This window comes from Cyrtonyx montezumae, unplaced genomic scaffold (assembly GCF_038088225.1).
Source record: "Cyrtonyx montezumae isolate F1298 unplaced genomic scaffold, pur_monq_1.0 scaffold_2, whole genome shotgun sequence".
Lineage (NCBI taxonomy): Eukaryota > Metazoa > Chordata > Aves > Galliformes > Odontophoridae > Cyrtonyx > Cyrtonyx montezumae.
Window position 1 is genome coordinate 12,634,078 of NW_027071936.1, and position 135,851 is coordinate 12,769,928.

At 40.5% G+C, this 135,851-nt stretch overlaps 4 protein-coding genes and 1 non-coding gene across 8 annotated transcripts in view; 2 read left to right on the forward strand and 3 right to left on the reverse strand.

Annotated features, from left to right (window-relative positions):
- Positions 1-9,149, reverse strand: part of LRBA (LPS responsive beige-like anchor protein) — a 363,630-nt gene extending 354,481 nt beyond the window's left edge. For 3 of the 4 annotated variants that reach the window (XM_065736363.1, XM_065736364.1, XM_065736366.1), the window contains exons 1-2: positions 9,009-9,060; positions 8,428-8,754 (exon numbers count right to left, since the gene is read on the reverse strand). In XM_065736363.1, the coding sequence (XP_065592435.1) occupies positions 8,428-8,643 (216 nt within the window). In that variant the 5' untranslated portion in view covers positions 8,644-8,754; positions 9,009-9,060. Of the gene's footprint in view, positions 1-8,427; positions 8,755-9,008 lie in introns of all 4 variants that reach the window. The other variant, XM_065736365.1, reaches the window with a different exon arrangement.
- A 19,986-nt stretch (positions 9,150-29,135) lies between these two features.
- Positions 29,136-33,500, reverse strand: LOC136048392 (speedy protein A-like). The gene is made up of 6 exons (XM_065736043.1): positions 33,399-33,500; positions 31,888-32,131; positions 31,602-31,663; positions 31,253-31,338; positions 30,394-30,565; positions 29,136-29,342 (listed from the first exon to the last, which is right to left on the reverse strand). Exons 1-6 carry the CDS (start codon positions 33,498-33,500, stop codon positions 29,136-29,138), a joined length of 873 nt encoding a protein of 290 aa, XP_065592115.1.
- Positions 33,501-43,325: 9,825 nt separating this feature from the next.
- Positions 43,326-46,541, forward strand: RPS3A (ribosomal protein S3A). The gene is made up of 6 exons (XM_065736392.1): positions 43,326-43,433; positions 43,731-43,834; positions 44,714-44,901; positions 45,054-45,262; positions 45,729-45,838; positions 46,389-46,541. The coding sequence occupies exons 1-6, from the start codon at positions 43,372-43,374 to the stop codon at positions 46,508-46,510; spliced, it is 795 nt and encodes a 264-aa protein (XP_065592464.1). The 5' UTR covers positions 43,326-43,371; the 3' UTR covers positions 46,511-46,541.
- LOC136049099 (small nucleolar RNA SNORD73) lies at positions 46,077-46,147 on the forward strand. Its single transcript, XR_010622267.1, has one exon. It is a non-coding gene; the product is annotated as a small nucleolar RNA SNORD73 (small nucleolar RNA).
- Positions 46,542-49,562: 3,021 nt separating the features above from the next.
- On the reverse strand, positions 49,563-120,732 carry SH3D19 (SH3 domain containing 19). The gene is given in 20 exon segments (XM_065736430.1): positions 49,563-50,956; positions 52,263-52,360; positions 52,933-53,119; positions 53,619-53,665; positions 53,914-54,101; positions 55,173-55,231; positions 57,670-57,800; positions 58,128-58,200; positions 59,482-59,550; positions 60,433-60,697; positions 62,936-62,994; positions 65,264-65,376; positions 68,752-68,859; positions 77,089-78,090; positions 79,011-79,212; positions 79,448-79,595; positions 80,803-80,845; positions 88,001-88,041; positions 105,094-105,133; positions 120,399-120,732. Coding segments are annotated over 20 exon segments (3,078 nt in total). The 5' UTR covers positions 120,487-120,732; the 3' UTR covers positions 49,563-50,839.
- Between the last annotated feature and the right edge of the window lie 15,119 nt (positions 120,733-135,851).

The following is a 135,851-nucleotide window of genomic DNA, read 5'->3' on the forward strand; positions in this document are numbered from 1 at the left end:
TCTCACCTGCTGCATACTGGTGCCTCCAGCCCTTCAGCATTCCCAGAAGAGAAAATGATTATGTTAAAGGTCACAGTTGCATTGTTAGAGTTACTGTTTTAAAGGGCTAGCCCAAAATAAACCTTAACATTTAAAGGCCTACACAGGGCAAACAGAAGAGACTTCATTCCATTCACTTATTTCCACAACTTGCATCCACACCATGGAGAACATCCACTGATGGCAGAGAAAAACCAAGGGGGAAGAGGGACAAAAATGCACTTCCACAGATCAGATGAGTTACAAATCGCGACCCTGGTTATGATATTCAATTGCAAAGGAAAAACAACGCTGTAGTCTCATAGTAGCAGTACTGTTTTCTTAGCTGGATCAACATAGGATTTTTTTCCACAAAAATTTCAAATCCAGCCTTCCAGTCACATCAAAAGTAACCCAAATTATCTGAATTTACTGCATAACACAAATGGAATTTTCAGGCTAAATGTACACAGAAGACAAAAACACCAAAAGAGCTTCTCATACACAGGTTTCCATAAAGAGACGAGCAGCGCAAACTTGCAGAGGACTTCACAGAAGGCAAAAGAGCACAACCTATTCCCACTAGCTATTCTTGTTCCAACACCATCTCAAGACAGCTATTAATCAGAAAATCATGCCTGGGACATAGCTGTTCCCAAATCCCCAGTTATCACAAGAGGACTATGATGCAATGGAAAGCATCAGGTTATGTTCTCCATGAATTAGATTCTATTTGCGAAGCCTTGAAATCTGAAGCATTGTACAAAGGCAAGCTCTTCATAAATTCAAATGAGCTTCCAGCATCAGCATAAAGAGTACAGCACTACAGTGTCAAAAGAAAACATGCAATGGCAGCCACTCATGCAGTAATCCTTATTTTCAGCAGTTGAGCAAGGACAGCTCTCGATTGCTATCTGCTCTAGATATGCAGCACGGAGTACTGGAAACTGCAGTCTCCACTAGCCACACTATGTATTCAAAAAGCAGGTGGCTATAGTATCCTGTTTTACACAAATTAGTTAGAGCACTCAGATGTCTGGCACACAGCCAGAGCTCCCAGATGGACAATGTCTAAAGGTTTCCCCAGAAGAAAACATAAAAATAATAATAATAATATTAAAAAAATTAAAAGGCAGCTTTAGAGCTGGCTATAACAGACTTAGTATTACACTAAATCATAATGGGAAAAGCCAAAATTAGTTCAAGCAGAAATGTAACCTAAATTAGGACATTAGTAATTAGGGCAAGCTGATACAAAAAAAAAATCCATCATGCAAAACGTTATGAAGAAGCCAGCAAGGCCTCAAGGGGCCGGGGAAGACACGTGAATGGCAGAAAGTTAGCTAACAGTAATTAGTGATTATGAACGAGAACTTTCTTCTGGATTGACCCAATTAAAATAAGTAGAAGTCCTTCAAAAAGATATGCATAAATTTAATTTACGCAAGACTGAATTTGACAGAAAAGATTCTTAAGCATTTTATAAGCAGAAACACTGAAGGTGGCATGCAGCTATTTCATATCTCATGAATAAGCTGCAGAGGTTATTTAATCCATGCAATAGATCAAAGTTTCCTCCTTAAGCTTCAGAAAGAACTTCATGACTGGGTAAAGACACTTGAAAGTTAGTTACTCGTTTACTAAGAAGAGTCAAAACACCGCGTGGATTTCAGAATGACCACAGCATCCCCCATAAAAGAAATAGAAAGCGAATGAAACCACAGAGAAGGCTCATCTTTATCTCCCACCAAATTTGACAGCTAAACACACATGATGATATCCAGAAGACCGGATTCTCAGAAAGGTGAACATACACTCGATTAACCCAAAGTCAGTGCCAAACATTATAACATACCAACACTGCCTTAAAAGAACTCAGCAACTTCCCTGGTTTTCCTCAACCCCTAGCTTTAGCCCAATGCAGCCTCTTCATAAAACTGCTTTTTAAACAAATCTGCAGACTTAGACTCATTCCTCTCATAATCTCTTTCAGAATACAGGAATAATTACCTATTTTTAATCTCTCTCTGCATTGTCCAACCTTAGCAGCAACCTTGACACGCCATCCACCTATTTCCCTGATGCTTTTGACTGATTTCATCCTACTCCTTAATCTGAAAATGCTGTTCCTGAGCCAGTCCATATGGCCACTACTTTACCGCGCTATCTGCACGACTGGGTCAGGCCAACAGCCCATCTAGCCCAGCTTCCCTGACAAATGGGATAGGAGTACTACGTAGAGAGAGAAGGAACCACACAGTGAGTACTGGGCTCTTCAAGATATCAACTAGAACAATCCTGTCACCAAAGTGATGCATCACCCTCTAGAGAGGAATAATAAAACGTGCTACGAACACATTTTAAACAGGCTCACTTGTAAAAAGAGCTGCTAAAAGTTTTTATATATCACGTCTTAGTAATAATTGATAAACACCAGGTTCTGCTTTGCCTTCTTAGCTTTATCTTCCATTTGCACTGAACTTACTGATGCGAACACTTGTGGAAAACTCAGACTACACATAGTTTACAGGCTTTCATAGATGTCTGAAACTTCAGATTGGTCATGAGAGACATGGAGACTTAAGGTGATCAGCCCACTCTACATTCCATGCATTTCTCAATTAACCACAAAAGTTCCTTAAATACCTATGCTTAATAGTCAGGATGATACTTCCATTTTCACTGACAGTTACTAAGTTATTTCCGAAGTGCATCAAAACTCCCCAAAAACACACACTCCCAAAAAATGACCTCAGATCAATATTAAGTATACCCATAAATACCCAGAATATATTTTACTAAGATGGAAGTTGGTAATGCTCAAGTGAAGGATAAGTGATCCTCATGGCTCAATAAGCTTGAGCTGGGTTAAGTCTGGTGAAAGACATCTCTCATCCTCATCTACTTAGCCAAAACTACTAAAATTATCCTTGACTGTTATTGGATCATCAAATTAGATGCCTTCAGAATCAAGTCTAAACTCATTCATCAAAATGGGTACGAGCCACCCATTATGAAAGTACCTTAAGAAGTAAAATTATTTTATAAATGCCTATTTGGAAGCAGTACAGATCCACTCATTTACACATACAGACAAGATGTAAAACTACACACAGTTTATTACCTTTATTGATGACCTAGACAAGAAGAATGACTGCACCCTCAATGAGTTTGCAGATGACATCAAGTTGGGACGTAGCGTCCACTTGCCTGGGGGTAAGAAGGCCAGGCTGTATCACTGGGGTGAAGTTAATGGGGTGAAGTCCAACAAGACCAAGACATGATTTAGTAAGGAAATTGTAGTGGTCAGAGGACAGTTGGGCTGGAAGACCTTAAAAGTCTTTTCTAATCTTGGTGATTGTATGATTACTAAGACAGCTGACTGTCCATTTTACTACAGTAAAAAGAAGGAAGAAACTAGAAGCTTGACCCAGCTAAAGCCACAGATTTACCTCATCATCTACACTGTAAAACAGACAGAAGTGACTGAATTAGGATAACTGTAGCCAGAGGTGTACTTGGGAAAACTAGGAAAGACTGTATGCACCAAGAAATGCTCTAGAAGCTCTTGGGTTTCTATCATACATCGACACTGTTGTTTAGACAGAAAATAACCCAAACACTTTTTAAAACATGCACCAAGGTAGGCAAAACAATGTACTGTTATGAAGACATTCACGATGCATTTTTGACTACTGTAATACATTTAGTTCTACCAGAATTAACTTTGTTTTTTTCTCTACAAGAAGCACACAGTAAGTCTTGGTGACCAAAGATGAAAACAGGAGAATTTTAGTTCATAAAATCCATTAGATTAGTGTTTCAGAAGCATTCATATCAGATTAGAAACCTGCTGCATCAGCAGGTGAAGTAATTAGCTTTCAGTATGAATTACAATAAACAGGGGTTACAGTACAGGAAGCACAACAATGGAAAAATTAGAAGAAACAGCAGGAGGCACATCAGCAGAAGGAAAGTAAGTGCTAGTCCCAACATTTAACTACGATTTGTTCCTGAAAGGAAGACATGTGGTGGCAAGGAGGAAAGTTCCTCCAGAAGAAAAAAAAATGAAAAGAAAAAAAAAAGGAGAGTACTGATAAGGCTGGAAAGAAAAAACTTCTAGTTTATTTTTGCTTGTGGTTTTACTTAAGTCTGGCAGAAACGAGAGAGGTGAAAGAAATACGTTTTTTAAAATCGTTTTACTCTTGGCTCTTCAGATCCAGTTACTTCTTAATTATCTTTGGATGAAAAAACAATTGCCATTTGTACTTTATTACTAGGGGAATCTTGGTGAGAGCCTCATAATCCACAAACAGAATCAGAAGCAACAGCACACACTCCTCAGGGAAAAAAAAAAAAGGGACAAAATCGTACAAGTCTCCTTTGCAACGCAGCCTAAGGAGGGGGAAAAAAAATCTAAAATCAAATAGCAAAATCAATATTCTAGTTAATAGAACAATTAAAAGCACTAAGGCTTCTTTTGAAAAATAGCTTAAAGCAAGGTGTGGCATTCCCTTAAAGGAGGGCAGAAAGCCTAAAACATCTGATATCTCTACACGCTAGCCAACTGGAGACCTGAGCAAACTCTGACATGAAGTCCTCAAATTGAATCACGCATCGACATGGCACCAAAAGGAGATAACTGTACAGCCAGCTGCTTGAAGCACAGTTGAATTTTGCCAGAATATCTATTTCCTTCTGCAAGTTCAATACAGCAGTTAACCACTGCACACATGCCCCACTCATTATGAACGAAGCACTTGTCAGTGAGCCTTTTACCTCCTGCAAGACAAGGATATGCAGTGACCTAAGTCTTATACAAGGAAGTAGAAATTTGCCATGGCTTAGAAATGACATGACATGGACATATGATACAACAGAAGCCTGCTGAGAACGGAGCCGAGCAGAAGCTCCATCCACACTCTTAACCATGAAACATTTTAGCCCTGAAGGCCACAGACTGTATGGCCCTCATAGCAGGTTCAGAAAATACATCTCTGAATTTGAAATTCTCAGATCCCAAAAACCTTCTATGACAGCAGTAACACGGAACTTGTAAAAAGGAGTTATGCCAAGCAATTAATTATTTTTATTACTCTTTCTGAAAAATTCTTCAGTAGCAGCAGTGTCATCCCCTCTTTACTACAAAATGCACATTACTATTTTAAGACTGTAACATATCCATGTTTAGCCTACTGTCTTTCAGAAAGATAACACAATACTGTTTGAACAAGAACATATTTCCAAAATTAATCACGGAAGAGACTTTCTGAAGCTCAGCATCTTTTTCCTCAGTTTTAAGTGCTGAAATACACAAAAGTGCCATCTAAGATGGGCTGGAAATTTAGGTTCTCCAAGAACAATGACCAACACAAAGCAGTCAAGTTGGAAAATTTCTAAGAGTAACATGCCCATAGACAATAAAATGAAACTAGATTTTCGATACATGACAGAAGTAAGCTCACAAAGCATTCTGTTTCATCACTAAACAGGGAAAATGCTATAGCTGCCTCTCAGCTCCAAGATCCAACATTGCTGGACAAAATGAGTTACCTCCTCCAGTAATCAGGACAACAGGAGCTTAAATTTCTTTAATAAGCAGCAACTCAATTACTGTGTACTTCAAACTCTTGACCTTTTGAGTCTTTCACATGTAAAGCACGACCATCTCTTAAATCCTTAAGATAATGAACATCAAGAGGGTACCTTAGGCTTCTCTCAACTCTGGCAAAAACAAATTCACCGTAACCTGCATGTGCTGCAGTAAGCCCACAGAACATAATTTAGAGTAACATGCCTGCTCAAGTATTTAAAGAAAAAAAATTAGGTCAACTAACCCTCCTTTCCAAAAAAAATGTTTCACCTGACAGAGTGGTTTTGTTATGAAGAGTAAGCATGTAGTCACACCTTTCTACAGAGATTTGCTCAACCCTCCCTTCAGTTTGGACTGAAGACATCGTGTTATTGCGATCAGAAATTCCCCCAGATACTGTTAAGAGTCCTCCCTGCAAAGAACAAGAAGCAAACAAGCTGATTTCTGCTACCACTGCTGAGATAGTGCAGTTATGAGTCACCAAAGTGAAAGAAACTCACTACTAGGAGTGGATATTTAGGGCTTAACCCCACTATCAATGACAGAACTCAGCATGATTTTCATACCCACCCACTGAACCTGCATCCACATGAGTAAGTTCACTTCAAAAGCTATTGGGAAACATGAAAGCCATAGCCAAGAATCACTTTTTTCACAGAAGCATCTTTTCTGCACACGTACACAGGAAAAAAGTACACCGCTGCCAACCGACACTTGACGTGGCTCATTTTCTGATCAGCTTGATTTTTAGAAGGAAATCACCGTTAATAACCGAATAGAGGCAGAACTCAATGCCAGATGGATAAGCATTACTTTGCACAGAGACATGGATGCTTCAACTTTTCATCTTCTACGATGCACTCACGTTTGAGAAAGCAAAAATGTTTAAAGTTTTTACTAGATAAATGGGTAAGGAACTCCAGAAAACGGATGTTTTTTGTATCAAAAACTCAGTTCTTTGGCTACTTTGTGTTTTTGTTTTTGGCATTCCAGTTTCAATCAAACCCCACAATACCAAGAGATTATCTCCCTCCAAATGAGGAGCTGAATGGTTTTCCTGAGACTCGGGAAAATTGAGGGACGTACTTCTTCTTATAATACTCCCTCCTCCCCAAAAAAAAAAAAAAAAACTGGAACAAAAAAGTTAGCATTCTCACACAATTCATTCAAGTAAAGAACCAAAACTGTTAGTTAAAGGCTAGTTTATTACAATGTTATAAAATGATATGTTGCTGTGCAGTAAGTATCAACTGATCAGTTCTGCTTTGTTAGTAAGAAGGGGGGGAGAGGCTTGAATTTCAGCCTCCCACACCAGAGGCAGGTGTGCTGGAATACTTGGGGAACCTTCTCAGAGAGGTCAGGGATGTTGTGTCACTCTGACAAAGTGAAAAGACGGTTCCAAGAATCTCCAGAGCCAGAAACTCTTCCCAGCTTCTAACTGGAAAAAGACCCAGCAGAACACGTTCTACTGATGAAATTCACCAATCCTTTCAAAACTAAAAACAGACTCTCTTAATTTTTAGTCCAAAACAGAACAGTAAATAATCTCAGAATGAAGAAGCTTCTACGCTTCTGACTATTTTCCCCAACCTCTTTTGACTGCTGTAAAAGATACGCTTCCCTCCAAAAGGCACACCTTCTCAAAAGAGTATGCTAGATAAAGTAAAAATCAAACATCCTCATGAATAATTCTTGCCTTTGCAGACAAGTGTCCTAAATCTAACTATTATCCATAATTTCCTTTAGATTCTCCTATGTATCTATCTGAGCACTGAGTTTCCTTAAATAGAACTGTCTAGAGCACTCTAAGCAACTTAAATCACTTCCTCCAATGTGAAGCATCCCCCTAACAAGTGCCCTACAGTTCATTTTTGCCTGTACTGCAGTTGCTCAGCATTGTGACTTTCAACCAAAGTTGTCAATATGAAATATTCTAAAACATAGATATTATAAACAGTCAACAAAGCACACACAGGTTTAACGGCTGCTAAATATTTACATGTAAACTGCAAAATGCTACTAATCATGTAACAGAAAACCAAACTGCTTTTAAAAACCTGTATGTCTTCCTCACTGACCTTCCTTCTGCTACACTTTACGCAATTGCATGGTCTCACTTCCTGGTTTTGTCAGAAGCCACGCTTTTTTAAAGCCAAAGGTGCTCCCTAAAAGCAAGGAGGAGGAACAATGTGCAGATTTAGAGAGGGTTTTTGAGAATTCTGGTAAGAGTGGAGCCATCTGTGTGAACAATTTCTCCTAATGTTTGGTCTCCTACAGTAAAGAGTCTTTAACAACCAGCCTAACAGCTTAACACGAGGCCCAAAGAGTTTAGTGGTATGTATTTTATCTGTATTTTCTACAAGATGCATCACCAGCTTTTAGCTCAATTATTATTAAGCATTAAAACTGCTTGCATCACAGAATAGCACCTGGCTTGGTCATTCATTACAAAGTGAAAACGCTGAGATCGAGTCCTATTTCCCCCCATAAACAAAGTAAAACACGTAAGCTTCCTTCCCCACTTCCTAGTCGACAGAACATCCGAATTCAAAGCCAACCAAAAGCAGACAGGGGCATAAAATGCCCGGGAGGAGTTGCTGTAACTGAAGGCAACAACGTGCACATCAATGGCAGCTGAAGCTACTGATGAACATTTAACTTCCTCATGGAGCACACCTGTTGGAGGACTAAACACTGCAATACACCTCTCATAAAAACGCAGATATTAAAAGCCAAAAGAAAAACAACATCAAAGTACATGGGACTCTTCCATGCACAGACTGTGTCACTCACACCCGAAACAGCGGCCGACTTACCAGATTGAATATCGTATCCACGATGTCTCTGTTTGTCACCTCACCAACCTCCACCAGCCCTGCCAGCACGGCAAACTTCATCCTGATCCCTCGGATGGGGACCCCCGGATTCAGAGGCTGCCGCACGCTTCCCCCTTGGGCGGCGTCTCCTTCTTCCCCCGCTCCTCCTCCACCATCACCTGTTGGCTGCACAACTTGTTTGCCGTGGCTCGCCATGGCCGGTGCCCTCCGTGCGGCGGAGCGGGAGGAAGGCGCAGCACGGGCCGGGGGACGCAGTCCGGCCGCGCTCTTCTCGCAGGAGGCGGCTGTCAGCGGCGGTAGCTCGGCCTGAAGGACGACCGAGACGTCGGTGAGATCGCCGAGGGCATAGCACTCCGAGTCCCCCCACTCTTGCGCTCGGGGTCCCCTCACCCTTCTCGATCTGCGGAGGCGGCCGCGCCTCTCCCCGCGGAAGCGCCCTCAAAGAGAGCTTTCGGTTTTTACTTTTAAGGGGAGGACGCCCGCCCGCCCGCCCTTGCCGCCCTCCCCCGCCCCTCGGCCGGCGCGCACAGGTGCGCCCAGCGCACCAACTCCGCACTCACCGCTGCGCCCGCGGAGGGGGGCGCGGGCTGCCCGGCTCCGGCGGGGCGAGGACGGCCGCGGGGACCTCCCGCTGCTTCTCCCCGGAAGGCCGCCGAAGTTCCGGCCGCCGCCGTTTCACGCCGCGCTCTCAATCTGCCCCATCGCTTTCCTGCCGACGCTACCGCTCTCTGCCGCCATGACAGCGCTCAGCCCCCGGAGCGCCGAGGAGCCGTGCGCCTGCGCGGCCGCGCGCGGGCGGGGCGGGCTGCAGGCGCGCGGGGCCGGAGCCGCGGGCGCGCGCACGCCCAGGTGCACTCAGGTGCGCCAGGTGAGCGCGGCGGCGCGCGCCACGATGGCGGCTGCGCCCAGGGTGCTGTCAGGACGTGACAGGATCCCCCGTCTGCCTCGGGGATTTAGCTTGTTGCCTTTTGAGCGTCTGTCACGTAGAACCGAGCCACAGTCTACTTCAGTTAGTCCCGGGGCAGTTGGCTTGGACCTGCGTTCACCTCATCTAGAAACAGCAATAAAACAAAAGCAAAATGGTTCTGCTAGGAGGGGAGTACGCTTAATCCTTTTCCTGGAGTCTTCTGCTGAAAAGAACAACTCTTTAAATTGTGTTTGCATTTATGCTTCCTACATGAGCTTCTTATTTCACAGCAACAACAACTAACACACCTGTCATGAACTTTGGCAGTCATTTCACTACTCTCATTTAAGCACTGCCAACCTGGACACTTCAGCCACATAAAGGCACATAGAGCCCATGGTGGTCATAAGACAAAGTGAAGTTAATTTCATAGTCACTAATAACATAACAGCACATCACACTGCTGCTAGGAGACAGCACTCCCTGGGGAAGGGGTTAGAAAATTCTTGGAATTAGCTACTTCTCTAAGGTTGGAAAATTCTTGACAATTAGGAAAAAAAACAAAACCAGCACAATCCCATGTGGATTGCCAGATGCTCATCTTTTCATTAAGAACTGTGCCTATTAACAACTGCTTCCATTTCAAAGATAAGAGATTATTTTTTGGCTGTTCAGTAAAAAAAACTGATTACTACTTAGGAGAAAAACTGACTTTGCATCATTATAGTGTGATTGTTACAGAAGTAATGGAAAGTTTATCTAATTCTGTTGATTATGCATAACACAGTTGGCATAGCATGTGTTACTCAAAGTCCTTTCCAACTTCTTGAACCACGTTGCAGTTTGCACACTTAAAATGCACAGTTTGCTCTAAATCGGTACAGTGTTACACAACTCAGCTTTCATCTCCATTGAGTTTAAGACTACGTGCTATGCTTTTTGGTCAAACCTATCTGTGTACAGGTGGGCAAATATGGCAGAGAATGAATAGGCTGAAAAGCCATGTCCAGCTATTATGGAAAGCAAAGCATTAAGGAAGAACTTCATTCCTGAAGATTTCAAAGCGACCTCAATTTTCTTTTCTAGCTTTAGGATTACATCTTAGCCTTCCTGCTACACTGCACTCTAGTACATAGACATCAGATCAGTTAAGCTCTTTTGCTTACTGCAAACATCTCTCAAATTTGTTTTCCCTATCCACTTGACAATGACTATGCAGCTGCTTTGTTCTGATTGCCATGTATGATACTCTTTATAATCGTACCTACCTCACGTTTCCCAACTCACATGTTTTTTCTCCTCATACAGATCTACCTGTTGCTGTCAGCTTCTAAAGAGGAAAGCACTGCTTTGTTATGCATGTATACAGTGGAATACACTGAGGCCTTGATGTCCACTATGGCAACACAAAAAAAATCTCCCGTTGGAAGAGCATCTGTATACGTACCACTGCTGTTGGTTGCATTTGTTCTGTTTTGTTTCAACTGTAGGCGACTAACAGAAACCATATAGATATTGACCTTGAAGAGTGATTTTCTTTGCTTTGCTGTGTGAGGGTTCACCTCGTAGCTGCTTGGATCCTTTCTTTTCTGCTACATTGCTTTGAGATTTAGGAGTATATATTATTTAAAGTGGAATTCTGAATACTTAGTAGACAAATTACAAACAAGGCTGTCACTTGAATTAAGGGTAATAATGCATCTGTCTGTTATTGCATTTATGTGCAGGCTACGTAATTCAGATCTCTTCCAAGAAAAATGAGAAATTTGCCAATGATTTCTTTCCCCATTCTCACTGGTAGCGTTAAGAAACAGGGGTGGTGAGGCACTGGAAGAGGTTGCCCAAAGAGGTGGTGGAAGCTCTGTGCTTGGAGACACCCAAGGTCAGGCTGGAGGGGACAGTGAGCAACGTGACAGAGCTGTAGCTATCCCTGTTCATTGCAGGGGAGTTGAACTAGATGTCATTTAAGGGTGCCTCCCAACTCAAACGATTCTATAATGATTCTGTGATTCTTACCAGAAGAACGTGGCTAGATCCACATTAGTGGTAAAATAACACTATTTACCAGACTACATAGAATGCGCTCTCCGTATGCATTTTACATACCACAAAGCCTGGATACGTATTTGTGACATAAAACACTTCCTAGCCAGAATCATATTTGCTAGAACCTTTTATAAGCATAGATTCAAGTTCCACCCAGGGCAGGAAATTCCCAAAGCAGCTGTTTCCGTAACATAACTGCCAGCACCTTTACTAAATAAACTCTTTAAGCAAAGTCAAAATGTGTTCTGTGTGCTACTTCTCACAAAAAAAAAAATGGTGTAGTCCTGAAGAGTACCAGAGATACTGCTTCTTTTTTTCGCTTTCTAATTGATACAATTTTTATTCATTATGTATCACAGCAAGATGATAGCATCAAAGATTAACAAAGGCATGATCATTTGAGGAAGAAATGTAGAGCTTGCTGAATAACAGGAAAAAAATATATTTTTATATCAATGTTATAAAAAAGTTGATATTTGTTACATTCTATGGAGGGAAAAAGAATAACTCTTCAAACCGTCAGAAAGTTGCTCTTTATTCATCCTATTGCACTATGCTTGGGGAAAGGAATTATTTGAATGTACGCCTCCATGACTGGCCTCCCACAAGAGTACAACACAACAAGAGTACAGAAATTTTTCTATAAAGTAGCTCTCTGATGCAACACATAATAGTTCTAATGAGCATAATATAGAAGATTAGAATAATAGTTAAAATTTATTCATTACAACTGGATACATCACAAATATTTCTACTCATCTCTGGCTTTGTTTGGAAATTAAATACTTTGTGTGTGATGGTACCCAATTTCCAATGGTTATAGTAACAGAAATATAAAAAAAACTTAAGAATTGGTTCTATTATGTTAGTTCAGTTCTGCAGAACTTTATTATATGGTTACATTCCTGCACAGAACATACAGCAGGATGGAAATAAGTCACATCTACTCTCCTATTTTAAATACTAAGTACTAGCAGAGGAGTAAGCTTGCTTTTTCAACCCCCTTTCTTTTCCCTAATTACATGCATAATTAGGAGGAGATTATAATCTCTAATTTGAGTTGCAGACATCTGCAGTTTCTTCCTTGGTATTTGAATTGTTTAGAACCATAATGCTGACACTTCCAAGTCTCTATTAGACCGCAGTGAGTCTGGTTACACACATGCTGCACAATCCTGACATTTTAATCTTAAAATTCCCTAATGTCTCCTTTTCTGCATTCACTGTCTCTCTCTCTGAGTCGTATGTTAAATTATTGTTTACCTATTCATAAGAGGGAAGAACATAATTTTCATTTGAGCATTTAAACAGGCTAAGTACACATTTCCACATGCTGAATCTCCTTACCTTTAAATATCCCCTGCCTCCATGGTTGTCCTTTATCTTTAAGATCTTCATCAGGCTACCTGCAAATGAGCAAAAAGCAGAAATAGAGTATTGTCTGGAACTTTGGGTACCTAGTGCCTAAGACTATGAATTTTATTTATCATATCTCTTCTTCGCTTTGTTGATGCAATATTTGTAGTTAAAACAAAGAAGAAACCAGAATAAGATGAAAACCACTTCAGTTACATAAAATAAAGGAAAATTGTTGAAATCCATACATCACCAAATCCAGTTTGCCAGTGCAGACAAAAGCATTGTGTTGAATTCTGTCAGATCTTCCTAAGATAGTTTTAAAGATAAATAAATGTTTCTTGCCTTGCCTGGCCTCAACTGTTGAAGACAGCAGGATATATGCACAAGTAAGTGCATAAAAACCTAAGATGGGCAGTTAAATGTAACAGCTGAACAGTAGACCCACTGCCAGCTTCATTGCATCTGTTGCAAAAAGAGTGATTTCTGGCAGTCAGAGCCCACTGGAACTGAAATACACTGCCCTTAAGGAAAAGGAAGTAATCATTTTATAACTTCTCATGACAAAACACTCTTTGATCATAAGCATTAAGGACTGCTTAAAAAATCCTTGGCTAGAAATTAAACCCCAAATAAAAAAGCTGCTTATAAACACTGCTGACCTTAACTGCAAAGTCCTTTCTGCTTTTACAGAGCACAATACTTCAAGAGAGCAATGTAATCCCAAAATAAAGATTAGTCTTGGCAAAAGAGGTAGTTTACTTTTGGTTAGGTGTGATTTTTTTTCCTCCAATCTGTGTTAGAGATTGTTTTGTTTCAGTTATAATTTTCTTTCTACTGGTACTACATTTCTACACAGAATATTCCTTTTTTATAATTTAATTACTAAAAAGGTGAATTTTGTCCACTTATCCTAAGAACGGTAATCAGTTTTTCCTTCATTTTTTCTGTTACATGCTCTTGATTAGTGGACTGCCACTATCAGAGTTTCTAAATAGCCCTGAATTAATAAACAAATTATTAATGAGCTTTACGTGGACATTTATTTTCTAATACAATCAATTTTCTCAGGAAATGATGATAACACTGAGCTAAAGCAGCTGCTTTACCTTATTTCTTCTGTTCCTTCAGCTTAGAAAGAATTCTATAAGTGTCAGTGTAATTCCTTACAATATCTAAGCTCTAATAGGAAATACTTGACAGGAAATGTGAACTTCCACTAGAGTATTTACTACAGTAAATGCTGAATAAATTTGTGAAACAGCACATGTCCACTATTTTAATGAGTATTGCTATCTTATCCTTGTAAGTCATACACCCCTAGTATGCCAGCCTTTTTCCACCCCATCCCTCCATCTTTTATGTGAAAAAACATCTTTGTTGTCATGAAAGCCCTCTGAAGAACCCAGTTTCCAGCAGTACAGTGATTATAACCTTAGCAGCTTTGGTGGCAGAATACCCACTTGATTAGCTCAAGCTCAAAACTAAGACATAGACATAAAACATTAGCTCATATTAAGAAGGTTGTTCACTGCAGCTGTACTCACTGAAACCTAAGTTCATGTGGTGTATTTATCAGAATAGATAGCTGCATGCTTGGACAGCATGCTGGAGGGAATTGGCCTTCCCTCTATGCTCAGTGCCTAACTGCACTACACCACAGCTGTCTGCAAGCTTGCAGGAGCAGTTGCTCCCAGCCTGGAAGGAGCTGTACTGACCCATTTAGTTACACCTGGCCTGCACTGCAGTGCCATTTTTCACACACTATTTGAACTCCCTAGCCAAGCCTGGTTTTGCTGCTTAAAAGGTGAGAGCCGAGCTCAGAGCCCAAAAGGAACAAAAGACCCAGAAATAGCTCAATATTAGAGTTCTGAGAGGGATTATGAGGGGTTTTGTACATAAAACTCCACTATGATCTCAGAGGATACTGTGAAATCCCCTACAAATTACTTATCACAGGAGCTGGATTTGGAGAGTGTTTTTAATAGAAACAGAGACGGATGGCAAGGATAAGTTGTTCAGGTAGTCAGACAGCCCGAGCCTGGGCATGGAAGTCAGAACAGGAAAGAATCAAGGAGACTGGTGAGTTTAAGGAAAGGAATGCAAACAGAAATAGAAGACTGAGAAAATCACAGCATTCACCAGGCTCTTGCTAAAGAGCTCTTATTATTATTAAGGAACATTTATTCATTTCAATAAAGCACAATAACCTAGAAGTTTATGAGGGAGGATTGTCTGAATAGATTAGCTACGATATTTTGCTTATCAAGAAATTTACACGGACTATTTGGAAAAGCAGCCAGATAGCTGAAAAATAGTTGCTGCAGATGGTTACTGTCTCTTCCTGAAGACAATTATTTCACATAATGCTTTATTTATTAACCCGATAACATCTTATCCTCGCTATATTTATGACACCAGAGATCCACTGCTGATGCATTTAGAACCAACTAAAGACCAAAAAAATTGCACCTAGCCCACATGGCTGCAAGCACCAAGCTAACTCCTGAGAAGATGACAGCTCTGAAGAAAACCTGGAACCTAGCAGCAGGGGTTGGCTGGGACATTAGTACATGACTCAGTTCTGATTGAACTTCAGAAAACAGCAGAGCAAGGGCAGAATTAAAGAACCTCCAGAGCATTGTGCCCATCTTGCCTTGCTAGCACTTAGGACACTAACACAGATGGTAACACATGGATAAGTGGTTTTCCTGACACTATCACAATTACTCTGTTGGAAATGCCAATGCAAGACACAAAGCCAATCATGGCTATTACCTAGATGAATACCATGTGTGAAATTTGTTTTCTTTATGTTTATAAGGGGTTAACTGCAGGACAAGTTGATTGAGTTGCATAGTGACTTCAATGCGTCAAATTACCACCCCAAGGCATCAATCATAATGTTACTAGTAAAACATAGAACAAGAAATAACTGTAGCTGCCAGCCACCTACACACACATAAGAGTGAACCATTTCTAGTAATAAAGATTAGCTGCTGTCACAGAAACTATTGATTTACCTATGTACAGATGAGCAAAATTTAATCTGGGATATAGTAGCACCCAAAGGCTTGAAAAAATCCTGAGCCAAACTCTGATGCGCTGTAGACACACTGTCATGATCGAGGATCTCAAACTCTCTACGCATTACCATTATCTACTGCAGAGTCTCACACTGGTACTTAAGCATAGTGTCACCGCTCCAGTATTACTGTCCTGGTCAAATCAAGATGACACTGAAGATCCAGAGGTTTCATCAATACTTAGTTTGGGGCTTTACATAAATCCTAATTTTAGATAGAAGTCTTCCAGAGGAAACATTTCTGGGAGGCTTTGTTTTCAAATTGATGTCTGGAGGCTACAGACACTCAATAGGATAATATGAATAAAGATCTGCATCAGATACAGAAGCTATACACTTCAGAACATAAACAAATGCTAAAGGAGATGGTACCACAGAGCAAGGAGAGGAAAAAGAAGATCAGGGGGTTAGCAATACGTGTCTTATTTCCTTCATTTCTGCTACACTTAAGAATGGTCATTTCTCACATGGGAGAAGAAATGAAATGAGAGAACACAGCAGAATAAAATCATACAGCTTTTATTACCCAACAGCCGAGCAGACACTGGAAATCAAAGCTCCACAGAAGGTCACACATGTCAGCGGCCACACACAGATCACTGCCAAGCAGTAAAATGGGCACAAAAAAAGCCAAGAGCTGCTACTACAATTGTAGCTCTTAATAAATTTGGATATTATACTTCTTCTCACACTTAGCAGAGGTATTAGTGAGTCCTTCAATTTAACACTGTTTATACCATCCACTCCCACATACCTTTTAATATAGGAAAAAGGGTTAACAACCCCAGTTCTGCACCTGTGATCATCATACAAACTAAGGAAGTCAATTTTTTTTAGTAGCTAGTGTTGCACTAACAATTCCTATTAAGACTCTTGCCTTTAACTTCAAATTTTTTTAATTAATCTATCAAATTCATCACTAAGGAGTTACCTTAACTACATTAAAAAAAATCTAGCTTTCTTCATGTTTTCTTCTCTTTGTTATGTTCTTAAGAGCTTGCAAATCTGTAGGCACTTTTTGCCATTTGCAACGCAACGTGGGGAGGTCAGGATGTTTATATATCATTCAGTACTTTAGTTTTGATTATTGCCACTTAAGCATTATTATAACATCCATCCAGTTAAAAGTTCAGTTTCACTGGAAATTGCTTTTTTTTCAGTGAACCATTGCTAATCAAAAATGTACGAGCAATGCTTTCTTAAGTTAAAAAAAGTAAAATACTCTCATAAGTAAAATAAAATAAAAAATGGAGAGTGAACAACTTTCTGTTCTAACATGGCCATCTGTCATTTATAAAGACATCACCCCATTAACCTGTCTAATCAACTCCATTCTTTTTTCAAAGTTGGTTAAGTAAGTTTATGAGGAGATGTAGATGTTCTCTTGATTAAATCTGTTGTAAAATGGCCTCCCCAGTGTTCTGCTTTGTGTGCATTTACACATATAAAGGTAATTACACATACGTATCACTACTGTAAATTCCATGCCTGTCATATTACAGTACATGACATTTTCATTTCCTACCGGTGAAAAAGAAACCTGATATTTTCTGTTCAAGCAATAATGACTAATTAGAATTTGTTATTATTAATGTTTGTCCTAAAATGCTCCAAAGCATGAGGCGGTTTCCTCCAAGGCAGTTGAATTTATAAAGTGGGAAAAAATGGCTTTGACATGTTGCTACAGGACCTTAAGCCACTCGGCTCTCAAGATTGGTTATTCCTTCAGAAGAAGTAGGATATCTCCCCAAAAAACCTACAACATAATTAAGAACATTACTCAGTTTATGCTTGAAGAGGAGAGCTGAAATAACAGATTCTCCTCAGCAGAAATGTCTCAAGCCTACCTCTGAACTTCTTCTGATGTTCCGCTTTAATCGCAGGGATCAAAGCTTACTTCTCTTACAAGTGAATAAGACTGAGTCACATCTATTGCATCAGTTTCCGATACCATTTGCTCAGCTATCTCCACTGTGCTACCTTCAGTCTCTTGGGATTCTATTAGGAGCAGGAAAACTGGAAACTCACCTTCTGAAGAGCTGCCCGAACAATGAACACAGGTAACTAAGCTACACATGAGAACCAGAGCAGGAAGGCTTTCAGAATAAAAAATGAACATTTACATAAGTAAACAAAAAACTGAATCTGCTTTAAAAGCATTATTTGAAAATAGCCAAAGAGACTGATAAGTAGTATTTGTTGAAATTGGCAGAGATAAAGCAATCAACCAATGGGCCTGCAAGTTTATAGCCCAACTCTCATTTAAAAAAATGTATTCTCAAATCTAAGAAAGAACAGACTATCGCAAACAGAGACACTTTTGTAATAACCTTTCAAAGGTGATGGATAGTGCCCTAGTTTTTAAAAGAGTACTGAGCACTCGGGCTGCAACCAAATCTCTACACACTATATAACAAGCTTTCCTTCCAGAAACCCTGCCCTCTGCTAGAGGCGCAAGCAAGGCAACACAAAACCAAATAGCATATGACATGGAGACAGAAGGAACTACAAAGAAAGCAAGTTCTTGGAAGCACATCAGCACACATCACAGGATGGAAAGCAGATGACAACTTTGGGGAACACTCATGTGGGAGACAGCAATGGATCTGCACTGCTGTTGCTGAAGGAGATGAAGCATCCTATGAACGATGCTTGTGAAGAACCTATTGGGATTGTAACAACTCGAATGACCAGAATATCTCTTGGCAGATCACAGTATTAGAAATCCATGCGCAGCTAAAGAAACAATCGCACAAAAAAGGAAGACCTATAATCCTTTCTCAAGCACAGAGACCTTTCTTTCACAAAGAACAGAAAACTTCTTTCAGGCTCTGGTTGGCCACTTCTTTCTCTTCCCCAATTCATAAGCATACATGGCATAACCACAGACATTTAAAAGGCAAATGAATCATCTGCTTTTTCTTTTTTTCAAGAAAACAGACAGTTCGAAAAACAAGGCATAATCTTATGTCACCTTCACAGTCCTGGAGTAATTTTAACTTTGACATATGAATTAAACCCAATTTTAACTTCATCCTGCTGTCTCATTTCTGGCAGTCTCTACTCACGTAGCTGTCTGAATTCTTTTACACCACTGTATGAGCTGTCACTTCACAAAACAGAACTTGCATCATCATTCCAATTTTAATGATAAAGTCAATTGCAGACAGACTTCACATAGACTACAACTGGTTTTGTAAAGGAAACAGTGGCTACCTACTAGAGCATGTGTGAGGGAGTGCTGTTTTGCTATTTTTCTCGGTTCTGTACATATACAGGCAGATTACAAAACCTCAAATGATATTCTGACATGACACGTACTTCAAGATGTTGTTAAAACATCTCGGTTGAAAGTTGAAAACTTGGTAGCTTGAAAAAATTTTTCCAAGTATTTTTGACACCCACTTGCACTAGTAAAAAATACCTATGTTAGAGCAATAAAAAAATAAGAGCAGCAGTCTTTTTCTATAACAATCACTGCAGTCTTTATTCAGCAAGTTATATAAAGGGGACTAAAATAATTTTTGTAGGGAAGCAGACTAGATGACTTCTTAATGGTACTTCCTGTTATAGTATTTCTGTACTTGCTTTGTCAGGATATCACATTATTACAGACCTGAGCCCAGAGCCGAGACATCTTTCATCACAAGCAAATGCCTATTGAAACAGACTGAGATATCTTTAATTAGGAAATACTTCTTTTAACTGACAGATCCAAAAACACAGAGCTAGAAACAGACATAAGTTCACATTTGCAGAGGTGAAGCAGCTCACCTGATTTTGATGACAACATATTTTGTTCCTAAATACTCTCCCAGCAAAGGTATTAATCCATTTCAGAGAGCTTTCTCTTTCTTGGCTTAAAAGTGCATCTCCAAAAAGATTCAGAATTAAATTTTTTTACTATTCAGTTGCATACCATCTCACAGTTTAAATATTTACACTTTGCAAGTTGGAGTCTTACTTGAAGACCTGAGCAAAAAGTTAAATAAGGATCAGCTGTAGAAACTAACTATCAGCACCCACACTTTCCTAGAGGCTTGAATCCCAGTGCTAAGACAGCGTGAATGTTTTTAAGAACCAGATAGAGTATTAGTCTGGTGCTAAGACTATTTTCTCCTTCTTGAAAAAGGAATTTTCCACCAAGATCATGACTGCCAAATTTCCTACACTTTTTTTTATCCTCATATTTTACAGGTTCCGTTCTCCTCAACACAAAGCCGTACAAGAGACGGTCTGGCTCTGGGACCACATATACGCATGCTACCGTGACACTGACAACTGGTAATCTGAAGATCACAGTTTGGAAACCCTAATACGAGCGAATAACTCTATCCTCCATTTACTGCAATCACTGAACTGACCATGTGGTAAAGTTAGATTGCACGCCATTCATGATCTTGTAGATGAAGCGTATCACTCTTTAAATAATACTTGACACTGCAATATTTACTCCTTTAAGGAGTGGGAACCTTACATCACAGCCTTCGTTTATTATTGCTATCTGATCTTTTCTTTTATATTTTTAAATCAACCAGCTAGCACAGCTGACTGTCAGATGAGTGGGCATTCAACCATACTGCTTCTAGACAAAAACCTTCATACACCACATTTTCTTCTCTTAATTTGAAATGGATGATGGATAAAATGCATGAGAGAAGTCATTTCTCTGCCAAACCCAGCATAGTAGAAACCTTCTTCTATAATGAAGTGTTAACTAAGTCATGCTTTTGCAGAATGATTTAAAGTGTGACTCCACCACCAAGAAACTGTTTAAAAGAAAAAAAAGCAGGGCTCCATGGTGTCTCAGTAATTTCAGCATAAGATGTGCTGAGTTCACAAGGAAAAAAGGTGGGAAAATTTGCTTTGGGATTTTTTTTCCTCCTAATTTCCATTCCCCCACACTCCTGCTTTGGGCTTTTTTGCATCTCATGCATCATTAGCTGGATAAATTATCATCAGACCAAATTGCATGATCAATTACAGCTGAGTTAGCAGCCAAGGGAGAAAGGGAGGAGAGACTTCAACCTGCAGCATAGGCAGATTTAGTAGGAAATAACTGATAAAGAAAATAGACACTTCACTAGAGCACTTGTATAAAGTAATCTTTCAGAAAAGCAAATAATGAGAATTGAAAAGCTTGTATAAAGAAAGACGCACGATAACCTAGTTTCCAGGAAAGCCAAGACAATGAAGAGGGTCCAGTTTTATGGGTACATATCTAATAGTTTTATTAAAAAACAGCACTAAAATTAAACAAACCAACCAGGAAACTGAGCAATAGAGGGATAAGTACAGAAAGATGAATTAAAGTAACACAAAGCATTGAACTGAACACTACCACATGAAATTTGCTCTTCACAACTGGTTACTCCATTACAATAACAAACACTTTGCTCTGATCTAAAAAAACTAATGGCCTTGTAAAACCAGCATAACACTTGCACAGCCCTGACTTAAGAACTCGTGCAGCCCCCACTACTCCCTGCTCATCTCAGGGCATTTTGCTATCTGGTGAAAAGCAGAGCTTGGCACACAAACACTGTGCTACCACCTATCCCCATCACACGACATGGGACCACTGCACTAGAGCAGCAGAACACAAGGGGTGATCTTAGAGAGGAGAGTAAATAAGGACCCTGGTGCTTCTCTTCCTCCCTCCAGTGCTAGAGCACAGACAGAGCTGCAGCAGAAGGTCTCGGCTGCAGCGTAGAACAGACACAGAATGAGACAGGCTAGGAATGCAATGTGCTGCCCTGTTATTATTAAAGTTGGGAGGCATCCATGCTAACTGGACATTTTCCTCAGTAATTTATGTGTTATGCCTGAATGTTTTGCTACGGTGAAATTCAAAATATTTAAAGTATTTTTAATCAATGAGGATCTGTCAAGGAAGAAAGCAGCATTCATGCAAGGGAACTAAAAAACAGAGAGGTTCTGGTGTCACACCAGAATCCCAAGGAGCTAAGAAAAATATTGTTAAATGAGGCATAGGACTGTTAGTAACTAGACTTAGGCACTGGTGTAAACACTTAAAGCAATCTAAATCAAAGTAAATGTCAAGCAAAAACAAACAAAACATTAAACAGGCTACCACAGTGCTACAAAAATATATATTCACCAAGAAAAACTGCAACTGCTAAGCAAACTCAGGCCCTGATATAGTTTACCTAGGGTCCACACCTGAGCTGATAACCAGCATGATTAGTCCCACTAACCAGGTGAAATTTGGACTTGATTAATCCATTCCTTTGACCTGCTTGTTGAAGGTAGAAATAAAGAGCAATACAGAGCAAAATAATGTTTTCAATCTGACCTGTAGAAAAATACTTAAATACTGCATTTTAAATGCTGATACTTAAATACCTCTGAATATCAGGCTAAAAGGGTACTAAAGAAACCCTTCACGCTGAAGAATCTAATTGCAAAGACCAATAACGAGAGATATGAAAACTCAAACCCACTAAGAAGTGGTCAGGGAGAAAGCTAGAGAAGAACACAGGAGATGCTGACTACTCTAGAATTCTGAAGACTTACAGAGAGCAAAGTAAACTACTGCTTCTTAATTAAGAAAGGCCATCTAATTCCCAGGTGGGGGTTGAAGCACACTCCCTTTGTCCACAAAACCTACCTGTTGCAAACAGATGCTCCAACATCATAATTAAGGAAAACCTTCTTTCCACAGATTAAGCTGAAAGCAGCAAATTTCATAAAGAAAGAAGCGTTCTCATAACGCTATGAAGAAAACACCTTAAAGTAAAATACCGTAAACCATACAGAATCCCACTTGCTATGCTTTCTATTGGTATCTGTAACATAGTCAAAGCGATGCTTATACATACAAAAATACACCAGAAAGAGTGTAGTCTTCTACAGCTATTTCTCATCTTGGTCATTTTTGTGGGGTAAGTAACTCCCAAGGATGGTACTTCACGAAGAAATAGTATAGATGATGGTATATTTTGAGTAGTCCTATATAGATAGCACATAACTAAAACAAAAGAGAGGATGGCTCACCTTCAGGACAACAACACACGCAGGGGACTCCACGGGGAAGGGATCTCCAAGAAGAAGAGATCCTTCCCTGGTGGTGGTCAGCCCTTAAATGGGGTTTGGGAGAAGTAGAGCCAGGCTCCACCCCCTCCAATCACACAGGTGTATCACCTCCACCTGTGCCCCCATGGCTGACTCGGTGCTCACCTCAGGTGACCAATCAGTGGTTCAGGCCTTGATTCAGCAGTTCCCATACAATTTTACACTTTCATATCTGAGCTCAACATTGCAACCCAACGAGAGATTACAAATTTAACTTGCTCTTTCCTAGAAAGAGATAGCATCTGGAAAAATAATTCACTTGCTTCACTAGAAAACAAAGAATACAAAAACTTTTGAAGCATTACGCAAACGTGAGCATGAGCAGAGTTTTGTAGGAAAGATACTACCTTGCACCGGGGACTTCAGCTCCAACTGTAGAAGTTGAGAGGGAAAGACTACTTGAAACAAACTTAGCAAAGTAAAAAACGTGGATAATCCCACAGCTAAATTTCTTAGATTTCCACAGGACAAAGAAAGCCACAAGGGGAAACAGTTCACAGTGGATAGATGACCTGTTATGTTTTGATGACCCACCTAAAATCCCGATGAAACAGAAAAGAAAAACCTGAGAGAAACTTCTTGTTTGGCGTAACACAACATAACAGAAAACACAGCAATGATAGCAGAATAGCAAAATCTCAGGCTGCAACAAGTGAGAATTTACTCAAATGCAACAGTTAGGAACATAAAAATAAATAAAAACATATATTAAAAAAAAAAAAAAGCTACTTACCATAACAGGATCTTAGACAAAAAGCTTGAAAGAAGCACCCACTCACTGCCAGCCCTTAAATGAGTTCTGGGTAGGGGTGGATCCTGGAGCTCCATCCCTTCTGATCACTCAGGAACATGGCATGCACCTGAGCTCCCCTGGGTGGCACTGCCTTCCCACCAGGTGCTCCATCATGGGCTCAAGCCGTGACATAGCATTTCTACTATGCACAACTTAGAGTCATAGAACAAATCAGGATGTAAGGAACTTTAGAGTTCATTTAAAGCTGATCCCTACTTAAAACAGAGCTAGCCTCAAAGTTGGATTTAAGTGATCATCTGATGGAAAAACTTCCAGGAAACCCAAAAAGCTGTTCTCAGGAGATGCATAATTTCCAAAATTGCAGGAGTTGTTTTATTTGTGCAGGTGAGATTTCATTGTTAACTCCATCTGCAGCAGAGTATCCTCATTAGCAACGTGCCAACAAGGCAGTAAAGTTGAGAGAAGGCTTTTGCATCTCTCTGGCTTGGGGAAGGACGTTGCAGCTGATCGTGCTGGGGAGTCCATCTCCTGTGACACTGAGGAGAAAAAGCCAAAGTGGCTTGGTTGTTTTTTTCCGTGTTTTCATTGTTGTGGGGTTTTTTGTTCTTTTTTATTTTTCTCTTGAATCCTGATTACCTAAGAGTTAGTGAGCAGGAGGTCTGTTCTCATCTGATTAAGCTCTCTGCCTGGTAGTGTGAGCTGCTGATAGAATCCAGTTGCTGTAGGCATGCAGATGAAATTCCAGGCTAGTGTGAAAGAAATTGATGAAGTAATCAGAACTGTGCCTGCTGCTCTGGTTTCATTTGTAAAACATAACAGACGGCTTTTGTGTGGCTGACAACTGCCCCTTCCCAAGTGCAAGATTTTTATTACCCTGGACATGATGTAACTCACAACTCCTAACAGATTCAGAAGCCCCAAACATCTCAGGCCCTAGCCTCAGATGCGTGCTGCAGGCAAGCAGCTGCAGCGCCACGAAGGAACGGAGCTGGGCTCTGCAGCCATGTGCAAGGCAGAGCCTGTGCTGAGGACAGCAGTCATCCAACAGCCGGGTTGTTAATCTGAGATCTGCTGAGCACCTGTGTGTGCGTGCAGCACATGGTGTGGGACTGAGACCCCACTCCAGCTGGTTCTGCCTTGTATCCTGACGCCCTGACTGAAGGCAGGCTTCCATCCTGGAACTGCATACACTTTTCTTATGTCCTCAGCATGTGGCTCAAGCTGATTAGTGAGAAAAAAGAAAGCAGAATGAGAGAAGTCAAGTCATAAGGGAGAGCTGCAGTTGGAATGCTCTGAGCTGCTGCTCGGATACCTGTCTTGTAATGCACTCTGCTGAGAAACCAGCCTGGACACCTCACAGTATTAATTATTACAACTCTGGTATCCAAAATGGCTTCTGGTGCCTGGGTTTTTGGGTCACATGTCAGTGCTTAATTATCTTTTAGGTTTGCTTTCTTGCAAGTTTTGCCACACATAGGAAGAATAATTTTAAGCATCTCTGAACAAAGCACACAAAACACATGGCAGCCTTTGTAAGAAGTGTAACATCCCGGAGCGTACAAACTGCAGTTTAAGTCGATTAACCCAAAGCACCCCCACAGGGAAAGTACCTTCAGCACTTGAGAAGCACTGTGAGGTAGGAGGGGAAGTTACAGGCTGCTCGGAAGTCCTGATGTTTAACAATGTATGTGTATATTCTAACCAGCCCTACTGCACAGCTGATTTATGGTTGCAGGCTGTGACAGCCCCTTGTAATCGCATTTCCCTTCCTCATCACAGACAGCATTCTCAGAAGGCCTAGCCAGTTGTGCTCATCGCTTGCTTGTAAAACTTCTCCACAGCTTGTTTCAGCCCAAGACACCAACACCTTTCCTCCATCGTGCGCTGACTTCCAGGCAAACACTGCTATCTTTTCTCTGAATTCTCGATTATAAATGGCAAAATAGTATTATATCAAGTATTTTGTTGTTGTTGTTTTAAGTGGGGCCCAAGGGACATGTCATCAGTTATGAAATCAAAGACGATCACCATTTAGCAAAGAATTGCAGGCATTGTCACGTTACGTGGAAAATAGGACGTACAGACGAGTGGCCAGAGAGCGTGGATATCATTCTTGAAGACATCACACGAGCAGCTGAGGATATGAAATCTGTAACACGTGATGCAGAAAGTCCAAGTAATTCACACATGACACAAATCAGCACTTTTGTTTTCGGTGTAACTCTGGAGCTGTCGCCAGCAGCAGTGTTCCTGGTTCTAGCTTCATGCTAACTAGCAGAGGTGATCCTGATTTTTTTCCACCAGGTTACAACTACACTTTCCCAAATGAAAGAGTGAAACCACTGTAACAGCAGAACAGCAAAACCAGTCACTGTTGCCTTGTAAGTAAAAATGTGCTTGTACTTGGTAGAAACACTGAAATTCTTGTATTTGAGTAAGGCAGAACAATTCAAGCAGTAAATTACACAAAGAAATTACACAAGCTTAGCACAAAAACAAATATGTAAACACCTGGCAGTCAGCTGCATGGAACACAGAATGCTTCTTCTAAAAGGAACTAATTCTTTTCATACTTGAAACAAATGACAATGGTGTAAAAGGGTTTAAGCAAAGGAACAAAATAGCTAGCATAAAAATACTTAATCTTTAAAACCTTTAAGTGTAACAGTCCACAGGAACAATCGGATATTGCATTTCTCACTGCTTTACAACTTCAATAGATTTCCACCAAAAAATAAAACAAAAAACCATGGGTAGCTGGAGACTGACATTTTCCGAGGCTTGAAACCAGCAGCAAACTGCACATTAAGACTACAGGTTAGAACCTGATCATTTTATCTCACAAGTGCATTTGAACTTTTTAACATTCAGAAGATATCCAAAGAAGTTATTATGAAAGTTACGGAGCTGAATTAGTAGGAGGTTTAACATGAATACAGAAGTGCCACACTGGTGACGTGTGACTTGGTGCATTAAAAGAAACTCATTTGGAAGTAGCACGGACTTATTTTTATAACTGCTGGGAAGTCAGATTTCTCTAAACTGTTCAGAAGCATTAATTAAACTGCCTTCCTGTAGTATGCATTCATTTTCCATATGCAAAGGTTGCTTTTGATATACTGTTGTAACAGAAAGTTGTAATTCTCTGGCAGACAGTTCTGGATATGCTTAACCCTCAGTCAGCTTTGTCTGTACATCCAAGTCTTAAAGAGGGTGGTGTGTGTGTTGTGTATTTAGCAAAATAAGTATTTAGTTCTGGAACACAGACATTTACACTACAGGCATTACCTGAAACTGCTGCAAAACCAAGCTCTCCAAAAATACCCATCCAACACTAGTGGAAGTAACTAAAAAATTATGTACATGCCTTTCCTTTCTTTCTTTTTTTTGCATTTTTTCTTCCTTTCTTTTTTTAGGAGTTGCACTCAGCATAAAGCACACTTGTCTACATCCTCTGTTTCCTGCAGAACACTTAACTGAGGTCAGCAGAGGCTTTTAGTTAACAATGTCCTCGAAATAACTTGTTTTCAATTCAGTAGTCGAGTTGCTAGGTCCTTTATCCTTAAATGGAATGAGGTGCAAAAGATCAAAGGTAAAGAATGTGACAAAGGCAGTAGAATTGAGTTTACAATACCAACTGCAGTTCTTAAAATATTAACTTATCCGTTGCATTTCTTCAAAAGCATCACACAGGCTATAGGCCTTTTAGACAGAATACGGTCCAGCAGGCTCCCTTCTGCCTGTGCAAAGATCACGGAGATAACTCATAGAAATTGGCTGGTGCTCCCTGCTAAAATCAAGGAATACAAATTGAGCCAAAGAGCAGAACCTCAAGAAGATGTAGAGGAAGATCCTCAACAAAAAGCACGTGATGAAATCAAAACTCAGGATCTGATAGTTCTTAATGGAGGCAAACACAACAGTAAGAATATTATAATCAAGGAGATTCTGTTAGTGCAACATTGATAATCCAAACATAAAATGTCAGCTTTAGATAACCTTAAATGTCTTATTAGAAATCCAGGCTAAGCAGAAAATGAATGGCAATTTGCAAACACAAAATGACTGACCTTCTGCTATTGTCTTGAATTTTTTAAATAAAATTTGGTCCCGTGGCAGATCTAAAGGATCCTGATGGGCTCAAGTATTCCCTATGGAAATGCTGCCAGAACACCCTGTATTCCATTCATGCTGTTTTATCAAGTCCAAAAACATATACCTGACATCGAGTTGCAACAGTCCAGGCAGAGCCCGGAGGTCCCAAAGTACTGCCAGATGGCAGCCAGGCACGCGGAAGGAAAAAGAAAAGGAACGTGCACTGCTAACTGCAGTCTGATGGGTGCGTGGGCTCCGACTCGCTGGGAAGAATTATGGAAAGATGTACTTCTCACAGAACCGTTTCCTGACGCCGTGGAAACGCACTGCTCGGCGCCCGACAGAGCTGGACCGTCTCGGCAGCAGGATGCTCACTCAGCTCGGATGCTTGGAAAATGCATTTACTCTAAGTGTCCATTTTCAAAGGTTTTATTTTCAAAGCCAACAACTCACACGGTAACGCTAACAAACTAAACAACACTTCACCTATTACTACATCCCTATATCAAAATCATAACATACCCTACATATAAACCACTACATAAATAATAAATTAATAAAAAAACAAAAGTGGAACATGCTCCAGTGTGGCACCCTTCCTTGCAGGTGTTCTCTCTTCTTCTGCTGGATGGGCTCCGACAGAGATAAGGAGGGAAAAAAAACAACAGATAAGAAAATAAGGCACGGGTATCTGACTTCCGAAATGCAACGAAGCAGCTTCTGACTTCACTACATCCCAACTGATTGCTATTGGTTTCATTAAGAACAGTGCTTGCACAGCTGTCGTGGAAAGTGAAAGTCACCAAACTTGTTCTTTCCATAAAGCTGTGCTCGTTTCCAGAAGCACAAAACCAGTCGTGGCTAAGCACAGCTTTGGTAATAAGCTCTTTCGGTATACTAAGAGCACTGCAGCGTGTTCCTGCAGAGCTGAGGCCTTAAGGCAGGAACCCCTATGGTCTCAATCAAGGGTTCCGCTCTCAACAGGAACTGAAACAGTAGACACAGCTGCTCTGAGTAACAGAGGCTTCTCCTGCAAAGGCTCAGGAGACGGCTTAGAGTAGTTCACTGCGTTAAGATCCCATTACCGGAAACAGTTTTCACAGTAAACCCACATTCTTTGCCGTACGTACCTCAAAGACAGAGCTGTGCTTAAAGGAAACAGATCGGCTCATCGCACCAAGGGTAAAGCACTTCCTGCAGCTGAATACAGCCTCACCTGTCTAAACTGATTCAAAACTAGTTGTGATATTAAACCGTACCTGGGAAGAAGAAGCAGAAGACTCAGCCAACGCGTCTGCGGGAGACGGAACGTCCTTCGAATCCTGGGAAGGACACAACTTTGTTACTTCTCAAGTACTATTAGATGAGGAGGAAGATGACCGTAATCCCACCCGTACAAATCTTCCTTTCTTACCGCAAAGGCTGCAGGGCAGGGGGGAGAAACCAGGTCCCCGAGGCAACTGCACCTGCTCCCTGGCGTAAGCCCTCCTAGCTCCGCTGTGGTGGGCAGGACGACCTCTCCGCCATATGTAATGGCTCGGAGCAAAAGCCATCACCTGTCAGAAAAGCCACTCCATCAGAAGCCAGGGAAATAACTGGCAAACAGACAACTACGAACAAGGGATCCGATTCGTCTGTGACAGCAAACTAAGACTAGAGAAGAGGAATCTTATCTGCCTCAGTCTCACTACAAGTTTTGCTCCCTCGGGCTAGGAGAAGCGGATCGGTTATGGTCAGATGTTGAAATGTGACCTCTAAAGCATCACCGACTGCAGCTGACACTTTCTTTGCTGGACTGCACGTGTTGGCTTGTACTATTAAACACAAACTAGACGGCTCTTCGGGCTCACAAAGCCGCTGAGCTCACAACCACCGAGTCGGCAGGGTGTGCTGCAAAGCGCGCTCCACTCCTGCCCTGCTCCTTGCGCTTTTCCCTTGAGCATCTCATCCCGTTTCCAGACGTGAGATGCTGAAAGGAGGTCTCCTTTTCCGCCAGCTGTGGCAAACGGCCCGTCCTTCAAAAATATCAGCCTCTGTCACACAGACAGAGGCCGCCTGGAAAGCGAGGAACGCCTTTTTCCCCCGCTGTGTTTAAGCAACGGAGGCTGCAACCACGCTCGGACAGAGCACGTTAAGCGGGTCCTTTCTTTTTTGAAATGCACTGAAAAACCGCTACCTTACAAAGTCAGTTCAAGTTACATTGCTTAAGAGAGCAACGTTTCACCTGAGGTGCTACTGGGAGGTTTCACTTTGCGTATAAACTGGAAATCGGTACAGCAAAGAGGCGTACAAAAAATACTTCTACGGTGAACGACGTTCAGCAGCTAATGATATGCTTTAAGTGCCATCATTTGCAAAAAGCAGAAGGGTTACTGTCCTTACATCTTCAAGGTGCTGCATAACACAATGTCCTAGCTTACCTTAGAACCGTTATTTCAGAGACTGTATTTTAAAGACAAAAGAAAAACACCGATGGAGGATAAGCTCTACCTTGTCCTCCTGCGGCTTATCTGCTCACTGCGGGGAAGAACTTGGTACGTGTGCAGCTACACTGCTAATTGGCATTAACTGTACGTTCAGCACCAGCACTCATACAACTGTCCCTACCTTCTCACAGCTGCGCTTGCTTACAATTGCCCTGTAGCCTGTTCTCCTCCACAGCAGGTCTCTGAACTTCAAGAAACACGGGTAGAGCTTTCTCCAGTTTTTTCCCAGAGCCCACGGGAAGATCTCGTATTTGGTTTCATCATCCTCTTCTTCCACCGTGTGTGCCAGGTACCTTGAAATACACATAGATATACACACACGAGCGTGCGTTTGCATCTGCGTTTTTCAATCTTGAATCCTTATATTAACGTGAGTTCTAACACTAAAAGACATAGCAGCGATTTTCCCTCACGTTGCGAGGAAGGAGGTTACTGACAAAACACTCCTCTTTCCAGGTTACCGTACGTCCTTAATCAGAAAGCGTCACCTGTATCCTAGACGTAAATGTAACCTTAGGGTAAGCTATTAAAGGAACGCTTTACCATTTCAGAGTAAACGACTTGCAAGCTTGCCAAGATATTAAACGGGCCCTCACGAGAGAAACCTAAGACCTTCCCACGTCTTATCTACTTTGCTGCATTTATTTTACAGCTCGTTTATTCTAATGCAGAAAAAGCGCAGAGACTTGCAGCTTCATAGGCAGCCTGCGCTATAAATTACTACACCGATGCAAACGTCCCTGCCCTTCTACTCAAGTGGCAAAGTGGGGAAACAGTGCTGACGTTGCACTAATTCTACGCCAACGCAAGATCGTGTTTTTTTGCTGCCTATAGAACCCAACCAACTACAGACTGGTTATGACGTCTTACTGTCTACAAGAATCTTCAGAAGCATTAAAAACCAAAAACAGAAAAACAAAGAAGGATCAACCTCGTGCAAAAATTATGCTAATAAAACCAGGTAATTTCAGAATACTTACAGAGCAGCAAAGATTTTGAGTCTCATATGCTCTGCGTTGCATAAGTTAGCCCTCTTTAGATAAACGAAGGTCATTGCCAGAAGATACTGTTGTAAAAGGCAACACGGCACACTCCTTGTTAAGCATCAGTATATTATTTCAACACTGTAACATTGCATGCAACTTTTCCAGTGTTTATCCCACACCCAAACGCGTCTCATCAACAGGGAAAGCATAAACAGAATTTTCTCAAAGCTTCAATGAGGACACATTACAAAATATTAAATACAACCGGCACCGTTATTACAGTACCAAGCGATGAACAGCAGATTTCCACTCCAGATCGATCGCACTGACTACAAACACTTACCTTGTCTGCTGCTCTGCAGCAGCGGTCCATCTGGAGGAAGCCCCGTAGCAGATAGTCATCCTCTGCAACAAAAGATGCTCGTCAGCAGTTCCGTTCAGCCTTTCTCTATTTTAACTTAAGCGTTAAATACACACTGGGATTTAACAACGTGGAAACACGTTTAACCTCAGACGTGGCCGTTGGCGGCTACATCCACAGCACTCTCAAACTCATCCCTGAGTTTAGAAAACATACTTCCTGAAGAGTTCTCTACCGTTCACTCCATTGGTTTCTAGCATCGACCTACCGAACGCCTGAAGGAAGGCCGCCACTTCCTGCTGTCTGCTGTCCAAGCACGGTTTCTCTGGGTGTTCGTCTTCACTCTTCTGGGCCCTTCTCTTCCGTCTTCCTCCTCGATGGCTTTTTCTCTTGCGGGAACGCCTCTTGGATCTGTTCCCTATTGTCTGCTGATGGGGAAGCCTGGCTTTCTCCTGAGCAGCAGAGGGCGTGAGACACCTCAGGCCGTGCTGGACTGCAGAAATCAAAGGCTCCTGTTGAAAAAGAAGAAGTCAACTCGAAAAACGGGCAAACTGAGCTACAGTGCTCTGTGTTTTGTTTCAACACAGCGTTTTCAGCAGAGCTCGCCTGTCTGCTGATATAAAAATTATCACAGGATCACAGAGTTGCAGGGGCTGCAAGGGACCTCCCAAGACCACCGAGCCCAACCTCCCTGCCCAAGCTGCTCCCTAGCCCAGGCCGCGTGAGCCGTTTCCCCTCGTCCTATCAACAGGCACCACTGCCAAGAGTTCGGCCTCGTCCCTCGGCCTCCTACTCCTTAGATATTTACAAAGATCGCATCCCTTCCAAATCTTCTTTTCTCAGGGCTCAACTGACCCAGGTCTCTCAGCCTTTCCTCGTAGGACAGATGCTCCGGCAGGCCCTTGATCATCTCTGTGGCACTCCTCTGGTCTCTTTACTAGAGATCCCTCTCTTTTTTGGACCAGGGCGCCCAGAACTGGACACAATAGTCCAGATGAGGACTCACCGGGGCACACTAGAAGGAAGGGGAGGACCGCCTCCCTTGACCTGCTGGACACTCTTTCTAATGCCTCTGCTCAGAGCTCCTCTCCAGCAGCTCATCCCCCAGCCCGTACCGGTGCACGCGCTTCTTCCTCCCTAGGTGCAAGACTCTGTGCTTGCTCTTGTTACACCATGTCTGGCTCCTCTGCACCCAACTGTTCACTCTGCCCAGGTCTCCCTGAATGGCAGCACAGCCTTCTGGCGTGTCAGCCTTTCCTCCCAGCTTTGTCTCACCAGCAACCCTAAGCCTAACCCCGAGGACTCTATCCCCTCGTCAAGGTGCTGAGATCGAGGTAGGCTGCACGCACTGCTCTCCCCTCCCGCACCCAGCCACCGATGACATCACGTAGAAGGCCACCGGGTTGCTGGAGCACGACCTCCCCCTGGGGAACCCACGCTGCCTACTCCTGATATCCTCCTCCTCTTTCAACTGCCTGGAGCTTGCGTCCAGAACAAGCTGCTTCATCACCTTTCCAGGGACGCAGGTGGGGCTGACTGCCTGCAAGTTCCCTGGATCCTCCTGCTTGCCCTTTGTGAAGAGCAGAGTGACACCGGCTAGCCTCCGCTCTTCACGCACCTACTGAGCCTCCTACACGGCTTTCCTGAATGTTGTAGCTCTCATTTGTGACCAGAAACGAGAGGAGACCGAGAGAAGCGTGCGTGAAGAAGGCTGCTTCTCGGCAGGGGAAAGCAACTTCGCCCCTTCAGCAGGGCCTCTTATTTCACTCTCACACTTACGAGAAACATCCACAAGAGCGTCAGCAAACACACGGCCGCTCTTCGCAGCGACCGCCATCTAAACACTGCCCTCATCCGGCCACGACCCGACCGGCCCCGCATCTCGCCTAACCACCTCTCGCGCCCCGCCCCAACGCGGACTGGCGTCCTCGCCAAGGAATCGCAGCGCAGCACGCTGCCGTCTCAGCCAGTCAGCGGCGAGCCGCTGTGACGCCCCCCGCCTGCCCGCTCCTCGCCTAACCGCCTCTCGCGCCCCGCCCCAACGCGGACTGGCGTCCTCGCCAAGCAATCGCAGCGCAGCACGCTGCCGTCTCAGCCAATCAGCGGCGAGCCGCTGTGACGTCCCCCGCCTGCCCGCTCAGGCTGCCCCTCCTGCTTGCCCTTTCAGGAAGCCAAGGGACGATCGCCGTCCTCAACCCACGCAAAAGAACCACGCTGCTCCTGTCAGAAAGCAGCGCACGTCTTTCAGCAAAGCTACGTTTACGGTTTCCTTCTCGACCACAAGATGATCTCACAGATCTGATGACGCACTGAGGCAGCTGAAACAAAAATAACAAACAAAAAACAGAAGAAATCATGGTTTCTTTTCACGGATATCGTGAACACGTATGTGTACGATGCAGACACACACAGCGGCTGCCACGTGCCAGCGAGCCACAGCAACGCGCATGCACGCTGAACTGACAGCAAGCACCAGGAAACCAGAGACTAGCTGCTTCCTATCTATCTATCTGCCGAGAAACAGCTTCCAGCAGCCCCACAGGTGACAGAGCCCTTCCCCTACAAAGGTTGCATACGTTCCATTAGGAAACACTAAACACACAATGTCCCCAGTCCAGAAGAGTACACTTTCCTTCTGTCTGTCTGGTTACGTCCAGTTGCTTACTCTGTAGACTGGTTTGGTCTCCAGGTCCCGCGCTTTTACACTTCTGTCCGCTGACAGCAGCATTTTCCCATCTGGACTGATGCGCAAAGAACTGACGCTGCCACTGTCACCTTTCCACTTGCTGACATTCGGAGGGAGGCACGGAAAAAGACATTACTCAGCTAACCTCAAAACGCACCTCAACTCCGCTGCGTATCCTATGGCAAAATGCACTTCAAAAAGTGCAAGGTGGCAAACGTTGGGCCAAACGTCACTGTATCTGCGCCTCGCTTTCCAATTTGTTTGCTCAATAATAAAGGAAGAACAAGACTGCTTTCTGAGTTTAGGTTGGCCGTGGAAACAAAAAATACATACGTTTGCTGACCCTGCTCTTAATATCTCCCCCCAAAGTTCTCCACCGCTCAGGATCAGTCAAAAGGAGCCACACCATTAAGACTTCTCTCGGAACCACCATCCACAAAGCTCACACCAACTTATTCAGAACGGACCTCGGGGTTTTAAGGCCCGCCCACTTCCTGGCACTCCTCCTAAGACTGTCAGTGACTCTCCCGTTTGTGCAGCGAGCATGAAGCCTGCACAGCAGAGCGCAGCATATGCAACCGGACAACGCCGACAGCTGCGAAGGAGGAAACACTCAAAAGCACGGGACAACAAGTCACGCCAAGTGATCGCTCACCACTTCGCTTTGCACGTCTGCCTGCCCCATTCCACAGCGTGCGTGTCTTCTGAACAGCTCTACACGCAGCAGTTGTCCTCACGCCACCTCACACCGTTTACTCTTCTGTCATCGCCACCATCCTGCAAAAGATAAGAGAGGGTCACCTACACGTAAACGAAGAGGTACTGCTACTGAGTCTTCCCCACAACAACAATGTGAGAAGTGGCCTTTCAAAAACCGAATTCAGACCCTTGGTACCTCAAAGAGATGCGTGCAGCAACGAAACTTTTTGTGCTTTTTACAACCGGCATACGTATAGAAGTAAAGTAAAACAGCTAAAGTACAATGAGGACGTAGAGAAGAGGCCACCGACGCAACAGCCTCACAAGAGCTCATGAATACTCCAGTCCTGCCCTCTTCTCCCGGAGCCCCGAAAAGGCACAGGGAGTGATACCCCCACGGAGGACGTGACAGTTCAGCTCCGCATTTCATCAGTGCGATCACAGCTGACAACGTAACATAACAAATCCACACACAACTTTAAGATACCATCAAACGAGGAGTTCTGAAAGTGAGCAAACAGCCAACAAGAGAAGTCTCATTCAAAGATACCCAAGAATCTAAGCTATCGCAATTCTATTCATACAGGCAACCATTAAAATGAAAAGACTTGATTAACTAGGTCAGTTTATCCCACATTTAAGCAACAGAAAGAATAGCACAAGCTGACTGAAACCACCGCTATTGGGCAGCACGTGAGGATAAGTGCTTAGATACGAGCTCACTCTGCCATTTTCTTCTACAAAATAGTCTCGCAAACCAGAACGCCTCTTGAAAAGAAAGCGCAACCACACTCAGCGGAGAGAAGCAACCAGGAATCGAGGCCACGGCATCTATCCCCGTCCTGGAATCCATCAGCAGAGGCCTTCCTATCGCCAGGCACTTCTCAACTCTTAGCCCTCCAGCTCTGACAGGAATAACAATCACTGCAAGGAGGAATTTGACTTCGTCCTGCTTAACAGAAAGCGTGCAAAACTTAAGCCAGAAGAAACAGCTCCGTTTATTGCGACTCGCTAATCCCACAATCACTAATCAGCAGAGGAAAGCGGCCAGAAGTGCTCAAAAGCACTGACGGAATAAGAAATCATCTCTAACGCTACTGCTCAGTTTTTTCCAAGCGCGCTTTCCTAAGCCTCTTTCTGTCGGTCACATTACTCCAAAGCACACCTTCAAATCAAACAGAACTGTTAAAGCAAAAACATAGGCACACACAAGGCAACGCTTCCTCTACACAACAGAGACATCTGCTCGAACCAACTGCCACACAAAGGAGCCGGAGACTCAGAGGCCAAACGCGAGCAGTCAGCTCCGCACAAGCTCCTTCGTGCACGCAGCTTATTCGAGCTGGATATCAGGAAACGTTTCTTCTCCACAAAGAGCACTGAGGCAGTGGCACAGGATGCCCGGGGAGACAGCGGGGTCGCCATCCCCAGAGGAGCTCAAGAACCGTGGCACTGAGGGACACAGTCAGCGGGCACGGTGGGGGTGGGCTGACAGCTGGACGCGATGATCTCAGGGGGCTTATCCAACCTTAACGAGTCTGTGACTCTCAACGTCACATAACTCAGAACATTTCTCCAGGCCCAGAGATCGAACGGCAAGCAGGCACTACGAGTCTTCAGCACAATGCACCCTCAAACCTTTCACAGGGCGGGGTAAATAATTAAACGGCTTAAAACAGCAGGGCCGTCTTGTACGACATATTGAATTCCACAAAGCAGCTAGCTTTGGTGGAGGGGATGGAGCAGCTGAAGCGCACCAAGCATCAGCTTCTTCTGAACGCTTTCAGATTCGCGGGAACTCAAACCGACCTAAAAGCAGCGAGGAAGCTTACGTTAAGCCTAGCAGAGGAAAAGGTTATTTGCAGAGGAAAACTTCCCTAAGGCTCCTCGTTGCGCAGGGCAGCTTCCAACGCACATCCCCCTCATCTCTCCCGCCAGCGCGCGAGGCCCGAGCGCTCCCCCCGCGGATCCCCTCCCCCCACAGCCCGTACCTCGTCGGGGGGCGGGCGTCCCTCAGGCGGGGCCCAGGCCAGGCAGGCGCACGCGGCGCTGAGGTGCGCGGAGGGCACGTACTCGTGCCGCAGGCGGCCGCAGGAGCCTCCATCCGAGCGGAGACAGCGACAAAACGGCGCTCGAGAGAGGAGAAGTCCGAGGTGGAACAGACCGCCGCCGCCGCCGCCATGGCGCTTTACGCCCGAACCTCCGCGCATGCGCAGTTCCGACCGCGCGCGTGTTCGCTCCGCGCGCATGCGCCGAGCCTCCCCGCGACCCGGCGCGGAGCACGGACGCACAGACGTACGTACGCACGCACGCACGCACGCAGTGTGGCGGTTGCGGCCCGGCTCCCCCGGCGGGCCTTCTCCTCTGCTCCAGGCGGGCTGCGGCCGAGGACAGCGTGGGGCGCTTCGCCGTCGCCGTCGCCTCCGGACACGCTGAAACCGCGGCGCCTTCCCCGCAGGGCCCCCGAGTGGAAAATGGCGGCGGTGCGTCCCAGGAGCTGTGGAGGAAGCGCAGTGCGACGCTGAAGCCGCTGTGCCGCTTGGAGGCGGGCGCGGTGCTTTGAGAGATGCCACACACTGCACGGCACCGGAGGATCTCTCACACTGGAAAGCACTTGGAAAGGTCCTTCTCAGTAACAGGAGCCCGACCCCAGCTCGGCACAACCTCCCTCCTTTCAGGGAGTCCTGCGCGGCAAGAAGGCTTCCTGCCCCTGAGCCTCCTCTTCTCCGGACCGGACGCTTTCGCTTCCTTCAGCTGCTCCCCGTTGGACTTCTACTCCACGTCCTGCACAGCTGCACTGCCCTTCTCTGGACACACTCCAGCCTCCCGCGGTGCTTTCCTTTGTCTCTTCTGCTCACGATTACTTTCCAAGCTGCCGAATGGAGTCTAAGGGAGCGGACCTGCCTTGCAGCTCTCTCAGCTACAGCTACTCAAGTCATCCTCTGCTGCAGGGAGTTACTTTGCAAGAAGACTCCACTTAAGTGTTCAGCAAGTCCAAAAACACAGACCTGACACAAAGAGAGAGTTGCAACAGTCCAGGCAGAGCCCGGAGGTCCCAAAGTACTGCCAGATGGCAGCCAGGCACGCGGAAGGAAAAAGAAAAGGAACATGCACTGCTAACTGCAGTCTGATGGGTGCGTGGGCTCCGACTTGCTGGGAAGAATTACGGAAAGATGTGGAAACGCACTGCTCGGCACCCGACAGAGCTGGACCGTTTCAGCAGCAGGATGCTCACTCAGCTCGGATGCTTGCAAACTGCTGTTATTGCAAATGTATCACTTTCAAAGGTTTTATTTTCAAAGCCAACAACTTCCACAGTAACGCTAACAAACTATACAACATTTCACCTCTAGTGGAACGTCTATGGGAAACTTCTATGATCTTGTTGCTCAGCCTGCCTTCAGCGAAAAAGGCCTCACAGGACTGCTGATAATTGTAACTATAGGTATTTTTAGAGTAAGCTGTCCTTTGTAGTCTATTCTGTTTAGCTAGCAGTTGTTCCCTTTGGGCTCTGTGTTTTGCACTGGCCATGCTGATTTGGTGCTCAAAGGAAACTACACTGTGTGAACCTCGAGAAAAGTAAAGGCTGTATATGGTCTGTGGCGAGTGGGAGAGGAAAAGTGCACTTTGTAGCAGGGGACACCTTGCCAGCGCTGCCTTTCACATCCGCTGCCGACGCATTCCTGCCTGATTTCTTAGGATTAGGATGATATCAAAAGTCGCCTCCTCCAGAATGTGTTTCTCACTGCTGTTAATTGCTGGGAGTTGTTTTTCTCAAGGCTCTCTACCAATCGTTGTGTGATATTTTCTTTACGCCCCAGTCTTAAACACTATAAGAATAAGGCTGTCCAGGTAATAAACTGAAGCCTGATCACTCAATATATTGAGTCCTGTCGTGCTTCCCCGCCCGAGAGCAATCGACTCAGACCCTGATATCTGCAGCACATGTGCTTCTTCCTCCCTAGGTGCGAGACTCTATGCTTGCTCTTGTTACACCACAGTCTGGTTCCTCTGCACCCAACTGTTCACTCTGCCCAGGTCTCCCTGAATGGCAGCACAGCCTTCTGGCGCGTCAGCCTTTCCTCCCAGCTTTGTCTCACCAGCAAGTTCACATAGCAAACACTCAGAAATCGGTCACCTATTGCCCCAGGCAGGAAATTAAGTCCTGTAATTCCATCCAAGGGTTTATTTTCATTCAGAGGTTTCACTGTGGTAAACAGGAACTATGACACTGACATAGCATGGCCTGTGAAATGCTAAGAGAACGGGGGGAAATGCAACTATTGTCATCAACAGCCGTGTAACAAACATTAAAACAGCAGTTAACAAAGCATGTGAAGAAAGATGCAAGCATTACTTGGAGTATATCAGTGTTCTTTCTGTTTCTTTCACTGCTGATCAGCTTCCTTTTCTGCAGCTCACAAAGATGAATATTTCCTGACACATCTGTCACTACCTCTGTTTCTTTTATGTGGGAAGGGAGAGTAAGGATTTAGAGCAGTTGCATGAAACAGCACATCATAGCAGCATTGGGGTGCCTGGACTAGGGCCACACATAACAGCCTGAATATGGCTTACCTGTTTGGTACTTGATATGAGAAAGCAGCCTTAATGATAAATCCCTGCTGTCAACAAATGCTACCGTGTGATTACAATTAAAATGCCCTGGTGCCACTTAAGTGTATGTCAGTGATGGATGGACAGACATACAAACTGTCATCTGCTTTGTTTGCTTCAAAAGAACATCTAAGCATTCAGCAGGGTTTTCTAATACATAAATTCAAGAATAGTTCTGGTGTCATGGTTTTATGATTTTTGGCATAATCATAAAAAATCATAAAACCACGACATCTGGTTACTCTTGGGAGCTGAGAAATTCAAACTATATAAAAAAAATCATTTGGAAATAAGGCAGTGAGCAAGAAATGTACTGCCTAGTGTAAAACAACGAATGGCAGAAGAATGTCATGGTCACCAGCAAACTCAGTGCATGCCTACACATGCAGACTCTGAACAGCCAAGTGCTCCACAGCAGCAGATCTACATCAAGTACTTGGGACACAAGTTTGAACTCGCTGTTAACTTCTGCTTCCACGATATCCTGCAGGAACCCAACCAATTCAAATCAGACAGTGGAAGCATTTATTTTTAAGGACTGGCTCTTCTGTGCTGGTTGTAAAATGAAACAAAATAATCTTACCTGAAGAGTTCGAGTTACTTGCCAAAATAAACATGTGAAACTATGCTAGGTCTTCACCACCATGTCACAGCAAGGCAAGTGAGGAACCAACACTATCTCCCTCAACATCAGCAGCTCCCAGGTCTTAAGTGCGTGTTTACTTTAAGGGGAAAGGATGTGAAGTGTGCAGTACCCTACATAGTGAATTTTTAATCTCCTGAGGTCTCTCACAACATTTTAGCTTCTAACAGCCACTGGAAGTTGTGTATTTGCCCATTAGCGAGCATTTAATAAGCATGGGTATTCATTACCCAGTAGTGCTCTGGCAGTTTCTTCATCCTGTATTGTGCAAAGAGCTCTAATGAACCAGACTGTTCTGCACTGCCATGACCCAGAGCCACTTCTTCCAGCTGCAGAGCAGCAGGCTTCCCAAGACACAGGTGGAGGAGTGAGGAGCAGGTGTGTGCTGGCCAAGCTTCGGAGCTCCCAGCATATTGCACATGTGGATACTACCCACATTTGCATTGAAAAATGCAAGCCCTTCAGTTTGTAGCTATCCTCCTCTTTCCTCTCATGAACAACAAGCAAACACCAGGCTTCAAAGATCTGACTGATGAAAATCTAACCGAACCAATACAACTTCCAGAGCTTGTAATTAAATAAAATAAAATGTTTATATAAAATCACACTAGCTGGAGATTTTCCATTCATGTCTAGTGCACAGCCTCATTTATGTTAATACATATGTGCACATTAATACACAATACTGTGACAGATCTGGGCGACCTATTATCCTGAAATTATATCTATTGTTTTATCTGGATAAATAAAACACAAAATAGGTTTGGTGCTTTCAAAACAATGTCCTAGTATTTTTCTGAAGGAGAATTTGTCCTTACTTAACCTAAGAGCTGGCTGCATGGATGAGGAAAAGGAGAGAGCCTTCAGACTCCAGTTAGCTTGGTTATGATTTTGTAATTGGACAAACTGTAAATCTTTCTGATCTCATGCCCCATTCCCAAGTTCAGCTTTAACTCCCCATTTACTGGTTGCATAATTCAGATGGCAAACACTTTCAAACACAAGTTATCTATTTATACTGCTTTTTATGCTGCTGAACACAATTAAATCTTTGTCCACAACCACAGCCCCTGTAACATGGAACTATAGTAGTAATTAAGAGAATATGATTTCTCTATTCTCAAGAGACTTTATTTTGACAGCAGGGCACTCAGAAGAAAGGATTAATCAACAATATGCCCCTCTCTCTGCTACAAAGTAGTCTGGGTACAGACTTACTCCAGTTTTTCTCATGCTGTGCATTTTAAGCAGCTTTGAATGCTGGCAATATATGTTCTAAACACTGTGCAGATGTAAGAGTCGCGAAGATGTATTTTAAGGACAGTAAAGCACAGGATGACGAGTCTGTCAGTGAGCCCACCCACTGCAGCTAAGACCAAGCACTAGAAGAAAGGTGAGGAGGATGACACGATATATCAGACAGCGTGGTTTCTGTAATCCTCAAAGATGCAAACAGAACACAAGTTAATTACATGAGCACTTCTCTCCTGTGGTTGCACCCCGTCTGGTTTTAACAACCACTGACCCAACAGCTGCCTGCCTCAGACACTCTTACTTTCTGTCTAAGGTTTGCAGCTTGATGGAGTACCTCACTGTGGGTTTCTAAGACGAGGACAGGCTTCTGAGTGCTGCCGTTGCCTATGCTTTAATTTCCATCTCCAGTGTGCATGACACTTCAGTAAAACATGCAAACATGGTTACATTTGTAAACTTTTGCTATTCAAAACCATCTAGGAACAGGGCAAAAATAAAACATGTAAACTATCTTCTTAAAGAATTCAGAAGTAGTTCAAACAGTCTAGCAGAAAACACGATTGCTCATTGATTTCATACTGGCTCTATGTTTGAACAGCTACTTATGACCAAAACATTTAAGCTCTGTATTACTCTTAACGTTCTCATTATTCAAATAAAGATAATAGCATCTACCTGTATGTAATGTTGTTTAAAAAAAAAAGTCAGTGTTGGTACAGTTACTTGAGCAGAAGCATATATAGATTTCTGAAAGTCCGGCATCTTCCGACACAAACACATCGTGGACGAGACACCATACATAATTTTCCAGTTTTATGTCTTGCTGTGGTCCTTTCAAGGTTTCATTCTATGTAGGCAGTAGAGTCTGCAATAAAAAAAGAACCCAAACATTAGACAAGTATCCTAATAGAAAGTGCCCGAATCTACAAAAAAACTTATGCCTTTGGAGTTTTAAGGCAGTTTCTGCTTATTTATAATTTCATCAGCCTTAACCAATCACCATCTAAGTCTGGCTTGGATTCTATGGAAAAGCTTTCCTCAAAATAACCTGGACAGAGATTAAAATTAATGCTAATGAGAATGGTCCTTCGTTCCCATTGCTTTAATGGGAAACTACATCATGAAGAGCAACTCCCTCTGTTTCTAAGATACCGAGCAATGTCAATACATATAAAGAATAACTTACTTCTATTTGGAAAGCTGAGGAAATTAGTGAGCCCTGCATTAGTTCTGCATGTTGGGGCCAAATCAAATGCTGCTCCGCAGAAAGCAATACAGTGCACCTATCTTGCAGTTATGGTAGGGCTTCCTGCTGCTGACAGCTCAGAGAGCATGTAGTGAGTCACCCTAAAAGGCCAAAATACATTGAAACCGGCTTCTTCAGGCTACATAAATATCCTAACTCTCTTCCAAATTCAGAGACTGAAGGTGGTGGCTTTGTTCACTGACAACAAAGACCTGTCCCGAGTTCGGAAGGAGTTTGGGGGCGGCGGAACCCCTCCTTTTGAAAAGAAAGGAAACCAACAACAATACTTAAATATTAAACGAGCTTTCAGACGGGCATTTCCGAGCCTCCTGATCCTGCCCATCGTTAAGCAGAATGGCATCATCTGACAGCAACGATATGGAACGTCTGTACCTGAGATTTTCAGTCTTTCCAAGGTTTCCCTTTCCTAAGTTGACGCAGCTCACTCAGGCACGGCCCAGCGCGCCACCACCGCCTCCCGCCCCACCTCAGGCAGCGCCCCGTTCTCGCGACACCGCGGCCGGCGCAGCTCTCGCGGGAGCACCGCTCTCGTATAATCTCGCGCGAGCGGCCCGCTCCCCCCTCTTTTCCGCGGCGCGGTGGCACCATGGCGGTCGGCAAGAACAAGCGGCTCACCAAGGGCGGCAAGAAGGGCGCCAAGAAGAAAGTGTACGTGCGGCCGGGCGGGAGGCGGCGGGCGCCAGGGACGCGTGGCGGGCCGCGGCGGCCGCAGGATGCCGCGGATGGGAGGCGGATGGCGGCGGGCGGGCGCGGGCGGCGGCCGTGATGGCGGCGGCCGGGCCTCGGCTCGGGGCCGCGCCGCGTCCTCGGAGGGCGAGATCGTGAAGTTGGCGGTTCGCATTTGTGTGTCGCATTGCGTCTGGGGACGGGGTTGTTTCAGCCAAGTTTAATCTGAAAAAATTGTGATTTTGTTGTTTGCTTGTTTCTTGTTTTATTTAAATTAAGGGTTGATCCTTTCTCCAAAAAGGACTGGTACGATGTCAAAGCGCCAGCGATGTTTAATATCAGAAATATTGGGAAGACTCTTGTCACCAGGACTCAAGGAACTAGTGAGTACTGGGGCTTCGTGCAGTATTTGTTCCATTTAAGTGCTTCATATGACACGTAACAACTGCTGACAATTTTTCTTGCCCAAGACACGAATTTTGAATAATATATTAAAAAAAAAAAACGACTAATACAACTGCTTGATCACAGTGAGTTTTGTGAAGCTGACAATGAAAGTCAAGTTAGAGAGAAATTAACATGTTATAGTCCTTCTTCATAGAAGAATGTCAAAGCAGGGTAGGAAGATGGGGTGTAGTTCCTGATGAGCTGCTGGTGTAAGAAGGTTCAGAATTAAAGAATTGCTCGGAATGTCAGAGGGAGATACAGAGAAAGCACGCTCCTAGGACATCTCGGTCGTGACAGGATCTTCAAGACATTGTTTTAGGAGGGACTGAAATTCAGAGTTTTAGGCAAAGAGACTTCTGCTGAGAGAACTGCAGACTGAACAGGTGATTATCAAGATGCATCACTGAATGGGTAAACTTATATTAATAAGCTACATACCTGAGGGAAGGGAGCCCTTTGTTACAAATGCACGTTGGATGAAGTTAATTTTGGAGGATTGGGTGTGTAGAATAGTTAAATGGTTATATTTTCTTGGTTGCACTTTTAAGTAATGAAGGTAATTGTTATTTTCAACTGTCATGTGAAACCAATACAATAAGGGTGGCTGTAAACTACATACGAGTCAGGCAGTGTTAGAATTCTTAGTTTTTAAGTGGAGGTGTGCAGTAACTGCTCTCAGCTGTTTGCACCTGCTTTCTGTGTTGAGAATGCGTGGCTTTATGTTATTGTTCTTCAAAACGGAAGTTGAGTATCTGATTTGAGTAATATTTTTTCTACTATTAATAAAAGATGCATCATTTTGTTTCATAAAACAGAAATTGCCTCTGATGGATTGAAGGGTCGTGTATTTGAAGTGAGCCTGGCTGATCTGCAGAACGATGAGGTTGCCTTCCGTAAATTTAAACTGGTAACTGAGGACGTTCAGGGCAAAAATTGTCTGACCAACTTCCATGGAATGGACCTCACCCGTGACAAAATGTGCTCCATGGTCAAGAAGTGGCAGGTGTGTAAAGAACAGGGTCTGAGCTGCTGCTTTCCTCTTTAGGAAAGGAAGGGACTACTGGTGTGTTCTTAAAGCTGCTTCAGGCTGCATCAGCAGGTATAGGTGAATGTCAGGTGCACACGTTTGGGAAAGCTGTCGTGTTTCTTTTCCAGACAATGATTGAAGCCCACGTGGATGTCAAAACTACCGATGGTTACCTGCTGCGCCTCTTCTGTGTGGGTTTTACCAAGAAGCGTAATAACCAAATCCGCAAGACCTCATATGCCCAGCATCAGCAGGTTCGGCAGATTCGCAAGAAGATGATGGAAATCATGACCCGAGAGGTCCAGACTAACGACCTGAAAGAAGTTGTCAATAAGCTGTAAGCTTGTGTTTTTTCTCTCTTGCAGTCCATGTAGTTGTTTCAGTTACTGACTGAAGGCTGGTCCTTCGCTACTCTGTTCTGCAGAGAGCAGGTGAATTGTCTCTGGTTTTGAAAAGCTGATGTGCTACTTGCATTTATGTCTCAGTAGAAAAATTGTAACTTGTGATCAATTGAGCTTGCAAATGTTCTGGATTCCTCTGAGAGAAATCTTCAAAATGCTGTGTTTGCTTCCAAGAGTTAGATTACAGCTTTGGTCTCTAAGCGACCGTGCTTGCTCTGTTTTTCTACTAGTGCTGCAAGGCAGATGCCTGGTCATGTAGGCACACTTTACTTTCTCTCTGTTGATTTAATTGTTCTGATCCAAACTTCCCTTGAACGTTATGTATTCTTAAATGTGTGTTGCTTGATTAGGAAGCAGGCACAGTTTTAACACGCTAGTGCTTATCTGCTCTCATCTGCACAGGATCCCAGACAGCATTGGCAAAGACATAGAGAAGGCGTGTCAGTCCATTTACCCTCTTCACGATGTCTATGTCCGCAAGGTTAAGATGCTGAAAAAGCCCAAGTTTGAATGTAAGTCAATTACTCCTCACGTCTACAGAATGAGAAGGAGAAGAGGGGGAAGACATTTGAAAATGTTTGCTTTGGGGGAAAGATATAAAAGGAGCAGCAAAAGATTGCTTTTCCATAGTAGTTCAAGGGCTTGTCCTAACCAGCTTTCAGACTGGGAAGTCACATAGTGGTTACTCGGTGTGAAGCTTTTCTTGAATTCTTGCCTGGAACTGTGAATGTTTAAAAGCTCTGGTTTGGGAGTGAATGATGACAAATTGTTTCGGTCCCAGATGACACGGAATGATTTTAATTTTCCCATTTTCTGACATTCCCATATGATAAGTAGTAGGTTACAGAAGTATAATTCTGTATTCGTAACTTACTCCACTGCTTGTGTTATGTTTGTCTTTGTTGCTTAGTTCAACATCATCATCTTGCACAGGCTTTCTGTGAGGAGTTGATCATGTCTGCATTGCATGTGCTGATGCTTTAATTTGTATATTGTAATCAATTCAGTAATTCAAAGCTGTTTCAGAAGGTCTGTCTCACTCTTCACAATACTTCCCTTTAGTGGGCAAGCTGATGGAACTGCATGGTGAAGGCGGTGGAGCTGGAAAACCTTCTGGGGATGAGGCAGGTGCAAAAGTAGAGCGAGCTGATGGATATGAGCCACCTGTGCAAGAGTCTGTCTGAACCTAAAAATTGGCCAAAAATAAAAGTTTTATTACACAGAACAAACGTTCAGTTGCCTGTATTGCTACTAGATGATAATGGTACTGCATGTGGATATCATTTTAAAAATAATATAGACCTCTGTGAACTGAAAAGGCAAAAATAACTTTTGGGGATTCTTTTATTGTGACCAGAGTTGCTTGCTAAGTGGAAGAAGGTGGCACATCCTTTTTTGAAAGATGCTGTTGGAAACTACAGTGCTAAGGTTTCTCTGGGTTGTTTCTTTTGCATCTATTAAATTGGTGAGGAGTGTTTCAGAAGAGCTCTGTACAGAGCTAATAGGTAAACAGAGGACAAAAACCTTTTCTTACACAATTTCTTTTAAGACATCGCAGGATTTAGCATGCTACTGAATTTGATATCATCTGTTACAACTTTTGAAGAGAGGGAGGCGTTCACTGTAAAATGACAATGGTCTACAAATTCTAAAACCACTCAGATTATTTGACAGTTCATTTAAGAGTACTTCTGCATTACCTGTGTCAAGTAGCTCATCTCATTTTTCAGTTGTTCAGTGTATTCTAGCTTAAAGGGTGTTTCTAGCTAAAATTAGGGGTACACTGTTTAGAAATAATGAGAGGGGTAAAAACCACAGGTCTTCCGCTATTTCATTGTTGGTGCAGTTGTTACAAGCTGAGAACAATGCTTTACCTGATTTGGAAGATTGCTAAGGTGTTTGTGGTCCTTCATATTAGCTGAGAATTCCCTTGGGACAAGAACTAGAGGAAAGAAATGAAAAAGTTTATCTTGTAGTAAAGATACTGGGTACTATCATGGCTGTTTTTCAAGATTAAGGACTTTTACCTTCTTGCAGTTGATGGAGCAAGGAACGTGCACACTGGGAAGGATTTTTTTTTAATGGATTTAGTAGCCTGTAGATTATGTGATTTCCTATTGTAGGTCAGTCACTGTCTTCATAGCAATCTTAATTCCTACTGCAGGGAGAGTTTGCAGTGCAGAGTGGGGTAGGCAGCGAACACAGGCACTGAAAATCCTTGAGCCCAGACTACTACTAAATGAGGTTTCAGTGCAGTTCACGTGTATATGCATATATTAAAGCTCTGTGTTGAACTAAGATCTGTCAGCTTTCTTGGAAGCATGCTGTGTATGTATTTACTGCTTAGCAGTAATTCCTCTAAAGAAATCCTGAAGGACTGAAGCAGGATGTGCTTTGCTGCAGAACAAAAGCTGGAAATAGCAAATTTGTTTCTGAGCTGGTGGGTGAAAAGTGGCATCTTCCAACTCTGGTTTTCCTTTAGCTGTCAGCCTGCAGTGTGTACGTTGCACAACAGCTACTTGCAAGAGCGTGCTGGTAAAGAATATAAGCAGGACATGATCTGTATCCCTGTCACACGGAGGGGAGAGCTTAGCTGCCTGCAATGAAGGAAGAAAAAAATGCCATCATAACGTAATTATAAAAATTTATTGGTTAAATACATTATTAATTTACAGAGGTACCATAACAAATGTACTAGACTTAAAGAATCATTTATGACACTGTTTTCTGCACACAGAACAAAGTCTTCTTCCTGAAGGTAGTTCTAGAGGTGGGGCACACAATAATAGCCTTGTTTATCAAAGCTTTTCCTGTTACATTTAATGTCTGGAGCTCTGGCTGAACTTCAGGTTTACAGCTGAAACTTTGACAATCACTTCCTATGTAAGGCAAGCCACTGACTTGCCATTTTAACAGTTCAGCTGCCTGCAGTAACATAAAGAGCACGTAGGTGGTGCTCCTTGCCCAGACGTTTAAGGCTTGGCTGCTTTTCCTTCCCAGCATGAGTGGGAGGAGATGGGTAACATAAAAGGAGTGAACTTACTTACTGACAGGCACCGACTTAGAACATTCAGCAAAAGATAGAAAAACAACTGGTCAATACTACAGTTACAAAAACGTGGGAGAGGAACTAGGAGGAAAAGAAAATATAAAAATTCAGTTCTAATTGGAGACTTGTATCAAAATCTTAGAAAATTGCCAGACGAACAGTAAGTAAACATCCTACACTTAAGCCTCCTCCCCCACCACAGTGACTGAGTATTTTCTGAAGACTGGTATTGTCTTCGTTGGAGAAGTTTTGTTTTTCTCCTCATGCTCTGCACACAAGAGATTCAGGATTTGTCTTGACACAGGTCACATAATGGAAGAAGCCTCTTTTAATAAAGTGGCCTACAGTTTTAAGTTGAAAGCTTGACATCACATGTAATAGTTTCGCCCAAGCCCTATAGGAAGCAAGGGCTGGCTCACGTATAAAGAGCCACAGGCAGCTCCAGGCAGCAGAGCTTGGAGAGAGGGGTGAGTTGTCCTCAGAGGTGGACTGAAGTTTAAGTTGAATTCCACAGGAGTTCCGGACAGGCTTGTTGGGAAGTAAGAACTGAATTACAGCTGTATAGATAACCATGTTTCCATCTTTCTAGGATAGCACAGTATTTCCAGCTGTTTTTGTAATGTTAATCCCCTTATGGAAAGTAAAAATCCAGTTCTTAACTCATTAAAACTTGATGTGATCTTCATCCTCGAGCTGCAGGATGGTGACGTGTAAGTAAACAGCACTTCACCTCAGTGAAGCTCCTAGAGAGAAGCAGCACACTAACACCTTTGTCAGCATTTGCAACTGCTGTGGCATAACAATGAAATCAACAGAGCAAACCAGCACTGAGAATGGTTTGGATGAGCTCCAGTGTGCTGCTAAACTCTGCTCCTTGCTGGAAGAAGCCCTTCAGTTTGGTTCTGACTGGAAGCTTGTGTCTGCCTGCTCTGATAGGAGCCAAAGAGGACGGAGGGGAGAGGTTTTTTGCACCAGTAGACAATTGTTGCCATAATGTTTGGACCTCCTATCAACTGAACTGTAAGCAGACACAAAACTAAGCTGAACTATCTCAAGGTGAGTCATGATGACTCTAGTTTTCACACTCCATCAATTAATCAACTGCTGGCCTTTTGGCAACTAGAACTTGGAGGCAGAAAGACCTTGTATGGGTGCCATGATACACTTCTGTATTTCTGAGGTACAAAAGGGACAGAAGAGTGTCAGCACGGCCATGAAATCTTTTTTCTCCTCCAGTCAGAAGGTAACTAAAACTCATTTAACAGCTTTGGCAGAAACAAAGCGCCACAAAATGGAATTTACTGCCAGCAGGTCTGGGTACCTCAGTCATTTCAGTCCTTAGTTGCTGTTGTTCAAGTCACATTGCTGCTTTTACTAAATGATTTTTGTTTGAGCTTTCATTAAGTAACCTTCTACAAGGCATATTTTTTCCTTCAGGCTATAACAGACCCTTTATAATGATGCTCGGTATAGCTGGTACGTGCTAACAACCTGAAAGCTAACCCCGTGCCTGCTGAAAGACAAAACCAAGGCTGCATAATATCTTCAAGTTAGGGATAGGAATAGCATTGCTCAAGTATGTTCCATCGCTTGAGTGGTAAATGAAATGCAGACTGAGTGAAGACAGGCTTTCCACTTAGATAGAGGGGGTGGAGGGGCAAATAGTTGAAACAGTTCAGCTACAGCACGAGGGGAACTGAGAAAGTAAATGCTGTCCATCACAACTCACTTCTGCTGGGAAAGAAGGCTAGGGTGGTGCTCGACAAAGAGAGGCTAGGTGGAAAACTAAGGCTCTAACTGGAACAGATTACTGAGATGGGGGAAACAGTCTTAACAGTTCAAACCAGTGTAAGTGCTATTAGTTAAGAGGAGAAATACTTCAGTTTCTTCTGATCTCCCTTTATGAGCTGCTTGGGCTAGGAATAGGAGAATACTACACACGGATTTGCTTGAGTTTTCCATCTTACCGGTTTAATTTGACATTTTTCTACATTAAGTTATCTTATTTATCTCTTAAGTGAATTCTTCTACTAATGTGGAAGTCAAGCAGTACAGAAACCTGAATATTGAACTTGATCTACATACTGACTGCTGTAATTATATATTAAAAACAACACTTTACACAGCTCTTAAAGAAGCTCAAATAAGCTTCCTTTATGCAGAAGTTGTGCATGATAAATGTAATACCGGATAGTAAACATAACAATACTATTTAAGTTAAAATGGTGTTGCACCACAGTATTTTCCTAGGTGGAGACCACTAAAAATCGAGCATGTATTTGCTCTCAGAGCTTTCCTGAAGCATGACTAAGTACATGGTCACAAAAGAGTAAAATCCTCTTTGACTTCAAGATCCAAGTATGACTGTCCAGAATAAGTAGTGCAAAAAACAGATAGTCAGAATACATCGATGTCTTTGCTGAAAACATTCTCTCCCTCACACAGGGAGTACAAAGGCAACGCTTCATGGTGTTTTTAAAATTTGAACGAAGTTCTTGGGAAATATCCCAGCTCTTCCTTGTATCTCCCCGCTCATCCAGTCCTCATCTACAGATTCCAGCTCTGTTATAAAATCTCCTGCCTGTAAAAGAAGGAGTAACACGAGCCATTACAGCTTTCCATGCAATATTAAGGCATGCACAGTTCACGTTATTCAGAAGCAATTAATAACAATCAAACAGGATGATAGCTGGAGATGATCGCTCCTGTTAGATTTCTTGGAAACTACTTTTGCCAAACTGTTGCTTAGCATCAATACTTGTCAGGGGCTGAAAAACTACCAGTTTGTGGGAGGAGAAAACAGTGCTGCTGGATAGCTTCCTGTGCTGCTTGAGCCCTGCAGGTAGGTGGGTGTGTTACAGAGGTGGCTTACAGGCCGCTGCCTCAGTCGCTGTTGGTGCATGTTCCTGATGTGGTATCAGGGTTTATTTTCTTCAAACACTTTGAAGATTTTCTTTCAATTAAGTCCCAGTATTTTCCATGACTTGTAAACTGCCCTCTTTCCTTGGGAAACTTTCTCAAAAAGTAATGGAGTTGAAGCTCAGTGTGGCCTTGAAAATAAAGTTTATCTTCCATGTTGTATCTTGAGTCCTGCTTTCATCTTCCCAGGCCATACCCTTCATTCAAAGTATTGTCATAGCTCGAGCCTTTCTGCCAGTACCTCAGTTCCCTTTTTCTATTTTAAAGAAACATCTATCCTAGGCAGAACCTAATTATTTTATCTTTCTAAAGATCACAAAGTAGTGTGTTCCAGTTGATAAAAGCAATCTTGGACCTGCTGCAGAAGTCTGCTGTTTCTTAGAAACTGTTTTTGGGGATGTTTACTTAAATATAATGTTTTTTAATCAACAAAGACATAGCAGTTCTTATTGCTTTTTCACATTATCGAGGCATACAGTAAATATTTTCCTCTTGTTCACATGGCAACTAGGGATCATGCTGTCCAACTTTTAGGCCAACTTCTGGATTTTGCTGTACTCTGTCTCCCTTCGGGATATCTGCTGTAATGCTGCCACTGTCACTATTATCACACCATCTCATTGCTGTCCTCCTTGTCAAAAAAGAGGCTTCTTTGACCTTCTTAACCGATAAGAACTGAACGTACTACCAGATGAGCTGTATTTGCCTTGTCGTACTTATTGGATTAGGGAAGTCAGTGAAAGACTACAATTCCTGACTTCTTTCCAGGGCTTTGGGTGAAGATTTCGCCAAGGGTACAGACCAAAATTTTTACAGTTGCTCTATATCAAGTATGTTAATGGTTATGTCCTACTGATGAGTTCTGTTCTTTCATGTTCCAAGGTTACTTTGGTCTTTTTTTTTTGTTAATCCCTGGGAGCTTAAGATCTGCTGAAAAACTGGATTGAAATAAAAAAAGAAGCACTTACTTTAAAAGAAAGCTCATCTTCATTTTCACCATGAAAATCATAGAGAGCTCGGGCTTTTCTTTTCTTCCCTTCTAGTGACTGTGATGACTCAACCCTGGCTGCAAAATATGGAAAAGATGAGTTACTTGGATTTGAGTGAAATATACCATAGTTTCTGGAGAAGTTTCCTGTTTCACTGGTGTTTTCTCCCCATTAGAATTAGTTATTGGGTGCCCAAAAGTTACTGCTACGTGGCAAACTCATTGTCATGATAGAATAAAACACCCTACTGCTATCACCTCATTTTACAGTCCTAACACATGCTCATGTTTCCATTTCTGAATGAACTAAATATAAAGTTCTTTTTCTTAAACTCTGATGGTGGTACATAGGGAAAGCAGTCATTTCCACTTAGTTATTTGGAGATGCAGTGGTATTGTGTTCTGCACGTATTCAAACTACACTTAGCACCATTTCAGATTCTGTATCACCTTCCAAATTACACATTGACTAAAGCAATACACTGTCTTTGTTTCAGAGAGTGATTCAGCGCTTCAGTTTAGCTTTAGGATGTTAATGACTGCAATGGTGTTTGTTTTTTACAGCAACGCAATAGCTAGATTCTCCCAGAAATTGGTCACTACTGTTGCAACTTACAGAATAACGAGCTGTCATCTAGTAGAGCACCTACCTGAGCAGGTCTGAACAAACACTGCTGGGAAAATCCCTTCCTTTTCATTCAGTCTTCCTCTGTACCACTCAGAATCAACTTGTTCCAGTATCTGGATGTAGTCTCCCTTTCTAAAGGATAAGTCATCTTTGGTTTCCGCTGTAAAATCATGAAGTGCTTCACACCACTCTACTGAGCGTCTGTTCTACTCAAGTGTAAGAAGAAATACATTTATTTTAAAAGGGAATAGCAATAGGCTTATGGATATTGGTCAAAGCAACGGTACAAGATTTGTCCATCCTGATTTTCCCTCAATACAGTACTGCCACTGCAGATACAAACCAAAAATAATAAACAAAAGCATTTCAGCAATTATTATTTAATTTTATCTAAGCTCACAAGCATTCCTTATTATCACTGATGGCAGGACCTAGGGTGAGACCATTTCTATAATACTTAAAATACAGCTCATAAGGAATTCCTTAAGCAAAAAAAGAAAGAAGTGACATGTTCATTTGCCAAAAGCTGTAGAATTAATCAAGGCAGAGCAATTGCAAGACTTACAGATGTGCCCACACACCATTACGTGCTGTGGGAGTTGTACTACATTCAGAGTTGTGCAGCTATTCTGACATTGTAATAAAAATCATATGCAAATCTATGAAACCTCTACATCAATTCTGCCCCCCTCCATGAGATCCTATTACCTGAAGAAGGGGAGAAGAATCCTCCACTTTTTTCTTCAGCACTCCTCCTGCACCAATGTAGTAAACAACAACTTAAGAATAGTAGCAATGACTGCTCAATGGAATTGTAACAATTTTATATATTCTAAGTGACTACTGAGAATAACTACAATCATAGTATTCTTTTTGATTTATCACATCCATCTTCTCTTCCTTTCCACCTCCCTTCTCCTATGTACCATCATTTCAGACTTGTATATCCCCCTTATACACTGCATTTGTATATTACATAAGGCAGTTCCTAATGTAGTCATACCTTTTCCATGCAGATCTTCAATTACTTCCACAAAGTTCAAGGGGAAAATTCCAGACGTGCCTCTGAGCTCTCCTTTGGCCCACTCTTCATTTATGTATTCTTTAAGGATAATGGTTTCACCTTCTGAAAAACTGAGTTCGTCTCTCTGATCTCCAATGTATTCAAATCGTGCTACACATCTTGGGCCTCTGCACAAACAATAAAAGAACTTACTGTATTTAATACTATTGTCCCTATAATAGTCAGGTAGCGTTACAAAAAACGTGCATTGATCATTTACTTAAACAATAAAAGAAATGCATTTAATATTGAACAGCTAGAAAATTGGAGTCTTGACCTAGTTATCTCCACTTTCTGAACGGGATGAGTATGGAGCATAAAGGAGATTGAGGTAGCATCTGTATCTGAATAACTGGCTGCTATAGTATTTTGGCATTAGATCATATTCTTACAAACAAGTAAACGTTAATTCTACGTGTTGCATTCTACAGTTTTGCCCACATCCAAATAAAAAACATATTAGTACACTTAAGAGCATCCCAGCATGGGGAAATGTATCACTGATGATAAAAACATCAAGGAATCTGATATATGATACAGTGTTGGGCACAACAGTGATAAATAAAATATCTTGTTCCTCACTTAATTTTATACATTTTTCATACAAAAAACAATGAAGTATGATTTACTGGAAATGCCATGTTCAAAAAAAACAAAACACTATGGTTCTTTCTATAGCATAATTTAAAGTGAAGTGTGTAAGCTTGATTTCCACCCCCAATCATATCTTCTTAAAAGCTTCAGCAGTAGCATTTTCTGCTCATTTGTTAGCAGCAGAAGCATCCTTCAAAAAAACCCAAGTTGCAGTTAGGACAAGCCAACATCTATCACAACAAGGTTGACACTCTTGTTGATACTAGTTTCCATCTCTGTCTGCATTAGTAGCTTTACTTCCTGCAGTTAGAAGTTAAGAAAGCCAGTCAATCATTACTTAGTTAAGACATCCAACAGGGCCATATCTATATAAACGTTTGTTATAAAGTGATATGCCCATTTTTCAACACACAAAGTTTTTAAGTCTTTTTCTCCTTAAAAAGATTTAGTGAATTGACATAAATGCTTCATTTTTTAAGTTATTGTGCTGAAGAAACCGTTAACCATACTAAGCTGAGCACAAATAACACCTACTTCTGCGTTACCTTTCCTTTTAACTTCTACTAAATCAAGATGAGAAAGAAAACAATACTTATCTGACTCACTTAATGGACTGTGAGGAGCAGGGTGTTTCTTTCCTTTTGCCTTCTTCTGGAAGATCAATCTAATAAGACAACAAAATAAGTGAAATCTTCAAGCTCATGCCATCGTAACTACCATAGATGTGGAACTTGTTAAAATAATCTATTTTTCAATTAAGCATCAAACTCCTTCCTTTTAAAACTTCCACGTGATGCTATATAGTCTCTGAAATGTTCTGATATATGACCACGATAATGTGGATTTGAGGTTTTCATGTCTGATTTTTCAATCTCATGTAGACTTCACGTTTTTTGTTTTTTATTAGCCTGTTTTAATAAACTGGCTTGCAGCCTGACTGACTGAAAGAAAGTGGGACTAGATGCTACTCTGTGTTGTTGAACTTACTCCAAACTTTCAGTTGGCAATCGCTCTGCATCGTTTGCTAGCTCAACATATCGCAATAGACCAAAGCAGTGCATTTTTCTGGGCTTTGGTAGCCAGCTGCACTCAGAACAAAAACACATCTCCTAAATCTCACTCGAGTATTCACACAGTGATAGTATATATTTAAACAGAAGTTAATTAAGAAAAAACAAGCAATTGTTCTTAGCTCAGTTGTAAATAACTGCCATTCACTAACTAAAGGGATTGGAGAAATATAATGTAGAAAGTGGGTACACGGATATGTCAAACAGACAGCATTTAAGTCCGTTACTGTAAGATGACTTCAACTGTACCTCTGGTATGATACAAAGGATGGTTTGTGACAATATGAGACTACAAGCCTAGAGATCTTGGCTAGGAGCTTTGGGCTATAGCTCATTATCACATAAGCCAGAGTTGAATACACATCAACAAAAACATTTAAATGCTTTCGTGCAGGACTGGATGAAATCAGTCAATTTCAAACCAATTATTCAGACAAATAATCTTTTCACTGTTCTTGCTAGAGAAGCTCAGCTCTGTAGTGCTCTGAAGCATCTATGAGAAACAATAACAACATATTACTGTTTGTTAGCTATCTGGACACAAAGCTCCTATGTGACTCTATACCATAAACAGACTGCAGTGCACTGACGGAGGCCTCGTATCAAGACCTAAGCTGACAAACTCTCAGGAAAATACACTCAGTAAACAGGCTGTATTTACTCTTTTTTTTGTCCCCCTTTTCTTTTTACTAATTTTGCTAAAACAATTGTTTTCTCGCTCAAAGGATATCTGTCTTTTAAAACTAAGAAGTGAGTTTGAAAAATACCTTCCCTAGCTTTTAGGAAACAGTATCTGTCTGTATCAGTGCTGAATTTGACCCCAAATATCCTTTCCACTGCTTTAACCTGAAACCCTTAATCTGTAAGCCATGGTTTTAACAAGGAAATGAACACTTTAATTTGCTATTTTTATTTTTAAGAGGATACTCAATGTAGCTAATCAATTTTTCTCATAAAGCAAATTGAGTATTGTTCCATGTTTACTAACTGCAGGTCTACTTGTTAATCTTCAGTGCTTCCCAGGCTTTAGAATTCTCTTCCAGTAACACCCTACAAACTATACGAACACCCTGTGTAACGCACTGTGATGGTTACTGAGTACATGGTAGTTTTCATACAGCAGCAATTCTCATCTCTGCCAGCTGCCCCACCTTCAGCACAGACTTTTACCATCTTTAGCACCCACCCATTCATCTCCACTGCATCTCAACATAAGCTTCGTGTTCTTCAATTGGCTGAAGTATATAGCCCAATGACCCTTCCCACAGGTACATAACAGAGTTTAAACTCTAAGTTAGGATTGCAATACATCTCAGCTAGTTTTTTTAGGCACTAAACTACTTAGTATTTGTTTTAAGGATATCCTCTCAGTGCATTTCTATTGGGCACCAAAACAACACCTGCCTCTTGCTTGCAGCTTACTGGGAAATGTCACATTCAATAACAGGATTGCTTGAAGCTGCTCATTTGCAATAGCACAATCTCCTCTCACTATGCCAGCACACCCATTTGAGCAGCCAGTTAGGCAAACATATCCATCTGGAAAAAAAGAATCCTGTGAATAAGGAAAAAATGTTGTTTTACTGGGCTCAACTGCTGCCCTGACCTGATTCAATACATAGGCATACAAGTGGTGACTCCAGCACAGCTCAAGGGGACAAGAATATGAGAGAAGCTGAGACAGGGATAAAAAGCAGTCATCGTACTGTACACTGATTTTTATACGCAACTGAGAAAAATAATCTGCCCGTAGATCCAGATAAACAACCCAAGATCAGAAAGAGAATCTGGTAAGGGCCATGATTTTCTCACTTGGCTAGAAATTAATAGTAAAATAATTCCGATAACACAAGTTGGTTGTGCCAAGTCAAGCATCTCTCCAATATCACACAAATGAGTTGATATGTATTCTGCGACACCAGAGGGAAAAGAGATTAACTTACTAGTGAATGGAATTAAACACAGAAGCTATAGTAAAACAACAAAACAATCAAGACATTAGGATTTAGCAAAGTATACAAAGCCTACGTACAACCACTTTAACAAAGCTGGCAGGAAATATCCCTGTGCGATTCCCACATCTTCCTCTGTACCACTTGGCATCAATTCTCTCCAAAAGATAAACGGTATCTCCAGAACGAAGGTCCAAGTCATCAGCGTGCTCTGCAAGACAGCATCATTTCATTTAAAGGGGGTTTTCATCCTCACTGATTTTCAACCACTAAAACTTAATTAATGTAATTTACTTAATTAATTTACTGCGGACAAAAGCAGAATAAGATTTCTAGAGCCTAAACTGTACTTGCTAAACAAATCAGCTTTAACAAAAAGACCAGCCCAGCCATAGGTAAACACACGGATTTTAACAACTCTACACACAGACCTTGCATGCTGAGCTTCCCAGTTATTTATAAGATCAGAGTCCTATGAAAATTCCCATTTGAAAGTCTTGTGAATGTTTTGGAAGCTTGTTTTTCTCCATTTACTTACCAGCAGAAAAATCATGCAGCGCTACAGCGTGGGGAGCACTTGTGATAGAAACTTTTGGTGAGCTGCTTGAATCCTGACAACAAACAAGTTTAAATGGGTTATAAATCACGGAAGATATTAACACAGATTTGCTGTCATGAATTCTTTAAGTCATTTTCTGACTTCAGATACAACATTACCATGGTATCAGAGAATCACTGTAGGAGGCAAAAATAAGGTCTATATTCTGTACGTCTTTGGCTAGTGTAAACCAAAAGGCATTTCACTGAAATCTACTTCTGACCCAGCAAAAGGAAAGGAAGGGCCTGTCATTTTTTCCCAGTATGTACAAATCCTCAATGAGCTCTGTGAGTCACTAAACTGGAGAACTTTATGGCAGTTCTCACTGCAAAAGGCTGAGGCCAAATTCTGCGCTGCCGCTCAATACGTTGTGTCACCAGTTACTCCTGCATGCTCAGCCCCAGCTCACGCAGCGGGGGCAGCATGTCTACCAACTGCCAAGTACTTTGGAGTGGGAGCAAGCCACTAGGAAGCTAACAGGGAGATAACAGAAATGACAAATCTGTTGTGGAATCTTCGTAAAGGAAAATTCTTTTCGCAAAGCTGAGCTTCATCTCTAACCCACTCAACTAGGAAGGAGATTTTAGACAGTACTGTTTTTCAATCACTGTATAAAAAGAAAGTGCTTTACAATCACTGTGCATGAATTGCTTTCAAGCAAAGGAATTTGTTGTTAAAATCAAACAAAACAACCAAAAAAGCCTAACATGAATAAAGGTAAGGACAGAATAATATGGATAACAAGAGAGAACAGAAACCCATTTCAGCCACATAGGTTTCTGCTATTCAAAAGTCTGCTCATAGCTAGAATTGTTCATAGCTATTTGATATTAATACAGCCATGCCCTAGAACTCGTTAAATTTTGTATAAGCACAGAGCCATGAAAATACTTCAAAGACTGTAAGTCAATTCACTGATGTATCGCGTACAGCACTTCGTGAAAGTAACTGCTTATCTTTTGCCCATCTTTCAGATACTCAGCAAAGGGAGTCATTATCTTCATAGGAGACAGAGGTACTTAGCCAGTTTCCCTCTCCTCTGGCACTCCAAGTCATTACTGTTGCTCTGCCCCATAAGCAGAACGTCCTGGTGCCATAAGGCAAATCACCATTATTGGATTTGGTTTTGTAGGTTGCTTTGTTTTTATTAAAGAAGCACAAGGATTTAATAAACCACTACTGGATTTCTCAGAGTATCTTTTAAAGCCTAAAGCATTTGATATTTTAACATAACAGGAGCCTTCCTCAGGACACTTACTCACTGAACATTAACCACCAGAAGAAAATATCTTACCTTATGAGACAGTTCTCCATGGTTTCTGGGAAGGCAATTTTCCTTGGCAACTCCATGAGGCACAGACAGCTTGAACAGAAGCAAATGGAAATAGTCTATTTCATTCCTAAGCACCAAAAATGTCACTGCATGTGAAAACAGCCAGGTGATGGAACTATTCAGATCACCTAATACAGGTAAATAATCGAGGAGTCCTCTGGAAGATGACAAGCTTATTTAGGAAGTACTTAGGACAGGACTGCAGGTGATACTAACTGCTTTTTTTGCTAAACCACCTTTTTGACATCAGTTTAAAAATCTCTTAGCCTCTTAACTTGTATTATACTATACCGTGTATGATGTTCAGCAACACTCTAGTAAAAATATGTTCTGCTTTAATTTTAAATATCGGGGAAAAGACTGTCCTTTTTACATGTAATATTGATCCATTTCTATTTATTATCCTTTAACAGTACATGCAATAGAAAAATAACATTTTTTATAATGAAAAGGAATTGCATCAATATAGTAAAAGTGTACGGTAAGTACTGTTGCATTCCTCACTCTTTGCAGGGTTGATTAAGCATTGACGTGGCAACGCTCCCCCAGTTTTGCCAAGTATTTTGACACATACAGGCAAAAGCAACATACAAGCATATTTATCATTTGATATACTCTTAATAGTATTCAGAACAGACAACTGTGAGAACCCCACCCAACAGAAGTAATACGTTGAAGATATATAGAAAGATACTACACATACAAAAATACACACATACAAGTATCTATACTTCACGTTTACATTTTGTTTTCTCTAGTGTAATCTCACAGGACCAATTTACTTGTATTTTCTAAGGAAGATTACACTGATAGATGCACTAGCCATATTAGATTAACACGTCAGTACATTTTTCACTACTGTTTCTACCAGCACTGTTCTATAAACAAGTTTCAGAATATCTCAGCTCTTACCATGTATTTATTGTAGAGAGGATGACCTGGCTTAGGTCTAGGAGGTAAAGCTGGATCTTGATTTTTTAAGACCTGGCTTTTTGATCTCTTGGGTCCCAGTCTGAGCTTGCTTGTTTTTTTATCAGAAGCAATGTCAGAAACGGATCGAGAAAGAGCATCCTTCTGGGAGGAGGTCTTGGTCGCAGACAATTTTGGTGGAGGTGGCCTTCCAGGAACACCCTTAGGTGGGGGAGGTCGAGCTGGTATAATTTTTCCATCCACAGGCCTAAAAATTGGGTGAGCCATCAAAGAAATAAGTATACTAATACATATCCCACTCTCCACCACAGCCCTAGCTATTAAGCTTGCTATAAGGAAACGTAGTCATGATGACTAGCATTGTAGAAGAAGGTGCAATAACTGAAGTTCTCCAAGAATACACAAAAAAACCCTTCAGACAACGGGATTGGATGATCAAGTGCTTAAACAGATTCTTTTACAACATACTTCCAAGTCTGCTCACCATTTTTGCTTACAAACACCCTGCCAGTGTTCTCAAAAGCCCCCTACATAAGCAGGATTTCCTTCAGCAATCCATCTTTAAAAAGAGCTCTGACTGCAGCTGCCTTAACATAGAGTTCATCCACTGGAGAGCCTTACTGAGAGCCCTGAGTTGCTCAGCTGATACAGCGGGTCTTTGGGAACCAGCCCAACCCATTCACTGGGATGTCACCCGAGGTGACTTCTGAAACTCTGATGTATTAAACCACTTGGTACAGTGGCATCTGTATCATGACTTACCATTTTTATGTAAACAAAAGAAAACACCAGTGACAATGCTCAGGCTTCTTGGTAACACTGAAAGTACCACACATTAGCATACTAGTAGTTTAAAAAACAAAATCATAAAGTCTAATAACTGACAGCGGTAATATACAAGAAAAATAATTACATTATTAAAAATCCCCTTTAGTAAGCATGGATAATAAATGCTGCCTTATACAGGGTACGTGAGCAATAGCTTTCAGAATAACTTGCTAACTGATAATATGCTAATAAAAATCACCTCTGTTATTAGCAAACATTTTGCATGATGCAAAACTTTGTGTTACTAAGAAACCAGACACTACAGTGATTCCAAAAATATAATTGGTTGATTGTTATTAGTAAATGCTCAGCACATGACTGCAGGTTTCTGCCACATATAGTACAGTAAGAATTAGTTAGTATGAAACCCTCAAGGATCTGTAAAAATTACCACCTACAGTGGTAGTGTAATCCCTTAGTGGGACTGAGAGCATTCTTCTTACACATTTCACGAGTGTCATCCCTGACTTGGGAAGACGCTGGTGATTTACACATGTACCCAAATACAGTTCCCAACTCTTATTTGAGTATGGATTATTTTTTTTATTTCAAAAATAATTTTAACTCCTGCTCAGTTTCTACCTCCCCTCATTCTTGGCCTCATCCTAAGCTAAGTACTATTCAAACTGATGAAAGAGGAAACTCCAGTTCAGAATAAATTTCAATCTGGAAACAGACCAACCTATACATTTGTAAAGAGACTCAGATAAACAAACAAACAAAAAAAAAACCTAAGCAGAAGAGTAAAAGGACAAAATTTTCACTACAATGCCAGAGAACTACAAGAGAATCATGAATGCTGCTATAGTAAATAGAGCGGGGAAAAATAACAGGCCCATAAAGGGAAACAATGAGGTGTTTCCTTGTTGGGTACAGATTTTGCCATTAATGGGTAACTGTTATGGGTGGACTACCTTCAGTACTAAGAGATTCTCTTGTCTTGACACAATAGAGTAAGTACTGTATTTCAACCCACAGGTTTTGAGTGTAGACGGTGACTCAGTCACAGTGGGCTAACTGGCCAATGCATTATCTCATTCCAGTTCATCTCTGGCATTTAGAAGACCCAAATCTAGGGTCGGTCCAACTGCTTCTTACTTCTCAACCCTTCTTTATTCATTATTGAAAGGAATGAAAATAGGTTATAATTCATTCTGCTGCTTCACTCTTTTCTTTTTTGTTTTTGTTCAATTAAACAGTAGAGATAGTGTAGAAATTAGCCTGCACTTCTGGGAAGGTGTTGGCCTAGCACAGGCTCAAGTCTGGGGTGGCAGCATCTGCCACCTCTGTTCCTTCACCACTCAAACCCAGCCCCAAGTGCGAGCGCTGTTGATGAAAAGGTCAGCAACGCGCAGGAGGGGATGTTCTATGTTCAGCTGAGGGTGAAAAGGTTAAAGACGCAGAAAGGAATGACTGTCAGCAGCCACTGCACATTAGCTGAAGAGCCAAACAGCTGTCCTGTAATCTCCCAGCTCATACCAATACAGTACAAACAAGTATGAATTAGCTAGCAACCTGGTGCTGTTTATTTATTAGTGAACACATTCAAGGCACCTAAGCCTACTGAGTTCAGTCAGTAGTATCTACGCTGAGACTAACTACACAACTTAATACAGAAACATCTCTGTTTCATGAATCAGTGAAGAACGCCACATACCTTGGGGGTAACGCAGGTTCTAGGTGAGATGCTTCAGCCTGTTGTGAATGATTCAACTGCTATGAAGATTAAAAAGATAAAGTCATTTCATTAAACCTACGAAATAAAACAGATCCTGATTAAATGATGTATTTCTTACTTTAAATTACAGTCAGGAAAAACAAAGTTGTTGAAGTTTGGTGAATAAAGTAATAAGTGACATGAAGTATTCTAGCATATTCTTGTTTTACTTAGAGGGAAATGTAAATAGCTCTGCTGACTACCTGAAACGCAGCTTAAATTGTGCAGTAGGTATAACCCAGCCCTCTCTTGCCCGCCACTCGGGAGTCAGGGCCTAAGAGCCAAACTCAGGAGACTCATACAAGCATACAATTCCAGGGCCTGTAGGACTCAAGCTTGCCTGCAGAATAGGCAACAGTTTGACAGATGAAAATACAGGCTGACACTTTGCATCGGCTTAGAGCAGAAAACACAAGGTCAATGCAACTTGCACAGGAGAAAAGTTATTTGCCAATAATGTTAGGTCTCATTCAAGAAGGTATCTATCTAAGGATGTTTCCTAGAGAACTAACAGACAAATCCTGATCTGCCAAAGCAAGACTAATCAAGTCTTTACTGTTTCCAGATGCTCATCCCCATCTTGCCAGAGATTACTACCCTGTAGGAGTCAGACAAGAACACATGACATATCTAAAGGGCTTGGACCACAGTAATGGATTAACAAATTACCGTCCTTCTGCCTCCTGCTGTTCATTTCTATCCCAATGCCAGAGAATAGTGCCAACTCAGCTGACCAACCACAGATGTTTGCAACAAAATGGTAAATCTGAGTGCTGAATCTGGGTTCACAAGTCATCTTTTTGAATCGGTAACTTTAAAAATGGCTGAACAGCCTTATTTATCTAGATGTGGACACATACTTGAAACTAGTAAACAAGTTTTGTGACTTTTATCCACCTTGAAAATATCTAGATGTATTTTGTGACAGAACTTTGACTCTTGACTTAGTCCTCAGATGAATGCTCCTGAGTAAATACTCCTGGTTAAAAAGAAACCTGCCACTTTCAGATGGGAATGATATTCTAACAGCAAAACTTTTCCTCTTCTGCCTAAAACGAGCAAACCTGCACCAACTGCTGCTTAAGGTCGATTGTTCCTCCTTGTTCCACTGTTGCTAGCTAATCAGTTTCACTAACTCTGCTGGTTTTAGATGCACCAGTTTTTGTAATGCTTCATTATGAATTCATTCTCCACATCCACAACTTGGCAATGGAAGAAGATAGAAATGAGCATATTCAATCTGGAACTTAAGTTTAGAGGAAGAAATCTCAGAATCCGTAACAGGTTATTCCAAAACTATTGTATGAGGTGTACCTTTCACATGCCTGTCATAACATCTGGATGATACTGCAAACATTTTGGGGTTGTCTTGTGTAACATGTTATTTAATATCTTGTATTGGCACTAATTTTTTCAGCATTATCCAGATACATAGAACCTCTACAAATAGCCTCTTCAGCTATGATGCTCAAAAACCTTTCTATCTACTAGCTGAAGTAGCTAAAAATATATTTGCTGGCAGCTGTCCACCTAGTTTGAGCTTTTGATTTCATTTATGTTTTTGCTGCCTACGGTTTCCACAAGATTCTCTGACATTTTCACTATCATCCTTCTCAACGCTTGGAAATTCTACTGTCATTTTCTACTTAAATTCTCTTTAGTACATCCGCATCAAAAGGTATACAGGATACATAGCTACAATGTAAACCATTGTTATGCGTTCAGGAGCTAGGAGCAGAGTCTTACTTTTCAAAATAGCTGGTTCTATTTAGGTTTTGGTAAGGGCCAGAATACAACTGGAAGAAAACTGAAGAGATCAAGCTTCGCTCTCAAGCAGAACAGTTTACCTGCCTGTAAATTAGGGTGCCCACAGGAAAAGTACTATGTGTATGAAATTAAAAAAAAAAAGTATTTCTAAAGGACTTAGGCAGTATTTGACCATCCAGACATTATTAGATTTCGAACCACTCTGCAGTGTTTTTAAAACTCAATGGTAGCATATCCTGAAATCAGCTGCAAAATACAGAAAATTGAAGACAGAAGTAATCGAAGTTCACTAAAATCAACAAAGTGCTTTTCAGAACCAGCAGCAGTCTAAATTACCTTATTAAATGAGAGAACACAATTAAAAGAAGAAAGCCTTATATTTTTTAGTAGTCCCTTTCACCCTTTGGTTCCTCAAATAATTTAAAAAGGACCAAGAGTGACAAGAAACCTGTCACCCACGGTAGGAAAAGCTGTCATAAAACAAAACACTTTTGAACTTACCATGTTTTTTACTAGGTCACCACTGTTGGTTTTGCCCATTGTCATGTCAGAGGTGCTGCCAATAGGCTTTTCAGCAGGAAGCGGTGGAGGGCTATGTGGGATTTCATCTAAAGCTGTAAAAACAAAGCTCTGAATGTAAGACTAATTAGTAGTTTGTTTACATAGGAAGTCTAATTAATAGCTTCTTTACACAGGCCGACGCTAGATAAGAGAATCCATCTTGGTATGAGCTAACTGTACTGTGAACACTTACTTCCTCAGAGCCAGAGCAGCCAGTACACAAGAACACTTAAAGTCTAGCAAACAGAAGAGGGATGTAAAATTAACATTGCAACTCTAACATTGAACGTAGGAGTACTTCCCATCCTACATAATGAACCTCCACTTAACTCTCAGGACACCAGCAAGTTATTCTAAGGTTTCAGCTGTAATACTTGTTGATATAATATTAGACAAGTAGCAGAGTTTCTACCCCTGGGAATGTCAGACTCATTCCTGGGTACCCTGAAACACCATCACCAACTCTCAGCCACATTTCTAAAATGGCACTCTTTTTTCAGCTGTCAGCTCCTGGAATATCCTTCAGGCTGGAAAACAGCTGAGGGTTATTTCAGTAACCCTGAAAGATCAGAAGACTTGGATGGAAGAATCTACAGAAAGGTAAAGGCAAGAAAAACTGCCTGCCTGATAGAAAATTCCAAAGGAAAAAACAAAACGTGATGGGAGTTGCCCCGCTGTCTTTGAGGAGCTAAAAAATTTCAGAACATAGAACAGGAGTGAGTACAGCTCTTACTACTGAAGAATGATTACCTCAGTTTCAGTTATAAAGACACAAAAAAGCCTATTAATTATATGAGATTCGTTTTAAATGTTTCTACCATTAAAGTCTGGGAAACGCTCGGGACAAGTTTTGTAAGCATACTTAACCAATCGTTTTGTTCTCATATACTGAAACTTCCTCTCCTATTTTAAAAGACACGTGTATGAAAGGAAAAGTCCTCTCTCACAACAAACGTCAGACACCTAAGCACTTATGACTTCCAGCCAGCTTTGGAATTACATAAAAAGCACGTATAGACAGCCTGGACTTTGACACACTCATGACAAGAATGGAGACAGATTCTATAGAAAAAAACATAAGTTCCTCATTTCACAGCAAGTACTCTTAATGAAGAAAGAGCACAGAGAAAAGAAGAGGTGGTGTTGGTTTTTAACACATCAGTTGCACTACCATGCTCTAAAAGGCTGGTGAGATGTTTAAAAGTAAGTTCAAGGATAAATACATAATAATCCTTAGGTGCAGATTATAGCTACTGTGCTGGCAATGACTGAGCACAGGGAATGGAAGCTAATGAAGTTCATCCACTCTTCTAAGCCAGTACTGTAAGAAGTGAAAACAGTACCTGTGTATAACTGCTAGAGATATCTTCTCTTAACGTTCCTCAGTGACAAATAAAGAGCGTGACTGATTTGTTTATTCACACCTCCAATCTAGATATACACACAGATGGCTCAATTTAGCTTCCTTCACTGTTTATAAAGCCAAAATTAAAGTAAACGAAGAAAAAAGGCTCCAAAAACTAGAAAACAGGTGCTATCTTCAGTTATTTTTAAGTGTAGAATCTTAAGTGGAAGTTAAATGCTTCCTTTCTCATCACAGCTCAACGAAAATGCTAATGAAGAACTTCTAAAGTGCTGGAGCACTTTATTCTTCAACATCCACCTCTATCTTCTTTTTGGAAGTGCTTGTTTTTGGCTTGGTTTTAGGTTTTCATTTTTATTTCTCAGTTTTATTAGGGTTTCTGTTTTGCACTAGCTCCTGACGCAGTTAACCCAGAATGGTGAAAAACCCATTGTACTGAGATCACGTAGCTCTCCTACAAAGTAAACACTACTCTAGCCTTAACTCTCCTGAGCCCAATTGTACTGCTGTCATTTTTTTTTTTTTTCAACAGCTTACATTTCTACAGTAGCTCCTAGCTGGATAGGATCTAACTAGTAGGCTGCTCTGCCTATTCGGAACCTGTTCCTGCTTCTTCACATCCCATTAATCTCACAGCCAGCCTCTCCTGCAAAAGTCCTTCACATCCCTCTATTAATTGCAATTAAGCACATTATGACCGGCAGTTTCAGTAGACAGTTCAACTGCCACTAGAGAGCAGCAAGGGACAAATAATCTGCAAGCTGAAAAGGATCCCAGATCATGAAGTTAAAAAAAAAAACACAACTAATTGTTGAAGCCTTTTTTTTTTTTTTTTTTTAAGTGGACATCAAAAGAACTCCTTTGTGGAGACAAACTATGCCTTGAGTTCCTTCCAGTAGATTGCAAACATTCTCCCATGTAAAAAAAGCTTTTATTTATGATTAGGTATTCAGCACAGTGACCTTTCCTCCTACCTTTATCATCTGCTTTTTCTGCACTTTTCATGACTACCACTACATTTCACGTATATACAGAGGAAAACAAACACTAATATTTTACCACTGTGGTGGGAAGGGATCTCAGGAAATAATTAGAAAAATCTTAGCAGCAATACCACCAGGATGTTTTAGGTTCTATGTATACTCAATTTAATTAAATGAGTCTGAAGGTCTGGAGTATTAGTTTTCATAGCTAGCTGCCTTGTGATCTTCCTTCCTAAGCTTTGATGATAAAACATAGGGCTAAACATTAGCAGGTATAGACTCAAGGACAGAAAGATCAACAGAGAAATACCCACACAACTTCTCTGATAAAATTCCACTCTGAGGCACTGTCACTGTCATTTGTAAAGCTGTAAAGGATCAGAGGTGGAAGAAAACCATATTCAGGAGATTCTTAACACAGAAATGAACAAAACAGTTCTTCGCATCCAAATTTTAACATGCCCTTCTTAGTCCCTCAATTACTACCAAGACACTACAGCTTAAGCGACGATAGTTCATAGATCAAACAGGGGTCAAGGTAACTTTTTGATGTAAGCTGTGAAAACTTTACAGCCTGACTAAGCTTTTGAAGAAGAGTTTAATATACTAATGAGGTTCCTTTCTAAAGAGTGGGCCCTGCTCCCAGGAAGCTTGGGAGCAGCAACAAAATATCTTCAGCTCATGTCTGAACACAAGTCAATTACTACCAAAGCAGTATGGCTTAGCTGTTTCAACAAGTTTGCTGTGCTGGAAGGGTCTCCTTCCACAACTTCTCTGCCAGCTTTTAGATCATCTTCCAGCCACCATGTCCCCTCTGCTAAGTGTAAGCTCCAAAACGTTTGAGAAACATCTAATTCAGTGCCAAGGAAGGCATCAGGCAAGGTCACTGCAAGAGTAACATGACTCCCAGCCACCAGCCTCCCCACACAGCTCTTAAGCACGTCATTTGTCTTGTTAAGCTGTACCTTGGGCTTCCTCTGCCAACTAATATAACAAGTTTATAGCAACTCCGTTCTTAAATAGTTGTAGTTAAAATGACTTCCTGATAAAGACTTTTCAGACAGTTCAGGAGCAACACTTACATTTTCCAGGTTTAGCTGGGATGCGGATAACGGTGGGTTTCCTTGCTAACGCTGGTTGTGCTGCCTGTTCCTTTGCCGGTTCAATTTTGGGAAGGAACTGGAATGGATCTATAAGGGAAAAAAGCCCAAAATATATAAGGTTTATTTGTTGAACATACATCTTAGCAGCTACTGCATTAGTTATTAAGGACATTAGTAATTCACATCCAATAAAGGAATGAAAACTATATCTCCTTCCAGGGACAAACACTGGGCTGATGTGGATAGAGTAGAGATCTTTGTAAATAATATATCTTTTTGGTACATCTGTTTTCATAGTTGAACTAACACAAACGTGTTCCACATGCAATCTAGGATTACATAAACCACTGAACCAGAGCAACCATATTGCTTGATAACAGGGACCCACAATTGAGATGGCTTCAGGGAAAGGTATTTTCACAATACTTGCTTGAATATGCTTTGAACACAATTGCCAAAAAGTTTTAATCAATAAAGTCTTGCCAAAGCTAAGCAGCAAGCACTAGAGCAGAAAAAATGCCTACAGAAAGAAACGAAGAATGTAAGTGTTAGTAATTACAAAATATCTATTTGCTGTAGAATACCTAATTCTCTTGAAAATTCTGCATCACTGTTGCTGATTATAAACCAGTCATGTGCGACCCGGTGTAGGGAACCTGCTGTGGCAGGGGGGTTGGACTCAACCTCTAGAGGTCCCTTCCAACCCCAATAATTCTGTGATTCTTTGAAGACTGGTTCAGGCCAAGGACTCTGAGCTGTCCCTGAGCTCTATCTGCCACCGTATGTAATAGTTCGTTCATTCCTCTGCTAGACTTACCAGTCGTTCCATTGCTAAGATAGGAGCAACGTTTTCTATGATTAATCAACTTAATCACTGGTCTCATATTAATAGGCATGAGAACATATGTGCACGTTGAAGGCGGCTGTAAAAATACTTGTACTTAAATAAAACTCAAACCAAAGAGTTCTTCCTAAAGTACACCTTCACGTAAAAAAAAAAGCAATACTTATTTCTATGTTTTTAACAGATGCTACCCTTTTCTGTGATGCTACCAAAAACTGAAGTAAAACAGCAGTACATCATAAACATATAGGGCAAAAACTGGAGAAGTATTCTGGCTAATAAATTCTTTGTCATATGTATTCACAGCTCCAACAGATGAGAGTTTGATCTTCCAAGGTGGCCTTTTGAGATGTATAGCTCAATGAGATGTTATTTATCGAGTGCCAAGAGTCTCAGAGAAGAAGCACGCAGGGCATCTCTTTACATTCGAGAAGGCCTTTTAGAAGAACTCACCCCTGCCCAAAACTACTGCACACTTTGTGACAAAGCTGGAAACTGCATTTTCTAAAATCTTATCCTCAGTACTTGGGAAAAAGCAACAGAAACATTACACAGTGTGAAGTTGTGATTTCTTACGGATGACTTTGAAAAGCATAACAGTGCAGCTTATCAATACTTTTGCTTGTGAATGCAAATTAGATTCCAAAATATCCAGAAGTACAGCATTTACTTGTGAACAAATCTTTCAACACTCAAATTAAAAAAAAGATATTTTAGAGATAAGTCCTAGTACACTAAGCTCTTGACTTTATTATTTTAAAACTATCAATACCCCAAATAATTTCTGACAGAGCAACATGTAATAACAAGCAGCCCAACTACAGCATACCAGACTGCTCTCCCACAGGCACAAGACTCATGCTCCTTGTGTGTTGCCAGCAGCCCCCTGCCTCCTTGCCATAAGGTTCATCCCCTGCCAGCCTCCAGCCCAAGGCTTTCTTTGCCAGGAGCACCTCAGATTAGCCAGTTAGCAAAAGGCTTAGGTTCCTTCTGTGAAAGCCACACCAGAAAAGATCTTCTCATGGAGGAGTGGAAAACAGAGATCACAGCAGGGCTGCAAGCAGTCTGGCAGTAAGGTAGTTACAAGAAACATAAAAAGACCACTCTTTGAACAAGGCTGCAGTTCTCATTTTCTTTTTCTTTGATTATATCTAACTATGCAAGCTACACTGCTACCATTTGAACTGTCTTGAAAAAGATATGGATTATTTCAATTCTTATGATGGCATTCAGAAGGATTTTGGTGCATCTGAAAAAATATAATCTGAGCCAGGCCTTCCTCCTCTGTCTGCCAGCTTTGTGATAATCATACCCTTAGCTGCAAGGAGCCCCCTGTAGAGGCATACCCCTACAAGTCCTTGGGTAAGCTTGAGGCACAGCATACTGGTGGGTGGACAGGCCAAATGAAGCAGGCAATGGGGTCTCTCACAGTCACCTGCTGCAGAGGTGAAGGCAGCTCCACATGCGTGAAACTGTGAGGATTTGATTTTCCAAAGCCCCATTCTAACAAAAATATAGGCAGAGTAAGGCTGAACAAGAATATACTAATCAGTCCAAATTCTTATGAATTGGAAGATTTTAAACTGTACAGAACTACTGTTTGTCAACTGCTGATTGATTCTATGTGTAGATGGTTTTCTTGACCACCCAGCAGTTGGCTGATATCCCTCTATCAACATATTTGAGAGAAGCCATTTTTAAGACTTCGTTTTCTCAGCTAACACCGAGAAAATCTTTTTACGCACCTTAGCTTTCCACTCATTATCTTATGTTCAATTATACTGTCACCTCATAATTAGTAGAAAACTCATTACCTTGTTTGTGTCATTCCATTCCCCAGTGTTGGGTCTGCAGCAGAAATTGGTTGAGTAAATGACTGTGCAGCTTTGTACAGTGGGACTGACAGCCCATCAAATTTTTATGTTGTTAAACAACTATTGGGCATCATTTGAGCATAATTCATGGGAGTGTGAAGACAGAATTGTTAATATACTCACTTAAACCTCTTCAGCTCAAGGAAACTAATCTGCAGGGCATTTTTCATTAAAAAAAAAATCAGACCTCTATCAGTCTCTCCTTATTAAAAATTTACAATGATGCTTAAAGCCTGTGTTTTCATTAGTCTCACTCTTTTAGAGCTTTTGTTTCAAAGGATTTATTGTTAACATTCATTACCGTGTTCCTCTGTAGGAAAGAAATAGAAGTTGTGTATCCAAATACACCACGTACCAGCTCTTTCTTTCACCAGTTTAGGTGTGAGAGCTTTTTTGCCCACTTTCATTTATCGTCCTCATTTAAAGCCCAAAATGAGCAGGTTACAGAACAAAGAGAGCTTCAGAAAGTTATCCAGAACTTACTTTTGATACAACAGTATTCAATGAACTTTCTGAAGCATTCACTGAATAGCAGTCTACCACAAACACGCAACAAGGCAAGCCAACAGTGATTTCAGGAAGTTCTACTCTGAGGATTATCCCTCCTTTATGTAAAGGAAAGATGATACAGATGCCCAAATAAATTTCAAACTTCTCACACATAAGATAAAAAAATCAAGTTGTACTAACTCTTAGCAGCAATGTCTGTTGCTACTCAGATCAGCAGAAGTACAGTGAACTACTTGCACGGGTATTGGGCATCGTGCTCTATTCATTGCTGACACGTCATGCATTGAAGCAAAAAGCAAGGTAACTCAAAGCCAGCAATCATCACTTGTGGCGAACAAATCTGACCCAAACAAAAAATGATGTTTATAGGACATACATGGGATGTCCAGAAAGAGCTACCAATGTAATGAAAATGCAAAAGTACAGAATTATGAGGAGTTTAACGCTGTCTAGAACGTATCCGTAAAAATGATAAAAAATGCAAAAGAAGATCCAATGTTAAGCATACTTATTAAAAAAACAAAACATCCTTAACTGAGCAATGAAATACCCCATCCAAGGTGTTAGAATGCTGGAATAGAGATAAAATCAAGCCTGCTACTAGAAGAGCAGAATTTCTTGAGCTGCTGTAATAAGTAATGACAAACGTTTATAGGACACAGAAGTATAGCACTGCGTAACTTCACTGAGTTGGTTATAAACAGGCCTTTTCTGAGCTTTTATTACAATAAGGATTTGACATCTGTCTCTCAAACTGAGGAGATCCCCACACTTACTTGCTATGTGCACCTAAAAGCACAATACCTTAAAATGGAGAAGCCAGCAAGGAACTACTACTAGAGATGACAGTAATTAACACAGACTTTGGCACAAAAGGACTACCAATACCAACATCAACAGCAATGAAAGCTTGGAAGCTTTTCCTGTATCACGAACCTATTTTGTTGGTCAGGAGAGAATTGACAAGTTCTACAAACCTTCAAGGAGGCTCTAAATTTACCTCTTGCCCAGAAGCAGTCAACTACAGTCTCACATTGCTAAACTGGCTGTGTAATCTGGTCTAACTTCACAACTCTGGTGCCAGATGGAATTTGGACGGGAACGCCAAAACCCAAAACAACTCCTGGAGAGTAAGAAACACAGCTTCATCCAGACATGCCGTGTCAAGGAATATAAGTAACCTTAAGTAACTACAGGAGTCACTGACAGTAATACAGCAGAATACTAAGAAAAGTTGGATTATTTTGAAGATAGCTCTGGAGTTATTGACCACTTACAAATATTTTAATTCTTTTTTTCCCCTCTTCCTTCCTGAGGAAGCAATCAAAAGCAAGCAGCTGGGCAATAAACCCACAGAAGACTAAGTCGGAGTTACTCAAGCAGCAATTTTTCTGAATTGGCCACAGTGTCACACAGATGCAAGAAGGAACAACACACATAAATAGACAGTAATAACTGGTTTGGTAATTTTTTTCTGCCCATACAGGCAGAAGTGAACTTTTATACTGAGATGAATAGCTAAGTAAAAGAATTGATAAATGCATCAGTTGTATTATTGTTAGAACTGAAATACATCAGTATGATGAAGATGAAAGAGAAAGCTGCCTTCTGCTGGTAAGGTAGAAATATCTCCAAATTACCTTTCAAAACACCTGGTTGAAATTAAGTGCTGGCATATAATGACCAGAGCAATTAGCGAACCGTATGACACCTCAGAGGGAAGGCAAAAGATAAAAACTCTACACACAGAGCAAAGAATTTAAATACTTCAGTAAGATCACGTTCAGGTTTTAATTTAAATACGTGCTTTAAATGTACTGTTACCTCACCTTCCATCTCAGGACATTTGAAAGCAGGCACACTACATGCTTTAACACAGCAACTGATACAAGTTGAAGTGAAAATCCGGGATCTACCCAAGTCTATTGAACTTCTATTGATTTCAACTTGCACTAGGATTTCATTGTTGAGTTCTTGTAGAAATGGACTACTGAGAAAAGATTCCAACTGACAGATTAGTGAAACTTTCAATCCCAAGGTACTGAACAAATCCCAGTTACCGACTATTAAAGATTTGTAAAAATACTGCCTACGATCCCAAATACCACAAATGTCATAAAAGCATAAACACTTCAAGATCTGCAGTCCCAGCTAGATGCCCGCACATTCTTAGGGACTGACAGGAACAGGAATAATTCCATTAGGATACAAATACCTGTGAATGTTATCTCTAGCGTTTGCAGAAAAAAACAACATGCAAGCATTTAGAACAGGCATCAGTTTTGTTGGCTGATGAAAATAACTGTTCGACAGATTTCTCATTCCTAACATCTGCTTCCTGGCACTTCCCTTGGGCCAGCAGTAAAGACAAGAGGTGGGTGCAAGGCTGTGCCATGGTTTACCTCTGAATCACATTTTTGCGTCTCCACTGTTCCAGCAGACTTCAGCTGTCATCTCACAGACACTGAAGGCTTTGAAAGTGATCTTAAAACCCTGTTTCTCAATTTGCACTGGAAGAACAATTTGTTTTGCTCACATTTCATTTATTGCATCCACATGCTCACCTCAACTTTTGCACCTTTCCCATCATCAACTGAATGATGCACCTTATTACTTTAGTATCAGATGTTAGCAGAAGCAGTAATCTATCTGTTCCATACTGTATACATTAGTCTAAGTGCCAGATGCATTTGTGCTGTATCAGAAAAAAAAGTGTGTGAATGTTATAATTTGTGATGTAAGACTGCTTTTTGACCAAAAATAATAGTAATAAAAAACCAGCTGGTGCTTAGTTTCAAACACCACTGCATAAAAGCCTTCCTCCTTCTCTAGAGTTGCCATAACAACAAGCAGAGCACTGTCATTTTGTTAAGTAATGACAATGACAAATATGTAAGAAATGCAAAGGTTTAGGGAATTGGGAGCTAGATTATAGCTTCTCTTCCTGCCTTTATAAAACATTTCTCTGTGGATTCATCTTGTAAATCCTAAGCTGTTCCTATGGGAACAGGAGAAATATAGCTGGTGTTAGTGCTCTGTGTTGCCTCATTTTTCAGAAAGCCACTGTTGTTCTCGTAGATGCTTTGTCAAGACCTGGCATAGCATTAGTAATCAAGGGTACAGCGTATGATCTTCAGCTCACACATGCCTGCAAAAGTCTGGATTGAATTCTAATTTTTTACTGTAATAAAACAATAATGCTGTCAGACCTTCTCTTTAGTAGGTATGAAAGGGTCGCAGCAAAAAATGTCACTTCATTAAAGAAATGAAAAATGACTCAAACTGAGAAATTGCCATTCAAATAATTCTTCAGTTAACCATGAGAATATGAAGTACTTTCTTCTTAATTAAATCAGGAATAACATCTCAGATGGCAGAAAGGTGAAGACTGCCATTCTTACTGCTTCATCACAGAAGCTGTTGTTGTGTTAGCTCAAAAAAAAAATCAGATGGTTTACTTTGGAATCACTGAACTTCTATTTTAACAGAAGAATTATCATCAGTTAATTTTTTCACATTTGGGGAAAAGCAGTCACACGGCCAAAACATCATTTCCAGTTTTACGCACTTCGGAAATGCAAGAGTTCTCTTTTCTTGTCTGATACTTAGAACAGTTCAAATTTCCTTTCAATTGTTGAATCCTTTCAACAAAAACCTGAAAGGACAAACGTTCTGTCAGATGCATGGAAACCGAGCATCATTCCCCATGCTTCTAACTTTTGAAGCAACCACACACACAGTGGCTGCGGTACAGCTACAGCCTCCAGAAATTCAGACTGTAACTCTTCCCACTTAGACACTGCCACTCATGCACCGCAAAATCTCTCTTCACTCACTCAGTACTCCTTCCAGGTCTTCTCCAGCCTCTGCAGTGGTCCTGGAACCTTTCCAGGCAAGAAAAAGGCAGATGTAATCCAAGTTAAGCTAATCAGCTGTCCTAAAGGACATTGTGTTGCCTTCATTGCTTTCATAAGCTACTTCAAAATTTTTATTGACCTGAACAGTTTAAATGTGTAAGGGACTTCCTGTATCTGCTCTGGGCTTTTTATGCCACTGTAGAAAGCAAGTGATAAATTGGAGCTTCATCTAACAATAAAATCCACAAACTGTAAAGAAATCTCACTTCCTAACAACCATTAATACTGATTTATTTTGACAACTGCACAATACTTAAGCATCTCTTTTCAGAGAGCTGAGATGTTTAATGATAGATGAGGTAAAAAAAAAAAGTTTAGATTCACAGTTAGTCCTTTAAACATGCATTTTGTATGACATACTATCTGTTTCAAAGCAGAACATGTCCTGGATCGCAATGGGGCTTTCAGGCTAAATCAGGACATACCTGAGTGCTAAGAGGGAAAAACTCATTGCTGTAAAATTTAGTGACAGCCCAGCACTTGTATATTAAACTACCTAAATCAGGGAAAAAATTGCCCCAGTTGGCCTCTTTTTTGACAGAACCGAACCAGAAGAATATAGCTGCAGTAATTAACCCATCCATATTAAAATATTCACTTTTCATAAAAATGTGAAGCTACATAACAAGCATATAGACACATAAAGGGCCAATTCATGAAAGAGAAAATAGCTAGCCACAGCTGAGAGTATTCCAGTGTGTCTGATCACTGCTCTAAGTAATCAACATCGCTGCTTCCCTGCATGACCTAGAGGAATAAATATCTACATATTTACTGTGCTCAGGAGGTTTTCTACTGCAGAATTTCATGCACTCAAATAAATTAGTTAGACCGGGTGGCAAGAGATAAGATGTCCAAGTTCCTGAGAGAGAATTCTGATACATTCTGGAGGCACCTTCTGGCATACAGCATCAAGCCTTCTATCATTATTTTAGATACTGCATAATAAATCCAGCAGGAAACCTCTGAGATTTATACAGCCTAGAAACCTCCCGAGTCTCAAAGCCCAAATAATTTCATTGTGATCTTGACATAATAGAAAACAAAGAATTTCATACACACAAACTGTCTGTCTGTCAAGACAGGCAAAATAGATAGAAGTAATTCACAAAGCATCATACAACCTGCAAACAGAAACCACAGAGACTGTTTAAAAAAAAAATCTTACCTGCTGCTGCTGCTTCACAATTGATGCTATCTTTAACTGCACAAGGTGGACTTAGGGGCAAAACATCATCATCAAAACTGATCAGATCTCCTTCCACATCTAGCTTACTTTGCAAAGCAGGTGCTGAGGAGTTTGCTGCAGGTGACAGCTCCCCTAGAGACTTGACCATTTTTTCTTGGGGAGATACAGAGGTCCGCGGTGGAGCAGAGATTGGTTTTAGAGGGAGCAAAGAAAGGGCAGGATTTTCTGCAGAAAGTGATTTTTTAGGAATAAGAGGCCTGGGTGCAGGAATAGGAAACTTTCGTTGCTCATTGTTGTTGTCTGTAAGTGAGCCACTCTTTGCATCAAGAAAATCACTACTACTACTTTTTACAAGGCCAGGTTTTGGCTTCTTTGGCAGTTCAGGTTTGGTTACAACACTGCTCCCAACTGCTTCAGGTTGAAGCTGCAGTTCTCTAGAAGAAGGTGTTTGTTTGCTTTCTGTCCATGCATCCCAGTCTCCTGAAACTCTGTTTACCCCTGGCTTTGGAGCAACTGCTGGCTTCTTTGCAGGTACAGATCTTGTGGCGAATGAACGAGGAGCAATTTCTGGTTTCTTTAATAATCCTGAGGTATCGTTAGCTCCTTGGGTTTCAAAAACTTTGATCCTTGAAACAATAATACTTTGGTTCTTTCCTGTACTCATGCTGTCCGCTGTCAAGTGATTGTCTAGTGAGCTATCGTGTAAGACAGATGACTGCTGAACTGAAAGTTGCTGCCTCTTCGCATCAGACTGGCTCACTTCTTCTCCACTGTCTCTTATTTGACTTTCTGTATTTTTGACCACAGGTCTGAGATTGCTTCTTGATCTTGGCTTTGGCACAGGACATAGCACAGCATTGAGATTTTCTTGGTGCCTCTGACCCTCAGAATTATCAAGAACTGATACGGAAGTCTCGTTTTCTGAAGATGATCTGTTCAAAAGAGATGCAGAAGGCCTAGGAGGTTTCAGAGGACTTGGCCCTACTAACAGAAAAGAGAAGTTTTCAGTTACCTATTCCAGAACACTTCATTTATATTACTTCTATCAGCTGTGCAAATGTGAAACAATAGTTTTGCTCAGAATTGTGTTTGCAGTGCTGCTTGAGAAACTGGAATTCTCTTTCTAAAGAAACACATGGAAACAAGTACTAAGAAGAAATTGAAGATTGATGAAAAGCATGGCATGTCTGTGGTGTGAATTCAAAATAACTTGTTATCTTGCAGTAGGAAAGGTATACAAGTAACATCTAGACCAAGGAACAGAACAGTAATTTCCTTGGCTGAGTCATCCACTCAGTTACTTTCCAGTTTGATTGCATAACGCTGCTCGTTATTCTGACTGATCACGTGAGCTTTGCTGGCACAAAACTCATTGCCAGTATGGCTGAATTAAGCAAAACAGTAAAGATTTTTATGGTAAAGTCATAAAGACACATGATTTTACTTGTCTTCATTACAGAAGAAGTTTTAATTGCAGTCTAAACGTGAATGCTATGGTAATTCAGAAGAGGGGAGTTATACAGCAATTTACAGCATGATTCATTCACAGAAAAGTAACTGTTATTCACCGTAATAGTTGAACAACTATGACAAAATCATAGAATTGTAAAGGTTGAAAAAGACGTTTAAAATCATCTAAGCTAACCATCAATCCTACGCTACAATGCCAGCTTACCATGTCCCACAGTACCACACTTAAGCGTTTCTTGAACAGGTGAAGAGATGGTGACTGCACTACTTCCTCGTGCAGCCCATTCCAGTGCATCACAACCCTCTCTGAGGGTAACTTCTTTCCTAATATCCAAATTGAAACTTTCCCAGAACTGCTTGAGTTGAATAATGAAGAACATCTTCAGGGACCTTACTCTGATTTTTCATCAATGGGAAGTCAAAAAAAATCTCACCTGGATAGTTTGTTTTTTCCCAGTGTGTAGGCACACTGTTTTTCACATTACTTCCTGGCAAATGGCTGATTAATTCCTCTGGAAAGTCCGTTTGCGTTGCAGAAGTAGTGGTATGTCTAGGAGCAGCAGCATTATTGTTATTTGTTGTATTCACTTGCACTTGATTTATTTCCTTTATCACCTGCTCATAAGACGGAGGAAGCTGCAAGACAAAGACAAATATTAATTCATGTCCACATGTGACCATTACAAAAAAAAACATATCTATTTGAAAAAACTAAATTAACAAGCAGAGGAAAAGAGCACTGCCACAGTTTTTGATTCAGTGTCATAAAAACTTAAGCAAGCTAAATTCTTAGTGATAAAACTGTTTCTCTCCAACTTTTTTATTTTTAACCTTTACACATCACACACAGTTCACATAAATCCACGCTCACCTCAGCTGGAATAAGCTCATTTGTCCTCCACTGAGCATGAGGTGAAGCAGAAGGGAATCCTAATCCCTGAGGAGCAACAGGGCTTGCACCTGGAAACCAGGAGGATGGCCGCAGGGGTTCAGCAGCAACTATTGTAATTTCAGGACGCCTAGGGGTAAAGCAAAGGGAATTAATTACCTAAAATATCTCAAAACAGATATTTTAAATATAAAAGACCAAGGTTTCCTCATCATCAAAAATCTAAACGACTCAGATCTTTTTAATTTAACCAAACTATCTTTCCATGATTTCAAAGCAAGTTACCTGACCTTCCTAATAAGCCCTTAGGCTTCCATTCAGAACGCCTAATTAAATGCCTAAGCCAAAAAGTAGGTTTATAGGCTCAGTGAAAGAATTTACATGCTAAAAGCATCCAAATACAAATGTAACTCAATTAGATGGAAGAAGTCTTAGTCTTCAAGGGATAACGAGAACTAATCATGCATTTGCCCTTAGCCTACTGCAAGGTGAAAACAGCGGGATAGTTAATACTGCTTCTGGCTGACTACCTATAAGCTTGTCTACCCTGAAGACTACTGGGGAAACCTCCCACTGTGCTGAAGGAAGGGCAGAGCACACCTCACAAGCCCTTCGGGACAGAGCTTCTTTGCTTACAGCATCTAGTATAACAGGGACCCAGAAGTACTTGCACTGTTCTACTGCTGCAACAACTGCTTGAGAGGATAAGCTGCATCAACAGCACATGCTTTCCAAACACAGCCCCCAAATACCGTGGATTTATCTACAGTCCTGCATAAAACACATTTTGAGAAGTGAGCTTTGTGGGTACTTGAAGCATCTGCTACAGAAACTTCTGTCTGCTAACAGAAAAACTGCAGAAACCTAAGTTCTAAAACGGTAGGAAAGAAATTAAACAGAGAGGAATGCAGTCTCTTCACAAATTTGTTTCAAATGCCATTCAGGTTACTGACCTCCTTTTCTCAAACCTTTCGAAAAACCAGAATGTGTGATACTGAGCCTGAGAGCGTGCTTATTTTCACTGCGAAGTTAACTTAAATAAATTTATGTAAGGAAATGCAAAAAGTTCCATACAGATTTGCTGTCTGGTTGCATTGTGTTTTCTGAAGATACATGCAGCACTCCAGCAGAAAACTCCATCTCTTAGTCCACCCTGCATTTAAATATCACAGCATTTCGGTTTTATTCCAAGTCTAATTTATTTTTAAACACATGAAAGTTAACAAGAAGCAAAAAAAAAAAAAGCAACTAGAGAAAGGCATAAAAAGGAATGCTGTGATAAAATCTAACAAGTTTTAAAGTAACATCTAAATGTAAAATAAATAACTGCATCATACCTTCTATCCCTCTGCTGTTCGCTATGGCTAGAAGTCCGAGAAGCTATTTAAGGACAAGAAACAGAAGTTTGGAGAAAGTTAAAATACAACATCACAGCACATAGTTTAGGACAATAGCATAGCCCTTACCATCCACCATAAAAGAAACAGCATACAGCATCTGATCATAAATCCCAGATTCCAAGAAACACCACGGATTACTTTTTAATCACTGTTTCAATTAAATATGAGAGAAAGGTTTATAAAGGTTTAGGATTCACTTTGAAATCACTTAGTCATTCTGTGTTCAAGATACTACCAAAAGAGATGGTCCTGGCCATTTTCTTCCTCCTCAGCACACATTCCTGTCTTTAGCATAGCAATGACCCCTAGAGTTGAAGCTTATCTTTTTCTTTCAGGTGTTAAATACATCTGAATTCACTTTTGACGGCTCATTTCTAAGATGATATCTTTTTGTAAATGTCTTTTTCTTTTCAAGAAGGAAAAACAAACGCAGAAAAACTAAGATATTTCACCCTCATTCGTGTAAAAAACATAAAAAAAGGTAATGTTCCCAGTAAGAAAACTCTTACAAGTGTAATCATTTGTGTATTAAAAGTTAGCAACCCTTTTTAAACCATTGTTATAAATTGTCCTTTTTTAATTATTTTTTTTGCCATACTTATTTATAATCAAATAAATTTCCCAATGGCCACATCAGGTTCTCATTTTGAATGTCATAAATGAAAAAAAGAAATAGGCTGAGGGACAAATTTTTGCATACGAAAGGCAATTGAGGAAGCGGTAGAATTTTACTGTGTGTAAGATGATGACTGTGCTGTTTCTGTGCCACCACAGAATCGTAACTGAAATCTGAAATCAGCAAAGCATACTTGATTCGAGCACCACACAGTGTTGTGTCACACGTACCTCTTCCACGGGGCATTTTTGATGTGCACTATTCATGAGTGCTAGAGGAAAAAAAGAAGGGGTTACAGAAGAGGAAGAGGAGGTGAAAGAGAACAAACCAAGGCTCCAGAGCCAGAAACTATGATCAAGTGGGTTAGTCACACAAAAATAGCGTATATGCCAGAGATTTAAAAGGACAATTGTAATGTCTATCTACACTATAGCGTCTTAAAAAAAAAAAACAGAAGCAGATCTCATTTCTAGTTCCATGCTGATTTTAATAATGGGTGTTCAGAAGTCTCCCTGTCAAAATAAACCATGAGGAATATAACCGGATATGGAGAAGTCCAAGGTATAGCTCAACAAAGCACAAGGGTAGGAATAAAGGGAGGGGAAAAAAAATCCCTTGGAATGCTTCATTTAGCTTAAAATCATGGTTTATTTGTGCCTGTGCTTTTTTCTTTTAAAAAACAATGGGTTACATTGAGAAGTTGACCCAGATGCCAAAGAAGCTGGGACGCCATAATTCATACTCCCACCTAATAAAGAGGTACAAGCATACTGGCCCAAGCAGGAAGCACACCTCAAAGTTTCAGGCATAACAGCTCATCTTCTAGCCCAGTTCTGTAAAACAGTTTAGCTAAGACAAATAAATAGAAACGCTCTACATAAACAACACATCAACTTCACTTTTTTCCACCACAGATCTCAACACAGCAATCACCCTACTCACACATTCAAGGAAACAAACAAGCAAACAAAAACACAATGAAAAAAACCCTCAAACAACCAATCCAACCTCTTCTGAGTTTACATTTGCAAAAGAGAGTGTAAGAGTTAATTTGGTAATTGTATTCAATACAACTGCTTGGAGTACATCCAAATTGCAATGGTAATTAGAACTTGAAACTAATTACTGAGGGATGTAGAGCTAAACCAATAAAACCTGTCAATTTCTTCCATTCTTTTTTCATTCCTACATAAATACTGGATACTGTTTTCTCCCACAAAATTCTAAATGTATTTCTATTCAGTGAAGTTACTACAAAAAAATAAGAAAAACCTAAAATAGTTAATTTCCTTTATAAACAGAAACTACAAAATTATAGTGAGACACAGAGAGCTATGCAGTTTGTTTACTCTGAATATCAAATAAACAAGTTAACTAGAAAGCAACACATGAAAACTTGATGTAAAAATAATGTCACCGACAGAAAAAAGCATTTTATACATTTTCAAATGTGTCCAATCTGTTGCTTGAAACAAAAGCTCCCAGGCACTTCTGGAGTCAAGTTTTGCTCATGAATATAAATATTTATTATAAACATTTCTTTTTAAAGGTCTTTGACCAAGTTCTTTTCTCCTTCCATCACTTGCTTTCCTTTTTTTTTTTTTTTTTTGCTTTCCTGCTTTTCTTACTAACACATTTTCAGAGCATTTTTTATTTTGGAAGCTCTGAAATTCACAGGAGAACAGAAGTGGAAGCCACTGCTTCTTCTGCTCTGAGGTATTCCTTGGAGTTGCACAAACACTAAAGAAAAGAAAATATAAACTTCCTAAAAAAGTCATTGCCTCTGGACTGGCATAGCTTTTATTCCTTTACCATTCAAAGTGAATTTGAATGAAAAAGTGTATGAGGGAATACATGGATTTTTAAAGCATAACACACACTTCACTTAAAAACAAAAAAAAACTACAAACCATTTTTCTCGCTGTGTGCTCCTTTCATACCCTAATATTTCCACACTAAGTAAATTGCCCTGAAAAAATATACTACTGATTTTTCTCCAGATTTCAAATTGTGATATATTTAAAAACAACAACAAACAACATTTTCACAATCAGGAGAGTCAATGAAGAACTATTTCAGTGCAGATTTTGCACAAATCCCTCCACTCCCACATTAGGCAATGATCTAGGTGATCAGCATTGATACATCCACTGCACACACACAGTGGTTTTTAAATAAACAGTAAAAGTGGTTGAAGAAGGAGTAGGAGATGAAAACTCACTGCACAAACTCCACACCTTTTCTTCTTATAATTCCACCAGTCTTGAGAGAAAGAAAGAATGTCAAACCACACATAATATGGACACCAGAAATACAAGGATGTATTCCTGTTAAAGTCAATGAGGCATCCAAGTATGTTTAATCTGTTAAAGCAGATTAAAGGAAGGGATTAATAGTAATTCAGTAAACAGAGAAGAGACGAGTGACTTAGAGCTTCATTCTTGGTAGACATTTCTTTTAAGCAGTATTTAGTGGCTTTATCCAATTATTTTTGAACGTGTAGTGGTAAAAGGTACTGTTTGTGCCTGTTATGTTTTAATGTGTTTTTCCTCCAGTTTCTTCTGTAGGTTGTACTATTTAAGCTAATTTGCTATTTCATATACACCTGAAACACATACAGATAATGGTGCAGGAGCTCAAGATGCCTGTAAAAATACACTAACACCCAAAATACCACAGACTCAAATTGCAATGATATAGATGAGTTGGTGACAAGAGCAGCCTGATATGCATTTTTGAGTCTTATGAAGAGAGCTGAGCTAGAATTTACAGTCTTTCAGACAACTTTTTTAAACAACAAAGTTCACTCAGGGATCTGCTCAGATTCCCTCCTGCTGTGCATGCTGAGTGCTTCCACAACAGAAACACTACATAATATCTGCACATTTCCATTAGTAAACTATATGAAATTGTGAACAGTTTTGTCACCACAGGCTGTTTTAAAAGCAAGTTTCATTTGCTATCGAAGATTAGAATCATAACCTCAGATAACCCAAACACTGTGGGAAATGAAACTTCAATTTTTTCTGATGACTTTTATCTATTGTTCTTTCCAGCAGGTATGAGTAAACGTAGTTTCAACCACAGTTTCAACTATTTCAGTTAATTCACATTAACTACTATCAATGGGTTTTAAAGTAATAATATTACTTTTTACAACAAACAAATGTGCTACTATTTAAAAATACCCATTCTTACAATGCTTTTCCAGCATCAGGCTAGAATTTTCTACCACAGACAATGTGAAACACAAACTTTAGACTGAGAAGTTAGCCTTCTCACTGAATAAATGCCTAGGGAGGGAACAGGTTATTCACTATGGTATCTCAGACAGAGCCATAATTGTAGACAAAGGTTCCCTCCTTTGCCTACCATGTAATAAACCAGAGGAGGTGACAGACTGGTTCCATGTAAGAGGACACACCTGTGGTTTTTGCAGTACTGAGGGTGGTACATGGCTGCAGAGATGCCTTCTGTAGAGGGAGCTAAAATGAGCAAGTCCTTCAAGCTAAATACATAAAAAACTAATTCAATCGAAGATCTCATTACACTATATGAAAGTAAAGTTACAAACTAATGGGAATTTTTCATACAACTCAGAAACAACAGCTGAAGTACATTTCTTGGCACAAGGGGGAGGTCTTGCTCCTTCTATTTCTGTTTACAGGAATTTCGGGAAATGTCAGGTTTTCTGATGTCAGTGCTAGGCTTGCTAGGATTTGATGCTTCAACACAGCTAAAAGAGATAGGGCAGCCCAAATTCCCTTCGAAAGGCTAATTATTTCCCCTCCCCATCCCCCCTTGGAACATTAACAGTCCTAAGACCCCACAGTGACTGAGTTCAGAATGTTAAACAAAAAAAAAAGAGCACTTTCTTTACAGTTTCTGTTCATTTTATCTCTCTGATCCTGCTCTCTTTGGGCTCAGACCACTGGCAGCAGAGGGGAAGCAGCATGCCACCCCCAACAGCAATCTGTTTCCTGCATCTCCAGCTCTTCTTTGAAGAACTTCACTGCCTGACCTAGTCAAAAACCAGGTCAGATGCATTCTCACAGCTAACCAAACTGCTGGGTACCACACAGGCTGGTACTGTGGTGGAACAAAAACCTTTGTAACTACACCTGTAGAGCATGACTACAGTTCCACTCAAATTTGATAGCAGAAATTTATGAATACACTTCACTCCTTTCCACACCTTTGGGCTGCACATTCCTGCCTTCACACCATTCTGTACATTATGCCAGCCCAAATGCTTGCGCAGACGGGGAGAGAACCAGGTCACAAGACTGATCTTGCTGGGAAAAAGTGGGAGCCAAAAGAACCCACGAAGCCCTGAAGAGAATTGAAACCAAGACAAAAAGCAAACAAAACAGCCAGCCAAAAATGACTGCAAAACTGCCAAATGGGAAGACATAGCCTCAAAGTGTATACAAGCTGTTACACATCTTTCAATCAGCCACATATTTGCCTAGAACAGAATGGAACATGCTTGAAGGTTTTTCCAACATTTTATGGCAGGCTTGTTTCTGCCAGCCTGTTCTGGAAGAGGGGAGTAGTGAGCAAAAACACCACTGCCCTTTGTTTCACCACTGCAGCACTTTTTACTTTCTTTGGCATCCTCCAGCCTCAAGCGTCCAAGGAAATAGTTCTAATTTCAGTGAGAAGTGGCTTTGGAATCATAGAATAGCGCACCTCAAAGATCATCTGGTTTCAACTCCCCCCTGCTGTGGGCAGGGTTGCCAACCACTAGAACAGGCAGCCCAGAGCCACATTCAGTCTAGTCTTACCTTGAATGCCTCCAGGGACAGGGCATCCACAACCTCCCTAGGCAACGTGTTCCAGTGCATCACCACTCTGAGTGTTATTGTCCTGGCTGAGATTGTCATTAAAAATCCAGGACTAAATTGTGAAGAGTTCAGATGAAAAACTGTTTCCTGAGCACATCTCACACTTACATGCTTGATTTGTTCAAACAATTGCTTCATCTGCTGAGCAATTGAAACAAAATGATAACATCTTTCCACTCAGAGTTGTAGTCAGCATGGCCAAAAAGGAAAACTAAGTCCTCACCATATTAGGCCATGAGATGGGGAGAGACTTATCAGTAAGTGAGTGAGCTTCAGCATTGTACACAGGTTATAAGGTTGAAACCCTGCAGACACCTATCATGTTTCTTGAAAATTAGAGATAGGCAGACCACAGAAGTTGTGGATAAGGAATAAAAACAGATTTCTGATGCTGCTAGAGAACGGTATTCTTGCAGACAATACTTGAACTTTTCCAGATTAATGGCAAGCAGAGTTAGGAGTTACTCAAGCTCAATTTTTAATTTAGATCCATCCACAGTTACGGTTAATGGCATATAGAAGACCAAGGTTTCACGTACAATGCCGTGGTAAGTGCATGGAAGTACTTTCCTATCAGGTGGATAATTCATGTTATTCAGGTTTTAAGGTTATTCACATATTAGCATCATTAAATATGATGCTATAATATATACAGAATCACAGCTCCTCAACTAGATATGTATCATTAAATGATTGTGCATCAAAACAAGGCATTGCTTGCTACTACATTTTCTAAACCATTTCAGATCACTTAACAGTTAGAGGAGAACTGGAGCTTATAAAGACTCTAACTAATTCCTGACTCGATGACAAAAGGCCTTCTGTGATCCAGTGCTCTGTTTTCCAGCTTCCTATTTATGGCAGCAATAGCACAGATAATGCGCTGCATTTTAACTACAGCATCATGTAGACTTGCCCTGAATGAAGCTTTCATGATCTCCTTTCACCGCCTCCAATCCAATCCATGCTAATGAGCCCCTGACTAACAGATTCAGAAGAAACAAATCACTAGCACATACACTAATGTATTTTTCCCTGTTGTTTCTTCAGTATGAAATTGAAATCATAGACAGAAATGAAATACAAATGTAAAGTAGAAGAAAGTAACAGCATAAAATAGTTCAGAGAATGCAGCTGAAGAAATTCTCTGTCTGGAAATTCAAAAGCAGGAAATAGAAGTTAAAAATAGGGAAGAAGAGATTGCCCTTTCATTCAAGATTTAGAAAAAGTTGTTTGCTTCCAAAAATAAGTAATGTACATACATCTAAACCTGTTCCCAGTATAGCCAACAAACAGGCGCTGCAGATTCCTCCTGAAATGAAACAAGCTTCTAGTTTGTCACATGACCTTAAAACTGGGCATATGTAACCCAAGTTCTTCAAAGATTGATCATGTCTGTGCACAAATGCTCTGCTGCTCAAATAAGGTAACATTAGTAACCAGCAAAAAGGAACAGATCATCAGCAAAGCAATAAGAGGGAGTAATACAAAGGGAGAAAAAAAAAGTAATTGCAGTCTTCTCTCCCCACCCCCAAAGGCTGTTAGCAATTTGCTTTTCAAAGTTATCTTAGACAGTTCTACTTTCTTTCACAAAGTTAATCAGTAACTAAAAATGAAGATGTAGCAATTGTATAATGCAATGACAGTCAAGAAAAAACAAAAACAGACTTACATCTCTTGATTGCTGCTCTTATGGATGACAAGGGTCCTTGGCTTAATAAAGGAAACAAAAAATGATTACTCAGTGGTTAATGTCTCAAGGAGAATTAAGCAACATTGTGTAGAGAATACCTATACATTACACAGAGCTTGCCAAATTCATTTTGCCCCAGTCTTAAATAAAGATGTCCAAACCCCCATGCGGTACACAACCATAACCAACCCCTTCTAATGCCAACCAGGTTACAGCTTCGCTTAAAGACAGTCAAAGATAGTAAGCCAATTTTGAAGACACCTGTTCTCTTGATTCCGTATTCAAGTTCGCATTCTGTCTCACTTGACCACAACACCTGGAGAAGAGCCCATGTAGGAGTGTATATTCTCAGATCATTAGCATTTAATGACTGAACATTTTTCTAAATAAATATAACTTACACAGCCAAGCAAACATCTACAGCTCCTCCATTACATATTTTTAACAGTTACTTAATATCTGATCTCCACTTTCAGTTGAGTTTGCATTTTTCAGTAATAACTTAGTGGGTGGGGTTAGTGGGTGGGGTTAGACAGGAATACAACATGAACAAAAAATAGTTGACACACAAGGACAGAAAAATGTTTCCTTCTGCCAGCTCATTTGTTTTCTTGGTAAGATTAAGGCTTCTTATGACTCTCTCCTGAAGGTCTTACTTAACAGACTAAACAGCCTTCAGTAACTTTGCAAAAGTTACTTGAGATTATTATTCCCATAGTTGCTGCTAACTTGACAGAGATCATATTAATAAACATGCCACGTGTACTAAGCTACAGAGCAGATTAAGAAAACATGCAAAAAATAACCTACAGAAAAAGGCTCTTTCTTGCAACACAGTGGGTTAAGAACACAGGGGGATGTCATCATTCAGCACATTCTAAAGGCTACAAATCAGCTTTAGAAGACACAGGGTAATACATTAACTTAATTACAGTAGAAAGATATACTAATGAAGTCTCTTCTGGAACCACCCCCATATGGCCTTCTTCATCAGCAGCAGTACCAGCAGGAAACTTAGAGAGAAGGCACGAGCACTTTGCAGTGCTCCCTCCGTGCACAGAGCAGGCACGCCACACAGACTGCCAGTGCTCGCTTTGGCTCGGCATGCACTTCCACTGCAACCGCTGATGACTGCAGCTTCAGTGGGATGAGGAATAGGGGATTTAGAGGAGAGAAGAAAGTGACACGTGCAAAGAACAAGGATAGAGAACATCCTCCCTCTGAAGACTAGAAATGGACGTTGCTCTGACCAAACTGCATTCTGAAATAGTTTGGCTCACCTAGGATAAGCAAGCTCTATCAGTCTGCTTCTAGAAACAGTTCTAAAGTGGCTTGGCCCCTATCCCCACAGCTAGCAAAGCAGCACTAGAAAACATTTCCATCAGTCCTATTTCACTGTACATTGTCAGCAGAAGGGGGATCTTAATTTCCTTCACAGTGTTCCATCATGACAGCCTTATCTTCACGAAACATTTTCAGTTGTATATTCCTCCATGACGTAACTTTTTTTTTCCTTATAACTCAACTCTTTCTTTTGGATGCCCATTTTTGCAGCCTTATTCTTCTGCCTTCATTACTATGATTAAACTGCAATATTCAGAGCTTTATTTCTATTATTTTTTAGGATTGGGCAGGAAGGAGACCAAAGTCTGCTAACAAATCTGAAATCTTTTGGAGGAGCAAATACTTTCTATACTCAGAAATCAGCATTTTCTTAAGGTTTAAAGCAGGAAATTAGGTAATCTATAATGTATGAGCACTAAATTATAAGTAAGACCCAAACGGAACAGGTTAAGTCCTTTCTTCAGCTGTCAAGAGCACTTGATTTCAATTTGCTTCAGAATCTGAGAAGCACATTCAGATGTGAGGAGGCACCTGCAGCTGCAAGTCATAGAAACCACCATATATACAGAAGTCCAAGTCAGCACCATACTGACCAAAAAAACAGCATAGAAAAGAATGCAAAAGAGCAAGGAAACAAAAACTCTTCCATGAAATCAACCCAGTGTAGCTGAAGTATGAATGGATCATCAGCCAAACAGTTCACATATACAACTCTCCATGTAAAATAAAACCCAGAATAATGTGGTTCTGTTAGAAAAATTAGTAACTTATAAACAAAATACAACAGAAAAGCAAGCTTTTAAGACAATTTTTCTCTTCCTCTTTGTATTAACAGGTTATCAGCAAAACCCTCCCTCTCTATTGGCAAAGCACTGCATTTCTTACATTCAGAGTTTAAGTCACCTTGAACTTGAAATTATTTAAGCCTTGTGAAAACAAAGAAATGGGAATGAATTGAGATTATTGTTTACCATGAAACCACAAGAGGAGACTGAAAATTCCTTAACTTTGCTATGTACTAAACCTCAGTAATTAAAAGATCCCGTTCTTAGGGCAGAATGCAGTAATACCCACACTTGATGCTAGGCCAACCCTGCCCTATTGCTTCAGCCCACAATTTTTGGTCTCTTGTCCCATCCTGCAGAATGAGGAGTGCTGAGGTTGCTAACACCCCTCTCTGCTCCACTGGTAATGACCACATGTTTTCCTCAAGGGATCCAAGTAATTATTAATATCTATTAATACCAAATCAAATTCAGTTCTCCTAATTGATGTGGTAGGAGCTGTAGCAGTAATTCCACTTAATGGAGACACTGCCTCTTTCCCACCGGCTCCACTCCTCCTGCCTGTAAGGGACAGCAGCGAATCAGAGCACACAAACTACACAAATGCCCATGTCAAGGGAAAACAAAGCACGCTGGAGTACTATCTGCGTGGGATCTCTGAGCCTGGACCCAGCATGTCTCTCCAGACAGTTACATAAGAACTGGGAGGATGACATGACAACACCCAGCCCAGGAGGGAGGCAGCAGGACCTGCACTGTCCCACAGCATGCATAGGCTGAATTCCATACTCTAAGGGCCGCTAGAAAAACGAATGAACAGCAGAAAGTGGGCACTTGCACGGCATTGAGACTGATAAACATTAGTTCAAACACCAGCCCAGCCCTACCTAATATGGAGCAAGTAAACATGCAAACTTTCACACATCCTGCACACTCATTAACCAGGTGGGAGAGGACAACCACAGCACTTCTTCCAGCATCTAAGGATGTATCCTAGACCCCACTGACAGTCAAATTACTGCACAAAATTTGTTCAGTTTCCAAGTAAGGCAGAAGCTCTGCTGAGCTTCAAAAGTCAGCTCCTCAAAACAGGGAGCTTGCTACTCCTTTGCACTTATGCAAACTGGTTCAGAAGGGATCTGTCGAGTTGCTCCACATGCTAGATGAAGGTTGTCAGGTAGGTCAAGACAGCAGTAATATGGAAGAGGTCTCATAGGTCACCCTTCGTCCCATGGGGCAGATATCTACCCCAGCTGGTTGCAAGGCAGCTCTGCTCGTGGGTGTAAGCAAACAGACTGATGTTGGGCATACATCATCCTATACACACAAAGAAGTCTGGTGTGGGGAAAAAAAAAGGCGATCACTTAAGAAAAAAAACCAAACACATATACTGAAGCATCTGCAACCAAGTCTCACAATTTACCATTCACATCATGTTATTCAGGGCTTTCCTCCCTCTGGCTCACCTGTGTGAGGAACATTTATTAAGCATATTTTCAGTTGTGATGGTTATTGTCACTTGACATGCTTCCTTTAAAATGTTAAAAAATTGCTATTTTGAATATCTAGTAATTTCCTGGAATGCCAGCAAAGAACTTTTCAGTAGCTGTTGTTGAATTTAACGTGAGGTTAAACAGTAGTACGATAAAAGGCATCATATATTCCTCTTACTTTATAAATCATGCTACCTTTCTAACAGCCCACGTCCTACCCAAGATGCAGCTTCACCCTTGATTTAAGACAGAAACCTGTGGGGCCAGCAGTGCTCCCTTCTCCCTGCCCACCATCTCTTCCAGCTCTTTTATGCTGGTGCTGACATGGCTGCACGTCTTCCTGACCAGCCTCACGACTGCACCCATAACAAGCACAGTGTCTGCCTCACACTGCCAAGTACTCCGCCAGCCCAGCCAAGAGCTCCAGCTGGCCTCCATGAGCACCGGGGTGATTCAAGAGGAGTGGTGTGAAGGGCAGCTGCGGAGGACAGGGGATTTCCTTGTGGGAAGCAGCTTGGACTGTGCTCACCAAAACAAATCATTAGACGTGACTAATGCCATATGTTGAGCTAATCTGACAGCAAACCTTTCAGCGTTGGTCCTGCCTCAGGTCAGCTTGCTTCTCAGCCCTCCTAGAAGCAGATTTAATCCTTTCTTCAAGTTTCCTACTCATGTTAGTTGTTCAGATCAGCTCACTGGGAAGTCAGACCAGCACCAGAAAAAAGCAGCTGGCAGCAGCCAGGTATTGTAACATGCAGATACAACTACTCCTTCCCTGCTAAGTAATGGGATATTGTCATGGCCCTATGGGTACAAAGGCTGATAAAGATCCAGTCACCTAAGAAATCAAATGCTCAATAGTGCAGACACAGTTATCTTAGAAATGAGACTCACCTTGATACAACTTCACCTCACTCTTGCGTCTGGCCTGAAAAGCAAGCAATCCTGAACCACTAATTAAGTCCAGTGACAATTCAATCCTCATCACTATGCTGCAGATGTCTATGTCTGCATCACTAGACGAATGCAGCAAATGTGACTTGCCACTATCTGGACAAGTGAAGATAGCTAAGAAGCAGCTAAAATCCAGCTGTTCAGCTAATTAGAACAGCTCACATTGATCAGCATAGGGAAATCCTTTAAGAAATGTTCACTAGCTTTTTCTTCAACCTCTTCTTACATATTCATGTGCTCATCAGTGTCACACTTGAGAATGGTATTTCAGCAACTGAACCTTCAATTTTGTGGTAGAACAGTGGCAGGATGTCAAAGCAGTTCATGGCAGCAAATGCTAACATAACACCCACCAAGCCTTGCAGCAAACTCCAGTCACCAGGTTGCAACAGCTTACACACTTAACCATGCCCAGCTTATATCTTGAAGCCTAAACACACCAATTTTGCTTTCGTGAATCTGAATCACCTGGGTCATGCATATCCCAAATGAATGGTTTCCTGATCCACAGCTAAGGACACACTAGGCAGAATTCTCTTGCTCACTTAATGTTTTCCTTATAGCAACAACCCGGGCTGCATCACATCTTGCCTTGAAGATGACTATATGAACATATCCATCACAGAAAGGCAAATCCGCAGAGCAGGAATCATCTTATTCTGAGTCTTCATTCGTCAGCCTATTTACAGACACCGCTTTCCAGTACAATGCCTGTTACAAGAAGGGAGGATCCTGCTTATTCAAGTTGGGCCAAGGAGAATGAAAATTCGCCTCTGTGCTATCTAACAGGAAATTTTTAGTCACTTTTGTGATACACCTATAAGTGCATCTTGATGGAAATTTAGAAATTATACTGTAATTGTTTTAATGGCAATTTAACTTCAGCAGTAAAATCTCCAGTAGTTGAAAGGACCTATAAATTTAAGCATACAACACCACTGTCATGCAGTACAGTAAATTAAACGCAACACAATTGAATTGCCCTAGTGACAGAAACTTGGGCTCAGCCACCCCTGTATTAAGGCTACAGAAACAGGGTGGAAAAACAAAAGGGAAGAATGCCTCTATCAGATAAAACAACTAGGCTGTAAACCGCAGCTTTTACAGACAAATTCTTTACCATTTAAACCTACGCTGTTTTTGCATTTCCAAATAGAGTGAGATGACAGTGCCCTACTTCTACAATTGAACAACGCAAAACGAAGCTTGCTTCTCAAGAACAGATCTCTGATTCAATTATTTGCACTAGCATTTCAGTCAGTAAATCAAAGTCTTCAGTAGCCCCTGACAGGTAATCCTCCTTGCCTCATATATCTCTCCATATAAAAATACAACCTGTTGGCTTACTGAGCTCCAGAACGTTCATTATTGGCATCATGGATGAATTGTATTAATCAAGAAGGATGAGTAGGACAACGGCACAGAAAACACTTGCTGACTTGTATCCACACAGCTCAATGTGTCTTTATGGGTCTTTAACTATTATAAAGCACAGATATTAGACTTTCTCCAATAGTCTGTGCAATTCACAGAGCATATAGTTAGAGTAGAAAAGCTATTTTTAAGCATCCACTTCTACAAAAGGGAGAATGGTATTTAAATGTCACGATATGACTAGAAGCACTAAAAACATTTAGTAAAAAAAAAACAAATGTTTGCTTTACAGCATAGTAACTTCAGTGTATATAAAACAAACCAGATCAAAGAAGAAAAAAAGAATGGGGCACAGATAATGAATCACCAAAAACAGTCATTTCTGCTGGCCTTCAGAAAACATAAAGGCTGGGAAGCCTAGGAAAAGAAACAGTGCATGGCTTCAGAGCAGAATGATAGGAATGAAAGGACACTGACTAGAAGAATGACAGCCCGGCAGTGGCACAAAGAGGGGGGAATGAGGTACAGTTGAGGGATCCAAAGCCAAACATTCAGATACTTGCAAGCATATGGACTACAAAGGCTACAGAGTTGTAATAAAACTGAGGGAGTACAGCGTACATGTAGCTTCTTCTGGCTAGATCTCTTTCCCGTGCCAAAATATTTAGCAAAACACAGGTCCGTTTGCTTCAACTACCACGCATCTTCCAAGGAAGGAGTTTCAGGGGCATCTTGAGGCATCGTAAGGCCTCTGTGAGTTTGAAAATGGAGTCCCGCTTCATAGGGACCCTACCACTTCTACACTCAGCAGTTAAAGCAGTATCTGTATCCTACCCAGTAAGAGATTAGTGACATGTAGTTCCTATTAGGTAACATAAAACCCAGATTTTTGAGAAGCATCTGAAATGCCAAGTTCAACCGCAGGCACAGGAATGGGATTATGAGAAGCACAATGTCAGCATGACTTCAGTTCCAAAACATCAGCTGAACACTCCAGAGAATTTCTAAGCATGTTGGAAAACACCAAGCCCTTTGACATACAGGGCTGTCACATTCTTTTCGCCTAACTCACCTTTTTTGTAGACTATCTGAACAAAGTAAGCAGCATGAAATTTGCTTGAGCTTAAGCTTTAAGTGAGTAAGGAAACAAAAGGAATTCCCTCACTGTTTTGATTGCAGGCATATATTGAGAACTAAAACATTTAGTTGTGGAAAGACACAAAGTCTATAAAATCGATATATCAATACACATGTATCAAATATACTGAAGTCTATTAACTAATGACCAAGACAAACAAAAACAATAGCATAAACACAATGTAAATGTGAACCAGCAGCCAAAAAAGTTGAGTAAGTTTTTCACAAGATCATCAGTATACAGTCACACTTGCCTCAAATTGGCCAGTTGTTAATTAATAATAGAAAAATATTTAACAATCCATAGAATCACTCATTTTCAACCCTCCCATGTTAAAGCATCAAAAAAGTACAACAACATTCATGTATACGCACGATCACATTTTGTTCCAATGAACTGTTGACTCACCCAGTTACACCCTACAATACATCAGGACCATGAACTTGTAGCACTGACCTTGACAGAATGAGCCATCCACAGAAATTAGAATTTAAAATCTCATCACCACACCCTCCATCAGACCTGTCTTTCCAGAAAGTGCACTGCACACAGCTCCAGCATGTACACCTTTATGCTTTTCCCTTCCTGCCTCCAAAAAGCACTGAAGTGTTCATTTTCTTCTATACCACAAATTCTGTCATGATTTCAGTTAGAAAAGACAAAAATTGACTGCTCAGAAACTTGCACTACATAATGATAAGCCATACATTCATACATCTGTAGGTATGCAATGCCTTTCTGTAAGTTTAAACATGATCTTAAGCTACAGTGTTTTTTATTCACTTAAAAGGATTCAGAAGCTCTGAGATTACTGTCAAGCATTTCCCCAAGACGTGTTACAGATAATTTTTCAAGTAATAGCAGGCTAGTAGTTCTGAGCACACAAGGATGTAGGTAATGTATCAGTAAAACTCATATTTGCTAGCAAAAGTTAAAGAAAAAGAAGCACGTTTTTAGATTCTCAAAATCTTGCCCAAGGGTGAAACAGAAGCACCAACCACCAAAGCTTAAAATCACACCTACATCTACTATCTGAAACACACTGCAAAAACACTATGGAGTGGGCAACAGCACTGAAGTCACTGAAGGATCATTCAAGATACATACCTCAGCAACAGAGAGGGGGACCTTGAACCACTAAGAGCACTTCCCCAGAGAAACACAACTCATCTTGGAGCAGGTTACTATACAAACACACTGCAAGTCAAGAGGAACTTCCTCTACCATCCATCGAACACCCTGATTATAATATCACGGACCTCAAATGGCAAAGGAGTCAATAGTGCAGCATCTAACAGATAGTTATAGATTCAAAGAAATAAGCATTATCATCACCTTTCCTCACTCAACTAAAATTAACTTCACTAGCAAACACCATGTAGATTAAAATGGACCTTCCTGGAGCAGCAGTAAGAAGCACCCTGCCAGCGCATTTCACAGACAGACACCAAGGCCCCGCCTGGCCTTTAAGAATCCCCAGAACACACAGCTCTTTCACATACACTTCGAGCAATGTACTACATGCCATCACAACACTATGCAGAGGAAATTGAAGGTCTGCCAAGTATCAGATTCAGCTTAATCAGACAATTGAATTAACAAAAACAAAAAAAAACGTATCTACCACTGGGATTATCCTTATCTCCTAACAACAAATTCAACCTCTGATCCTTGATCTCTAATTTTTACAAAGACAGGTTTTTGGCTTTTATATTTCTCCAGTCAGCTTAAAACCTCTGAATACAGGTTAACCTTGCATGTAATATCTCTAACCTCTGCTCCAAGCACTGACCTTAACTCAAAAGGCCGAGAACTGCTCCTGTCCTTTTTCACATATTAGATAACAACCATCTCTCCCTCTCTCCCTGTAAGTTGTCTCTGGTTGATGGCCTTTTATGTCTCTGAACTGATGACCTTTTACTTAAGACCTCCTAACTGTTTAAAACAAACCAGGTAAACCCAAAACAAATGCCTTTGAATTTTCTCAAGAAGCATCAAAGCTACAAGAGTTGGACTTGATAATCCTCACAGCTCCCTTCCAAAACAAGATACTTTTTGGTTCTATAGAGAATGAGAGCTCAGCCTCTTGTACCACAAGAGGCACAAAGTGCAGTTCTGCTGTAACAGCAGCAGGCACCAAGTTCAAACGAGTCAGAAACATTTGCATGCAACACAAGGTTAACCTGTAGCATTTCCTGCCACGGAAAACTGTGGATACTAGAAGCATATATGAATTAAATCATATGCCATTTCTTTCAACTAGTTGAACTCTACTAATTAAAATACGAATCCAGGGTTGTTTACTTCTGGAGAACATTCAAAAACTGTGATTTTTAACATGAAAATCTTGGCAAGTTTTACTTAAGCTGCTCCGAGAACATTAATGACACTTTTTTTTGTATCATCATACAACGTCAGCTGTATCACAGATGTAAATGCCTGTTCAACACCTGTTGCAAGGCAGTTACCACACTAAGGAGCAAATTTTGCCTATTTAAACACTAAGAGACATCATAGAAATAACCATGGGAACAGTAATTAAAGGAAAGAAAGAATTCTGGCATTACCACAGACCTGCCCTAGATGGAAAAAATAAGTGCTATTATTAACAGAAAGCATTGAAGCCTATTCATATGGTAAAATATTTAATTAACAGAACATATTTACTTGTCAATCCACAGAAGAAAGAAGATAGATTGGGTGGCAGGGAATGAAATCCGGTGTCCCATACTGAAGTACAGTGTGGCAGGCCTCTCCCATAGCTGTCATTACTGCCCGTGTTCCACATCACTGCTCTTTCAAGAGGTCTGGCCTACATCTACCGACAGCACTAAATGCTATTAACAGGCCTGGAAACAAGCTAGTAAAACAACACAACTGTCATTACAACAGTTGCTCAAAATGAGTTGTATACCAGGGATAGGAAAGAAGGTTCCTCAAATGGTCCAGTCACAAAATGCTATCAGAACAGACTGAGCCAGCTCTGTATTAATACTAGAAGTCACTGTGTGAGGGGGATTGGGAAGCAGAAATTCAAGTTACGTGGGAAAACAGAACTGTAACAGAAAAAAAATAAGAACCAATGAAGTTATTTCTTGCTATAAAGCATTTATTCCAAACAAAACATTGCTTGGAACAACATGAGGTCATTCATGTGGATTTATTTAATTTTTTATATTGCTGGAACTAAGTATTATGTTGTATATCAAAAGAAATTCAACAGTAATCATTATTTCTGGTTGGAGTATCACATATGGATTTCTCTCTTTAACTAGAGATCAATCTCTGCCTCAGGCCTTACAAGATTGGGAATGTTCACTGCACACAGAACAGCTGACAGTCTTGTTGCAACAATTCTACCGTGGTTAAAATGCAACAACACATACTTGTTCAAATACTTCCCACATTTAGGGTTGTATAGTCTAATTTCAGTCCTCTGTGGCAAGGACCTACTTGTGACCACATGGGTTGTAGCCTCCAATGGAACAAGCAGCATGGCTTTTTGCACTGCTGACTCTTACTTCAACTCATAGAGCTCAAAGATGGAAACAGATGAAAATGCAGTTCATATCCATCTACAGTAAGGGCTGGTGAGCCTGGTCAGGTGAGCCTGTGAAGTCGACCAAAACAAGGACAAATCCCACATTCAAATTGTAACACTAGCACTGAGCAAAATACCTCTGAAAAGAGAAATTTTCTATCAACATTTGATGATAAATGTAATGTCATACAAAAGACAAGACTACAGACTAACAATATACAGCTGCACAAACTGCACAGCAAGCATCAAATACAGTATGATAGAAGAAACTATCAGTATGACAAGCCCCACTGGGAATCATTTATCCCTCATGATACAGTCAGGATGCAATTGTAACGTGCTTTCCAAGAATACTTGATCAATCACTTCAAAATTCCACCTGAAAAAAATCAGATACTACTTGAAATAACCAGTTAGCTATGCCAGAATGATTCCCAGACAACAAAGAAGTAAAATAAAGTAGGGAAGCAGTACTCAGAAAAAAAATAAAAACCAAGAAAGAAAAAACGAACAATCTCTTCCTTCTTGTGTACATTAGAGAAAGAGGCCATGGAAACCAACACAATATAACTAGAAACTGAACTCTCCCACTCAAATTCCAGAGGTGAAGAAAAATGTAGATACTGACCTGAGTCCAACCAGAAACCTACACAAATCCTTAGGAAACTAAATCAAATTTCATGTAACAGCCCCAACACAAGTTTCTTTCAGGAAGAATCCAAAGCAATACTACTTCTCAGCTGAACCTTTACAAGCAGCCAGGTCTGCCCCTTCAGCCCCAAGACATATCCCATAGACCCTAGCAGCTCCTCCTCCTAGAAGGATTACTGTTTTCTTTGAGACTATTACAAATAACTTCGAAAAAATTCTCTTCCAGCCCTCCCTCCCACCAATCAGATAAAATCCATGTGCTATTTGTCACTGCAATGTCTTTGGAATCAAAGAACAATAATAAAGGAGAATTAAAAACATGCCCAATTAATTTGGTCCCTCACATATTACTTATAATTCCAGTTCATCCCACACCTTCCATCTACCCTACAGCCTGTTTATTTTTTGCAGGTTTAAAAGACAAAACCATCTGGCTGTTTCAAAGAGAATTACTGCTGTTTTATAGAGAATAAAATATCTAAGTGAAACAGCGTCAAAATGATATTTAAAAGGAAAGAACCATCACTGAATAATAATGTATAATCATATGCTTTCTGAAACCACCTTACTAGAACTGAGGTCTACCACAGTTGTTGACACTCTGGGCATTTATCCTAACTCAAAGGAGAACAGCCTTGCATTCAGATGGGTCTTGGAACCTTCCAATGGGATCTCCTTAGACAGGTGATGTAACAGCAAAGCTTGCTTGTGTATACAGGACTCCCAAAGGAACACTGAAATTCTATCAGCGAAGAAGCGTGATTTGTTTGCTTTTTATTCATCTAACAGCCCCTTAATTCTCAGCATTATTTCCGATTGTGAATTAACATCAGCACTGGAGAGTGGCCCAGACAAGAAAAGAAACTGTTCAGGGCATCACAGTCCTTCAAAATTCCCCTTGCAAATACAAAGAACAGAATGCTTTTTTATTAAAACAAATCCCACTAGTCTGTTTAAGAATAACGAGTCTGGAACTTTGGTCAGGATGCTCCATTCACAACAACTCTTCACTGCTACCTGTGAGATGGACTGCCAAAAATCCCAACACAAAAGCAAAAAAAAAATAGTGACATTAAAACAGACATCTGTAGCCATGAGCTCCAGACACTCACAAGATAGTTAATTGCAAACAACGAAGCTAAACCCATCTTCAATTAATTCCTCTGCTCTACCTACAATCATTTATTTCTCATTTTGAGCTAAGTAAAAACTGAACAAGGAAAATTAATATTGCAAAGAGGAAACTAAACAATGATTTACTGAGGCAAGGAAGCTAGCAAAGAAACACACTGCACAAAACTGCTCCAGCTTACACGTCTCTGGGGAGACACATCACTGACACACACAGCATGTGATACTCCAAAGAAAAAAAATATGATAAACAAAGGATAGACACACAAGCATATTCCAGTCTCGAGTCACACCACTTCAAAACCACATTTAACCAGTAAGATTACACCAGGCTCCAAGCAGCTGAACACAAAATTCAGGTCTTGGTGGGAAAAAAAAAACTGAGCCACATGGTTCTTCTTTTCAGATGCCAACAACAAAAGTCATGATATCAAGCCCCTGCTTCCATCTCCACCACTGATTTATGGTGCAACTTGCAAGAAATCAGTCTGCCTCCCTCTGCTGAACCCACTTCATCTGTAAAATTGAGTCACAGTTCTTTTTTCTCCTAGGAGATCAGCATTCTGCTCCAACTAACCATATGAGCACTGATAACGGCCCAAAGGAGGGAATGAAACTGCCTTTTGAAGTAGCACAGGCTTAGCTCAGCTCAAGGCAATTGTGAAACTGCACCCTCAGGGCTTGGGAAGGAGATGAGATTTCTGCAGAAGTACTTATTACATCCATCTCTGACTTATTGGGAGCATACACAACTAAGACCTTCCTCTTTTCCACACGCTAGAAATAAGCATAGGCTGAACAGACAACTGCTACATCTCCACCTTAAAAATTGAAAAGCTAATTATACGTAAAAAGAATGCAACATTAAAACTAATGTCAAGTCTAACATTTGCTCCTTCTTCTAAACACAACCCTGCACTATACGTTAGCAAGCTTTGAAGTATTAAACTTCACAATGGCTTCACAACCTCTATAATTCAAGTGGAAATTGAATAACATTTGACTGCATTGTCTAGCCTGTGCCTTAAGACTCAACTCGTGCATGCTCCTTTAAAGCCATAAGAGCCTAATTAAAATGTGTCTTTCAGCTGAGACTTCACAGATGACTTAGGAAAACACATTAAGATACAGTCACAGCACTATTGTAATATTTATTAAGTACCATTTCTTCAGATCAACGTTACCTGGCAGAGGAAAGAGAAATGCAGAGAAGCTTTCACTAATGGAATTCTGCTACACAAAAACCTAAAACCAAAGTAAGATACAAAATACCATTCATAAAAATGACAGCTTGGTTTACCAGAAGCTCACTAAAAGAAACTGTAGCTCCTTTGATCAGCTATTTCAAGTGCTCCTTTATAAAGGAACAAAAGCTGATTGTATTGTTGGCTTGATATATTTAAGATGGAAAAAAAAAGATCAATTTTACTCAATCAAACGAAGGGATTCAGCCATAAAAGAACTTTAGTAAATTACAGACGATCAGCAGGTGCATTACATGCCAATAAAGCTTACAGTCTATTTTAGGAACAAATGAACAATTTCATCGAATCACAGAACCCTTAGAGCTGGAAAGGACTTCAGAAGGTCATCTAGTCCAACTCCCCTGGAATGCACAGAGATATCACAGCTAGATCAGGTTGCCCAGAGCCTGATCCACTCTGGACTTGAAATTCTCCACAAGCACAGCATCTACGATATCCCTAGTCAACCTAATCCAGTGCCTCACCACCCTCAATGTAAAATATTTTTTCCTTATATTTAACATAAATCTACCCTCTTTGAGCTTGAAACCGTTTCCCCTTGTTCTATCGCCACACACCCTGCTAGGAGTCCATCCCCTTTTTTCCTGTAGCCTCCTTTCAGATACCCAGCTTCTTCTCCATTTTGAGGGCAAATATTCACAGTAGTCTTAGATTTAAAATTCAAAATCTTACTTCACATGGAGTGATTGATACACAACTAGATCTACCAAAAAATCATTACATTCTCGAGTTAACACCATCCTCTCAACTCCAAGGTGAAATCGACTACCGTGAGTTATATCACAAGATAGTGTTTCATGATTCTATGGTCTGCAGTCCTTAATCCAAAGGTTAAAATCCAACAACAAAACACAACACAGCGTTGTTAATCCTGTTCCTTCTGTGAAATTTAGTCATGTTCAAGGACTAACTAGAACCACACAGATACCTGCAATCTTCTACTCTATCATTACTATGTAATTTGCAGTGTGAAAACATTTAGAGATGTAAGACTAAAGGACCTAATACTTTTGACTTAATTGAGCAGTGCGTGACCCGACAGTAAAATGAAGTAAGAATAATCATTACCAATTGTTGTTGCTGAATAGACACATTTTTAATACTACCAGGAATTTAATAATTGGAGGATGGTTAATATTAGGTCACAAAATTACATGTCCCTAAGTATAATTTAGCATAGTAATAGGTATTATCTTGATTCATGGAACACCTGTTTTGGTCTCATTAATGTCCCAGTATGTAAGAAAAAATAAATAAAAATCGAGGCAGTGGCACACAAGGCTATTTTCTGAGAGTAGACAATCTCTCCTGTATAGCAGACTGTTGCTAACAAAGAAATAAGGGGTTTCCCTCCTTTATAAACATCAACTAAGGTCTTTGTTTATCCAATCCCCAAGTTTCCCAGCCTCATCCAAGATCCCACTTAAGCTCCTCACAATCCCAAGGAATACAGTCTTAGGATCTTTTTACTCAGCTCATCATTCTGTGGACTGAAGCAGCCTCTCAGAGCCTGAAAAAGATATAATATGGTGACATTAGGGCTTTTTTTTGTTTCTTTTTGTCCCAATGTTCCACATTCATGATAAAAGAACTCAGCAGAGCTTTGTATGATGTAAATTACTACTTCTCTGTCTCTATCATTAAGATTTACACCAACTGTTCCACCTCTGAATATCTTAAGGTTCACGGCGTACACCCTTCATGCAGTTGACTAGTATCCCCAAGTTCACCTCAATTTTCTTTACACTAATTTTACACTCATTCCGGTTCAGAAATACTTGATAGACTTTGTATTCCAAGTGAATTACCTGCTAGGTAGCTTTGTTCAGCTTTAGAGCGTGAGAGGGATGTTATAATGCACTTTAAAGATGCATCCCACAACATGCAGCTTAACAACAACAACAAAAATGGAAAAGATGCCACTAAGCTATTTTATTTTGCCTTTCCCTCATCACAAGCTGCCCCAAGAGAGGAAAAGGTCATGGCTGCAGACACTCATCAGAAAACGGCATACATATTCCCCAGAGTAATTCAAACAGCTCTGAAATGCAGCCTGCATTACATGAGAAATAATGCACTCTAGTTTAATTCAAGTCTCAGATGCTTCAGTATTTAGTTTTCCTCAGTTTTTACGGCTAGAAAAGCTGGTCTCCTGGCACCTGCAGCTCCCTTCCCGGAGACGACATGGGCAGGCTGGGGATAAGAATCTCATCCAGCAATCCATCACACAAAATTAGAACACTGCCATTAAAGTATGAGATGAACCGCAGAGTATAGAAATATCAATTAGAAGAATAGATCATTTAAATAAGGCAGGCTGCTTCTGCTGTGGCCACAGAGCAGCCACCAGACACGCACAGAACCACACTGTCCTTTTAACAATGACTTTACAATGACTTTAACAATGAAGTTACAGTTCCCTCCATTCTTTTAGCAATAAGAGCTATTCCAATGTACTGAAAAAATGTAACAACAGAAATGAGACCAAAATAAAATGAAAAGGTCTTATCACATCTGAATGCTGGGCACCGGAGATGTTCTACAGAAAGGTACATCAGGAAGGAGTGGGAACCATTGCTCATTAGTCTGTTTAAAGATTAAAAATCCTTGATTTTAATCACTTGATTAAAATCCCATTATCCATCACTGGATATGGAGTTTTTAATCCTTAACAAAGAGAACTGATCCAAGAGTTTGTAAATAAGGCAAAACGGAACCTTTTTTTTTCTTTTTTTAAATTAGAGGAGAAAAAAAGTTTGAGAAAATTCAGAATAACTAACAGAAAGTGTGGCCTTACAAATCAATAGCTTTGGAAGTCTCTGGCAGCTTCAGATGGAAATTCTGGATAAAAATAAAATGTTCATATGTGCGTGTTTCGCATCTTTTTGCTTGCTTTTCCCAGTTTTGAAGTCTTAGGGATGAGAGGATCAGAGTTAACAGGATAAAGCGTAGCTACCCTTCACTGAAACAAGAATTATTTTCCCTGCTACTAAAGCCAAAGCTCTAAAGAATACAGAACAGAAAGTGGTGAGTGGCTTCCTGTGAAAAATCACTTCTATCAAACAACCACATATATGATAATAAACATTTTCAACTTCAAGTGCACACAATTACACTATAGGGAGCCCTGATAATTCCTCCAACAAATTCACACATATGGGTAATTGTCTCATTTTGCTTATCACATAAAATTATTTAGTTTTTTGTTGTTGGTTGTTTCCTCGCTGTTTTGTGGTTTGTTTTTTTTTATTTTACTGTTACCAAAACAGAGACATAGAAGAAAACCATCTTTTTTATTTTGGCTAATTTCGTAATTCGTCCCATAATACAAAAGAAAAAAAAGTACAGAAAAGAAGGAAAACAAGTGAAGAATAAACACAGGAATATGGTTCTTACCCTGAAGAGCGGCAGTCTGGTTTATTTCTCTCAGAGCGATCTGTGAGAAAGGAGGCAGAGTATCAGCACAAAACTTGGATGTTCTTTATACTAGCATACTAGCAATACTAGCACAAAATTCTTACAAGAACTATCACACCATATGACTAGTAAGAAAAAAGCTTCTGGCATAAAGGTTCTGGCATAAAACTTTTTCTATACTGGACTACTCAGTTGGAGAGAAAGTGAAGTCATTGCAAGTTTGAAATCTGTTAAAATTCCTCTACGCAAAATAGAACTTAATGTTCTACATTAGTGCTTTAGAAGCTTTCCCTCCCCTAAAATGAATAGGATTTTAGTTTACGGTAAAAATAAGGGAGAGGGAAGAGGAAAAAAGAAAAACCACAGATTACTCAGCGCAAAAAAATCATTCCATGAATCACAGCTGGCAGAATTCCCTAACAGGATGGGAGAGAAATCAGCAGCTGGTTGCAGCAACATCTGCAAATACACTGAACGCATGGCAGCCCGTCATTAACTCTTCCACTTCTGGATGTTCTAGACACTGAATCTTTCTGTGCTTTCACAAAGGGTTTGTTTATTCAGTGAGCACGTTGAGTAGATTATTTACAATAATGAGATGGACTAGCAATAACAATCTATACAGTACGATCACACAAACTCATATATGCATGTTCTGACAAACAATTTTTCAGCCCTAGATATATGTCTGTGTTGTGACTGATTTCTGAAAGCTCCAGTGCACAAAGGAAATATTAAACACTTGTAAGGGTAAGATCTATCAGACAAGCATTTTAAACGCCTATCATTGATGTGCTATTGGTTATGCTCAGTCCAGAATACTGCTTACCACAAGATTTCAGAAATACCTGGAAGAGAAAATGAGATTTGTGTCCTCCTAAAACACACATATTCTCAAATTAGATGGGGTAATATGAAGGATATTCTTATACCTACAGGTATCTACTCTGACCATGGTGTCTTCGCTTCTGATTTTGTACGCTTACTCAAAAACAAGCTACTTCCCCTCTGTTAATAAACAGTTCATTGAAATGGCTCTTTAAACAGAAGAGTAGGAGTCCAGGAAGAAAACAAAACATACAGACTGCATTTTGAGCTCTAACGCTCTACACAGAGTCATTTTTACTTTCATTTTTTTTTCCTTTTATTAGCATGTTTGTTTGTACAGCTTTCTCTCACATACAGAAGGAATATTTTCCTCTTCCAAGTCTTATGTGCTTATGTGATTATGTTTTGATTAAAATTAAATAAAAAAACATGCCAGTTGTGCTCTACAAAATATCTAATGCTTTTTTCACCCACAAGTGCTCTTATAGAGCTGTCATAGCCATACAGTACATAATTTATTGTGTTTCTGACTCACAGTGCTCTCCATCACACAACATGCTATTCTCTTAGCTAGAAACAGCATGCAATAGCACAAACCAGAGATACACCAGCAGCTCAAAGACACACAGAAAGGCCCCCTCCATCTCTGTTACTTGTTCATAGAACTCCCTTATCTGTGAGTATGCAAAAAAAACCACCAAACCCACAAAACCCAACAAGCAGTCAGCACTTCCCACTGAAATCTGCTTGCCATCTGTTGCTTGTTATCAGTGTTCCCTGCTATTTACACAGCCACAGTCTATGAGAATACAGAGAAAACCTTCCCACTTCTAAGCAGATACAGTATTTGGAACCAGGAGAAGGAAACAAAGGAGACACAGTAGAAGCAAACGCAGGCTCTCTGGGTTCTCCCCCTCAGCCCACACTCTAGCAGCAGATCCACCACAGCCCACACCAGTGAACCTGCTAGCTCAGGGTATTGCTGCAATTCCCCTCTCTATTTCTTTTCTTTTCAATACTGAAACAGAAAGCATTACTGTTGCCTTTACATATCTTGTTTACAGCTACATATAGAGAAAGAACATCACCCACATACACTATAGGCCTTACCAATAATTAGAAAGAAATGCAATCCAACAAGCATACAGCTAGCTCTCCAAAGAAGAAAAAATAACCTTAAATGTGTACAGATTCTATAGAATTTAATATATATATTTTTAAATACTACATGTAACAAGAGACACAAAGAGTTGACTCTTTATGTGCTGTGTAGGTACTCTGTGCAAGCACCAAATCAAATAATGCCACACACCTCTAAGACATGTATACAGAATGAACATGCAAATCGTCATGTATATTACATGTTCAATACATATTTATAAACATAGGTATATATTAAATATAAACTCATGCACAGATCCCAAACTGCACGCCCACAATTGGCTCCCTATTAACTCCATGTTCCTTATGCAACTGCAATCACTGATTTCTTCCTTCAGAAATAAGGCATTAGAAACAAAGATCCAAAAATCAAATCTTGCACCCTGGATTGTCTTCCATGCCAAGGAAACAAACTGCTACAGAACAGTATAGAACACAACGCCCTCCCAGCATGACAGAGCATGTCCTTCAATTCTAAAATCAAAGGCAAAAAACAAATAACAGACTAGAGCAAACACAGACTGCACACTGGGCTACCATGCACAGTTGAGAGGGTAGTCCACATCCAGATATAAGAAAACTACTTGCAAAAAACCTACTTCCAATGACAGGCACTGCCTTCCCAAAACAAGCTTCCACACATGAGATGCTTGTACTAACTTCTATCTCTATGCTGCTTAAGTAATACAATTCCTTACTGTGAGGGTGCTCACAGCCAAATGAGCCAGAAATAGCAAAACCTTTGCTGCCCTTAAACAAATACAGCCTGCATGGGAGGAGTGCAACATCCTCAATCAGCAGCAGGATGCAGTACAAAAGTCAAGGAGCTGGCAGGTGGAGCAGATGAGGCAGAAAGAAGTCAGAGACTCCTGTCTGAGGCTGGGAAGACCACTGCCAAATTTTAAACACAGAAGGATCAATGAAAACACTGGGAGGGCAAGGATGTGCTCTCGATACTACAGCTGCTCAGCAAAATCTAGTGTTTATACAGACAAAGCATACTATATATATTCCATGAACATGCTATGCCTTCTTTCAGCATTCAAAACTGAGCAGCAGACAGAAACATCATACTCTAGTCGCTCTTAGAAAGGGTCAGGTTTCTTTAACTGGCAACTTCCTCAACCCAAAAGAACAGGAAAAATATCTTCTTGGTTTTTATTCCCAAAGAAATTACAAACAGCCATCAGGATAAAAATAAGTGAAAGCACTTTATTTCAGTTTTCCTGCAAATCCAGAATATCTTTCTGCCAACGAGACCACCAAATCAGACAAATGTGGCTTTCAAATCACAATCTCTTGCTTTTGAAATATTAGGGAAAAAAAACCACCAAAACAAAACAAAAAAAGCAAGGGAAAAGGTAACTCACACCAAGAAGAGACAATGTTTTTCTCTGTTTACTTCGCAAGACTCTCCAAGCTATGTTGTTGCTAAGAGTGGCTTCAACTGAGAAATGTGTTCTCACTAGAAAAAAATTTAAGCATAAACATGAAATACTGTTCAAAAAGGAGTGGAAAGTTAACAGACATTCTGCTGCTTCAAACCTGCAAAGCGAGTGGGGAACCTCCAATGCAGTCCTCTCTTGAGATAAAACTTTCCACTCTTAATCCCACCCCTCTTTTCACAAAGCTGAACTAGCCAAAGGGTGGGACATAGTTTTTCCACCCCAAGGAAAAAATACATTTTCCTCCTAACTACAGCTTGAATAGAGAAGCTGCCACAGGATGCAGGACATTGTAGCCACCTCCAGGAAGAGGCTTCCATACAGCAAGCCCATCTGTGCCACTCTTCTTTTCGACCCATGATTGCGCTGCAGTGACTTCATAATGAATAGTAGTAGGAGATGATTTTAACAGCTCTTCTGCAGCAATGGCTGACCTCTGTATGAACTAGGCAACAGGAGCAGAGGGGTCCTCAGGAACAGTGTTACCAGTGCAGAAATTAAACATTCTCCCGTGAAAAGATGTGTATTTGTGCACAATCTTAGATGGTAGTTGTTGCATTTGCACTGAGATAAACTATAGCAACCACCGTTGCTGCCATGTTTCTGTCTTCCATTTTGTTAAGGCAGGATGTGGTTCAGGGCAGCTCCTGCTCCTTTTAGCACTTCTCTCAGATAACAAGTCGTAACAACGCAAATTAATTCCACCCTATAGAATCTACAATGAATTTCATTCAATTTGATTAGAAGCTGCTACACAATAAAACACACAAGTCAGAGTATTTATCAATATATTTTAGCATTGTAACCACAGAGTCCCTTATCAGTTGTTTGAAAGACAGAAAGCATGAGGAGAAATTAATGAGAAACTTGGAAGAAACTTTTCTCATTAAGTTTGACACATAGCTTTCCCCTTCCACCAGAAGGCCACAAAAGCAGAACACAGAGTTTACAATAGTAAGGGCAGACAGCTTTTACACCTGCTTTAAATTCTACAGTACACTACTAACTTTCAGAGCAGTAAATTGGGAAAAGAATGAATTACATACCCCACCGCTCCCTGCAATGAAATGGCACTGGCACTATAATACCAAACAGAGCCTTGTAAGCACACAGTTTATTCTTGGAAATAATGCTGGACTGATGTACAGCCGAGGGGAAAGAAACAAACAAATACAGCCACAAGAATACACTGAACCTCCCTGGGTGAGTATTTAACCTTGAGACCTACTGACCACAATAAAGCTTCTAATTATCCAAAGAACATATGTTTCACTTGCTAAAGAGATTAACAACAAGCTACGTTCACCTTTAAAGCTTTTTGTGCACTTGTGCAATATAGAAATGAAGAAAATAATTTACATATCTGCTAGTGCTACATTTGCTTCTGATTTGTTTTTTTGCAGGAGGTTACACCTGCATTGCTACACCAGAATTCTCTGTGCACTGGTGTAAACACATATTCCAGCCAGAAGAGAGAGGCTGATGGAGAACCAGCAAGGAAAGGGACCGCATAAGCTCTCACTGCTCCCAAAAACTGCCTATGCTGTAAGAAACAGGACCACGCTCAGCACTGGTTACCTGCACTGAAGACATGAATAGTAGAACTACATGAGCAATTAAGTATGTGCAGCAGATACATATGGGAAAACACTTGTAAATTTTCTGTTTAAAGTTCAGAAGGCACATTTGTTCCCAAAGCTCTATTTTCAAGAGCAGAGTAACTTTTGAAGGTACAAATAAGCACACGTTCAGATATGGCATTATAACTGGCCAGTGCAACAACAATGTACTTCAGGTACATAACACTAAGGCAGACACAGGTAACCACATACCTTCAGTAGCACAGGGGAAACTATGAAGAACCCTGCCACCTAATAGTGGTACTTTCATAGAGGAAAGTAGAAATTGAATCACATTTTTCCATAAAAATTGGTAACCACAAAATATCTTCCTGTGTAGGTACTTAAAAAAGTTGATGTTTACATCTCTGAAAAACATTTTGCTGATGCTGCTACCATCAGCAATAACAAAGTTACCTTTCAAGAGGATGGTACTAACATTTTCTTACCAGCACTGTAGGACACCTGCCTAGGTTTTTATTATACCTCAAAAAGACAAAAGGGCAATCTTACACTAGGTCTGTCCGTCATAAGGTGTCAATACACAACATGGAATAAATGCAACACAGACACTTGAATAAATTCCCAGTTCCTACACCCCATATTTTATAGGAGTATAAGAGTATTTTTTATGAGCTATTTTTTTAGTTTATTTTTTGAGAGTTTTTTTTTTAAAGTAACTGCATTCAAGATCTAAAGGTATTGAGTGATTTTCCTCCTTGTGGGTTTGTGAACCAGCACATCCCACATCAAGAACCACAAGCTTTGAGCATCTGTGCATAGACACATTCACCTGAAACAACATGCCCTTTTGTGTTATTTATAATGAAGACTGTTACTACATCTCAGGTAATTGCTTATAACTTTTGTGAAATCATATCCTATTTCACAACTTCAAAAAATAAACTTCATTTGTGAATGACTGATATATAGTAAGGTGATCTATTTTAGGATGCAAAACACTAAGCTAATGTTACTTTCCTCCAAAACCCAACAAACCTCCCCTAATCCCGCCATCACTTAAGGGTAATTAAAAGTTTCCTGAATTTGCTTACTCAAAATGTGTTCCTACTTCTGAGGCAAACCTCAACTCATTTCTCCAGGGTAATCTTATGCATTATGCACTTATAAGTTAAGTCCCATTTAATGTGAAACATGAATTCACAACAAGGTGCTGTTGAGCAGTATCAGCTGAAGATATTCCCACTTCTATAGCAGCAGCAGCAACCAATTCAGCATTAAAACAAACTGAAGAAGTCTTTCTGGCTTACGTGAACTCACTGACAGCAATGTTGACAGCACAGCTTCCAAAACTGGAATTCAAGCATTATTATTAATGAAAAAAATGCAAAGATCTGTATTTGGGAAGGGATTTGGAGAAAAGAAGTGTGAAAAGCTGTAGAAAAACACTAAAATAAAAGATTTTAACATGCTAAATCATAAAAGAACAGAACTATAAAAAGTTAACTACACCAGACAAGTAAGAATGCTCATTTCTCTTAAGATACCATTGAAATACTCAGTAGATGAGTATCAAATACTCTACACCCTTGTTAAAATTGTTTACTCACTCCTAATAAAGACACAAAAATCTTGATCTGTTACTTTGCAGTGCTTCCTATGAAAGTACATTTGACATAAGTCCAGAAACTAGACCAGATATCAGAAAATTCTCTGCTGTGAGAGCAGTGAGTCAATGGAACAGCTTGCACACTGTGGTTGTCAAAGCCCCTTTCCTGTAAGTGTTCAAGGCTGGATAGGGCTATGAACAAATACCATACAAATATATGAACAAATACCAGCCACTGTTCCAACTCTTCATTGCCTTGGAGAAACAGTTCCACACACAAGCACATCCAAACCTTACCTCTTCCCTATCCTGCTCCTGTGCATACACCAAAGGTGTCACGGGATCCAGCAGAGAAAATTCAATCCATTCTAATAAGCATCTCAAATTTCCTCTCTTGCCAAGAGCATTACAACATGCTCAACTAGTTTTTGATGATGGACCCACCACTGCCAACTTGACAGCAAATGGAGAACAGAAGTATGCCTCAAGTCACAGTAGCAGCTGCTACACCTTTCCAGAGTAGATGCTAGTGATCTACAGAGTTGTGCATATGGAAGAAGATTCTTCATTCTCTTGACGTTATGCCTATTACTGCTTGAAACATGACAACGGCAGCATTACACCACCTCCTGTCAGCAGTACCACACTTACAATCATCTACACTCAAAGTTCTGAAAAAGTCTTGGAAGAGACCCTCAAGATCACCAAGTCCAACCATCAACCCAAAAGACTGACACAAGCTTTTGACAAATCACAAAGCTTGCAGTACTTATCGTGAGATAACAGTGGCATTTAATGATATTTCCCAAGTACTAGGTAAAAAGACAGATTAACTTTAAAACTTCTCCTTCGATCCAAAATCCCATCATTTCTATAAGTTTCTGTTCCACAGATTTACAGCCCAGACAAACATAAAATGAATACAACACACTGAGGGAACAATTTATTATTTGAAAGTTACCAAAATGCTGAGTCTGTTCCCAGGCTCTTAAGTCCCATCACTCACACAGGACAAGAAAACAGGATTTTAATAACACCACAGCACTTCATTCAGTCAAAAAGTTTTGTAAATTATTTAATACAGATGTGCACAACCTGAATCGATTTTCATAAGTTGATCTGTGATACTGACTGCTTGGGTTTTAATGCAAGACAGTGCACAATATAAATCTACAACCTCAGGCAAACACTTTACATTTAATTTTAGCCTGTCTCCAACATGTAGAAATAAAATGCTATAGCTGAAGAAAAACAACAACCACTAATAGTTTATTTCACAAATACAGTAACCCGTCTAGAAGGAGAAAGCATCAGAAACACTGCCATAGGAAACAAAGTGCCTGAAATTCACTTAAAGTTTTTGGAATATAAATCACCATGTTCAAAGCCACATAGAAAAGCAAAAGACTTCCAGGACATTCATCATCACAACCCAAGAGCTAATGAATATCCAGCATAACTACCATGTAACAGGTAGTAATTGATTTTAAATAATGCATAATTAGGTTGCGTTTCTTGCTACAGTGTAACATTTGAAGGTCAAAAGTGTAAGTGTTTTAAACAAGGAGTTAATTTAACAGGGACTCTCAGATGCAGCTACCAAGAAAACCTTAAGATAAGGCTGCAAAGGAGAAAGAACCCTTCTAACCGTTAAAAACTAAATCCTAGTTGAGGTTTACTGCATACTTGCTTGAAGACACAGGCAATTGTAAGATGTCTGAACAAAATGAACCTTTTGTCTGATATGTAATAATTTTCTAATTCTGATGTCTGTAAATAAGTTATCTTTTGTTTTTCTCAGTTTGTACAATGGGACAAATAATTTCAGCTTTCATGTCACCCAGCCCCTCAAGCTGGTCCCAAACACAGCTACATACAGGCACAAGAGGCAGAAGCAAATATTTATTGTTCTTCACAAAAAAAAAATCACAGTGCAATAAAGTTCATCTTTGAAGCATCTTACTTAGAATTCCATTAAGTCTTAAAAAATCCTCAGATCTCAAGTCAAAATGAGCAACTGAAGCTTTGAAAATAACACATCTACCCCATAAAATACTGATTTACAACTCCTGAATCAGTGTAACAGCGCTACATAAGATAATCAACTTAAAGATAGAGATACACAAAATTCTCTGTCTCACAAAATACAGAAAGCATTGGGAAAATAAATGAAGCTGCCATTCTATGTGCCATCATCCATTAAATCTATGCTTGCCCTAAAAACTTATTTTTGTCCTTCACTGAGAGGAAGGATTATTGCCAAGCACAGACCACATACAAACAGATGATATATTGTCTTTTAAAATCCACAGTTGGAATGCCTCAGTAACTTGGGTACACGTTGTTTTCCAAGAGAAAAGCAAAAGCTTAGGCTAGCAATTCAGCTGATGTACGAAACCAGAGGTGAAGCAGTTTAAAATGCTGGGTACGGGACAGAGATCTGCCCAGTGAGAAGGCTGAAGGGACCAGGCTTCTTCATTCCAGTACAGAGGAGGCAAAGTTGTTAACTGATGGAAGCACACAGCTGTTTGAAGGGCAGTAACAAAGCACACAAATGGAAACTCCTCTTGGTATTGGCAGACAATATAACAAGGAGCAATGATCACAACTGAAGCACAGGAGGTTCAGGTAGAACATGAAGAAATCCTTCACTAGAGGGTAGAACAGGTTGCCTGCTGAGGCTTTATATTCTTTGCTTTTTGGATATTTTTCACAACATGGCTGAAGAAGGCCTTGCTGGATGGATTCTGCCTCAGAAAGATTCCTGCATCAATTGGGAGGCTGGACTAAGCCACCCCCAGAGCTCGCTTCCAGCCAACTCTGTCACTATTTTAGGTCACAACAAAAATATATCAGGAAAGCAACTAAACATTACACAAATTCACAGTGTACATACACAGAGAAGGTCAACACTACCTCTCCGTTGTTTCCAGATTTTAAGACAAGGCTACACTGTCAGAAGTTTATTAATAACAATGTTAGTTAAAAATATTAAGCCTGCTTCATCTGTAAATAAAAACTGCTGTGGTAAAAACCTGTTAAGAACCACAAAATAGCTTTGATTGGAAGGGACACTCCTCACTAAGCAAGTTGCTCAGGGTTGTTGCAATGACATTGTGACTCACTCTGCCCTTGGCTGTCCATACCCCTTTTGTTATGCAACAGCCCTGTTTTATTACTTGTTACCTTAACAGGAAATGATTGATTACAACATGCAGTAAACAGCATGGTCTTTGGACAATGATAACTCAGTGGGTTGTTCTCTTCAGCTATAATCTCATCACTCCTTAAGCAATGATTCATTTTTGTGCCTCTCTTTAGCTGTAATCTAAGTGAAGGAGGTCCATTCCTTCACATAACTCTTCTTTATTATTTGTTATTCTACAGTTTCCTTAGCTAGGAAAACACTACTACTATCACAAATTATTCAGTTATTTTCCTTAGAGTAGCATTTATTTTTATAATGACTGCTTCTTCAAAAACCACAAACTTTGTTTTGGTTGACATTCCTGCACAAACTGCAAGTAGGCTTTTTCTTGCCACTGGCAGCACAAAGGAATTTTAAGAAAGGATGTTGAATTTGCACATACAAGCTATGTTATTATCTTCACAAAAACTTAGTCTTATAATGAGCTACAGAAACAACCTAACCAGGTATTCTAATTACTCAGAAAATCCTCACGTGATACAACATATTAGCTCCAGCATGAGATTATTGCATAAGAATTAGTTTAAGGAACATGACTAAGTGTTTTACTGTGGTGGTACCTCCAACCATTACAAAGATGGAAGCCCTTGAGCTTGAATTGGAACTGCAAAAAACAAGAAGAGATCAAATATTGAGAGAAGACCCAACAGCTCTAAGTCCAGCCAGCAACCAACCTTTCTATCTCACAATCTTCTGATCCATCTGATGAAAGAAACACTCCCAAAACTTTCTCCTTTTTTAGGGCTCCTTGTGCGCACATGGGCAGGCTAGTAGATCACAGGTATACTTCACACATTTATTCAGTACAACCAATGTGTTACGTGATTATCCTCTTGCCTTTCGAATACAAGAATAAATGGTTCTCACTACAGAAAAGTGGAACAACTTCCAGATTAGCATTAAGGACACAAGAATGCAGATGACGAAGTTCCCAGTTGAACAGGGCTGACCTCCATAAAGCAGGAGCAGCAAATCTTTCCACTTCCTAAGTGGAAGGCTTACTTAAATTCACCATAATACAGCACCTAACTCCTAGGGCCACATCTTCACATTTTCTCTCTACCTCAGGGTTACAGAACCCCACAAGAGTTGTTAGGGTCAACATGTTCATATTATGATTCAGTGAACCCTAACACATACCATAACTTCATCAGTCTCACGTAGAATCATCTCAGAACTCTTTTATCCTGAAGACTGAACACATCTTACACACTAAAGCAGGAACAACTAAAAAACACTCTTGTATCAAATGATTATCTGAAATAAGTCCCTGATACCTGCAAGTTACTGTTTATTGCATTTCATCAGCCACATTACACAAACATAACGCCACAATTTCTCAGCATGTTGAGAAGGGCAATGTTCAACCTTAATTTGTCAGATTTGACACAGCTCATTGTTCTCAGCTTGCAAAACCAGTCAACACCAGTTTGATGTGGGACTTGCGGGAGTTTAAAAACATTGATCCAACTGTGAACAAGATCTTGTTTTGGCTAAAAACCAAGGCATTCATTCACTTCACCAACCAAAAATAGATAATTTCACCAATAACACAAACGTCACCCTGGAGAGATGAAAAAGTTCCAGAAAATACTTAAAATTGCGTGGAGAAAAACAAAAATAATCAGATGTTTCAGTCAACATAAAGCTTACAGCCACTGTATTGGAGCAAAGCACACATGAACATTTGCCATAAAAGAGTAATGTTAAATTGGGTTAATGTCTTTCTGTATGACTGACCATCTGTAGGTTTAACAACACATTGAATTAAACCAATCATAATAGCTCTTCATTACTAACTTAAATGTAGTAGAAGGTAATGAAATTTAACAATTTTACTTTACTTTTAAGCAAGGAAACATCTGCTACATCCATTACAGACAAATCTTGCTCTAGGAACACTGACCATAATACAAAGCAAAAGGCCATAGATAATCAGCATGTTAAAATTAACATGTACTTCAGGTAACACCAGAAAACAGAGTTTCTCTCATTTCTAACAGGGCAAGCCTCTTGCACTGAGACAAACTTAACCAATGCAATTCATAACTAAGATTTACTCTCTATGAAGGTTCCTGGAAGTCCACTTATTTTACTATAGGTTCACCAAATGAAAAGCTAGGCAAAACAGGAAAGTACATCAGATAAAGGTCCAAAGTTAAACTGGATAAGTCTGTAAGTCTATAAAAGACATTTTCCAAATCATTTGCTTGATTGTTTTTGTTTTTGACTACTCACAACACTTTATTAAAAAATAAAAAAATAATATGCTAAAATTAAAAAAAAACAAATCCCTGAGTTCTCTGTGACTCCCTTGAATATGAACACATATGGCACAAACATGCAACAAAAGAGGGGGGGGACCACCACATCTCACTTATTCCTACTACAGTTAAAAACTTTCCCATAGGAATAGCCTCCCTTCCCACAGCAAGTGACTGGGTAGTTCTACTCTATCTGTATAGCTATTCTTATTCTTTACCATTTTTGAAGAAAATATCCTTGTTTCCTTCTACTGTCACTTGAACTGTGAAAAGAAATAAAAACAGCCAGCCAGCATTTTCTCAAAGCAAAAATCATTCTATTAAGATTCTTGAAGTGCTCTGTTTCTGTTTTCTCAGTTTTTCTAAAAGATATTAATAAAAAAAGCCTTTGCAAAATCAGAAATAACCATTAGCATGACACGCAGTGGCAAAAACAGGCCATCATACAGTATGGTTAAGCTACCAAAGCTGAGTGTCATGGACAAAGCAACGTTCTGATCCCACCCTAACCAGCCACATCTCCAAGGAGTCATTCCCTCCTTAGCATCAGTGTTAACGCTTGTCTACTGCTTCAGCAAGCTTCTACAGGTTATTAAATAAGCAAAAATAAAAAATCCAAACACTCTAATCCATGGGAAAAAAAACCAAAATCAACAGTAAATCCCTAACAGCTCAAGCTACTGTTTCACAGCAATCTAAGCCAAACTAACTCCTGGCTCACATAGAATCTTACCTCCCTCTGGCTGCATGTTCCCAACTCACTCTTTCATGCCAGCTTCAACATTCACCAGATTCTGTACAGAAAGATTCCATCAAGCTGAATCAGCAGAAAGTCATCCACCAAAGAAAAGCAAAACAGCTTTCTGCTGGGTCTGTGCACTGAAACAGGTTGGTGCAGATCCTACTGAACACAAGAGCTCTGAACTCAACCTCCAAAGCCACCAGGACAACGAGCCCAGGCTACCACAGAAGCACACTGAGGACTTGGCTCACCAGCAGCTCAGGCAAGTAGCAGAGCTTATCACCCCACAGAGAGCAGAACTGCAGACCCAGGAAAGTAGTGACCTCTCTGGAAGCAGCAAGCTGCTAGATTAGCCTGCTTCACCCTCATGTATCTGGAGTAGCACAACCACAATAAAACTCCTGGAAAACACCCCTTCATTCAATGGCACCACTAATTCCATGTCTGAGGGTTTCTTAAGTCAGAAGCATTTCCGTACTTATACCTTTCAACTATCTACCTCCTGCTTTACATGCAAATCTTGTCTGCACAGGGCAAAGGTGAGCAACTGTCCCTATGCTCATGCATACGCTGAGCCTACCAGAAATTTATCTGGCACATGATCAACATTAGTTAAATAGATTGACATGCTTAAATTAGCAGTCAGCTAAGACACACCAACTTTTGAACTCTGTGAAAGAGTTAATTAATGCTGAACTACACTAATATTTCGTCACTGTAACTGCACATAATACACAAAACAATTTTTTTCAACAGGCCTGTAGATAAAATTAGAAGGCAACCATCAAGCAAAAGAACAACAAACTCATCCACCTCACAACATACTCCTCATGGATGCCTCAAGAAAACTGCTGGCAGGCTTTGTGCCTGCTTTCCCAGTGCAGAGTCTTTTGAACAGATGGAAGGGAGGAGCAACAGCCACAGCAGAATGTTCATTATTTACACATTCTTTACACATTCTTTACACAAGTAAGGTAGGCAGTGCCTGGCCACTTCCAGAGAGGGATGTGAAGACAAAATAAAGAAAAATTAAAAGTAAAGAGGAGTAGTGTTATTTACTGCATATTTGTACATCTTACCCAAGAGTTTGTTCTCGGGAGCAAACTTCATTTCACATGAAAACATATGTATGTATATAAACTGCAGAAAGAAAACTTTTCCACCAATAAAAATCTCCAAAAGAACCTTAAAAGAACAGCCACCACAGATACTAGCTCATTCATGTTCCTACTGAAGAAGTCATACAGAAACCAACACTAGTTTGCACCCTGCCCTCAACGAGGTATAATCCAGTGCATGTGCCAAACCACAGTGGCAGTTGCTAATCCAGCACCTGCCCACGAATGCACTCACATCTGGAGCCGTGTGGAGCCACAGGGCCAGCATGCCATGAACTCTCCTCTGCAGCAGGATCCCTTAAATTGCTGCCTTTTCCTCATCCACAAGGGAATGCTCCTGCTGCTCATATGAACGCAAAAAACACATGAACTGTATAACATTAGTGCTTTAATAATTTCAATCATAATTACTAAATGCCATTATATAAGGGATTCAATTTGAAATATGAAGAGTAGCTGGTATTTTCCCTGGAAAGAAAGGTTACAAAAAAAACATTTCACTACTCATGGTGTAAAACTTCTTCAGAAGGGGAGAAAGGCCACACTAAACACCTTAACAATCCAGGAAAACATGATACTGGCATTGCTTGTCAACTAACAACGAGAACTGAATTAAGGAAATAAGATCTAACTGCTGACAAGGCCCAGTTGACTTCACCATGTCAAATTCATTTCACAATTTCAGTCACCAAGCCTAACTATAAAAAGCTACCTGTAAAGTTGGCTTCCAAACTCCTGCCTCCATACTTTCGTGTACGCATTAGTTTTTACCTCCTGTTGCCAAGGCTTACCATCCTTACCTACACAAATAGTTGCATGTAGTCAGCTTTAAAACATAAAAGCTACTCCACCCTGGGATTTACTAGAAGAATCAGTCACATATTTTACTTACTGGTATGCGGAATATCTGGATGTCTCATGTGGACAATACATGCTTGGAGGAGCAGTCTTCCACAGCACACTTAACCACCCCTAGAGCACATGCTTTCAGTTCACATAAGGCAAGGTATAGATGTGCTTCTCCAGAAATCATTTTGGGTGAAATGGACTTAACACACACCCCAACAGAGCTGCTAACGCGAGCCAACCCACCACAGGAATCCAGTCCCACCAACCAGGCTAGGGCTGGTCGCTGAGAGGTCACCAGGTCCTGAGCATCAACTGATCAGCGCTCAACACCATGGCTGTCTCCAGCAACCCGCAGCCGGCAGCCCCCGTGTTCATGCAGCGGGGAGGCCGTGGCTGCATGGCCTGACAGTCCTCATACTGCCGACACCTCAGCCCAGCACCTCGCCTTCCTCCGACCCCCGATCCCGGCCCACCCCTCACCTGCTGCCGAGCCCAGGGCCCGTCGGTGCCTCCTGCCGAGCTCCCGCACCTCCTCCTCGTCCTCCTCCAGCCTCCAGGCTTCGGCCATCAGCAAAGGAGCGCGGCCGACGCCGCTCAAGGTCCGGGGGCTACCATGGGCGGCCGGGGGCCTTCCTGCCCCTTCCCAGGACGGTGGCGGAGGCCGGCGCCTTCTCTCAGCGCGGCCGCTTGTCCCCGCCGGGCCTGCCCCGCACCTGCACCCTGCCCGCGAGCTGCCGCCGGCGGGGCGAGCGTGGGAGAGCCGGGAGCCAGCTGCCGAGAGAAGGAAAGGCAGCGGAGGCGCCGGCTGCCCTTCCTGCCCATCCGCGGCTCGGCGTCAGCAGGAAGCCCCACGGCCGCCTGGCACCACCACAAAAGGGGGCGGAGGAGACGGCGAGGGGAGGAACCTGCGGCCGCCGGCAGGCAGCGCCGCGTCGGGCACCTTGCGGGTACAGCGGGCTGCGATCGAGCCGGGCCCGGCCGGACCGAGCACAGCTGAGCGGGTCCCGAGTAGCCCCGCGCTACAGGATGAGGGAAACGCGGCCGGAGTCTTGCTTCCCTTTACAACGGGAGTATAAGAAGACAAAAAGACTGCTTACGGTGCGGGACCTGGCAAGCTGGGAGTTCCAGCAGCGTATGGAGGTGCAGGTGTCATCACAGCAGGGCTCCGGCATCCTGGAAGTGGTAGGGTGCAGCCGGGGCAGGTGTCCTGCTCCATCCTGAGAAGACCTACACAGGAAGAAAGGCATCGGAGATGTAAAAAAAAAAAATAAAAGCACTCAGGGTGAAGAAATGCAACCCAACCCTGCAAGTCTGGGCTCTGGGAGGCCCTCCACCCAACAGCTTCAAGAAGGAAGGCATTCAAACAACGGCCAGCTCTAGCTCATGAGCTGGTGGATGTAGCTTCTCGCATGAGGTTAATAAGGGGCTCTCTTAAACCTCTTGAAGAGAAGTGATCTTAGGGATGCACTTGGAACCAGTAAGCATATAGGACTAAAGCAGTACACAACATCTGGCAGTACTTCACGTTGGACACACCGAATTCAGATACAGTTTCAGCTTTATTTATTTTTCTGGGACACACTTGCTTCTACCTAGAATCAAAACAACATTGTATCATCCCATAACATTAGTTACTGTAAAACCAGTTTGTAAACCTTGTTACAGGCAGCTCCACAGAGAGCCTTACTGAAGGAACAGCATTATGAGGAAGTAAAATTCAGCTTCAGAGCAGGTGGATAATGGACAATAAAAAAATGTGACAATTCATTAGACCAGGAAGTTAAAACACTAACCCCAATGTTAAGCATTATCTGTGTTGACTCAGTGAGACATATCTACTCTGTGCACTGAATCAAGTACTGTGCAGGAAAAAAAGGTATCATAAAAAAGTGCATCCGAATACCCTAATCACCCACCGCAGCATCAAATGTTCAAGGAGTATGTAAGCTTGAAGAGGCACATGCTCTACGAGGACCTAAGGCCAAGTATAAAGCCAAATGTACAATAGGATTGTATTACAGACAAGTCAAACCTGCCACTACAGGTATGCGTTCTCAAAACCCACATGCTTCAAATGAGCTTGCATGGGAGGAGTGTACACTAGATAAAAGATCTCACAAATTCCAATACCAGATTAACACTTTGCATTTGATCTAAACTGGGTGTGTAATTCCTCTGTATTGTACTTGTGCTGCAGACGCCCTGAAGAGGTTCACCAGAAGTCCTTACCCCCAAGACAAGAAAAAGTTCAAACACGGTGAAGTATGAGGAACACCAGAAGGGAGTGAAGTCACTGGAAGGTGTGCGAAACAAAAATCTCCCATGTAAAAAAACAGGATGTGCTGTTTGTATTCTAGTTCTCCACTGTAGAGCCATGATACCACACCTGTGTTAAGCTCCCAAATACCACTATCCACAAAGTGACGAAGACTGACAAAATACATCTTACGCCAGATTTATGTCACTCAGGCCAAGTTAAATTGCTGGAGATGAAGCTCCACAGAGAAACATGGTGTAATACTGTAATACAATAGAAAGCACAACAATAATAGCTGAATAACAAAGGCCTAAGCTGCAGCAAGTGAGGATAAGCCCAAATGCAGCAGCTGTGGACACATTAAATAAAGTCTGCTTACCCTTGGAAGGCCTCAGGTACACAGGAATCTCAGGCATAACACCCTCACTTCCACTGCCAATCCTTAAATAAGGTCCAGGCAGGGGTGGATCCTAGCTCCACCCCATGTGATCACTCAGGTACACTGCATGCACCTGAGCTTTCCTGGATTGCTCCTGCCTTCCCACCAGGTGCTACATCACTGGTTCAAGCTGTGACTTAGCATTTCCATTACCCATTTTTGCAACCCCAGTTGCAAAAGACAAATATGGACACCAAGGAAAAGGGATAATGAATGTATTAGAAACAATCATCCCTGTTCTTAATATACCTGAGACACAGTCTTAAAAGTGCAGAGAACATCCTACTTTACAAAACAAAGCCCAGTACTAGGATGATATAAAGGGATGAGGTTCCTTAAGTGCCAGCCCAGCCACACAACAAACTCTACCAGTGGGAAACACAGGCAGGAACTGAAGTCCCTATTCAGAGCTAGAAGTGATTAAGAGATGCCTGGAACTAGCCAAGAACAAATTTGACCAGAAAGGAAAGCATCAAATTGTGATGTAATGCATAGGTGGATACAAGATTGAAGTAATAAACACCATGCCACAGGTAACAGCTTTCCATCATTACTGCTGGAAACAAGTAAAAACTGCCAGCATATGAACAGAATTAAAATAGAAAGCAGAATTGCATAAAATACTCGTAACAGATCTCTGAACTTCTTACTACAAAAAAAAAAAACCCAACAAACAAACACAACAAACAACCCCATGCAATAAGGCACATAACCTCCAAAAGGAAGCAGCTTACCACTAGGTAGAATTCTTCAGGACATGTTCTCCATTGGTATATATCCACACTGCCTGTGTACAAATGCCACAAGCATTCGAGCTTAGGGGTTTTTAGTTATGGCTTTAAAATATCTGTAGAACAAGCATGTGGAGGATAATATACAGTGCAGATGTGCACAGTGGTACATACTCAACCTCTTCACGTCTCTCAACAGCGAAGTCTACTAATACACAAAGCCTAAGGGCACAGACATGGAGAACTTTGTTGAAGAACTCATTCATACCATGAGTGTGAGCTGTTCCTCACATCCAGTTTATGTCAGTGACCAACAGCTTCAGGGTTGCTCTATCAAAGCAGCATCTCATCTGAGTCTCAGTACTTGACAAAAGTGTACAAAAAACAGAAGTAACTGGGAAGGAATTAGGCTTTAACAAGCCCACAGGGGATAAGTAGGGCTCTCAGAGTGTGCTCTTGAGCAGTTCCAATGACACTCTGACAGAGCCTCCTACCTGGGCAAACAGTTTTTAGGTGGAGAGAGCTGTGCTTCTGGGGTTTTAGAAAAGCAGCAAAGCCTGTTGAAATAATCAGAACAGCTGGAGTTGCTGGCTGATCTAATAATAGCTTAGGCCAGACAGAGAGATTTGTGATAATTTGGCTCAGACTGGAACAGAAAAAAAGTTCTGCTGGGTTGCTACACCCAGGGGAAGGAGGAAATGGGGTGGGGACTAGACCTAACAGTTTCAAATGGAGCAAAAAGTAAAACCATGCAGGAAACCCCCACCAGAAAACTCGTATTTCTCAGGAAATTGAAACTTTAAAAAATATGAAGAAGAAAGAAAGAAAATTCCTAAAGTTAAAAAAAAGAGGAAAGCACATCACCAAGTAACTCTGCTCTGAAATTCTGTAAGAAGTACAATAACCTTGTGTCTTAGAAGCAGGATGAAGAAAAAATGCACTTTTGTACATCAGTGAGAATCTCTGCTGCATATGTATGCGTAGGAATAAAAAGACTTCTGTGTGTTTCATAGCTATGGTTCTCCTAGGAAAAAAAAATCTTATTGTCTCAGAAAGTCTGTAATTCAGCAGTTATAATTTAGAAACCCCTCACTGAGATACTACTTTTCCATACGCATACTTCCATTAAGTGCATGCTTGTAATTTCACAATGATAGAGCAGAAGGAAGCAACAGAGTAAATGCGTCTTTGTATTCTCTGCAGAACACTCACAATTAGTTACCTTAACAGTTATTATTTATTAAGTACTTTGTTCTAATTTGTGTCCTTGAAATTACTTTGTGTTGCCCTGACAAAAGACACTGTTTCTCAGCAAAAAAACATCTGCACTATAGAACTGCTTAATTGAAGTTGCTTATGTAGCCTCAACATCTCTTCAGGTTCAGCAAAGCAGCTGAAATCTGCAATGAATGTATCAGTGTTTGGCAAAGATACAGAAGCCTCACACCACAGAAGAACACAGAGAAAAGTTTTAAAAATGCAAAGAATGAAAACAAGTGTTTGAAAAAGGAAAAGAGTAGCCTTTAGACAAGAAAACATTATTTTCAAAGTGCAAATTAACAAAGACTTTGCTCAACAGCAGAATAACATTGGAAATACAGCCAATAAAGGAAATAGACACCAAGAAAAGCCAAGATGTGATAATTTGATCTCCATTTGCGTTCACCTGGTTCAATGGGTTCTCATAGAACTGGAGACAAACATATCAGGACCCTGCAGGCTTCCTGAAAGGTCTCCAGATAAACATGGGCTCCTTCACACTGTTATAAGTGCTTGTAACTCCCATCACATCAACAAGACAACAAACTAAACATAGATGATTTTGTGATAAAGGAAGATTATAAAAACAGAAATTAAATTAACGACTTAAATAAATGACTTAAAACAACACCTTCCTAATAAAATTTCTACAAAAAAATTTTTAAGTGCACCTAAAGATTTAGAAATCATTCTTCAAAAAACTTCACCACAAACAGAACAGATCAAACAACTTCAGAAAAATAAAAACAAAAGTGTAACTCACAAAAAAAAAAAACTGATGGCCAAATGTACAAAGCCTAAGCAAGAAAAACTACTTAGAGTTACCATTTACTAAATTAACATTATCATTAATTTAATTACTTACACTATATACAAATTTGGACAAAAAGCACTCTTCACTCTCCCATTAATTTAAGCACCAAACATAATACAACAACATAGAAAATGCCACAATAATAGTCAAGACTTACACTACTACAAGCAAACAAAAAAAAACCCAAAACAAAAACCACAAACACAGAAACAAAAAATGAAAAAAAAATCTGTTTACCCTAGAAGATCTCAAAAACATATAGACCTGCAGCAAAACACTCTCATCTTCCCCACCAACCCTTAAATAAGGTCTGGAAAGGGGTGCATCTTGGCTCCACCCCTTGCAGTCACTCAGGTACATTGCACACACCTGAGCTCCCCTGGGTTGGCCCTGCCTTCCCATCAGGAGCACCATTACTGCTTCAAGCCATGACTCAGCGTTTTCATTACACTTTTCTAAATGCTGTTTTTTTCTCTTATTTGTAATAGACGTTGTCTATTTTTACCACCTCTGTGAGTAGAAGGAATGAGGAGAAGAAGTAGAAAAAAGTGAGGAAACATAGAAGGGAAAAAAACTGTTAGAGAACCAAATTTTATCAGTAGATAGTGTTGATGCTGTGCTAAGTGTCCTGGCAACAGCATGATGTAAGATGTGTTATCACATTGGACACACGTGAGTCTAATACACAAAACTGGCCCCAGGATGAGAGTCTAGCTTTTCTGCTGCGGTTTGCATTTTAGTGCCAAGAGCTGTTAAGGGAAAAACTTACTGAAGTTCGCAGAAGAGCCCTAAAGAATTTTCAAAAGATAAAATAGAATCATAAATTTGTCTATTTTAATAAATCTAGAAGTACCCCAGAGTACAGAAATCGGTTATTGTAATAGTAATGTTAAGTCATGGCTTGAACCTGGATGGGATTGATGGACCTCCTGATTGGAAGATTGATGGAGCTCCTGATGGGAAGGCAGGGCCAACCCAGGGGAGCTCAGGTGTGTGCAATGTACCTGAGTGACCACAAGGGGTGGAGTCAGGATCCAGCCCTTCCCAGACCTCATTTAAGGATCGGCAGTGGAGGTGAGTGTATTTTGTTGGTGGGCCCTGTGTACCTGAAGCCTTCTGAAAGTAAGTTAACTTTTTTAATTTTAGCTTTGTGTTTTTGAGTGTTGTATTTTAAGTAAATTTTGTTTTTGAGTGTTGTATTTGAGTAAATTTTGTTTTGTTGTAGTTTGGGACCTTGTTTTTCTCATGTTTTTTTTGTGTTTTGTGTTCTAATGCAACTAGAAATATGAGTATTTCTGTTATTGTTTTTTCTTTTTTTGAAATTCAAGCAAAATGCTTTTCACTGAAGATTTATGTAATTTTTATATGCACTGTTTTTGTGGTTAAATGAAGAGTTAGTAGTTTCTTGTTTTGTTTTTTTACAGTTCCAATGGTTGTTTTTATTTTAGGCTTGTTATGTTTTCCTTGTGTTGAGCATCACTACAATTCACTTTTCTAGAAGTGTTTACAAAGGCTTGTTAATATACAACAGTAGGATAATTTTGCAATTAAGTAATTGTTTTGTGATCATTAATTTGTGAGTTGAATGCTCAGAAGTTTACTCTTAATGCAGTTATAAGTTCAGTTCCCTTGCTGTGTATCTGCTAATGGGAAAGTATTTTTCTTATGTAAGTTTAAAAAAATTAGGTTCTTACAAATAGAATGCTATGGTCTTATAGCTTTCAAGAAATGTTGCAGATAACTTTCAATTCTGTATTTAACCAAGTGTAGCTTTTTAAAACAATTTCTTTTTAATAAAAACTGAGGAAAGAAAACAGTTGGATAGCTTTAATTGAGTACTTGGCTAGGCCCCCTGACAGAATGTTGGATGACACCTGTTCATTTTAAGCCAGCTAGGCAAACATGGCGCAAGACACAGCAGTGTTTTTCAGGTATTTATTTTCCATTTAATCTGATAAAAAAGGATGTGCATATCTCAGCAGCAATTAAAGAACAGTAAAAACTCTTATCTGATAGTATTGCTCCTGTCTTTTTCAATTCTATACATTACTCTAGATACTTACCATCAGTAAAAGAGTAGATGATGGCAAGTATACTGATCATCATGGCCTTTGTATCAGTTTTAATGAGGCTTATACTAAGAGGTTTATGTATTTTGCATTCACGTTTGTGAGAATCTATTTTGCTAGGCTTTCAGGAGTACTGCACTCTAATTACATGTGCTTATTTAAATTACTGTAGTTTCTGAGCTGATAACACCTGAATTATCAAGGAGATAACTGTATTATTTTGAATTTTGTATGCAAAAGTTAAGTTGAACTATGTGTTTTTCTGAGTAGCAGGAATTGTTTTGTTATACATATATTACTACCATAAAGCTATCTGTTGGTTTTACTGTCAGTTACAGAGTTCTTGTTAAACCTTTTGATACTAAAGTTTGCTGGCAATGAAGTTGAACAGTGAAGGCTTTATCCTATTTTTTACTTTCTTATTTGTGCTTATATATACATGTATTCTTACTCACTTCTCAGAAGCTTTTTCTGTTTTCACCAAGAGTAATCACAAAACTGTTGTTCAGTATGAAAAGAATCAAGTCATTTAAAAAATGCACAGAGTTAAAGATTATTATTTGGTGGCACAAGAGCAATCAAATTTCCTCTGTTTTAGCTGCATAAGAGAAATCTGAATGGTGTTTCCAATGAGATCTGGACTAGTAAAAGCAGCAGTTTTGCAAGCTATCACTGGCAAAATCTAGAGTTTAATAGACAATTTCTGGGAGACAGCTTCTATCTTGAATCATGCCTTTGCTGTAGCCAGATGCTGAGAGATCAGTAGACTACATTTCTCACTGAAAAATTGGATCATCTTCTATTTTCCTGGAAATGTGGTATTTGAGTCTTTTTTTACTTCAATTGCATCTTTTCTCCAACATTTTGCATCACTATAGGCTCTTCTATTCTTCCACATTGCACGTATACGATAACTTTTCTAGTCTGCCTCAGATTTCCACCTTCCTCTGACCGTAGCTACTCATACTTCAAAATGTTTGTTTTACTCAGAAAAAAAACATTTGTTTTATTCTACAATCTTTTCTCTAAGATATGCATCTTATTCAGTCTCTACCTTACAGTCTTCTAGTAACTTAATTCTCAAAGGAAATACCATATTCTGCAAGGGATGTTAGACTGTAGGAAGCATAAAAGGCAGAGATATTCCTGAATATTATTTCTTCCAGATTTTATACCTTGAGAGGAAGAGCTATTCTCTTCTCTCTTTGTAACAGGCTTTACTGCATTTTACGTGGCTCTCTCATGTTTTCAAGGGTATGAAGCACCATTTAGGGATTAGTAGAGTGAAAAGAATTCCAGACACACTCACCCGTGCATTCCTTGTTTTTCCTTATTGCTCCCGTTGCCTAAAGAACTTTCCTTCATGGACAGAATCTTCTAAATGCTCAATTCAAAGCAACTTTATCGGACCAAGATCAGTTTTAAAGTTTTTCTATTTGCTGTGAAATAGTTTTCCTCAGTGCAGTTTAAAGAACCTCTACAGCATTCAACTTCAGATCAGTAAGAGTTCAATAGTCTGGAAAATAAGGATAAGAGTGTCAGAATCAGTTTCTAAGACAACTTCACAAAACTGTACATCAGCACTGTTTTGGAACCAGGAACTTATTAGTCCTGAACCTATCAGTCTCTCAGAGTAAGCTTTATTCTGCAAGAGGGCCTGCAGTAGACAAGTGTCTTCTCACATGTTATCTTCTTCCTCTAGGCTGCAAATTCATTGCATCTCTTAATCAGATGATCAGAGACCAGCTGCCATCCCAGCTCAACTGTGAACAACTGCACTACTTATTTATATAATAATACTCACTAATTCATGATTTACTGAGTTTTCACCAAGATATGGTTGGTACTCCAACTTTGGGTATCATTTCCTATTGTAAGACAGCCATTCCATGCTTCTTTCCTAGAAACACTAGAAACATCTATCTGTAAGGGAATTATGGTTTTCTCTGGAAGAAACAAGCGCTTCATAGCTTAACTGTTTATTAGGCAGTAGAGATGTATAGTTGCAGTAGAAGATGCTCTTTAGCCTAAGATATTGGAAAAGTTTACAACAAAAGGGAAACAAATCCTGAGAAGTTCTGGAGTAAACTGCCTCTTGTTTCACCCTGATGCTTACACTTGCAGAATGCTGATATAGTGCTGCAGCACCAGGACTGATGCTTCTTTGGATTAGCACTAAAGAAAATGTATTAGTTAGACAATTGTAGTAAATGAGCTTTGAGCTTTTTCTTTTATTCATGCTTGGTTGGGTGTGCAGATCATGTTCCAGCCTCATTAGTGAGTAGTGGCATCTTAAATCTAGTTATTAATTTTCCAGCTTGCAAGCTGTTGCTACTGAAGCCCAACACTACTGGTGTAATGTTAGCTGAAACTGGGATTTCTGAGTATAGCAGGACTTAGACTTTTGTTTCTTCATGTGAAATGTTTTGTTGAAATAAAAAAAAACAACCGCTTGAAGCTAGAGAGGTTCACATGGGCTAACGTTACAGCTTGTGTGTTGGAAACTGGAGAAGGTAAATGTTCTATTACTCCCAGTTTTATTTTTAAAATATTGAGTAATTGTTCAAGAGCTCTGGAAATCCAGAGGTCTAGTTTTGCCCTGGAGAGTCTAAAAAAATTAATAAACTAGAACACATGAAATAGACACCCTGCTTTCCCCAGGAAGTGAATTTTTGCTTGAGTTCTATGGCTTTTACTGTCTTAAATTACCAACACCTTTTATTTGCAAGACATAATCTCCATATAGTTTACTTGTAAGTGCTTCAACAGTTATACTCTTCTACTAGCTCTGTATTCATACTATATCATTACCAAGTTAAAATCTTTCAGGGGGTTAACTGAAATGTTCATGACGCATTAACCTATGACAAAAGTTAAATTAAGAAGGAGCACGTGAGTTTAAATACTGTCATTGTTCTTTCTACTGTGCTCATGATGATAGTACCCCAACATGTTACTGAAATTAACTGCAATCTATTCCAATTCATGCAGTTTTTTCCCTTTAATTACAGTTGCACAACTTTAAACTGTCACATTTGTGTTCCTCTTTATATGTGATCATTTGATTGTCAGTAATGAATACACAAATTATAAGAATAAATTAAGACTGACATTTAGCCCTTGCATTCTAATTGAAGTCCACTGCTAGATAGAGTAAAATACCGTCTTGCGTAACAGCATGGCATTCATTGCCTCCTGTAATTACTATTAAAATGTTAAGTGTATTTGTCATTTTCCCATCTCTTCATTAACTTACAAATGCCATTTATCAATTTTTTACCCTAAAATGTGACCTTCTCTTTTCAAAACTCCTGCAAACTCACACTATGGCTTACCTTTCAAATTCAGATGTAACTCTTGGGAAATCCATGAAATGAATCTTGGTGTACTTGTGGTTACGTGGATTGCTTTTCTCACTGTGACTGTACTCTGAACTGTTGATCCGAAGGAATATTGGAAAGTCAGCGTGCTGCTTGCCTACAAATAAAGAGCAGGCGTGAACAGTGAGTGGTGGCAAGAAGGGAATGGCAAACCGTGTGTGTGTAGCCTGTATTTCTTTTGTGTATCCCCCTACAGCTCTATCCAATGTTGATACGTAATTTCTGCAGTGTAATCCAAATCGTGTTCCAAGGATGGGTAATGTTTATTACTTTTCTTCCCTGTCATTATCACCTGAATGGCATGTGTAACTGAACTCCCTGTGAGGCAATCATTTTTCTGTAAGAAGTGATAGCAAATATAAAGAGATCCAGGAAGAAATACAAGAAACAGACTTCTGTACATCTTTCAAGAAAAAAGACATTACTTTTACTGGTTCAGTAGGATCTACTTGAAAACAGTGTCAAGTGGACTTAAAATTTGTTATGTCTTGTTTCCAGAATCCTGTTATGTGAATTTTTTTGTATGAAAATTTTCCATTAAGAAGCCTAGTAGTTCTCATACTCATGCTGCCTTCAGAGAGCTTGGCTAGTACAAACATACTATTTGAAAGCTTCTTTCAAGCAGAAAATTCTTAGGCTACCACAAGCAATACTATTAATAAGGACTAATGAGGAACCTTGAGAAATGGCAGTATCAGAAAGCATTCTTTGTATAGTAAGTATTTTAGCTCATTTACGATGAGCCCTTAGGACCCAGTCTCTCCCAGGCTGATCACAAGAAAGGTTTGGTTAGGCTTCACTACAGCTTTGGGTGTAATGTCTTTGGTAGTTATCCAGTGTTTTTCAGGGAGCCGTTTCAGTGAAGAACTGGAACAGTGGTGACGCAGATGTACCATCTCACTGCTTCCTGGTAAGTGAGCCTCACAGCTATTACTTTCAATAGAAGTGAAGTAGTTCTTGCCCAGTTGTAAATATCTTCACGTGAGTTCTACCCACTTTATGCTCCTTAAAAAGTCTGGAGTGTTCTCCAGTTGGTGACGTCCTTGTTGATGATGGTATGAAAAAAGAACACAAAGGCTCTTTATTCAAGAGCCTCTTGCAAAATATGGCACATGGAAGAGGTCAGAGACAAAGCTTCTGTACCAGCTTGGGACAGTTTAGACTGTAGAGTGACCCAGCATCACAGCAGTACGGGGAGAGCTAAAAGCTCACGTTAGCTCATTGCATATCTTCCCCTAAAGCTATAAATAAAATCATCCAGCTTCTAGACATGTAGTGGAAAAAAAAAAATTCCCTTAAAGATTTTCAGCTGAGCCGTTGTGTACTTAATTTGGCAAGCTCCCATCTATATGAAGATTGGGTTTCCCCAGTGGAATATGAGCAAAAACATGAGTGCTTTTCTCAGTGTAATCCGGCAGTGAGGATGGAACAGAAGCTTGGCACGGGTATTCCTGAATACCCATTTTAATCTGTGTGGGAAGCTGAGGACACAGTCCAAAGCGTTAAACCCAAAACAGTCAATTTTCTGTCAACTTCCGCTGGATTTGGACTAGACATATGCATACTCACTTTAGCCACAAAACACTTTCAATGTTGAAGCAATCCAAAGGAGAACTGTGAATTTTCCAGACCTGTAGATTTGTTTGATGAGATCACACAGGAGGAGCAATAAAGCCATTCCATTTCAGACCTTTGCTTCTCTTCTAAGAAACCAAAATGTTGCTAGTTATTGACAGTTGTGGGAAATTCCAGGCTGTGACTGATTAGGATGTGTGCAGAACTTATTTGACTGAAATTTTGAAAAGCAGAATTTGAGAGAGAAAGAACACCCACATTGAACTAATTGCCATGGAACTATAAAACCAAAGGGAAATGAAACCACCACCCTGGAGTTGGCACTGTGCAAGTGGCCAGCTTCTCAAGCCTTTGATTTAATATACTGCTCACAGAATTTATTACATTCAGTTCTTTTATGACAGATAGTAAAAATTCATGCTTGTGTGTGATTGAGAGCTATATCAAAGAGCATTCCTGAAGCACTGCATTGTACTGAGTGGTTTTTCTTTTTACACTTCAATAGACTTGTGTGTACTGTCCACAAAGTATCTATTATAAATAATTGTATAGAAGATTCACCAGTGCTTGAAGGTTGTTGTGGATTTCATGCATATTCAGAATAAATCTTTTGTGGTTAAGTCAAGAGGAAAAGAAATAGCTTATTAAAGGTAACATGAAAAGAAATAGAACAAACAATACAGGTAATTAGAGCAGGAAAATATAGACAGGAGATGGTTTCAATGCCAAACGTGATGTGAGGTCAGAAAAGACAGAGCACTGGATAGCTGAAGGGATACTATCAACAGAATCTCCCATGTTCTCATTTTTAGTTGGACTGACTGTGACCTCTACCACTTTGCAAGTGCAGTAGTGGATGCCTTCACATCTCTACTAAACCAGAATATTACCAAGGAGGAAATGGCATGAGGAGCCATGTCTAGTGAAAGTCTAATCAGGTGAACTAGAGTATTTGGGCTAAGGATTTTATTAGTCTGAATATAACAACACAATTAGCTTCCAACACAGAGTGGACCCTTTTATATTGAGTACCATACAGAAGTACTGTTCCTGCCCCGAGTTGTTTACTGTCAATAATAGATAAGAAAAAAAAAAGCAGGAACCCCAACAAATCAACTAAGAAAACCTACCTTACTTGGTACCGGGATCACTCTGTATTATTTAGAAATGTTTCTGAAGTATTATATTAATATAATATTGCCGTGTTATTTTGTTTTATATACCTTTGTTTTCAGATGCGAAGTGTCTTAGAAGTTAAGCCCAAACTACAGGTGGGAAGTCTTTGAGTAAATATAGGTCTAATACAGTGCCACTGTCAAAACAAAGGGACAGCGATGTTTTGAGAATAGCTATGTTTGGAATTCAGCAGTGTAAACTATGCTCCCTACAAGCCTACTGCAGATATGTCATAGCCCTAACCAGAATACAGTGCACTGGGATTCCCAGCCTTTTAGGAAGGATATAGGAGAAAAATGGAATCAGAGTAATGTAAAAACTGCAGGATGTATTGCACAGGGAAGGCATGTCTAATATCTTCATGAAGAGAAAATCATTCTGTTTCTTCCAGCAGCTCAAAAACTGTTCACTGTTACATGATCTGATCTTGTTTACAGCTGAATTTAGTTTTAAATCAACACCTGTACTGTTCTTGTTCAAGTAATAGCTTAACTAATTCTTGTGAACTGCAGCTAACCTAGATTTTGCTATCTGTATGCCTGTGCATACACGGTTTGCTTATATCTATATCTGATGAATAAGTTTTGTTGATATTTTTCCACTGACTACTGCTCTAAGTCTCACTCTTTAGCCTTGCTCGTACAGTTCAGCTGCAGGTGTTAGGCGTCAGACTGCTGCACTGCAGCACTGGCCAGGTTTGTACACAGCACAGTTAGTCCTCTAGGGCCCTTGCTGCTTCTACTCAGATAAATAAGCTGCAGAGGAGGTTCCTCTGCTGCCAGCAGCATGCTGCAAGCAGCCTTGCTTTCTTTTGCTTTCTGTTTTTTAGCTATTTGGGCAACTTTGCTGTTCTTTTGAAATACTTTTATTATTTCAGTACAGTTCTTTGCAACTCCAATGCATTCTTTTAAGCAACAACTCTCATGTTGCTCTTACATGCGCTGCCTGCTGCAGAAATACTGGGGAAAACCAGGTCATTTTTAATCTCTTCCCATGTTGGTTTAGTTCCCGTACTCAAGCTGTTTATCACCCATCATCTTACAGAGTTCCTGCTTTAAACTGTTTGGTAATCTCCCCTTCTTTCTCAATCTTCAGCTGATAACAAATTTTACTGGCAATGTTCCTAAATGGGGGCATGTAACTGGGGCATTCAGAGCCTCCATACAGACGTGTAAATATGATTGTTAGGTTTATTCGGGCATAAGCGCTGTTAGCTTTTTGGCAGAACTAATTGGTGCTTTTAACTGTAGGTTCTGTTTAGAAATCTTAAGGTTGAATGTCCTGGGGAACACTATCCTAAAAAGTTTTGCTCCTTGTTATACTTTTTAAACTATGTTAGTACAAAATCATGCCGTGGAGATATTTTCTAGAACAATGTTACTGTTTAATCAGTGATGATGTTACGATAAACATTTATTTTAATAAGAGCAATCTGTTTAATTTTCAGCAAGCCTCCTTCCCCCCACCCTGTCTTCCAGCAACCCTAGGAATGGATACTAGAGACTTTGACATATTTACATACATATAACTTTTTCTTAAGCTGTTTTTTAAGCTTCTGTGGCCAATGAGACTTTTTTCCCCTCTTCCTGATTGAGTTTCTATTGCTTTGAACTTCTGGCTTTTCAGATGGTTTTCAAATGCTAGATGCTGGCTATACAGGAGGTGGTATAATTTGAAGCCTTTAAATTATTTTCTAAATTAACTGATGTTAAGTGAGATGATATCAGCTAGGAACTGATTTGGAGTATATGTTTACAAGAAATTAAATCTCCATCAGCCTAGGAGTATCTCTTCTTAGCCTAAGTGTGCTGACTATGAAGGAAGGCATGCATTTCATGCTTGTTTTTATCTTGCTTTTTTGGAAGAAACAGACAAAACTGCTCAAGGATAATGGCACTGCTATTCATATCCTCTTAATATGAATTTTGGCTGTGAGGTTTTGACACTGAATAACATGAGCAGAAGTGCTTACAGGCAAACAAATCTGTAGCTCACTCACAGTGCTCTGGAGGGAAGTTCAGCTGGATTTCAATACTCAGTTTTCAGAAGCAGATGTCAAAATAGTGACAAATGCAATAACTTACTGGGCTGAGTATTTTAACCCTGCTTAAGTGAAACAATTCTTAATAAATGTTCACACGGAAACTTTAGCCTCTTTAGCCCATTTTTAAACAATTGTTAATGGCTGCATAGAAGACTTTACACTTAAAACATGATTCAATTTGCTGCCAT

Coding starts and splice junctions, on each gene's coding strand:
- RPS3A (XM_065736392.1), top strand. CDS start 43,372: ATGGCGGTCGGCAAGAACAAGCGGCTCACCAAGGGCGGCAAGAAGGGC. Junction 43,835..44,713: donor CACCAGGACTCAAGGAACTA/GTGAGTACTGGG, acceptor TTCATAAAACAG/AAATTGCCTCTGATGGATTG. Junction 44,902..45,053: donor CCATGGTCAAGAAGTGGCAG/GTGTGTAAAGAA, acceptor TTTCTTTTCCAG/ACAATGATTGAAGCCCACGT.
- LOC136048392 (XM_065736043.1), bottom strand. CDS start 33,500: ATGCGGGGCCGGTCGGGTCGTGGCCGGATGAGGGCAGTGTTTAGATGG. Junction 32,132..33,398: donor CGCTCTTGTGGATGTTTCTC/GTAAGTGTGAGA, acceptor CTTTTTCAACAG/GAGCCTTTGATTTCTGCAGT. Junction 30,566..31,252: donor CTCAAAATCTTTGCTGCTCT/GTAAGTATTCTG, acceptor GTGTATTTCAAG/GTACCTGGCACACACGGTGG.